Source organism: Adiantum capillus-veneris, chromosome 15, assembly GCF_014529385.1.
Source record: "Adiantum capillus-veneris isolate H3 chromosome 15, ASM1452938v2, whole genome shotgun sequence".
NCBI lineage: Eukaryota > Viridiplantae > Streptophyta > Polypodiopsida > Polypodiales > Pteridaceae > Adiantum > Adiantum capillus-veneris.
In genome coordinates, this window is record NC_140945.1 from 134,636,485 (window position 1) to 134,780,663 (window position 144,179).

The 144,179-nt window shown below is 43.5% G+C and overlaps 3 protein-coding genes across 3 annotated transcripts in view; 2 read left to right on the forward strand and 1 right to left on the reverse strand.

Annotated features, from left to right (window-relative positions):
* LOC147441527 (pentatricopeptide repeat-containing protein At3g09040, mitochondrial-like) overlaps positions 1 to 214 on the forward strand; it is a 2,899-nt gene extending 2,685 nt beyond the window's left edge. Inside the window, exon 1 of the mRNA XM_086483139.1 lies at positions 1 to 214. This exon is cut by the window's left edge and continues 2,685 nt beyond it. Coding sequence (XP_086339265.1) covers positions 1 to 214 — 214 coding nt within the window.
* Positions 215 to 256: 42 nt separating this feature from the next.
* On the forward strand, positions 257 to 1,816 carry LOC147441528 (uncharacterized). The gene is made up of 4 exons (XM_086483141.1): positions 257 to 348; positions 551 to 601; positions 686 to 747; positions 877 to 1,816. Exons 1-4 carry the CDS (start codon positions 257 to 259, stop codon positions 936 to 938), a joined length of 267 nt encoding a protein of 88 aa, XP_086339267.1. The 3' UTR covers positions 939 to 1,816.
* A 42,592-nt stretch (positions 1,817 to 44,408) lies between these two features.
* Positions 44,409 to 82,949, reverse strand: LOC147441529 (mitochondrial outer membrane protein porin 5-like). The gene is made up of 3 exons (XM_086483740.1): positions 82,573 to 82,949; positions 45,796 to 46,054; positions 44,409 to 44,836 (listed from the first exon to the last, which is right to left on the reverse strand). The coding sequence occupies exons 1-3, from the start codon at positions 82,807 to 82,809 to the stop codon at positions 44,484 to 44,486; spliced, it is 849 nt and encodes a 282-aa protein (XP_086339866.1). The 5' UTR covers positions 82,810 to 82,949; the 3' UTR covers positions 44,409 to 44,483.
* Between the last annotated feature and the right edge of the window lie 61,230 nt (positions 82,950 to 144,179).

The following is a 144,179-nucleotide window of genomic DNA, read 5'->3' on the forward strand; positions in this document are numbered from 1 at the left end:
TGAACATGGCCTTGATCCCATGCTTGAGCACTGCAGCTGTGTCGTGGATCTCCTTGTCCGTGCAGGCCAATTGTGCGAGGCTGCAGCAGTCATCAAGAAAGTGCCACTTTCTTCCAATTTTGAGATGTGGCACACTGTTTTAGGTGCTTGTAGGAGCTGGGGAAATGTGGAGGTCGGTGTAGAAGCTTTTAAGAATGCCACAAGCTTTGATTAAATAAGTTTTGCCATACATATGCTATAATATACAAATGTGGGCATGCATCAGCGGGAAGTCGAGAAGGTGGAGGTCTTGAGATTGAAAAGTTGGGGTATGCACGCAATTATAGTGTGGGAGAAAGGTCTGAACAGGTGGTATTTCCTCAACACAGTGGTCCTGAATGCTTTATTGGTGCAGTTTAGTGATGTCTGCATTGTGAGGACTTGGCCAGGCTTGATTATCGTATCTGGCTAATTGACCTTATGTATGCATAATGCTCATGCCAACTTGGAACTGATTGCATGGCAGCATTATAGAGAACACTTTAAAGTAGCTGCTATACTTAAGCCACAGATCACTCAAAAACAGGGAAGCAAATAGTCAGCATAAAAAATCCTTCATTGGGTAAGTTTTCTCTGTTTGCTAAGTATTTTTTTCTTTGCTTCCAAATATTTATTTTCTAGCTCATGGAATTGTTTTACAGTGCAGGTGGTCCTTTTTTCTGCTTAGAATGACCCTTGGAGAGTGGAAGGAGAAACACGAATTTCCAGGTAATGATGTAGGACAGTTTCCATGAAAATGTACTTTGTTCTCGTTCTTTGAAATCAAGTGCCTACTTAAAAACTCTCTCTCAATGTGTCAATATATGTTTTTTCTATTGTCTGCATGCTCTAATACAGGTAGCCAGAGTGGAAATGGATGTTCCAACTCAGTACGGACCCGAAGAGCAATTGCATTGTAGGTGCCGTTGGATGGTATCTAGCTCTGCCTCCAGCTTTTGCAAGGTGCTTCTTTATTACTATGAGGCTTTTGTGTTGCAAATGATTGTAATAAGAGCCTATGGTTTGATATTTTCTTGTTGGTGCCTCCTAACTGCTGTTTAGTTTCTGACGAACCTAGGTATCAATGGTGTGATCAATCAACATATGATTGATCCTGGATATGATCATAGAAAGAAAGAAAGAAAGAAAGTTTATGTAACATTTTAAAGGCCAATGTGGCCATGACACCACAACAGTTGCATCCAATGATAGTTTTCTCTCCCTTCTTATATTAAAAATAAAACCCTAAAGGTAAAGTCTAATGACTGTCTATCTAAGGAATACATTCATACATCTAAGGAATACTCCAAATTATGCAAGATATTACAGAAATCTGCTCTCTCAATGTTGTGTCACCCTCCTTAGCAGATGTACTTGTATGTGGTTGATATGCTATGGAATCCTTCTCATATGGTGCTCAAGAATAGTCCTGATCTGGTGGGAATGGGGGTGTCTGGGTCTTTTCCTCGGTAAACGTGGACGCCTCGCTCGACTAAGGGTCAATTCCATAGTAACACGGGACGCCTGTATCTTTGTTCTTTTCACAAGTTAGGTATGTTATCCTTCAAGAGGCCTCAACAGGTAATGGGAACCTTGAAGGAGAAAGCAGTGTTTAACCTTACCAACTCACTTCAGTGTAGATACGTCTTAGATGACTGACTAACACAGTCATAGCTTAAGATGTAATGTGATGTGGTATCATTACCTGATTAGAACATGCAATATGCAGATGCTAGATAATGTGACTTAACAGGTATTTGTGTACTTTTTGCAAGAGCTTGATGAAAGTATTTGTTGAGTCTTGATGTCATTGAGAATTGTGATTGGAACATTTTTTTTGAGAAGCGCAATCGTTACTTTAAAGAGTTTTCTGTGAGCATGTAGTGGACCTGCTGAGTGGAAGTTGTATTAGTTTGGAGACATTGTGCTTTATAATTTTTGATAGTTAAGACTCTCTAGGCTCTGTCAAATGATGAGGCATGGCACCTTGTCCATAACATAGGATTTGGCAAAGGCCATGATGCAAGGCGTCAGATAATTCTATAAAAATCGGGTGTGCGGCCATCCTCCATTGGACAAAACTGGAAGCAGAGCCTAAAGCACATTAGCCAGCTCCTCCTTCGAAAAGGGCATGCTAGACACACACTTATAAGTGAGACGGAAAGGCCATGACCCAAGGTATCAGGTAGTTGGTGGCATCCAAAAACGCAGCCGGAACTTGGCCTGCGGCTGGCTGAAAAACATAGCCCAGATCAGCCCCTCTTTGTGCTCCGGATCCACTAGGTGTCGTCAAGCCTAGGCCTAGGCTCTGATATCATGTCAAGGTGTAGCAAGGTAGCTAGGTAGGTAGTGTTCGGTACAAATTCGGTACGTAAGGTACGTAGTATAGAATGGATTGAGTTTTAGTTACATAAAAAATCGTCCTTTTTGTCACAAAGCCTAAAACTGAGAGTACTTCATGCATTTACCTATGCATTCACCAAGGCTTCAAATAAAGACTAGAGTCCATGACTCTAACCGAACAATGAAGACACTGAGCTGATCAATGTCTACAGCGAAACAATGTCGGATGTGTGATGTCATAGTCTCACAACTAAGAGCATGTAAAAAAAGTATATAATGATAATCCAAGACAAAAGTATGAAGTCCTGACTCTAATAAGTACTACAAACCGCACAATGCACAATTTTTTTATTTAAAAAAAAAACACATTCGTACTGAACGCTATCCATATGTACGGATCCGTACTGTACGGCTGTATTGTACGGATCATATCCGTACGTTGTACGGATGCAACCTTGAAGTGTAGCAGAAGGCATGGAGACAAGGGAACACGTGAAAGAGAGGAGAAGAGAGAGAAACACTAGAGAGAGATGGCGGAGAGAGAGTGTGGCTGTTAGAGCTACACCACTCCGCTGTGGCATCTAGGGTTAGGGCATGCTTGTATCGGCTAGTGTGCACCCAGGCTGGCCACCCATGCATTACACATTGTAGGCTTCTAGTGGTCTTGGCCTGGCCGATTGTGGCCGGCTGGACCTGATCTGGTCTAGAGAGGCCCCTCTCTTGGGCAATTCCTGATTTATTTCATTACGAGGTCATGGGGGCTAATTTGAGGCTGGCTGCCCTGCTTCTTGCAGGTATTTAGGCAGCCAGGCGCCCCCTCAGGTTTATGCTGTATTTGTGGCGCCACCTCGTGGGGATGCACCTTTGTGGTCTATGCTGCCAGCCCCTTTCTCGCAATCTCTCTGTGTGTCTTTGTCTCTCTTCTTCTCCTTGGTAAGACCAAGGTAATGGTGTTTAACACCACGGCGCAGTGGGTAAGGAGGTCCGCCCCCACTTTTACATATGGTCGAGAGACTATGGAGTATGCATACACTTATCTTGGGGCGGTTTTCAGTGGTCCAGTATTTTCCCTGAGGCGTGCAGCAGATACGCGATTGACCAGAGCCTTTGCAGCATTGGGGAGACTTGAGAGGATATGTTCGCAGGTTCAGTTCCATGAACCTCGGACAAAGCTTTGGCTCTTCTTTGGTCACTTCGGCCACGCTGTACGGAGTGGAGATATAGGGCCCCTCAGTTGATCATCATGAAGCCCTAGGTGTCTATGATTTCCCGGATGATTAGGGCCAAGGCCTCAGTACCACAACATTATTAGGGCAGAGCTCGCTGCTCCTCCATTGCTAGTGGAGGGGCTCACTCGATAAGTTTCATTTATGCATAGCACTTGGGCTCTCCCTACAAACAGACATGCTCGATTAGCACTAGAGTCTTCGCGACAACTGGCATTGCAGGGAGATAAATCATGTTAATATGCAGAGATGGCATCTTGGTTTCAGTTACATGGCTTTAGTATGGATCGGTTACCCCCATTTCAATACTCTCTGGATGCACCCTCCATCTCTCTGACTAGGGTAGAGATTACCAGGCTCATTAGACAGGACTTGATTCAGCTGGATACAAAGAGGACATGGATACAACCTACACATGAGCTAGGTACGAAGATGACTTTCTATAGAGAGCATCTTCTCCAACTCAAGGAGGATGGTTTTGTGATGAGACCAGGATACATGGACACTCATGTATCCCACAGGATATGATGTGCTATTGGTCAGATACGCACATCCTCACATCAGCTAGAGATCGAGACCTATAGATTTAGAGGAGTACCCGCTGAGTCCAGGATTTGTCAGGTGTGCCAGATAGAGCCAGAGACAGAGCTACATTACATATGTCATTGCCCAATATACTATGAGATACGAGGCCGCTTTCACTGTCTGTTCAGAGAGGGTTTTGGGCCACTTTCTAGAGTCATGAGATACCAGGATCAGAGATGCCTCGAATTATACTTAATGGAGATTCGCAAACACAGAGAGGACCTCTTGAAGAGGGGTACAATGAGAGAGATCCAGCAACAGCGAAAGATTACAGGTTTCTTTTAGTCACAGATAGAGGAGTCCGAGAAGCCCCAACAACATAACAACACTCGAGGCACCAGAGGCATACTGCTTGATCGGGCGATAGAGTTGGGGCGGTCCCGTCGCCCATGGATGAGGGGGCACTCTCACCATCGATGCAGACTGCGACACAGGATCCATACCATACTGGTGCGCCATAGGAGCCGTCCTGACAGAGTGCCTACCTTGGAGGACATTGAATCTATATAGCCTTTTGGATACTGATGTATATGTATATGATGCCTCGACTGTCAGAGAGCTCCATTGTATCAACTCACCCTTTGTATTCCCCTTGTATCAGCTTTCACCCCACCCTACCCACTATTTTGTTTTCAATTCTTGTACTTTTTGTACCCAGACCTGGTATTAGATTTACCACATGTAACCTTTTGGTCTCATAGGTCATTTTGGCCTTTTGAAGACGTTGATATTACATTTCTTTTCTTTCATTTTATTCCTTCTTCCGCTCCACTTTGACATGGTATCAGAGCGTAGGTGGTGCATATGCCCGACTCTTCCTGTAATAGACTTCGACACTCCAAGCCAAAGATCTAGAGCAACACACGCGAGAGAAAGTGAAAGAATTGAACAAAACTGAGAGAAAGAGACAACACGGCACGGAGGAGTTCCACGCTTAGAGATATTGGCCCCAAAGACTGGCGTCCCTTCTTGGTATTTCTTTATTATTACTCTTGCACGAGTACAAGGGCCGGGGGTCGTCTCTCTTTGCAGTGGTCCCAAGCTAATCTGCCCGCAGAGGAGACCCTGACACACTTTTAAAGTGAAAAGTTGTTACATGAAAAGCTTCACTTCTAAAAGCATCTTACCTCAAAATCTAGCACCCCAAGGGATGTCCGTAAACGTTGCCACCTCACCTACTATCATTGCCAGTCGCGCCGCAAATCCGGGGCTGTCCATATAGCCTGCCACGGTAGCATGATCTTCGTAATTTTTGGGTCCTTGCTTTATTTTCATAAGTATTAGGCCCTTCATACTTATGAAAATAAGTATTATTTGGGTCCTTGCTTTATTTTCATAAGTATTAGGCCCTTTGGCCGGAGTACCATAAGTTGGAACAACTTATTATATTAATTTAAGCCACTTTGCGAGGTTCCATAAGTTGGATAACTTCTTCAACTGCTTCTTTCACTAGGGTTGGCCCTTTTATGTCCGGCCTTTATCCTTTAGGCCATGCCATGTCCTCACTTTGTGACATACCCCCCGCTTCAAAGAAATGTAATTACCTCGATTACACCTGCAAAACATTGGACAAGAACTAGTTTAGCAGACACTGACTACCGAAATACTAGACCACATATATCTAGCACTTGCACTAAGACGACAATCACTGAACATTCATATCACTATCATGTCAAAGGTGGCAACGAAAGATGCAACGAAGACAAGAACTGGCTTGTGATCTGGTGAGTACCTCGACTCCGATCTAGAACACCTGCAATGCCAAACACATGAACAAGGCGCATGTCACAACTCCATGACGTGGCTGCCCAGTACACACACACACCCTTTGGCAAGGACTCTCGGCTGCAAGTGATGACGCGGCTGCCCTGTACAGAGGCTGAAATGCTGAAGTGGCAAGGCTGTACGGCAGCCCCTGGAAAAAGCGGAATGGTTGACGCGTGGCAGGTTGTATGGACGTCCGTGTTTTACGGCAAAAATTGCAGCAGTTTTTACAGCAGCTTTTGTTATGCTTTTTGGCTACGCAAATTTGAGAGAGAGAGAGAGCTCTTTTGCTTTGCTTTATTGTTGAGAGAGAGAGAGAGAGAGAGAGAGAGAGAGAGAGCTTGTGAGAGACAGAGAGCTTTTGCTTTATTTGGCAAGGCTTTTGAATTTCAGCTTTTGGGGCTCTGCTTTTGGCATCCCTTGTAAACCTTTAAATAAGTGGGCATACCTCCCACTTCTCAGAGCATCTGCACGGAGAGTCTGAGAGTAAGAGCCTCCCACTCACCTGTACTTTTGCAACAGATTAATACAAAAAGAAATATCGAAAGGGGCGCCAGTCTCGGGGGCCAACATCTCTAGGCACGGAACTCTGCCGGGCCAGTGTCGAATCAACTGGGAACTGTGAACTGTTTTGAAGTGATTTATTGTGGTGTCACGGTAGATTCTCGACTTGGAGTGTCCAAGTCTGTCACAGTGGTATCAGAGCACGGCCGATTTCTCTTCTACGGGAAATCCGATCCCTTTTACACGGCACTTATGGCTTCAAATAAAGATCAGTCGACTTCCTTTGCATCCGGAGATGTGGGAAGAGATCACAACAAAGATTCTCGCGAGGAGTACGGCCTGCCTCGGCCTACTCAGGCAGAGATCGAAGAGATGGAGCGTCGACGATTGATGGACGATGCAACAAAGATGTGCCGGACCTCCTTCGACAGACCACAGAAGCACCCCTCAAACCGGCCCTGAAGAAACCTCCTACTCCAAGGATGTACACAGAGCAAGAATTAGAAGAGGTGGTTGATGCACGAATTGCTCAGCTTTTTGACGCGCAGAACAAAGTTAAAAAGAACGACAAAAAGTAGAAGAAAGGCACTGACTTCCCCGGTTATTTGGGTCGTCAGTCTACATTTGAGTCGGCAAGAAAACAGAAGAAGCGTGTTCGATTTGAAGGAGTAACCCAGTTCTTCTTCTTCTTCTTGTGATAGTCCTTCTAGCTCCTCTGACTCGAGCGAAGAAGACAGAAAAGGCAAAAAGCGAAGCAAAAAGCAAAGTTTTGTAAAGGGCAAGAAAAAGGCAAAGAAGCCTTAATCTCGCCCGGTGGTTGACAGTTCTACAAAGGACTCGTCTTCAGATAGTTCGGACTCTGATGACAACAGCTTTTACGCAAAGAAGGAGAATTTTTATAAAGCCAACCAGTATGAATTTTTGGAAGATAAAAGCAAGAAAGTTAGAGAGTTTAAGGAAGGTGGACATTCAATAAAATTTGACACAGTTTTTGGTTATAGAGATGCTTCGAAGGCTTTGTCTTTTATATAGCAGTTTGACATAGCTTTCTCTGGAGGGCGTTACTGAGAGTACTCCAAGATTCGAAAAGCTGCCTCTTACTTCAAGGGGAATGCTCGAACTTGGTGGTCCACGCTTCTATTAAACAAGACAACGCCAGTTAAATGGCTGAAATTTAAAAGGATTTTTATTTCTTCTTGGCTTACTCGAGAGTATGAACGCGACATACGAACTGCTTGGAACCATCTTCAGCTGACCAAGAAGGATACAGTGGACGCTTATTGCGAGAGATTCTGGAGCTCTTTTCTACCCGCCTCTTCATTTAAGAAGATCTCGTTCAAAGAATAGATTGAGCGGTTTACCTTGGGTCTTCCTACAAAGATCCGAGATCACTGCTTACAACTAAAGTCAGCTTCCATTGAGGAGTTGATGAGTCATGCGAAACGGGGTTTTGCCATTCACTCAGGTAGTTTGACCTACCCCATAGATGAGATCATGACGCAAAGGGCCGAACAGACTTCGAAAAATGAAAGTAGAAAGAGGAAGAGCAACCCAGAAAAGAAAGAAAAGGATGCACGACCCAAACTCACTCCTCAAGAGAGAGCTCTCTACATCAAGGAGGGGAAGTGCTTTGGATGCCGGGAAACTGGGCATATCTCGGTGAAGTGCCCTAAAAAGGCACAGAAAGAACAGAACGACAAGGACGATGAGATTCCTGAGAGTTCGAGAGCAGCTGAGAAACGTGGACAAAAAGGCAAGATGAAAACAGGACTGGTTCCAGATTGCGTGGGTACTGACCCCAGCACGATGGATGAGAGTACAGAACTTTGCCAAGCTTGGGGCAAAGTAAAAGACCAAGAAGCCCTGATCTTCTTCGATGGAGGAGCCAAGGCCAACTTCATTTCACCGGAATTGGCGGCGCGGCTCGAGATCACACCCGATCGGATGGGACCACTAGCAGAGGCAGTTCTAGTGGCACCCGACAGGGACATAGCCATTACACTTGTCATTGGCAAACTTCGGTTGCATTGTCAGGGGTATTTGGGACATGAGGACTTTTACATAATGCCTTTGGAAGGTTGTGATGTCCTCTTGGGAATTCCCTGGAACCACAAGAACAACGCTGTGGTCGACTATTGGGCGAGGAAAGCGACTTTACCACAGAGAAGGGCAGAACCATTATACTCGATGTAAAACGTAAGGGCGAGTCTGTCCCTATTGTATCGGCTTCGGCCATTTCAAAATTAATGAAATCTAGTCTGTTTGTTTACTCGATCTTTTTGAAAGAGTTGAATGATGAGGATAGGACAAATATATCTGAACTTGATAAAGAATGCCAAGATTTTCTCCACGCTCATGCCGATTGCTTCTCAGAGGGCCTGCCATGCGAGTTACCACCCGCTTGTCTTGAAGATCATACCATTGATCTGGTACTTGGAAGCACACCACCGAACTGGCCACCTTACCGTGTGAGCCGAGCCAAGAACGAAGAAATTATGAACTAAGTGAAAGATCTCTTGGATAAGGATCTTGTCTAGCCTAGTACTTCACCGTACTGCTCTCCAGTGTTGTTGGTTTCGAAGAAAGACGGATCTTGGAGAATGTGCATCGATTATAGAGCTCTCAACAAAATCACCATCAAGAATAGATTTCCGATTCCTAGAATCGATGATATACTTGATCAACTTCAGGGATCCTCGTGCTTTAGCATGATCGACTTGAAAAGTGGATATCATCAGATCCGAATCGCGCCGGGAGATATCTACAAGACAGTCTTTCGGACGACTTTTGGGTTATTTGAGTTTTTGGTGATGCCTTTTGGCCTAACCAATGCTCTTGCGACATTTAACCGGATGATGGACATGATTTTTTGAGAGTATAGACTATTTGTTGACACTTTCTTTGACGACATCATTGTTTTCTCCAACGATGAGGCAGAACATAGAGAACATCTGCTTCAGGTCTTTCAGGCATTACGAGATCACAAGTTAGTGATTAATGCGAAGAAAAGTGAATTTTTCTTACTAGAGATACACTTTTTGGGACACATTGTTTCAGCAACAAGAATGCAAATGGATCTGGCTAAGATAGAGACTATCCATGATTGGCCCGATTTGAAGAAGCTTCTTGGGATTGTGTTCGTATTACAGGCAATTTATTAGAAAGTTTGCAGAGGTTGCTTCCCCTTTGCATATCTTGACACAGAAAGGAGTCCTTTTCTTGTGGGGACCCACAGAGGTGACTACCTTTCAAACATTAAAAGAGAAATTGACTACGGGACCAGTTTTGACTTTGTCGGACTTGCAGAAGTCATTAGAAGTCACTTCTGGCTTGTGGTCGTAGTCTGGGTGTGGTCTTAATGCCAGAAGGCCATGTCATTGCTTACGAGAGCCGATTGTTCTCAAGGCCGGAGTTGACAACACAGATTTATGAGAGAGCTTTTGGCGGTTATCCATGCTCTTACTCAGTGGCGGCGTTACCTACTCGGAGCAGATTTTACTCTCTTTACAGACCATCAGAGTTTACACTACTGCTTGTCACAGAAGCAGCTATCGGAAAAGCAGATGCTGTGGGTGGACATCTTGTCACAGTTTCACTTCTAGATTGTCCATGTACAGGGACAAAAGAATTTGGTGGCAGATGCTTTGTCTCGGAAGCCGTTGGTTCTGGCTATTTCCGCGATGAATCATAGAAGCTTCGAGGATATGGTCGATCAGTATGCCACAGATGCGGATTTTGCAGACATTTTACACGGATACGGGATTGGGAGATAGTAGCGGGATATTTCATTTGGGATGGCTGCTTGATGAGGAAAACCATGGGGTAGTGCAATTTTTCTTTTGGCCGAGACTCAAGAAGGATGTGGACGAGTTTGTATGTAGTTGCTTGGTATGCCAGAAGGTCAAGTTTGACAGGCATAAAGCACAGGGATTGTTACAGCCTTTGCCCATATCCACCCGCCCCTGGGAAAGTATTGCAATGGATTTCATTTTTGATCTCCCGAGTACACAGAGTGGTCACGATGGTATCTGGACTGTTATTGACAAATTTAGCAAGCAGGCTCATTTCATTCCAGTGAAGAAAATAGTCAAGCCGAATCATTTAGCGAGTCTGTTTGTGGCCCAGATCTTCAGATTACATGGCATGCCCGAGACGATTGTCTCCTTCAGGGACCTTAGATTCCTGAGTTTGTTTTGGAAGGCAATTTGAGAGAACATTGGCATGCGGTTGCAGTTCTCGCCATCTTTCCACTCGCAGACCGACGGGCAGTCTGAGATTGCCAATTCAGTGGTACTAGATTTATTGAAGTCCTACATCTCGGATCAGAAGACTCAATGGGAAAATTATTTACCTTTGGTGGAATTTGCCTACAACAACACGATACACTCTTCGACGGGGAACGCGCCATTTGAGATTATTGAAGGTGCTGCGAAGGTTCTACACTTCCTAAGCACGAAAGATAAGATTTTTGAAGCCGATGAGTACACACGCGACTTGGACTCGGCTTTTGCCAAGGTCCGCGAGGCTTTGCAGAAATCTCAGGAAAGACAGAAAAAGACAGCAGATCGCCATCGTCGCGATTTGAAATTGAAGGAGAATGATTGGGTGCTCTTACGTTTTGAGAAGGCCCGCCTGAGAAAGAAAAAAGGGAAAGGAGAGGCTTTTTCCAAAGCTTAGTATGCGATACTATGGACCTTTCCAGATCTCCGAAAAGATCAATGATGTCTCCTTCCGACTGAAGTTGCCTGACACTTGGAGGATTCACAATGCATTTCATGTGAGTCTCTTGAAACCTTTTAAAGGTGATGTGCCCGAAGATGGGGAGCCTGATTAGCAACCTGAAGTGGAAGAAAACGAGGAGATCCTTGTTCCTGAACAGATATGGGTACATAAGGATAGAAAGAATAAGGGTAAAGTGAGAAGGCGGTTCTTGGTTAAATTCAAGAACTATCCTGCATTGGATGCGAAGTGGACGGAGGAGGACCTAGCAGATACTCCTCAGATTGTGAAACTTTATCTTGAAGCTTTTGGATTAGCATAGTCTACTCCAAATGGAACCCCGAATTCAGCTTGGCCGGAGATCTGGTGAAGTGGGTTTGCACAAGAGGGAAGTTACTCTGCTCGTTTGTCAACAGATGCCTCGATTTTTCAATACCAGAGTCACTGATGTCTCTTTGAGCTTCAGGGATACTGAGAGCTGACAGTATTCTGCAGTATGACTTTATGAAATGGAATTTTGGAAAATATGAAATTGATTTGTTCTTGACTTGTTTAAGTGCAGGAACTGATAGACGAAATGACTGCAGCATTTTCGGTCTGAATAATCTCGATAGACATGGTTGCAATAGGGATTAGTCAATCGGGCATCTATGAGATCTTGAGTGGATCTAGATGTGATTGCTAATTGCATTGCCGATAAATCGTGGTTTGAGATCCGAATGAATGTTGAATGTGATTTGTCCTGTGATGTCAAGTGATGTCATGTGATGTCGTGTGATGTGACTATCGATTGGTACATGTGCTAGATGTCTGTTTCTAGTGCATCGGTACTAACAGTCAGTGTCTGCTAAGACAATTTATGGCTTCTGTCTGTTTTACAGGCGTAATTGAGGGCGATTACAATGCTTTCAAGAGGGGGGTATGTTTCAAGTGTATGTACTGACGTGGTTGCCAGTACACACACAGTACACAGTACACACACACAGACCCTCTGGCAAGGACTCCCGGATGCAAGTGATGACGTGGCTGCCCTGTACGGAGGTTGAAATGTTGACGTGGCAAGGCTGTACGGTAGCCTTCGAAAAAAGCGGAATGGCTAACATGTGGCAGCCTGTACGGACGTTCGTGTTTTGCGGCAGTTTTTACGGCAGCTTTTGTTATGCTTTTTGGCTACGCATATTTGAGAGAGAGAGAGAGAGAGCTCTTTGGTTTGCTTTATTTTCTCTCAAGAGAGAGAGAGAGAGCTTGTGAGAGACAGAGAGATTTTGCTTTATTTGGCAAGGCTTTTGATTTTCAGCTTTTGGGGCTCTGCTTTTGGAATCCCTTGTAAACCTTTAAATAAGTGGGCAGGCCTCCCACTTCTCAAAGCATCTGGACGTAGAGTTTGAGAGTGAGAGCCCTCCACTCACCTGTACTTTTGCAACAGATTAATACAAAAAGAAATACCGACAATCTTTGGGGCCAACATCTCTAGGCACGGAACTCTGCCGGGCCAATGTCGAATCAATTGTGAACTGTGGACTGTTTTGAAATGATTTATTGACATGCCCAAAGGATACACAACTGCGACTGCTATTGACATTGCCAACTGCTCCTCCACACAAGACCATTGTCACGGTCTCGTCATGGGCTGCCCTAGCCTCATGTGGAACCGACGCTCTGGCGTGATCTCCTCTCGGCAGGAAGGTGATCTGAAGGGAGAAGGAACCGGATCGGGGCTGCCCTATGGTGTGGCTGCCCCATGACAAACATGGATCTGCTCCTCTCGTATGCTTGCACCATGATGGAGGTCCTCTGCATCTGCATGATCATAGCGCCTCCAAGCATCTGCCTCGGGAAGGAGAAAACCCAAGGAAAGAACCTACTGCCCACTGCACAAGGCAAAAATGCCAGGGCTACCAGTCTAAGGAGGCTGTCGGCTACATGAAAAACGCAAGGGAGGAAGTTGCCCCAAAAACATTGGGCTGCTCCCCTCCTGCCCTCTGGCGCTAGCCTCAAGGGGCTGCCGAAGGGAGGGCACCGCACCTTGGTAGTGAACTTCACGCCCAAAAGGGCGTTCCCTCTGCTCCCTGTAGAGGGAAAATATGTGATTGTTCGACCCAACCCTCATCCCCCCACGACCTGGCATAAAATCCCATAAATGGGAAAATAGGGTAAGAGAGTGGCTCCCTGGGAAGTCACTAGACTGCAAGGGGGAAGAGTACCCTATAGCACAAGGAGCCTGCATGGCTATGGAACTGAACCAAATCTCGAGCTAAACATGGCTAAGTACAACCTGGCAAGAGAAACCTACCTCACACTGGCCGGGCACAATTACAAAATAGCCCTCACTCCCTAGCACCTGTCCCTGAAGAATCTGGGACTGATTGGACGAATCGGGAGAGATTCTTGAACTCCAACATATCCCCGTTGAGATCTTAGATGAGAATCATGATCATTGTAACTTATTTAGCAATCACACCCAGACTGTGCTAATCTCTGACGGATGTCTTGATCGACTAAATCTCGCTACTATTATATCCACATCACCCCTCATATGAAGAAGACAAAAATGTTGCAGTCATTTCGTCTTTCAAACATGCACTCAAACAATACACAGATGAGAGAGCACAGGTTGATTCATCTTAGAAATTCCCTTTCAAAGTACTTCTTTGCATAAAGTCATTCAGCAATACTGTCAGCGCGTCAGTATCCGTGGAATCTCAAAAAGAAAGCAGTGACTTTATTCCATCGAGGTAACCTGCGACAAGGAGCGGAGTAACTCCCCTCTTGTGCAGTCCGCACCGCACCACATTCAACCCGCTGATTAATTGGTAACTCTTGGAATAGTTGGTGCTAATGCAAATGCTTCAGGCTAAAGCTCTAAGATATGAGGAGTATCTGCTAGGTCCTCCTTCTCCATCCACTTGGCATCCAAAGCCGAATAGTTCTTGAACTTGACTAAATACTGGCATTTCAACTTGCCTTTCACTTTCCTTTCCTTGTGAGGCAACACCTGTTCTGGAATGAGAATCTCCTTTGTCTCCCACTTCAGCAAGATGTTGTAGAAGAAGGTCTCTATTGTGGTGTCGTAGGTGGTATTCGGTGAACCTGACCAATCTTTTATAATGTATGATGGCATTGCCGTAGTTGTCCATTAAAGGTGTGGGATGTGCACTTAGCGATGACCGTTTTTCCACAATGTGGTTTTAATGATACTCGAAAATTGTTAGTTTTCAAGGGCACTTGGTCTAGCGCAATATAAATCAACAGGGTTCATCACAACATTGTGTGATTTGGAGAAGGTATGTTGTCTAAGTTCTGGAGGCGATGAATTTATGTAGAAAACAACGTTATGATTGGAATTTGTAAGCAATTCAAAGCAGCTTTTGTGGCAGAAATTGGCTTTATCAAAAGTGTAGCAACTACCAATTGTAGTTTAATCTCGTCGAGTCCTTCCAAGCCCAATTTTGCGGCTATCTTTGGAGGTATGTTTAATGTTCCAATTGTTTCAGTCTTCATTGTGTACCTGAGTAGATATTATGATATTGATGAGTTTGTGACGTGTTGGATATTCATATGAGTGCCCCGAAGGAGAAGAATGGTTGCATGGTAAGGAACCACATTTCGATCTTCGTAACTTGGTCGATAGTACATCTACTTCAAGGAATGAGAATCTAGAACTGGATGGGGTTTGGTTGGATAGCATACGGGAATCCGTATTTGCACTTGCCATTGTTGTTGTGCATGTGACATGCATCACGACACACGTGCTCTGATGCTGTTTGCTTGATGTCGTTCTCATCCACCCACAGAATGACATGGGCATGGAGAGATCCCCTGTTTTGGATCTTATACCACACAAGGTGGTGATGAATGCGGCCTAGGATTTGACTTCCCTGCAAGATAGCGATTCATGAATTGTCTTAATCTATTGTGGAAGAGCAATGAGCATTCAACTGGGCAATCTTTCCAAGAGAACTTGGAGTTGAATGTTTGAGCTATATTCTTAATTGTGCGGACCTCATTCCATTTCGTGGCGGTCACTTCGTCTGTCGTGAATGTAATGAATATGTTTGGTAAACCCATGCATCAACCATGCTGATTAAGTCCTTAAAAGAACGTCTGTGCCAAGATGGATTGCTAACAATCGTCACTGGAAGATTGAAGCGAAATATATTCTTGATGGCTTCCTTGACGCTTGCATTCTTGTGTTCTCTTTTATACTTGTCAATATCTCTTTGTAGAACGGTAGTTGTTGTGCTGTTCGCGATTAAAATTGCGTGTTTCAACTTGTACATTTGACTATGACAACATAAAGAAACTAAAAAACTAAAGGACATGACTTTCGAGATAAAGACCATTTGTACTTCAACGTCACAATCATCAAAGTTTATTAGACTTTTGTTCTTCTTGAAACACCTGTTGGAAGGATGGTTAGTTTTACCACAATGAACACAAGGATTTTTGGTGAAGCAATCCTTTATTTGATGATTTTGTCGCATACAAATTGCAGAAGATCTAGTACTGGTGGATGTTCTTGTCGAAGTTGATGTAGAAGTACATCCATTGATTGCATATGTTATGGGAACCATAGAAGAAGTAGCACAAGTTGCTCTTTTCTCTTCTTCTTGCGCAAAGAATTCACAGTACCATCCAAAGAAGGCAAAGAATCCTTTTCCTTCAAAACGGTCACAATTTGATGAAACTTAATAGGTAAACTATTGAGTAAAATGGTATTAAGATTTTTGTTAGGTACTAGAGCTTCAACATATACTAGCTGAGTTATGATGCTCTTTGACCCGTTAGCTAATAGTGTCATTAGCATGCATGGTTAAAGAATAGAATTCCATCTTTAAGCTCATTTTAGAATATTTAGCTTTGGTACCAAAGAGAGTTTCTAATTCTATCCGAGCTTCACTCAAAGATGTGGTGTCATCTAAATAATGAATAAAATCATCTTTTAGAGAAGTCAAAATAATACCAAGTGCTTGCTTGTCTTTCATTTATTGTTCGATAGATTAAGCTCGAGTGAGTGCAGCAGCTGTTCTCGTTGCATCTGTTTGAAAGAGACTTGACGATGCTCCAACAGCTGTCCCTGTTGCATCTATTGAAAGAGACTTGACGATGGTCCAAAGGTTTTTTTGCATGAGGAATCCCTTGACTTTGATCTGTCATGTATGAAATTCGGACCCATCAAGTTTGTTGATTTTGGATGCCATATTTGACAAACAATTGAATTTATGTATAAAATTTGTTGCCAAAAATTGAGTCTCTGAAAAACTTGATGACAATAAGGAGGGCTCTTCCCTAGCATTTTTAGATGTTATGCAAGGTGCTAGGCAACATGCTAGCGGCACATGCGTTCTGAAAAGCAACCTATCTTGCAAGCGTGTGCGGCACTGCACATGCGTTCTGAGTGGAAACTTTGACCATACGGTTTGAAACAGCACGAGTAGGAGAATTTTATCGACTACCTTTGCCTTGAGAAGATGAAGAACCTTGAGACACAGCTCTTGCACTTTCTCTGTTTGTGCCACCACCCCAACAAGACTACAAACACCATTTTAGAATGCTATGTGTAGGGTAGATTACCGTTTTAGAATGCTATGTATAGGGTAGATTACCGTTTTAGAATGCTATGTTATTGGGGACTCGTCCTCCTTGTATGAATAGCATAGGGTAGATTACCGTTTCAGAATGCTATGTTATTGGGGACTCGTCCTTCTTGTATGAATTTTTTGAATCATTGTTTGACACCCCATACAAGTTTTCATGTGTTCGATCTCTGGTTTTTAATGGGCTATGATTGAGAAAATATGTTGGATTTGTGGTGGCGTTATAAGCAAAGGCAAATAGTGTTCGAGTAACTTGGTTTTGCAAGGGCGTTGCATTTTGAGGCACACAAAGGAAAACCTTTTTGTCTTTCTTTCTTTGTCATGCTTTCTGAACAAACCCCCTATTGAGGTTACAAAATAAACCTTGCACTTTTTTGTTTGGTAAAAAACCAATGTAAGGCGGTAATTATATTAGAAAGACAAAATTACATCAAACTGTTCGAGGAGGGAGCATAGGGATAGGTACTACTATTAGCATTACAATTACAAAATTATTTCAGAGCGTCAAGCTCGGCTTGGATCTTAGCTAGCAGACTTTTAGTATAATTCCAGTTATAAAGAAGGATGTCAATGTCCTCCTTCAGCTCCTCCTCAGTGTCCCGATGCAGCTCAAAATCAGCTCCCACTTTATCAAAGAGTGTCCCTCACTTGGAAGCATATCCTACTGGGTGATCATGTAGGCATCCCGTCTGTGTGGCTATTTGGAGACACATGAATTGTTGCATGATTGAGGAAGCTTACCAAGATTCATGCCTGAGAGTATTTCTTGATGAAGTTTTTTTGCAGGAAGAAAAGCTCACTTAGTGAGTGCAAAATCTATAGGAAGAAACAGAAGAAACCTTGCACTTTTGGTGCAGAAATGAGTGATGGTTACTTTAAGTTGGCCTTTAATGGCTTACCATATCATTGTGTGTTACTTAATACCGTTTCGGGTCTGCGCATGTGAAAAGCTTTTTGGTATTTATTATGTGCTTTTTGGCTGTCCCTTAGTAATCTATTTCGTATATAAATGGAATCATTGAACAAATATACTGGGTTTGAGGACCTTAATCAATGGCAGATTGTGTTTTGCAGGGATTTGCATTTTGAGGCGCACAAAAGAAGACTTTTTTTTTTGGGCCATATGATGCAAATCTACCTTCTAATAAGGTTATTAAAGTGCCTTGCACTTTGTTGCATGAATGATGGATGGTTGTTTTAAGTAGGTCTTGGAAGGCTTAACGTATCATCATGTGTAAATCTCGTCTTATTTTAAGAAATAACCTTTTGGAATCTCTTTATGTATTCTTATGGTGGGACTCCTCTATAGAGTTAATACCACCCAAACTACAAATCCAAAAAATCAAAGTACCTAAAGTCTACACAGCTATACATGTGTCTTTTTTAAGTTCAGGTAATGAGTAGGAAAGTTGAGGCATGCTTGAAGGGCAACAAGTCATGGGAAAGGCTTCTAGGACTGCTTGCATGGAGACACAATATGCGTTGTGAGGGTGAACCGGATTTCAAGGGCCATTGGCAAGCGAGTCCAATCAGTATGCCATTGCCCCTTGCTCTCTTACCACGAAAACCATGAAGTTGCTTGTTGGTAGGACCACCATTTTTCATGAATCCTTTGTCTAATCAGTACTATAGGTTGTGAATATATCAAAGGGAACTTACACTTGGTGTGGAAATAGTTGATGCTTGTTACTATCACTCTTGGATTTTTTGGCATACACCTTATTTTGCCGTAACAATTCAAACACCTGCTTTAGATTTTGTAAGTGCTCTTTCTCAGAGGCACTATACACTAGAATATCATTGAGAAAGGGGATTACATAGGTGTTCCTATATTAGTAGACCAGGTATTGCCAATCCTTGAGAATCAGCTCCTATGGAAAAACAAGTTGCACATATATGATTTCAAAACAGTGTTCATAAGCATCATGAAAGTTGTTGGTGCATTGGTCAACCCATAGGGTATAACCAAAAACTCATAGTATCTAAACGTTGTTCAAAATGTAGTTTTGGGTATATTAGCAAGTGAAATGTGTACTTGATGATATCCTAACCACAAGTTTATCTTTGTAAAGATACGAGCACGGGTAAGCTTATCAAATAACTCATCCACTCTCTACAAACACATACTCATTCTAAACAGTAACCATATTCAATCTAGGATAATCTACACATATGCGCATATTATTGTCTTTTTTCTTTACCAACAAGATGGAAGAGGCCGAGGGTGAAGAACTAAGTTATATAAACCCTCTACTAAGATAGTTAGTAAGCTGATGTTCCAGCTCAGCAGTCTCAAAATGACTCATTCTGTAGGGTGGTTTACTTACGGGTTTATTGTCTACAACCACGTCTATGCCATGTTGCACAACACGTGTTGACGGTAACCCTGGTGGAAAATAATGGGGAAATACGTCTTTGTATTCCATTAGTAAATGTTGTAACTTGTTAACAATATTTTCTTGTTCTGGTGAGAGAAGTATCCATAGTTGGAAGAGAAGAGAGAGAAGCAGGTGACGATTTGTCATTTAAAACACTATCAACATTTGACTAAAAATGACACAACGAGTAGCAAAAAAAGAGTTCTTCTACTTCATCTCGAGACGAGAGCTTACAAATGCAGGAAGGAAAATACTTTCCCCCCAATAGTAGCACGTTCGAACATCAAATTATTGTGCTTATAGCCACATTTTAATGATGATCCTAGACTATATAACCACTCTTGACTAAGGACCACAGCTGTCCAATGACTTGAAAATTCAAGGGCGTGTGATACCCTTGAATCTCCATGGATATATTCTTCACTTGAGTATCCCACACCTCAACGTCATGGCCGTTAATCATCGCTATTGGCGTCTGGGGAAAATTGAGCCATTTCACTAATTTATAGTTAATGAGATTGTGGGAAGCACCATCGTCTACCAAGATTCACACCTTTTGACCTTGGACAAACCCATGCATATGCATCAATTCATATGAAACAAAGGTTGGCTGTCACATTGAGGCCGTGATACAACACTCCTGCACCGCTTCGGTGTGTGTTACTTCCACATTAGAGGACTCAAGAGGCATCAATTTCACCATGTGTACCACTTTCTTTTTACCTTGGGCAATAGATTTTTCCTTATGACAATCCTTTTTGCTATGTCCACTCCAGACCCAACGCAAAAAAAACAGACCCAGATATTGAGTGTCATCCTACAAACAATAAGCAAGCAAGTAGTCTGCACACTTGCATCGCTGTTCAGAGGAGAAAGAGAATGGGGGGAAGGGAAAACAGCAAGAAAATTGGGCAATAGTGGCTTGATTATACTTCAAGAGGCATGTACAAAGCTTGCAATGCCATCACAATGGCCATTTTCATGGAAATTACAAAGGGGATTGAGAGGCACACTCTTCTGCCAAAAAATTCCACTTTGCAGGCTTCCAACGGCACCAAAAAAGGCCCTATTTCATTAAAAAAATGTCCTTTATAATGGGGGGTCTTCAACTTTAGAAACTGCACACTAATTGGTCATTCGGCACCTTAATTTGGCATCTTGGGAAGGGGGGAGTCTCCTTGCATCTGCTCTCTAAGTGCTCTCTTTGGCTTGTGCTTGAGAGGGGGGTGCACTAGCGATGTCGCTAGGGCCCCTATGCATTTTTATTTTTTATTTTTACCTTTACTTTTTGGCTTCATCTCTTATCTCCCTTTCTACTTACCCACCTATCTGCTTTGGGCTTTGAACTCCCCTCCTTGTCTATCCTCGGATTGCTCCTTTGCTTGCTATCTTTGACCAGCCTTTGACTAGGCTTGCCTTGCCACTTTGGAGCCCATCTCTTTGTCCGCTTTGACTTTAGCTTGAAAGGTTTTACCCCCCCATCTCTCTTGGCCCCTCGGGTTCACCTTACCACACCCTTTCTCTCTCACACTCATAAGATCCTCTCACTTGTCCACTTGGACTGCTCCTTTGAACTCACTCTCTCCCTCTCTCATCCCATGCTTGGAACTGCCTTTGATTGCTACCTTTTGACTGTGGGAATTTTCTCTCCCTTACCTTTTGAACTCTCTCACCCTCTGCATGGGATTCATCCCTTAACCTCACCACTAGCGAGGTCACTAGTGGGGGGGGGGGGGGGGGGGGCTTGGACTTTTCTCTCAAAAAAGGGGACCCTTATGGGTGTAGGATCAGCCGCCGCCTACGGCCTTCCACATCATCATCCCAATGCGGCCACCTAGAGCCTCCATTCAATGGTGTTGTTGCCCGTTCATTTCCTGCACTGCCACCTTGGCCAAAACAATCGACAGTACTGCCCGACTCCACGCGTGCAGTACCCACAGGACGAGCACCATCGCCAAGAGCTCCAAGGGAGCACTCTCGCATGTGATGCCTACAAGGGGTATCCCCTATAGCCCTTATACTCCGCGTGCACTGACGCTCAATTTTTGCATGTGGGTTAATTGGACCTGCCACATGGCATCACGGGAGGCCTTGAGCCCCAAAAGCTTGAAAAAACTCCCTAAATCTCCATGGGAAAGCAACTTCCCCCCTTAATCTTTAGAGCTCTGCCATTTACTACCCTTATATCTGATGGTCAAGCTGCGACATTCCACTGAGAGCCCTTAATGCCAACTTTAATCCGCCCGACCTTTGTTGCCGTTCGATTCTTCCAAGGTCGCAAACCTAGGCCGTCCAAATTGCCAAAAACCAAGCCTATGACATGACGTCAGGAACGAATGTCGACTTCAACTTGCAATACCACTCTGGTCCGGAATACGATTGAGGGTCTGTCAGTCCACGCTGACTCCGCTTTGATTCATACTATCCCCTAGAACTTTGTCGAGGCCCAAAAAATGCCAGATGGCACGACTCCCCATGTGGTCAACCCGGCCCAAAACTGGTCCCCAAAAATCTACTGATGGCCATAACTTGCTTTGTAGAGCTCTAATTTGCAATCCGAAAAGATGTACATGCTCCATAATTCAAGAACTACAACTCTGTCCATTGACATCCACTCTAGCCACCTATCCCCAACTGCCCTATCCGTCGAGGATTTGCATCACCTTCTAACTTCAATCTTGAGTATCTTACACATCGGGGCTTTGTTTGACGAGCCGTCTGGACCGGATTCTAGAGCACATTGAACACTTCATTTCAAAACGCTGACTCAGCACTTTGGGTACCTTTACCTATCCTTCCAACTGAGACATCCTGGAGCTATTCTGACCTAAAAAGCCGCATCAGGCATACATTCCCACTACCTTTTGGCTACCTAGGACCATGATACCTGCCAAAACCCTTTGTCTTGCACCTGTTGAGCCCTCTAGAACTATTTAGCACTACTTCCGGCCTTGACCAACTTTGTCTGTACCATCATTGCGCAACCCCCTCGTCGAACATTTATGTTCGACCAAAAGCATATTTATAGAACTTTAAAAACTGGCACACTAAACTGACATCTAAAAGCACTTGCAAAATCACAACCCTATGTACACGCTATGTACAAAAGCTTCATTTCCTCTCCCACGCTGCATACTTTAGGTGGGTTGCCCACCATCCTCGGCTACAATCTCATGCACCTCAGGCACTAGACTTCTTTCAAAATATAGCTTGAGCGCACACCGTTCACCCTATTCCTAAGAAGCTTACCATTTGCCCTTAACAGCTGATAGGTCCCGTTCGGAAAGGCCTTCTGCACTTTATATGGACCCATCCACTTCTTTTTGAGCTTCTTCTGGAACGTGAAATCCAAGTAACTCTCGTACTTCATGGATAGGTCTCCCTCTTCTATCTTCTTGTCTGGCAAGTTCTGATTGAACTTGGCCATATGCTTCTCTGTCTGCTTCACATAATAGTCCGTTGCTACTTCCTTGTCCATTTGCAAAGCCTCCAAATTGGCTATCCAATCCTGTAGAACCTTCTGTTGAGTGGAATTGACACACCACATACCTTTTAGATCACCTAATTGTGCATGCACCAGCAATACCACCTCCTTACCATAGACTAGCTCGAATGGAGTGAAACTTGTAGCCACTTTATAGGATGCCTTGTATGCCCACAGACACTTCTCTAGATTTATTTCCCACTTAGCTTCTTGCTTATACACATACTTTGTCAACATTTTGACAATTTGCCCATTAGCACTCTCGACTAAACCATTACACTCGGGGTGATAGGGTGATGTTGAATCTTTAACTTCTCCACTAATGCACGTATTAGCTTACTTCTAAACCCCTAACCCCTGTAAAAGACTAGCACCCACAGAACCCCAAAACGGCAACAAATGTTATCGAACACAAACTGAGAGACCACATTAGCATTCACTTCTTTCATAGCCTTGGCCTCGGCCCACCTTGTAAGGTAGTCAATGGCTACTACCACATACTTCTTACCACTTGTAGACTTTGGGAGTGGACCTATGGCATCCAAAACCCACTTCTCAAAAGCACTTTGTGCGATAATGGCATCTTGTGACTCCGCTACCAATCGTCTTTCACCTATAGTTTGACAATCGTGGCATGTTTTGCACTTGTAATGCATGTCCTTCACTATGGAAGGCTACCAAAATCCTACTCTCAGCACTCAAAACAGAACTTGATCTTTACCATGATTTCCACTTTCTTCGTGGCATTTCTCTAGCACCATACCTATCTCTTTATTATACAACATCTTCCTTAGCACTTCGTCACGCCCATAGTTCATTATATCTTCACCTACCAGTGTGAATGTGCGGGCTTTTTGCACCACTCTTGGATAGACTGAGAAATCAATGGCCTTGTTGGGAATAATGTCCGCCAAGTGAGATCGACTCGTGTGATCTACTTTGAACTCAAACTTGAACTCTTGCAGCTCTAACACCCACTTCATAATCCTCCTCTAGGGCTTCAAATGCAGCACTGCCTCTAGTAACAGGTTATTAGCAATTAACACAAAAACCTGCACACAATTAAATGCACTTTAAACTTTTTGCAAGCGAAGACCAAATCCATGACCCATTGCTCTGTCTCAGTGTAGGTAGTCTCTCCTAAGCTAATCACTGTGCTCTCAAAGTATATAGGTTTGTAGCTTCTCCCTACCTTTTGCAGTAAAACTGCTTCGATAGCAACCGTGGCTACTATCATAGAAACTAAAAGTTGTCCTTTGGATTGGGAGGACACACCGCTGAAAACTAACACAAAATTTCCTTAACCTGGTCAAAAGCTTCCTGAGCTTCTTCACCACATTGATAACCATGCACTTGTTGAGCTCTCTTTTGAAGAAGATGCACATATTGCAACATCATCCAAAAGAAGCGTGATAGATATTTTAGCTTATGAACAAACAAAGAAAAACCTTGAGCATTTGATGGTGGCTCCATCAACACCAATGCTTTCACCTTCTCGGGATCAACCTCTATACCATTCTGTGACAGCACATGACCTAACAACTGTGCTCGAGGCTGTACAAGCTTGCACTTTTTGAGGTTCATTTGACCTCCTTCTTCATCAAGCCTTTGAAAGCATAACTACAGCTTTGATAGGTGCTTCACTCTTGAACTGTAACAGCCTATATCATCCATGAAGACCTTGATAAAGCGGCCCAAGTACGGACCAAACACCCTCTTCATCCAATCTTGGCAAGTAGCATATGCATTCACCAACCCAAACGGCATCCTGCAGTAAGCAAAACAACCCCATGGAGATATAAATGTGGTCTTCAGCTGGTCCTCAAGTGTAATTCCTATATGAAAATACCCTGAAAAACCATCCATAATTGAGTATCTCTCATGTCCAGCCATGTGGTTTAGGATCTCATCTTGAAACGACAGCGGGTAGTGATTTCTCTTGATCGCCACATTCAGTGGCTTGTAGTCGACACATACCCTCCATTTCCCATTCTTCTTAGGGGTTATAACCACTCGTGAAACCCACTCTGACTCCTTCACAGGGTATATAATACCTACATCCAACAACTTATTGATCTCGTGCCAAAGAGCCTCCTTTTGGATCTCCCCTAGTTTCCTCAGCTTCTACGCTTTAGGTTTATGTCCCTCATTGAGTACAATCTTGTGCTCTACCCCGTTTGGACCTCGTAAATCTTTGTATTTTCATGGAAATTACAAAGGGGATTGACACGCACACTCTTCTGCCAAAAAACTCCACTCTACAGGCTTCAAACGGCACCAAAAAAGCCCCTATTTCATTAAAAAAAATGTCTTTTATAGTGGGGGGTCTTCAACTGTGCTCTCTAATTGGTCCATCTAGCACCTTAATTTGGCATCTTGGGAAGGGGGGAGCCGCCTCGCATCTGCTCTCTAGCTGCTCTCTTTGGCTTGTGCTTGAGAGGGGGTGGCACTAGCGATGTCGCTAGTGCCCCCATGCATTTTTATTTTTTATTTTTACCTTTACGTTTTGGCTTCATCTCTTCTCTCCCTTTCTATTTACCCCCCTATCTGCTTTGGGCTTTGAACTGCCCTTCTTGTCTATCCTCAGACTACCCCTTTGCTTGCTACCTTTGACTGGCCTTTGACTAGGCTTGCCTTGCCACTTTGGAGCCCATCTCTTTGTCCACTTTGACTTTACCTTGGAATGTTTTACCCCCCCATATCTCTTGGCCCCTCGGGTTCACCTTCTCACACCCTTTCTCTCTCACACTCATAAGAACCTCTCACTTGCCCACTTGGACTACTCCTTTGAACTCTCTCTCTCTCTCTCTCATCCCATGCCTCAAACTGCCTTTGCTTGCTACCTTTTGACTATGGGAATTTTCTCTTCCTTACCTTTTGAACTCTCTCACTTCCCCTCTACATGGGATCCATCACTTAACCTCACCACTAGTGAGGTCGCTAGGGGGGGGGGGGGGGGGGGGGGGGCTTGGACTTTGCTCTAAAAAAAGGGGACCCTTATGGACGCACGACCAGCCACCCATGTCATCATCCCAGCGTGCCCACCCAGAGCCGCCGTTCGATGGCGTTGCCGCCCGCTTCATCTCCTGCAGCGCCACCTTGGCCAAAACAACAGACGGTACCGCCCGACTTTGCGCGTGCAACGCCCACAGGATGAGCATCATCACCAAGAGCTCCAAGGAAGCACTTTTCCATGCGATGCCGACAAGGGGTATCCCCTCTTGCCCTTATACTCCGCACACCGATGCTCCATTTTTGCATGTGGGTTAATCGGACCTGTCACGTGGCATCACGGGAGGCCTTGAGCCCCAAAAGCTTGAAAAAACTCCCTAAATCTTCATGGGAAAGCAACTTTCCCCCTTAAGCTTTAGAGATTTGCCATTTACTGCCCTTATATCTGATGGTCGAGCCGCTACATTCCACTGAGAGCCTTATTGCCAACTTTAACCTGCCCGACCTTTGTCGCCGTTCGATTCTTCCAAGGTCGCAAACCGAGGCCGTCCAAATTGCCAAAAACTAAGCCGACGCCATGACGTCGGGAACGAACGCCGACTTCAACTTGCAATACCACTCTGGTCTGGACTCCGATTGAGGGGTTGATTCCACTTGATTCATACTACCCCTAGAATCCCGTCAAGGCCCAAAAAATGCCAGATGGCACGACTCCTCATGTGGTCAACCCGGCCCATGACTGGCCGCGACAAATATTCAGATGGCTATAGCTTGCTTTGTAGAGCTCTGATTCACGATCTGTAAAGACGTGCATCCTCCATAATTCAAACGCTACAACTCTATCCGCTAACATCCACTTTGACCTTTGGTACCTGCCAAACCCATTGCCTTGCACATGTTGAACCCTCTAGCATTGTTTAGCACTACTTCTAGCCTCGACCAACTTTGTCTGTACTAGCGTCTAAGGATTCTAGGGAATCAAAAGTCCTACAAAATGAGTAACGGGTCCTATTTATAGGCCATCGGACTGGCGTCTCACTGACTGTGCACTATCAGTTACTATGGTAACTTGCTTATTACTGCTTCTGGAAGGTGCCAGTCCTAGAGGTAGTTCCCGCCTTCTACACCAATGTATGATTATATAACTACAAGTGGTTCTTTTTCATAGATCCCAAGTACTTTCTCTTGTGGGTGTACTTGCAACTTTCATAAGCAAATGAGATGTCTTTCTTGGAATATGACTGCTCCAATGCTATGAACATATGCATCATATGGACACCAAGAGACTTAGTAAAATCTGATAACACCAAAAGTGTCTTTATCATAAGCATTTGTTTGCGCTTATTCAAGGCATGGTTCTCTCTAATAGTCCATTGATATTTAACTTTTTTCTTGATTAAATCATGGAGTGGCCCATCCATTATAATGAATTTTTCTATGAATTGTCTATAGTAAAAGCACATGGCTATAAATATTCTTAGCTCAAAAAAATTATTTGGTTATGTCCAATCATTTACTATTCTAAGTTTTTCTAGATCCAAGAATACTCCTTCTTTAGAGATAATATGACCCAAGAATCTCACCTCATTGAGAAAGAATTCACTTCTCTTTCCATTTACATAGAGCTTGTTAGTACCCAGTCCTTCAAAAACTACCTTTAATGACTCTTTGTGTTCTTCCAAAGTCTTGGAGTAGATGATTAGTCAAACAAGGCTTTTGTAAACAGTCCAATAGAAAGCACATTGTATGTCAAGCGTGAGGGAGATGTACTTCTCATTGTTGTTCTTTATGTGGATGATTTGTTGATCACTGGTCCCAATGAGGCACACATTGCTGAATTTAAGGTGATTTGAATGCTACTTTCAAGATGAAAGATTTGGGGTTGTTGCATCATTACTTGGGCATACAGTTTAAGCAATGTGATGGTGGTATTGCCTCGTGTCAAAAAAGTTACAAAGAGACATTGCTATGTAAATTTGGACTTGAGGATTGCAAACCCATTGCCACTCCCATGGAAACAGGTTTGAAGTTGAATCTAGATGATTTTGGTGATCCTGTGAGGATTGCAAACCTATTGCCACTCCCATGGAACATGTTTGAAGTTGAGTCTACATGATGTTGGTGATCCTGCTGATGTCACTCTTTACCAACTGCTATTGGCTCCCTCATTTATGTATGCAACACGTGGCCGGATATTCAGTTTGCAGTCTCACAGATCAATACATTTATGCATAGCCCAGGGTCTAAGCATTGGCAGGCTCTCAAGAGGATTTTTCGATACTTGAGTGGCACTTTACATTTTGGCATCTAATGCCTCACAATGTCTCTCACTGTGTACTCTCTTCTTCTTCCCAATGCTAAGGTGTAAGTGTGCTTCCCAGTAGCATCACTCACCACCTTGCTAAGCTCACTACCTAAGATGTAGTGGCATCCTTGATCTAGCCCAATATCATCTTGGAAGTAGGCACCAATACTGGGCTCTAAACTCTAGGATACTCCTAGGTGAAATTGTGTACAAAGGGACCTGTGCAGCCTTCTCTGCTACACTATTTATAGATGTTGTAGATGATTCCTTCAAGTGCATTTCGGGGATTCTTCTGGTAGGTAGTCCTCCACAATGAGGGTATCATTCATTTTTACACTTCATCAAGAGATAAAAGTTGTATCTATTGGTAGGTCACTCCCAATTTGGTATGTTAGCTCCTATGTGCAATCTGTAGCTCTGCATCTATGCAGGCAACCGTTTGCCAGAGACGGTAGGACTGGAATTAGGATAAATCCTTCACCCAAATTGTATCCATACTTAGTACAACAATTTCTCGCTGTATTGCTCCATGAGATCAGTGATGTAGGTGGTAGATATTGCTCCTAAAAATCTACTGATAGGCCTCCTGAAATTGTTCTGACTTTTAGGTACTTTTGGTACTTTTCGTACCCGACTGCTTGGTAGTTATTGTAGACTCTTCCTACATGTAGATGGGGTAAAATCCATGACCATGGGCATGTATCCTCATGCCATAACATCATACTTGAGTCCATATTGACTCACTTCCACCATGCCTTTATCCTTAGCCCTTGTTCACACATGTAGTTTGAACTTTCATATTTCAACACATGTTTGAAAAGCTACATGCTTCTTCCTATTTTAGAAGAACTGACCTTAAAAGTGTCTACTATCAAACAAGAATTGAGCCTAGTGACATATACAAGACCGTATTTTGTACGTAATTTGGGTTATATGAGTATCCGGTAATGCCTTTTGGACTTACCAATACGTCTATAGCCTTTAATAAGTTGATGAAAATCATATTTTAAAATCATAGAGTATACACAAGAGTATTTTTGGGAATCTTTTATAGAGTGTTGTTAGCTAGAAAAACAAGCTCATTGTACTCAAGATTGTAGCCTCTAGCTTGGTTTTAGAGAGCAGCCATTTAGTCTCTTAGAAGTACCTGTAGTGTATATCATAGGTACTTTACAATACCTGTCAAGGTACTTTGAAGTACCTTTTGCAAACAGTAGAAAGTGCCTTAAACTACCTATTTGGGTACTTCAAGTACTTAGATTGTATCTCATTGTAGTCCACTGAATAGTAAAGCTTTTCATTACACTCCTATTTGTGTTGTATCCATCTCCTCCCTCTCTCACATATATCTTTGCACAAAGATCCATCTCTCTTCCCACTTATATTTTCACATGTTATCAAAGCTTTCAAATTTTTTACATGGTATTAGAGTAGGTTGTAGTGCCTAGGTAGAGAGAGGTTGATTTAGCTTGAGTTAGTGCAAAAATCCCCCTTCATCACATTGTTTGTGAGAAGCCAAAGATACTACCAACAATGAAGACAAGCTAGTCTTGGAAGGAGCCAAAGGAGCTCACAAAGAAAGAACCAATGCTCTTGGAGAAATCATGGAGGACGAGGTGATTCATACATCACCATGAAGACAAGACTACAAAAATCTTGGGAAGGAAGAGGCAAGCTTATTTGCAGGGAAATAAACCACCTATGTGCATGGAATTGAAGGTTCGCAACATGCACAATCACTAGTCATCAAAGAGGAGACAATCAAGGTGGAGCAAAGCTACATGAAGGTCTCAAATCATGGAAAATAGAAACCATGTAAGAGGCAAGGAAAAATCTTCAAAGGACATAGAGATTACATTTGTTGCAGCCAAATGCAAGGAAAGATCATCCTCTCTTTCCCCCATGAAGTGTGACAAGATGATTCCACTTGTGCCTTTGGAAGAGGAAAAGAAAACATAATGATGTGTTGTTATAGGTATGAGATGAAAGCAATGGAAGTGTTTGCATGAAGGCTGCAAGGAGGCAAGTTGGAGATGGAAGATTGGATGGCCATCTCATCTCACACAAAGGGTGGCAAATAAGCTATCGTGGATAATGGAACCCATCAAGAAATCTTGAAGAGATCCATAAGGACCAGAAGGACTCTCAAAGGAAGGATGTTGAAGATTGGAGAAGTCTCATAGGAAGGGGACAAGGCAAACCTCTTAGCAAGTCAAAGTTGGAGGTCAACAAGAGAACCTCTCAAAAAAGAACACCTCATTTGAAGCATGGAAGTAGCAGCTAGCATGATGGAGCTTATAGACCAAGGGAAATCCCATCATTGTGTCAAGGGAAATCACATCAAAGAGACAAAGCCTTTCATCATAACTTTGTGTTGTTTGATTTCAGGAATAGTCAAAGATGTTGCAAGAGTTGAGGAAAGGTGTTGAAGATCTAAGATCACACCATCTCTCCTCATTAACAAAGGTCATTTGGAGATGATGTAGAACTTGAGGGAAGGTGTTGAAGATCCAAGTTCATAATCTCTCCCATCTTGCATAATTCTTAGAGATGCTGTTGAAATTGAGGGAAGGTGTTGAAATATGCAAGTTCACATCATCTCTACTACATGTGTGAACAAGGTCTAAGGATAAAGGCATGAAGTGAGACAACATGGACTCAAGCATGATGTTTTGGCATGAGGATACATGCCCATGGTCATAAATTTTACCCCATCTACACGTGGGAAGAGTCTATAGTAACTACCAAGCAGTCGGGTAGGAAAAGTACCAAAGGTACCTAAAAGTCAGGAGTAATTTTAGGAGGCCTATAGACAAATTTGTAGGAGCAATATCAACCACCTAAAGCAGTGATCTCATGGAGAAATACGAAGAGAACTTTCTCTACTAATTATGGACTACAATTTTGTTGGAGGGTTTACCCTAGTTCCACTCCTACCGTTTCTTGTGAAGGCACCAAGTTGGCTGCCTGCAGAGCTGCAGACTACACAAAGGAGCTAACATACCAACTTGGGAGTGACCTACCAAGAGATACAATTGTGATCTCTTGATGAAGTGTAAAGAAGAAACGTTTCCATCATCATGGAGGATCTACCTACCAAAGGAATCCCAGAAATGCACTTGGAGGAGTCATCTACAACAACTATAAATAGTGCAGCAGAGAAGGCTACATTGGCCCCTTTGTACAAAATTGTACCTAGGAGTACGCTAGTTCTTAGAGCCTAGTATCGGCGCCTAGTTCCAAAATGATATTGTGCTAGAGAAAGGATGCCACTACATCTTAGGTAGTGATCTTAGCAAGGTGGTGAAGTGATGGTACTGGGAAGCACACTCCAGGTGCAGCGGAATTGAATATGGTGGCGATCTAGTTTTACACTTCCACAAAATCCTTTCCTTGTTTCCTTGCGTTAGTGAACACTTTGTATTTGAATGAATGTTCCTTTTACTTTCCCTTGAAGAGAGGGGCTAAGAGAATGCAATAGAGATGTGTAGAGGGAGAGAAAAAGAGAGAGAAGAGAAGAGCAACACCCGAGGAGGTCCCAGCCAACCCTCTCAAGGACCCCCCACACCATTGCTGATGTGGTATTTTCTTTTGATTGCGTAAATGGAAAGTACACACATGTAATACCTCCTCAATGTGCACCTTCAGGGGGGCTGATTTGACGCACCTTTGTAACTGTCTCAATGTGGGATTGCCGATGGCCACCAAGGGGAAATTTTGGGGCTAAGATGGGTTGAAATGCAGATCTTGACGAGGCAGATAATGGACAACGATGGAGCACTCAATTTTGGTGAGGGAATTGCTGAGGGGAGGGCTCAAATTACTGCCGAAGTACCAAACCACATCCATCAATGGAAACCGCTGCGGATCTCTTGCACACCCGACGAGAGATGGGCTGAAAACTAAAAAATGTTGGGCTAATCTTTTGCAAATGGGAACCGCTGCGGATCTCTTGCACACCCAACGAGGGATGGGCTAAAAACTAAAAAACGCAGGTTTGATCTTCTAAAAATGGAAATTCCAGGCTGAGGATCTGAAAAACGTTGGCTGGCTGAATCCACTGCTAAAAAACGTTGGCTACCCCTTGCTGGAAACGTTGGCTGAACTGAAAGATATTCCCTTCTTGCTTCAAGTGCTAGCAGACGGTTCCCTTTATTAGGTAAAGTTTTTTTATTATAAAGTTATTAGGCTTCAGGTAGAACAAGTGCTAAGTTTTCCAAAAAATAAATTATAAAAATGATTCATAAAAAATGGGTCCAAGGGGTCCAGATATGGGTGCAACTGTCATACATCCGCCCAACCGGGAATCCGATTGACGCGAGGTCTGGCACATCGGATTCCTCTAACATAGAACTACATTCTTGTCATGCCAGATACACAGCATAGTGTAATAACATCTGTCAAAATGTGTGTACAAACCATTTATGCAAGAGGGTTCCAAAACTAGAAAACCTAATCTAATGTACTTGTCCAGACATGCAAGTCCTGCAAACAGGCTCACAAATTTTTTGGTACTAATCCTCCTAGGATTCTAGACATCCCTATCTAGGAACAAGGAAAAAATTGGCTTCGAAAATCGCATGTCCACGTGGCACACAAAGCCATGTGCACGTGACATCCCCTCCTGCTTAAGGCGAGGTACGGGTACCGATCTGCATGGCCTCCTTGTATGAGGCTAGAAAATCCAAGTAATCAGTGAAGAACTCCTCATCCACCCAAGCCACTTCATGTGTACCTCGATCCTTGAACTTCAAGAAATGCTACTTTTCTTCCTTCTTGCACGTGAGATCCCCTCCTGCTTAAGGTGAGGTACGGGTACCGATCTGCATGGCCTCCTTGTATGAGGCTAGAAAATCCAGGTAATCAGTGAAGAAATCCTCATCCACCCAAGCCACTTCATGTGTACCTCGATCCTTGAACTTCAGGAAATGCTACTTTGCTTCCTTCTTGCACTTGACATCCCCTCCTGCTTATAAGGTGAGGTACGGGTACCAATCTGCATGGCCTCCTTGTATGAGGCTAGAAAATCCAAGTAATCAGTGAAGAAATCCTCATCCACCCAAGCCACTTCATGTGTACCTCGATCCTTGAACTTCAGGAAATGCTACTTTGCTTCCTTCTTGCACGTGACATCCCCTCCTGCTTAAGGTGAGGTACGGGTACCGATCTGCATGGACTCCTTGTATGAGGCTAGAAAATCCAGGTAATCAATGAAGAACTCCTCATCCACCCAAGCCACTTCATGTGTACCTCGATCCTTGAACTTCAGGAAATGCTACTTTGCTTCCTTCTTATTGCCAAACTCAAATGGGAGCATTCAAAAACACTTTGACTGGGACACTGGTCTTCGGTGGTTCTTCTTTTGGATTTCTCCTTGAAGTCCACACTTGTGGAGACAACTCGACAGGTCCAATTTGGAAACTCGATGTGCCTCTTGTTGACGCTCCAAAGAAACGGCCATGTGAGGTCTCGGCTTCCGGAATTTGACAATCCTTGACTTGAGTGCCCTCAAATCCACACAAAACTAAAATGAGTTTGATTTCTTACGAACAAAGAGAACTGGTACCGTACCTTGGGAGGGCAAAGCCTCCTAAATGAGAAATCACCTGGTCTTGGCATCTCTTTATCCGACGGATTTATTTTTTACCTGCATGTTCCTCGTCATGCAATTGGTCGGAGACAATGGCCATAGGTCAATGGGGAGGCTGTGTAGGGTAATGATGATCCTGGGAAAACACTGAATTGACCTTAACAAAACCTTCACTATACCTATAAGGAATACCCAAGTTCCTTGACGTGGGGTTGACATAGATGACCGTCGCTTGGGATCCTCAACGTAGCTCTCTGTTTGCTTGGACATGAGAGAGAGAGAGAGAGAGAGAGAGAGAGAGAGAGAGAGAGAGAGAGAGAGAGGGAATATCTCTCTTGCCTTGAATAAGGACGGGCTGCAACACATTATCTTTGATGAGAAACACGAGCTTCTCTCGATCGATAATGAGTTTGAACATGCGAAACCACTTAATGCCCGAAATGATATCATGTCCTGCAAGTTTAGAGACTACAAAACGATGAGTAAATTGGATTTGTTGAATGATCAACTTGACATCATCACATTCTTGAAAATTGAAGCGTCCATGCCTTCAAAGAACCCCTGCACTAGGAGGGTGGGGATGGGAGAAGTCTGAAGACGTGCACGTTTCACAAGAGATTCACTTATGACATCATGAGAACTTCAAGAATCAAACAACACAATGACCCTTTGACCATTAACATGTCCATAAAATTTTATGAGTTCATCATCTTCAAACATCCCCTCCTTCTTAGCTTCTTGCTCTACCACACTCATAACATTCACTTGAGAAGTAGCATCAGAAGTTGACGCAGTAGAGGTTTCCTTGTTCATAATCAGGCTCGGAAGAAGAGGTATCAAATCGCACCGCCAAGGTGGTGATGAGATCATGCATGGTTTACCTTTCCCGACTTTGGGCCTTGGCGTCTGCCTCAATTTACAAAATAGGATGTAAATTGATGCAACCAAGAGTAAATGACAATAGCATCCATCTTACCATCATACTTACTCAACGCGACCTTCTAAGAATGGAGTCATTGACTGATCGTGCAGCCTTGGTCGCCTCCACGATGGTCTTGGCAAGATTGTCATAATCGGGCTCGGAAGAAGAGGTATCGGATCGCACCGCCAAGGTGGTGATGAGATCATGCATGGTTTGCCTTTCCTGACTTTGGGCCTTGACGTCTGTCCTGCGCTTCAGTCTACGAGCCTCGGCTTCGACCACCAATCAACGCTCCTCATGCTCTACCACTTCCACACGCTCTAATCGACGTGCCTCCTCCGCTTCCAAACGCTCTTGTTGTCGAGCTTCGTCTTGACACATCATCATGCGCATCATAGCATCCATGGGATTTGGTGGCAAAGAGGGAGGAGTAGGGGGAGGGCTCATGGGAGGATCCATAGGGGGAACTTGCTTGCCTTCTTCATTGGTGAAGGTCTCCATACTGCTACGAGTCTTGACCATGCAAGGAATTCTCCTCTTGGTTCAAGGAAGGTTGCATACTAATCTTCGGAGACTATCTACCCCCTCATTGGTGCACCCCGCATGCAACACCTAGTATAAAATTGGCTGCTATTATTTTACGCTCAAGGCGGACGGCTCTACGCGCAATGGCAGGCCTGCTGTTCCAAGAGTGGGAGTAGTATACACCGAAGGGCTTCCAACACAACCAAAAACAGAAGAGAGAGAACAAAAACTTTTTGGGGATGAATGGATTAGTGCAAAACTTCAAAGCACTGATACCAATGTCAATTCCGTTGTACACCTCGAGAGGAGTTGTCTGGCTAACCTCCAAGTGGATTCTTTTGACAAGAGAGTCCCCAATCACATCATGCATACTACCTAAATCAAATGAGATCACCATGTGTTGACCATTCACATGACCATAACACTTCATGAGAGACTCATCAGCTAGATGAGCATTAGAAACTTGGGACACACTAGTGTTCTCATTTATGGCATTAACAAAGAATGTGGGTTCTGTGGATTCTTTATGTTCTGAAGGAGTACGAGCGGAATTGCGACGCGAGAGAGTGTGAGAAGAAGAGCACGACGATATGGTGAACTCGCTCTACTGTAATGTGTAGAGCATAGTGAGTTCTTATTAGGTTTTTACAAAAGAATATGTGTACATACCTGGCGGCCCGCCCACTTACCTGGGCGACCACATTGGGCATTATACCCCAACAACCTCCCACTTAAAGTCCAATGTGGTACTTTAAGTGTGAGAGAAGCTACTGTACAAGCTAATATACAAGAGATGTAGAGAAGTGATGTACTACCCTACACCTAACTGCTTGCGAAAATGCGCAAAGCTCTCTGAGGGAAGTCCTTTTGTAAGTAGATCAGCAGGATTTTCTGTGGTGTGAACTTTGACAAGCTGAAGTTGCTTATCCTCGAGCATTTCCCTGATGAAATGATACTTCACATCCACATGCTTTGTCTTTGAGTGATAAATTGGATTGCGAGCCAATTGTATAGCACTTTGACTATCATAATATAACACAGGCATCTCTTCTTTGATTCCCAAATCTGTTACTAGTCGATTAAGCCAAATTGATTCTTTGCATGCCTCTGATGTTGCAACATATTCAGCCTCTGTAGTAGATTGAGTAACACAATCTTGTAATCTAGAACGCCATGATACTGCTCCACCAGCCAATGTAAAGACATACCCTGATGTAGACCTTTGGTTGTCTAAGTCACCTGCATAATCTGAGTCTGTAAAACCCTTTACACTTAGCTCCTGACTCCCATAGCATATACGCATACTCTTTGTAGCTTTCAGGTATCTCAATATTCCTTTCACTGCCTCCCAATGTTTCTTGCCTGGGTTTGACATGTATTGACTTACTACTCCCACTGAAAATGCAATGTCTGGGCGAGTATCAATCATTGCATACATCAAACTACCCACTGCAGACGCATATGGAATCTTATCCATTTCAGCCTGTTCTTCCTCAGACACAGGACAATCTTGTTTGCTAAGTTTCACATATGGTGGCAATGGAACACTCAGTGCCTTTCCCTTCTCCATATTGAAACGTTGCAAAACCTTGTCAATATACTCTGTTTGAGATAACCAAATCAATTTCTTTGATCTGTCTCTCTCAATGCGCATACCAAGTATATGACTTGCCTCACCCATGTCTTTCATGTCAAACGATTTTGCCATCTTTGACTTCAAAGCTGAAATTTCTTCCAAGTGCTTGCCAGCAATCAACATGTCATCCACATACAAAATAAGGATCAGCCAACTACCATCCTTAGCCTTCTTTGTATATAGACAGTGATCGAACTCACTACGTTTGTAGCCTTGAGAAATCATAAACTGTGGAATTTATGGTACCATGCCCTCGGTGATTGTTTTAAGCCATAAAGACTCTTTAACAGCTGGCATACCCAATCTTCCTTGCCTTTCTCAACAAACCCTTCTGGCTGCTGCATGTAAATTTCCACATCTAAATCACCATGCAAGAACGTTGTCTTGACATCCATTTGGTGCAACACCAAATCTAATATGGCAACCAATGCAAGAAAGCATCTCAATGTAGTCATCTTGACCACCGGAGAGAAGACTTCATCAAAGTCAATGCCTTGTTCTTGCTTAAAGCCCTTGGCAACAAGCCTTGCTTTGTACTTTGGCTGACTATCATGAGCGGTGATCTTATACCTGTAAACCCATTTACAAGGTAGAGCCTTTTTGCCCTGTGGTAATTTAACTAGCTTCCATGTCTTGTTTTTATGCAGAGCTGTCATCTCTGACTGCATGGCCAATTGCCAATTCCCGGAGTCCTTCGTTTGCACTGCTTCCTTGTAACATGAAGGCTCATTGCAATCAGTCAACATGACATAGTTCATAGATGGAACAAACCTATCAGGAGGTCGCGTGACACGTCCAGATCTACGCACAATAGGTGGCTCAGGCTCAGCCACAACCTGTGGTTCCACTCTATCCTGTCCTTGCTCCTCTTGAGCCCTGACATTTTGTCTTGCACGTGCAGGTCCATCTTCTTGGAAGACAACTCTTCTAATCTCCTCAACCCTCTCTGGTTTAGAATGATATTTGGATTCATTAAAGTGAACATCATTGCTGCGGACAACCTTTCTGGATTCGGGATCCCAAAGTCTGTACCCCATCTCACCAGAATTACCATAGCCTAGAAAGATGCACTTTCTACTCTTTGGCTCAAGTTTGTTCCTAAATTCCTTTGGAACGTGAGTATATGCCTCACAGCCAAAGACTCTGAGATGCTTGTATGAGGGCATTTTGCCTGACCATACCATCTCTGGCACGGAATCCTTCTGCAAAACCTTGCTAGGAGATCTATTTACAAGATGAACAACTGTTGATACAGCTTTAGCCCAAAACCCATTTGGCAGCTATGCATTAGACAACATACTTCTGACCTTCTCTTGTATGGTCCTATTCATCCTCTCAGCAACACCATTTTGAGGAGGATTGTAAGGAGCAGTAAGTTCACGTTTTATACCTTTTGACTCACAAAAGTCCTGAAAGGCCTTTGAAACATACTCTCCACCATTGTCAGTGCGTAAGCATTTAAGCTTCTTGCCACTCTGATTCTCCACAAGTGTCACAAACGTTTTGAAAACACTAAACGCTTCATCCTTGTGCTTGAGAAAGTAAACCCATACTTTCCTCGAGTAATCATCTATAAATGTCATAAAGTAAGAAGCTCCCCCTAGAGATAGGTTAGGCATAGGTCCACACAAATCACTATGAACAAGTGCCAACTGTGTATCTCTTCTACTACTTCTATGCTTATGTGGCTGCTGTGTTTGCTTACCATACAGACAATGTTCACAGAATTCAAAATCATTAAATGAAAAGCCAGGCAAATAACCAGAACATGACAAGATTTCCATTCCCTTCTTGGACATATGTCCTAACCGGCTATGCCACAAAGAAACGTTCGGCTGCTCGGTTACATTGATTACATTTTTAGAGACATTTGATACATAAATCATGTAAAGTCCTCCAGACTTTACTCCATGTGCTACTGTCATATAACCCTTGGATATCTTCCACATGTTCTGTCCAAAAGTGGTGACGTAGCCAGCATCATCAAGTAAACCTGTGCTGATCAAGCTCTTGGTATTGCGGGAACATGTCTCACATTCTTCAGCGTGAAAGAAGAGCCATTCTGACACTTCAATTGAACATCTCCAACACCTAAGATCTCACATGTCTGCCCATTGCCTAGCCGAACATGATCTTTAGTGGTCACATAAGAGGTAAACCCCTCCTTGTTTGGAGACACATGAAGTGATGCCCCTGAGTCTATAATCCAGTCACTCAGTGCATTTCCATCAGATGCTGTAAGAAGAGCTGAGTCCATTGTATTCTTCAAGAAGTAGATGTCTCCTGACACTAGACTGTCATCCTCTGCAACAATGTTTGTCACATTTATTTCTTGAATCTTCACTGAGGACTTGTTCTTCTCACCATGGTCTTCAGCTTTCTCTTTGCCTTTTTCTGCTTTCCATTCTCTGCAGTCTCTTTTCATGTGACCCTTCTTGCCACAATGGTAGCATTCTATGTCACTCTTGACTTTAGCACTGCGGGACTTGCTACGAGACTGATTCCTCTTTCCACCTTTGTACTTTTCTTTGGTCCTTCCCCTGACAACTAAGGCTGTTCCTTTGCCTTTGTCCATTGTCTTTCTATTGGTTTCTTCAGTAAGCAGACTTCCTTCTACACCTGCTATGTTCAAACCATCTGGAGGTGCAGAATTACTCAAAGCTGTGCGAAAAGTGTCCCAACTTTTCAGCAATGTGATCAACAGGAACATAGCTCTAACAGGTTCATCAAACTTGACACCTTGAGCTAACAACTAACTATAGATTGTGTTGAATTCATTCAGATGATTGGACATAGGTGTCCCTTCTTTCATCTTCAAGTCAACAAGCTTCTTAAGCCAGTATACCTGTGAAGCTGCACTCTACTTCTCATAAAGATCACTCAGCTTTAACCATGCTTGATAAGCCGACATCTCGTCTGCTACATTGAAGTAAACGCTTTCTGCCAAAGTCAGCATAATGGTAGAAAGTGCCAATTCATCCATTTCGCTCCATTCATCTTCGTCCATATCTTCTGGTTTTATCCCCTTGAGCTTTATAGGTTTTATCCGCTTCTTTTGTACCAACACGTGCCAAATATGCTTCTTCCACAATGGGAAATTGGTTCCATCCAGCTTCTTGATATTGTAAAGAGCAGTGTCCTGTGATCCAGCCATAGCTACGCTTCACAGTAGTTTACTTTCTTGGGAAAAATTCGGCAGAGTTTCCCCTGTAAACTGACCTCTGAACCAATATCAACCTGTCAAATGAACCAAGAAAGCTTCAGATTCTGCAGAAATTTTGGCAGAGTCTCCTTTGTAAAATGGCTCTGGTGTACTAAAAACAGACCAAAAAACAGCTCCAAAAACCACTGTCTCTCTAACACTGTAAGCTGTGGGTAAACCTGTCCTGCACCTGTACTGTCTCTGACTGTCCTGTCACTGTCCTATAAGCATAGACTGCGACAATGCTTCAACGGTAGTAAAGCAAAGATGCAATCCCAACTGTCTAACTCACAGTCAATACATCCTAGCTGCCTATCTAAGGGTGCTCGAGGGATCGCTCCAAGACCTGTATCACCGAAAGGATCTCAACATTCGAGAATCCCCCAGCTCAATAAAACCTCACTCGACCCTCAACAAAGGCTGCAGTAAATCTGATAGTACATAGACTTCCCACAAAGTCATACATCCACAAATTTCCCACTATATGCTGTACCCGCTGCAGGGGTTGTTTGCTGCGTGACTCACAGCCAGCAAACCCTCAACAAACATACATCATCTCTGACAATACATCCCATGTGGAAGTACCTGCAATGTCAGGATGAAATCTGGAATATCAAGCAGCAAACACAAGCTACCTGATGAACTAGTGGATGTCGCCTACAGTCTGTGTGTAGATGCGCCCGTGTCGTATGTGACACGTCTCCAAGAACTGTGAGCCGTCCTTCGATGTGTAGACAACCACAAATCAACACTCTGGGAGTGTCGATATCCTCAGCACCTGCAGTCATAGGCCGAAAAACCCCAAATTTGCAGAGTCGGATATGCACCCGTCGAGACCACGTAGTCGAAAATGGCCTGCGCAGACCTTTGTCGAAGCCGAACGGTGGCCGAGATGACCTCAGAATGAAATTCTGACAACATCGAGGCCTTCGGGCTCGCCCACGAGATTTGGGGCCGTGTCTTCGCCTGTTGAATTTCACTCCAATCTAAGTTGGTGACTCTAGCCTCCTGCAGTGCTGCCTCGAGCCTCGATCTGAGCTCTGATACCAGTTGAAGGAGTACGAGCGGAAGTGTGACGCGAGAGAGAGTGTGAGAAGAAGAGCACGACGATATGGTGAACTCGCTCTACTGTAATGTGTAGAGCATAGTGAGTTCTTATTACGTTTTTACAAAAGAATATGTGTACATACCTGGCGGCCCGTCCACTTACCTGGGCGACCACATTGGGCTTTATACCCCAACATGTTCGTTGTATGCTTTCTTCGGACAATCTCTTTTTATATGACCTCTAGGGTGACATTCAAAACATCTTTTGTCTCTCTCATGCATATTTGGCTCGTTCTTCAAGAGTTAACCAACCTCCTAAATTTCATTGAGCATATTTTTCATCAGGCGTCAACTTAGGGTTTTCTTGACTGTTAGCTTTTCCTTTTCCCTTAGGTCATTGTGAGGATTATGTGCTTGAGAAATAGAGGAAGAATGATGAGGAGAATTACACCTTAGCATTGGGAAGTAGAAGAGAGAACATAGTGAGAGACATTGTGAGGAATTAGATGTATCTCGTATAGAGTGTTGCTAGCTAGGAAAACAAGCTCATTATACTCGGGATTGTAGCCTCTAGCTTGGGTTTGGGGATCAACCATTCAGTCTCTCAGAAGTACCTATAGTGTGTATCATAGGTACTTTACAATACTTGTCAAGGTACTTTAAAGTACCTTGACAGGTACTTTACAGTACTTGTCAAAGTACTTCAAAGTACCTTCTGCAAACAGTAAAAAGTACCTTAAAGTACTTAGTTGTGTACTTCAACTTAGTTTGTATCTCATTGTAGTCCACCAAATATTAAAGCTTTCCATTACAATATATCATTGTTTGTCTCCCATTTGTGTTGTATCCATCTCTTGCCTATCTCACATAAATCTTGGCACAAAGATCCATCTCCCTTCCCCCTTATATTTTCACATGTTATCACAGCACACATATTTAACAATGTCTTCTATGTGAGGAACTAAAACTTGAATCTTTATTGTGCTCTTACTTAATGCACAATAGTTTAGACAAATATGGTAGGACCCATCCTTCTTTTTCACAAAAAACATAGGTCAGCAAAAAGGAGATGAACTTGGACACACCATTCCATTTTCTACGAGCTCATTAACCTAGGAGAGAATCTTCTCTTATTGTTGTGCATGAGAAGCTTGATAAGGAGGTCTATTAGGAGTAGTAGTTCCAGGAACTAGCTCATTCCTATGGTCATCATCCCCTTTTTGAGAGAGGTAATTTACTTGGGATATATTCAAAAAAGCAATCACTATATGATTGAAAGAAAGATGCGCGATTCATTTCATCATTAGAACATGAGTTGCTATTAGATTTTACGGTGGTGGGAGAGGAGTCTTTGATAAAAACCATTTACAAGAAAAGAGGAGAGTTCATTTTTATATAAATACATGTGATACCACTAGAACTATATTTCCCTTCTCCTTATTACTAAGACTCGTAGATTTACCTTTATGCTAAAATCGTATGACTCTGTTAAGATCTTGAAGTTGTGCAACCATGTAATGAAACCATGGTGCTCTTAAAATCACATCCTCATGAAGCATAAGAGATACTAAGAATTATCTTGATCTCTAAATTGAGACAAGTGAGTGAGACTTTGTTGTTGATTTTTTTTACAACTTCTCTCCAGAATGGATTCAACACTTCACTTCCCACTTTGGAGAGCCGAGGGAACCAATGCTTTATAGAGTTTTCGAAATACTTGGTCGCCTCACCCCATTCAAGTGTCTTTGTTGCTTTGGTGCATTTATGCACCAACTCACCCATGTTGCCGCCAAGTTTCACGTTGGCCCATTGAGGAGCCAATAGTTTGTCATGAACCCCGATCTCTTTCCACAGTCCCCCAAGAGATAAGCTTCATCTTATCAATCATGTCCCATGCCATGATGGCCCATTCTTGGTCTTGTTTGACAATTGCGACCATAAATTTAGCACATTGCAAAGGCAGAATGCATTGCAGGGCCGTCATCCCAACAATGCCTAACTCCTTGGGTCTTGCAACGCATTCCCATATTAGCCTATTGCCATAGTGTTAAGAGATCATAAACAAGCTGATCACCTTCACCCTGCTGTGGAAGGGGAGGAGCACATACTCCCACCTTCGTATCTTGCTCCAAACTTTGTCCATGGACCACATAGTTGAGTGCTATTACAACGGTACAAGCTTGCCAATAGAGTTATTACTTGTTCCACGTGTAGACTAGCCAATTGCATACACATTTACAATACAATTAGGGCTATTAACTAAAATATGTACACTATTGTAATCTATATTCCCACCCCCATGGTATATTATCCTCTTTAATTTCTCCCACATCATTTATCTAACAATAACTATGCTACATTATTTCTCTAAGTGATATTATATGAAGACTGAGGACTTTTGGCTATTATATTTAACCATAGTTACTCGTTTCCCTAGTTAACTAGCTTCATCCGTATTAAGAGTGTTTTACCTAAGCCCTACTTTAATTAATACTTTGATTTGAAAATCTTAACATTAGAGTTGTCTCTCTTCCATGCATAAGGTAGCTAGTTGCACACAATGGCATTGTTTTTAACCCTCCTTAAATTGGGAATACTACAGCGGATAGTCTTCTATAGGAGCTCAATACCCACATAAGCTTACATTCATTTTTAATTTTTTTTTAATGAGGTAGTGGACAGTTCAGTCGTTTGATACACAATCTTCTCAATATCGTAATCACCAACTTCTAGCAACTCATAATCCTCCATAAATATTAGATTGTGTTTGTAGAATCTAACATGACTGCACAATAGTATTTAGTTTATGTACAAGATTCTTTTATTCTGTTAAGAATGCAAACTAGCTATATTACTTTCTATTAATTGATTGAGCTTTGGAGAATAAAATTACAAATTTAAGAAGCATATGGGGTATCTCCAAGCTGTATGCATTGTTGTCCTCAAGGAGCTATTCCAAATACTAGACCAAAGGATGATTCTATATTAAGATGAAGATGTGCCATTTTGAAACAAGGTGGAGTGTTTGTCACGTTCAGCTCAAAATGGACAAAGGAAGTTTCAACAATTTACTTTAGGAATGTATTTTTATTGACCCTAAATGTACCAATTCTTGTATTTTTCAGAATCATTGTATTGTGTGTCATGAAGAACAATCTACTCTAGATGGCCTAATCGTATCTATCGTCTTGAAGACAACAAGTAGAGATGCACTTAACCACCACAAACTGGAGCTTCAAGGTCTACTCCAACATAAGAAAAGATGCTAGGGTTTTATATCGTATGGGTGATTTGTCAAAGACCATTCCCTATTGAACAAGCGTTTAATCACAAGGCATGCCAAGATACACAAGCAGTCACAAAAGAATTAACTAAACCTCAGTCCCTCTTGAAGCATGAAATAAAACACTTCATAACTAAACCTCACTACCTCAATACCGAGGCTCTTACGCCACAGCCTTGTTGACCAAATGAGGTATGGAGGCAAAGATTCAACAGCATTCCATTAAGCCACTCTAATTATAAGTTGCGCTCTAAATGAATTCGTCATTGCCAAGGAAGTTCGTGACCACCTTTTTTTGCACCCCCGGGGGGGGGGGCATAGCCAGAAAACTTGGAACAATTGCTATATTTATCTTTCTTCTATTTACACAAACAAACAAAATCTCTGTGCATTTACTCTCAATTCAGACAGAGAGTACTGTTACACTCAACCCTATGTTTGGTTTTTCCTCGTTCAAAGACCGGCAATTAAACTCTGCACACAATCCGATAGTAACAAGTGGCTTCAGTTCATGTTCAAGAACAGCACTCAATAATCCTGCAGTGTCGACCTTCGCCTTAACACTAGTTTGAGGATCCAGCTTATGCAGCCCCCCAATTGTCATCTTCCCAATTTTTTTCTCAGGTTGAAAATCAACGTTAAGAGCCCACGATGTATTTGAGCTAACCTCATGTAGACAATAGGCATTCACAGTTTTCCCGGCTGAGAGATCGCAAAGGAGTGCCAAAGAGAATGGGGATGCTGTGTATCCAAGTCCTGCACACACACACATTAAACAATATTCACCTGAAGCCAAATTACATGATCAAGTCAGGAATCTTCAAACAAGCTTTCCCTGTTCCACAAAAAATTATGAATCGAACTCATGCAAGGCACAATGCATCATAACTCGTGAGAGTTTCCAGTCAATATAACCTGCCTTGATGGGGGTAACAAGGCATGCACGTGCATACGTGAACAAGGCAGGGGGTAACAAGGCATGCACGCGCATACATGAAGGTGAAGCTTGCTTCATTGGCACACTGTGTATCTGATTTCACCACTTTTGAAAAGGTGCTCTGTGCTATTTGGCCCAGAGCCCTATCAAAAAGAGCATATTTTAACGTGTATTATATCATAGTTATTTTCATATGGTAAAGTTACCATACTTTCATACCCATATGCTATTTGGTATACAATCATGCGTATCATATAATCAAACATACTTGCCTCATTTCTCCATATAATCAAACGTACTTGCCTCATTTCTCCATATTGAGAACGCTATATTCAACATTGGCAGATGGCCCATGACTTACGCAAGCTTTTCAAGCTGAGGTCATCAAGTTTTGGAACTAGGAAGAGTGTTTGGAGCTTTTTTGTTTTTCTGGCCCAATACGGTATTCAACATATGTAATTTCTTAAAGGTCTGAACCGTACTTTTTCCCTACTTTCATAGCTGTACACATTTGCCGTACGGAAAAACTATGTTTGAATATATATATGTCCCTTGGCTTCATCATTCTATTAAGCTGCTCAGGCCAGAATCACCCTTATGAAGTGAATTCAATCAGTATGTGAGTGTTTGCTCCCTAGACCATCGTGCACAATTCTCTCTTACTTGCCACAGTACATGCATAACCGAATACTCAACCATAGTTGACAACTGAGCACATGACTAGTGTATGAAAGGGAAGATTAAAACAATCCTTGACATCAAAGCGCTAAACTTTTACCTGCAACAGTGTTGACTAGCAAATTGTTTGCACTATTGTAAGAAAGGGAACCTCCAGCAGAAAATTTGGCAGAGCCAAGATTCGCACTGCATTCCAAAGTTGGTGTGGAGTTGAAACCTTTCATAAGGGATGTAAATGCAGCCAGATCGTGCTGATAAATTAACTCTGCCTTCCCAAGACTTTTTGCATCGGGTCTTGTCGTAGACAGGCAAAGCTTCAACCCAGGAACCAGGTCCTCATAGGTGGTCTCAGCTGTGAACTGTGCAAGAGAGCATAACAACTCTGGTTAGACTACTATCAGCTTCGCTTACTCACTGCTCTACCATAATGTTCAACAACAAACATCAAATCTTTCTGATAACAACCTCAGGTAGCACATGCATTACAAATTAATATGTTCTGTTGGATAAGCAAACACCTTTTCCTGCTTGTTTGTTGCCTTCATCTTTCCTTCAAAAAGAAAAGGGTGGATATAACATACATGTACACATATCACTACGGTGAAAGTCAAAGACAGTTCTAGAAAATTGAATTGTGTTAAATTCAAAGAAAAGCTGGAAAGTATGCTTGCCGTGCCTGACAATGAACAGGAGTTATGGGTCGCAAACAATCCATCTTATCCAGTCACATTGTATAGAGTAAAAAGAATTAGAAACATACCGATTGTGCTACTCAAGTGGCTCCAACCCTGGCTTAAGTACACCTTAGTAGATTTACGCAATCTAGCATCCCTTCCCATATCTGTTAGAAGAAGGCACACACGGAGCTTATGTTTGGCTGATAAGCAAGCTTCATTTTCTGTTACTATTTTCCCTGGCTTCTTGTGTTAAAACTCTGCTGCCTCGCGCTCCCGTCTATGAGCCTCGGCTTCGGCCGCCAATCGGTGCTCCTCTCGCTCCGCCACTTCCGCACGCTCTACTCGACATGCTTCTTCTTGCCACGTCATCATCTCCATCATTAGCCACATCATGGAATCCATGGGATCTGGTGGCAAGGATGGAGTGGTAAACGGAGGACTCATGGGAGGTCCTGTAGGTGGAACTTGATGTTGTTCTAAATTGGTGGAGGTCTCCAAACCGCTAGAAGTCTTGACCATGCAAGAATTTTTGCTCTTGATTCAAGGAAGGCCACAGACTAATCTTTGAGAGACTATCTACCCCCTCATCAGTGCACCCCGCATGCAACACCCAGCATGCAATTTGTTGCTATTTTCTAATGCTCAAGGCGCACGGTCCCACGCGCTACGGGAGGCCTGCCGTCCAAGAGTGGGAGGACTTTCACTGAAGGGCTACAAACACAACCAAAAACATGAGGGAAAGGTTGGAATTAGGGTTGCAAGGATGCACACACAGCTTGGACAAGATGAAGACGCTCAAGGCACACAATAGAGAGTGTAGTGCTTAGTGCACAATAGAAAGATAAGTTAACCCTAGAATGATGGACGTATATACAGTGCACGGGGAAAAAACGTGAGGAAAAAAATGTTTGGCGGTCCTAGGTGTGTTCATATAGATCATTGCCACATATATGATAACAAATCCCCCTAAGAGTGATGCGGTGAACGAGAGCTCGCACATAGTGTATAGGGAAGTGCCATGCCCTAAGGACATGGCAAGCCCAAAGCTTTGAAGAAAGCTTCGAACTTCTCATGAGGCAATGCCTTTGTGAAGAGATCTGCAAGGTTGTCCTGTGTCGGCACATAAGCCAAGCTGGCCTCTCCTGCTGAGAGTCTCTCTCTGAGACAATGATAATGCATCTCAATGTGCTTCGTGCGAGCATGAAATACTAGGTTCCTCGCAACTGCGAATGCGCTCTTATTGTCAGTGTAGATGATATTGGCAGTGTTTTGTCCAACCCCCAAATCAGCCATAAGGCGTCTAAGCCATACACACTCAATCGTAGCTGTAAAGACTGCCCTGTACTTAGCTTCACAACTGGAAGTGTCCACAGTAGGTTGCTTCTTGCTCAACCATGATATGCATCACTTGTCACTTGTGGACACTCGCGTGTCATAACAACGCGCCCAACTTGAGTCCGAAAAGCATGCAAATCCAACGGCAATAATCCCCTTTGGGATAAAAAAACCCAAGATGTATAGTGCCACTCAAGTAGCAAAAGATCCTCTAAACAACCTGCCAATGCTTAGACCCTGGGCTATGCATTAATTTGCTACCTGTGAGACTGCAAACTAAATATCTTGCCTCGTATTGCATACATAAAAAAGGCATCCAATAGCACTCTGATGAAGAGTGACATCGGCAAGATAACCAACATCATGAAGACTTAATTTCAAACCTAGCAATAGGTTTGCAGTCCTCAAGGCCAAACTTACATAGTAACGTCTCTATAGCTTATTAAACACAAGGCAATACCTCGATCACCACAATCAAGGGCATTATTAGCCCGACCGATTTTGATATCTCTTCCGACTTAGTCTGCCGACTTCCACCGGGCCGTATTTCCACTGTCCGGTTGGCCACTTCATGAGCGGCCACCACAAAAACTATTAAATTATAACTTTTCTGAGCGAACGGGGGACGACATCTTATTCATGTGCTTATTCTGAACTATTCTCAACTGCGTCCAACTACTGTTCTACTTATCATACTATCCGGACATGGATAAATTTCCAGATGGCACATTGCATCAAAAAATTTACCCGTTCATAATCGGTATCAATAAATTCATAAATTCATTCTGTGTGCACAAAAATCATTTTCATTTATCTGTAGTTGTAGCTAAAAATATTACCCTCTGGCTTCCAAACACTTGTCCTCAGCTGTAAGACTTCATGATACTGATGCAGGATTTCTGGAGAATCTTGCAATTTTGATTCCCTCAGCCACTGAGCATCAAGAGGAGAGTAATTCTTAAACTTTACTAAGTACTTAGGATGAGTTTTTCCAGACTTTAGTTGGCACTTTTGATGGTGAATCGTCTGTTTTGGAAGACGCATTTCTTCAGTTTTATCTACCTCATGGGGATATTTCTGTAACTGATACTGCAGGAGGTTCGCCAACGAAACGTCATAAAAGGCTCATGTGAAAGCATTATGGATTTTCCAAGTCTCTGGAAGATCCAATCTAAATGCTACGTCATTTATCTGCTTTGTAATCTTAAACGGGCCATAATATCTGTTGAAAAGTTTTACAACTTTCCCTTTCCCTTTATGATTGACCTGTTTCTTTAGTCATGCTTTATCAAACTTGAGAAGAACAACTTGTCCTTCTGTTAGCTTGAGATAACTACGATGTTTATTTGCTGCTTTCTTATGCTTTTCTTGAGATCTTAGGACAGCACGCTTAACTTGAGTGTAAGCGGTATCTAGATCTCCAACAAATTCATCGGCGATTGGGGGAAGATATGGTTTGCCATAGATAACCTCAAAAGGAGCTTTTCCTGTAAAGAAATGTACAGTGTTATTATAGGCAAATTCTACGAGTAGTAGATACTTCTCCCATTATCGTAGGTTATCTAAGACATAGCACTTTAAAATGTCTACGACTGTGGAGTTAGTGATTTTGCTTTGTCCATTTGTAACAAACTTGGACACTCCGAGTCAAGAATCAATCGCGACAGCACCAAATAACCACCTCAAAACAATTCATAGATCACAATAGATTTGCACTGGCCCGACGGAGTTCCGTGCCTAGAGATATTGGCCCCAAAGACCGGCGCCCCTTTCGGTATTTCTTTATGTATTGATCAATCATCAAAGTACAAGAGAGCGGTTAGGGTTTCACTCTCAGACTCAGCATCCAGATCCCATCCAGATCCCCTGAGAAGTGACGCCCTCACCGCATATAAAAAGGTTACAAGGGATGCCCAAAAGCAGAGCCCCAAAAAGCTTTCAGTTCAAAAAGCAATCTCCCGCTCTCTGAAGAGAGCAATTAAAATAAAGCATATTCTCTCTTTCTCTCAAAGCGTAGCAAAAAGCTGGGATTTGCGTCGCTCCTCCGCGATTTCCGAAAATATCCGTACACTGCTGCCACGTGGCATGGCCACCTGCTTTTAGGATTTCCAACCATTTTAGGGTTTCAGCAAGCAGTTAGGATGAGGTTTCCAAAAATTAGCGTTTGCAGGAATTTTAGGGTTTCTGGCAGAAATTAGGATTTCTACTGTCGGTAGCCACGTCAGCACTTTGTTACATACCCCCCTCTTGAAAGCATTGTAATCGACCGCGATTACGCCTGCAAAACCAACAAAAGCCATAAACCGTCTTAGCAGATGCTTGAGTGTTAGTACCTACGTATAGAAACACACATCTAGCACATGTACCAAATCGACAGTACATCACACGACATCACAGGACATCACTAGACATTCAACCTTCATTCGGATCTTAGACCATGATTTATCGACAATGTAGCTAGCAATCCCATCTAGATCTAGTCAGGACCTCATCGATGGCCGATTGACTAACCCCTATTGCAACCATGTCTATTCAAGATCAATTAGACCAGAATGCTCCAGTCATTTCGTCTATCAGTTCTTGCACTTAAAAACAAGTCAAGAACAAATCAGTTTCATATTCAGGAATTCCACTTCATAAAGTCATCCAGCAGAATACTGTCAGCTCTCAGTATCCCTGAAGCTCAAAGAGACATCAGTAACTAGTCTGCAAAAATCGAGGCATCTATTGACAAAGGAGCGGAGTAACTCCCCTCTTGTGCAAACCCACTGCACCAGATCTCCGGCCAAGCTGAATTCTGGGTTCCATTTGGGATAGACTATACTAAACCAAAAGCTTCAAGGTAAAGATTCACATTCCGAGGAATATCTGCTAGGTCTTCCTCCTCCATTCGCTTCGCATCCAATGCAGGATAGTTCTTGAACTTAACCAAGAATTGCCTTCTGACTTTACCTTTATTCTTCGTATTCTTATGTGCCAAAATCTGTTCAGGAACAAGGATCTCCTTGTTTTCTTCCACTTCGGGTTGCTCATCAGGCTCCCCATCATCAAGCACATCACCTTTAAAAGGTTTGAAGAGACTCACATGAAATGCATTGTGAATCCTCCAAGTATCTGACAGTTTCAATCGGAAGGAGACATCATTTATCTTTTCAGTGATCTAGAAAGGCCCGTAGTATCGCATACTAAGCTTTGGAAAAAGCCTCTCCTTTCCCTTTTTCTTTCTCAGGCGTGCCTTCTCAAAATGTAAGAGCACCCAATCATCCTCCTTCAATCTCAAGTCGCGACGATGGCGATCCACTGCCTTTTTCTATCATTCTTGAGACTACTGCAAAGTCTCGCGAACCTTGGCAAAAGCCGTATCTAAGTCTCGCGTATATTCATCCGCTTCAAAAATCTTATCTTTCGTGCTTAGGAAGGGTGGAACCTTTGCAGCACCTTCAACAATCTCAAATCTCAAATGGCGCCTTCCCCGTCGAAGAGTGTATCGTGTTATTGTAGGTAAATTCCACCAAAGGTAAGTACTTTTCCCATTGAGTCTTTTGATCCGAGATACAAGACTTCAATAAATCTAAAACCATTGAATTGGCAATCTCGGATTTCCCGTCAATCTGCAGGTGGAACGATGATGAGAACTGCAACTGCGTGCCAATGTTCTCCCAAATTGCCTTCCAAAACAGACTCGTATATTTGGGGTCTCTATCGGAGACGATCGTCTCAGGCATGCCATTTAATCTGAAGATCATCGTGACCACTCTGTGTTCTCCGGAGATCAAAAATGAAATCCATCACAATACTTTCCCAGGGGCAGGTGGGTATGGATAAAGGCTGTAACAATCTCTGTGCTTTATGCCTGTCAAACTTGACCTTCTGGCATACTAAGCAACTGCGCACAAACTCTTCCACATCCTTTTTGAGTCTCGGCCAAAAGAAGTATCTCTACCTCTTTCATGGTGGTAGCAATGCCGCGGTGACCCGTAAAAGGTGGACAGTGGCATTCAGTCATAACCTTTTCCCTCAACGGCTGTGTAACGCACAACATGGTTTTTCTCATCAAGTAGCCTTCCCGAATGGAATATCCCGCTACTGTCTCCCCATCCCATATGCGTGTGAAAACATCTGCAAAATCTGTATCTGTGGCATACTGGTCGACCATATCCTCGAAGCTCCTATGATGTATCGCGGAAATAGCCAGAACCAACGGCTTCCGAGAGAAAGCATCTACCACCACATTCTTCTGTCCCTGCACATGGACAATTTGGAAGTGAAACTGTGACAAAATGTTCGCCCACCGCATCTGCTTTTCCGAAAGTTGCTTCTGTGACAAGAAGTCGCGCAAACTCTGATGGTCTGTAAAGACAGTAAAATCCGCTTCGAGCAGGTAATGCCGCCACTGAGTAAGAGCATGGATAACCGCCAAAAGCTCTTTCTCATAAATCTGTGTTGTCATCTCCGGCCTTGAGAACAATCGGCTCTTGTAAGCAATGACATGGCCTTCTTGCATTAAGACCGCACCCAAACTACGACCACAAGCATCACAATATACTTCAAATGACTTCTGCAAGTCCGGCAAAGTAAAAACTGGTCCTGTAGTCAATTTCTCTTTCAATGTCTGAAAGGCAGTCACCTCTGTGGATCCCCACGAGAAAGGGACTCCTTTCTGTGTCAAGATATGCAAAAGGGAAGCAACCTCTGCAAACTTTCGAATAAACCGCCTGTAGTACGAACACAGTCCCAAGAAGCTTCTAACTTCATGGACATTCTTCAAATCGGGCCAATCACAGATAGTCTCTATCTTGGCCGGATCCATTTGCACTCCTGCTGCTGCTGAGACAATGTGTCCCAAAAAGTGTATCTCTGGTAGGAAAAATTCACTTTTCTTTGCATTAATCACTAACTTGTGATCTCGTAATGCTTGAAAGATCTGAAGCAGATGTTCTCTGTGTTCTGCCTCATTCTTGGAGAAAAGAATGATATCGTCAAAGAAAGTGCCAACGAATAGCCTGTACTCTCGAAAAATCCTGTCCATCATCCGGTTAAATGTCGCAGGAGCATTGGTTAAGCCAAAAGGCATCACCAAAAACTCAAATAACCCAAAAGTCGTCCGAAAAGCTGTATTGTAGACGTGTCCCGGCACGATTCTGATCTGATGATATCCACTCTTCAGATCAATCCTGCTAAAGCAGGAGGATCCCTATAATCTGTCGAGTATATCATCGGAAATCTGTTCTTGATGGTGATTTTGTTGAGAGCTCTATAATCGGTGCACATTCTCCAAGATCCGTCTTTCTTCAAAACCAACAACACTGGAGAGCAATACGGTGAAGTACTAGGCTGGACAAGACCCTTTTGCAAGAGGTCTTTCACTTGGTTCATAATCTCTTCATTCTGTGCTCAGCTCACACGGTAAGGTGGCCGGTTCGGTGGTGTCGGTGGTGTGCTTCCAGGTATCAGATTAATGGTATGATCTTCAGGCCCTCTATAAAGCAATTGGCATGAGTGTGGAGAAAAATCTTGGCGTTCTTTTGTTCAGGTCAAAAGATATTCGACGTTTGTCCATCTTTCAGTTCTCTCCCAAAAGAATGAGTAAAGAAACTGAAGTTCCATCGAGTACAATCTCTGAGCCCTTCATTTGTCAAAGTCTCTTTCTTGGTTAGGGTTCCACGAAAGCGATGTCAAACTGATGTATAAAAGAAAAAGCCTTCAAAGCATCTGCGTATCTTGGAAAATTGTCAAATTTGATCGACTGTCCACCTTCCTTAAACTCTCGGACTTTCTTGCTTTTATCTTCCAGAAAGTCGTACTGGTTGGCTTTATAAAAATTCTTCTTGTTTGCATAAAATTTTCTGTCATCGGAGTCTGAATTGTTTTTTTTTTTCCGAGAAAAAGATCCTTCTATTAGTTAATGAAAACTGCCCATAGGGCTACATCCACCTCTGCAGGAGAGCGCTACAACAAGCATGATGGGGAGACTCTCCCAATGGAAAAACAGCATATATACAATGAGGCTAAATCAAGAGATGGGAGGAGGGAAGAGCCACACAGGTGGACAATAGTGCCATCTGAGCACCCCCTGGACTATGGTGTAGAAAGGCCTAGGGCGCCAGAGTCGAAGGAAAGCCTTGCGGCGCTCCCGCATGCGGTCGGAGCTGCCCTGTAGTCCCTCAAGCTGTCCTCTGAGAGTATGGATCAGCTCTAGCCAAAAGTCACGAACAGTCTCTGCTGGTGGCACAGGGCGAGCCTCAAAGATGCGGAAACAGCGGGCCCGCCAGATGAACCAGAGAGCTAGGCCGCTGACGAGCTCCCAACACTCCTCTCTCTCACTGCACCACTCCTGTGGAGTAAGATCTGTAGCAGGCTGGAGTGTAGGTCGCCCCCCTTGCATCACTATCATCTTGCTGGTGGAAGATAGCTCAAACTAAAGTGCCGGGCCCGTGAGGGTGGACAAAGCCGTTGCCCCCCAAGTGTACTGTCGAGCCGTGGAGAGGGCTGGCATCAGCCGAAGAACTCGTAGCTACTAGCCACACCTGTTGGGCCGAGGGACAGTCCCAAAGACAGTGACGCTGACTCTCCACCAACTGGTCACAGGCTGCACATGCGGCCGAGAGACCACTATGCACAAGCCAACTCCCTACTACTGTGGCTCTGTGTGCAACCAGCCACTGGAACAAAGTGACGCGCCTCGGCTGTTTGGAGTCCCACAGCCTCTGCCAAAAAGCTGCCAAGAACTCACTGTGAGGCCCTCCTCTTGCCAATGACGTGCTGCAGCGGGGCGGGCCTCTCTCTGTGCTGCAAGTACATGACGTCCAAGCCAAACAGTGTACTGAAAGAAGGGGACTCCTGGGCGGTCTGCAGAAGAGAAGGGGTCCCTCCATAGCCACTCACCAGGATCCCACTGTACTCGTGCCAGTGGACAGCACTCCCAAGCCCATAGCCTCCAGTGTCCTGTCTCAAGAGCTGCTAGTGTCCTGTCTCAAGAGCTGCTGGGTCGGGGTCTATGACGCAAGTCCTCCCACAGATGCCCACAACTCCGATCCTCTGGAAACAACACTCTGCTACCTGCGGGGCCTCTATTGCAACTCGCTGTAATCGTCCCCCACCCTGAAGCTCGAAGAACAGGGCTGGGACAGTCTCTGAGCAAGCCTTGACTGAAATGAGAACCTCCAGTCGTGTGAAGGCTCCCATCCACCGGGGTGCTACTGGCTCGAGAGGCGTGAGCCACTCAGCTGGAATTGACTCTGAGATGTCCTGACACATGCTATGCACCCCTCTCATGCCTTATAGCTGGACAGCCTGCACCTCCTCTGACAAACCTGTGAACTCTAGCCAGTCACCTAGAGAGCGCGCTGGACCTGCTGCCATGGGACCCCAAGAAACATGAGGCCGACTCCCAACCAAGTGGCCTCTCTGAGTGCTAACCATGGGGTTCCAGACGAGGGGCTTCCGTAGGCGCTCCTCCGTGCACGTCGGCTGTCTCTGCTCTAGGCCATGCCGTAAGAGCTCCCAAGATCGAAGCAAATCGATCCTCCAGTCTCTTGCTCAAACCAACTCGGCGCAACTCTGTAAAGATCCATCTGGTCGAAGGTTGCCAAGGGCCTCCTGACTGAGGCACCTTGGCACGAAGCCTCTGCAGCAAGAACTCCTTCCAGGGCTCCTTGCCTGGAAGAAGCCCTCTGACGACGAACTTCCCAAGAAGGGCTCTGCTCTGCTGTGCTGGATCAATGATCCCAAGCCCTCCCTGAGAACAAGGAAGTGTGATGACCGACCAAGCCACCTTGGCTCGGGCAATTTGAGTGTCGCGACCTGACCAAAGGAAGTTCCTGATCAGCCTCTCTACCTGGCTGATACAAGAACTCGAGAAGATCCAGCAAGAAGTGATGTACCACATAGTCGCCAACAACACTTGGTTGGCAACTACTACTCTACCAGCCAGCGAAAGTCGTGCTGAGCTCCAATGTAACAGCTTTCTCCTGATGGACAGGAGAAGAGGAGCAATCTGCTGCTCGGGGGACAAGTCCAAACCAACCTGACAACCTAAGTATCGAACTGCAGTCCCTGGAGGAATCCACCTGAAACCCTCTCGTGGCATCCAATCTGGCACAAGAGCACTGCCAACCGAGAAAGCCACTGTCTTTCTCCAGTTGATCAGTGCGCCCGATGCACAGCAGAAGGTCTCCAAAGCCTGCTCACATCTGTGTAAATTGGCCTCCTGGCCCTCTAAGTACAAGGCTGAGTTGTCGGCAAACTCAGTGTCCAGAAGCTCATCTCCCCGTATAGGGAGTGCTAAGCCCCTCAGACCAACCTGCTGTGACACCAAAAATCTGCTCATCGCCTCCGCATAGAACAGAAAGAGAAAGGGGGCAAGAGGACAACCCTGTCTAACCGATCGTGTGAGCATGAAGCGCTCACCTCTGCCTCATGCCAAAAGCACCTGACTGTGAGCCTGCCTGTACAAAGCTGACACCCCTCTGATCCAAGCATCTGAGAAGCCCATCCTGCGTAGCGTGCCCTCTAGAAAGTCCCAGCCAACTCTGTCGTATGCCTTCTCAAAATCGAGAAGAAGAATCACAAGGTCCTCCCCACGGAGTCGTGCCAGGGCTGAAGCCTCCCAGAAAGTAAAGATGTTGTCAAGGATATTGCGTTTCTTGACAAAACCTGTCTGAGTCCCATGTATAAGGCTCTCCAAAAGTGGCTGAATCCTCAAACTCAGAGCCTTGGCAAGAATTTTGTAGGCTGAGTTGAGGATGGTGATGGGGCACCACTGTCGAATCTCATCCAAGGAGCCACCCTCCTTTGGAATGAGGTAAATCAGGCCCTCACTCATGCTATCCGGCATAACTCCTGTGTGCAGAATGTACTGAAAGGCACTACAAAGATCTGGGCCAAGCAGGTCCCAGTACTCAAGAAGAAGCTGGGAGTCAGCCAATCCTAACCTGGACAGCTACCACGGGGGAGGGCCCTAAGAGCCGTGTGCAGCTCCTCAAGCTGAAGAGGTATCTCTAGCCTCTGACGCATCTCCTCAGTCACAAGACAAGGCATCTGTGCCCAAACCTGCTCCCTGCATGCATCTTGTCTCTCTGACTGGGGCTCAGCCGACAGTAACTCACGGTAAAAGTCAGTAGCAACTGCACGCATATCCTCGGGCTCACAAACAATTGACCCATCGGGTCTCCTCAACTGATTGACCTTGGAATGCGAGTGCCGAGGTCCCACTGTCTCAAAGAAAGCACCCGTCACTCTATCACCCACCTGAGTCCACTGAGATGCCTGTCGGTGAAAGGAAAACTCATGGCGCCTCTCCTCCATGCAAGCAAGCTCCTGTCGAGCCTGCAGTAACTGCTCCTCCAACCATGGACTGTCTGGATGCTGCTCCTGCATCCTTTGTAGTGAAGCAATGCCTCGTCTGAGACGCTGCTCCTCCTCTCTCGCTGCAGCCCGTCGAGCCAGAGACTCCTGGAGAAAAAAGTGGCTAAGCTGAGCTAGGCCTAAGGCCACTCTGTCTGCAGGTAGAGCCTGGCTGTCCATGCCCTCTGTCCAGAGAGCCTCTACCCTCTCTCTGAGTGCCGAGTCCAACAAGACCCGCTCTGGGATGCGAAGCATCGAGCTCCCACTCCTCTGCCTGTCTGCCACTGTGAGGATCACTGGTGCATGGTCCGAGAAGGATGTCCCTGCCAGGATGCCCACTGATCCCCCCAAGTCACTGAAGTGGTCACTAGTGTAGAAGCGATCTATCCGCGATAGATTCACTCCTCCCACTCTGCGGTCCGATCTAGAGAAGGCAAGACTCTCTGGAGGCCTCACAAAGCCAGAATGCTACCATGTATCCGAGACCCTCAAAGTCATACACAACCTCTCCCAAGCTGCTAACTCGACTCCATGCACAGTAGCATGGCTGCCTCTGATCCTGTTAGAAGGGTCATCCAACATGTTGAAGTCCCCTCCTACACACCAATGGTCAACCTGTGGCAAAGACTCAACAATCTGTGACCAAAACTCTGCACGAGCACTCGCCACATTGGGTGCATAGATGTTCAGGAAGCCCACAAGGCCAACCTGAACCTGCATAGTAATCCACTGAGCCTTGCTTGGCACAATAATCCCTCTGCCCACAATGGCCTGCTGCAATGAGTCCGCAATAGTCATACATACCCCACCCTGGATGCCTCCAGGTCCAAAAGCAGCTGACCAAAAGGTATCATAACGTCCACGCAAAATCTGACCACATCGCCGAATGCGGCTCTCAGAAAAATGGTGCTCCTGAAGCATAAGGAGATCAATCTCTCCTCCCACAAGGCAACGCTGAAGCTCCTGACGCAATCGGCCCCGCTGTCGCTGAAACTGGGGCCCACCTAGTCCCTGCACGTTCCACGAGACGATCCTCATGGGGAGCGAGAGAGAACAGATGCTGCCGCAGCAGCAAGACGGGCTATCTTCGAGGCCGGCTTGGATGGGGAGTAATCCGCATCCGAGCGTCCTCTAGATAGGCGAGACTGCAGTGAGTGCCTAGCCCAAGCCCAAGCAGAGCGAGCCGTGCGTAAAGAAACCTCCTCTGTCCAGGAGTCCTCATGAATGTATACATAGCAAGGCAAACACTGCGTATCAGCAAAAAAGTACACCACAATGTGCCTACATCCTGCTGAGTCTGGGGGTGTCACCGCAAACTTGACCAGTGGCCACAAAGTCTGCAGCAAATCTGTAACTCCAAGTTCTCCCATGTGGTGAGAGAACTCGAGAACCTGTGTATGCAACCATCCCACCACTCGAACAACCTGTCCTCTTCTTGAAGAGTTGAAGGAACTTTCTCGGTGCCATGTGAGGAAGATCCCTCTTCAGGTACTTGGTCTCTCTTCTGTGCCATATTGACAAGCTCTGTGTTGCTTTCACCCACAACAATCCATGCTGCACTTTTTGAACAAAAAGTGACTATCCCATTAATGGAACCATATAACCGGCTTGTACATAGTAGAGGGCGGTACTAATTCAATTACCTGCTAACTTTACACAAAGAACTAAGAAGAAAAGAGAGCACACATGCGTCCAACGACTAGGATGTCACTGTGCACATGAAGACCAACACCCTGTAGGCCCCAAAGAGTGGCACCCCTTTCGGTATTTCTTTATTCAATTGAAAATGGACGATCCGAGCACTTCGATCCTGATCCAACTCTCACCCAAGCTGTCCAAACCTGTCAAAGGCTGAAAACGCAGGTGTCACGTGACACATCCAACCCTATGTGTCCGTGGACAAGCTACAGCATGACCAAGGTTTAGTTCAGTGAAGTCAGTCTAGAATGGGAAGTGATATGGCACTTTTGTGAGTTCGCAGACCGTGCATGTCCAGACACTTAGATTAGATGCACTCTGGTTGCACACAGCATGATCATCAGGATTACCATCAGAATCCATCAGGGGAATTTTGCCAATTTTTGACATTTTTCACTTATTTATTAAGTGACTTTTGTTGGGAACTAGGTAGGCCAATTTTGCTAAGATAATATATAAGCAAACCAAAGTTAGCACTTTTTGGCAGAAGAGGCAGCAGGAGCACCTTGCTCAACAGGCAACTTCTCAACAGAACCCCATCAGAAGGCCTAGCGTTTTGCAGATTGCAAGACCTAGCGTTTTGCAGATTGCAAGACCTAGCGTTTTTGGATGTAGCAGAATAGCAGCACAAAGCCTAGCGTTTTTGTACTGCAGAGCAACTTCGGCATTAGCAGACACAGCAAAACCCCTTAACGACAGCAGATCAGCCCTAGCGTTGGTGGATTTTCCCCCAGCAGCAAACTTCAGTCCTAGCGTTTTTGGAGAAGCAGGCGACCTAGCGTTTTGCAGTTCCTTCGCGATGGAATCCACAGTAGCACCAGCGTTTTCAGTTTTCAGCATTGAGTACCCGCAGTAGAACCCCCAAACCTTGCAGATCTCACCTTCCCGCAACAGATCCTCGTCGCACGGTCAGATCCCACCAAGTTTACAGTTTCAGCCCGAAAAACGTAGATTTCAGCTTCTGCGTTTTCAGCACGTCGTCGTACCGTCGTCATCAACATCGCCACCGACATAGAGTCGGAATTCAGCAGATACAAGATTTGCAGATTTCAGCCATTAGCATTTCCAGTTTTCAGCCCATCTCGTCGTCGTCCTCGTCGTCGTCGACATCGTCGGCAAGTCCAAGCATTGTAGAGATTTGTGCAATCATAAGTAGACCGCTCTTGCCATAGAGAGTGGGGCCTTCGGAGGGGGGTTTGACAACGTCTCTGGTGTCGTATTCTCTTCTCTCTCTTATCTCTCAGTCTCATGCACCTTCATTCACAGTGTTCACCACTTTGTTCGTGTCCATTGCACTCTCTCACTAAAGGAACGGAAGGCTCTCCCTTCCGTAAGTAAAAGGAACCTTGAGCACAGTTCGAAGCACTCATCTTGAGCAAAGTTCAAACATTCATTCCGCTGCACATTACATTGGTATCAGAGCTTTGGCAGTGTTCTGTATCACTCAAGGAAAGAATTTTTTTGCTTGTTGCGGTCGCACGTAACCCAAGTCCTCTTGGGCGTGTCGATTCCTAATCGTGTTTTTGAAGAGTGACAAGAAACCCAAGAAAGAAGGGCTTGTCCAGCCTCCCCTTGTGCCTCTTTTCACTCATTGAGAGCGGACCCTGCACTTAGCGGCCGGCCAATCGATGTGAGGTGGGAAAAAGCAACCTTGGTGTGAGTGCAAGGCCGCCAAGGGGTGTGCCCGCGGAAAAGAGCGGAACTCGGGTAAAGAGAAGTTCCTTCTCTAACACAGATTGCAAGCTACAAAAGAACTCAAGAACCGCAAGAACCTCAAGACCCTCAAGAACCCAAGACCCGCAAGAACCTCAAGAACCTCAAGGCTCAAGATCCCCAAGAAACCAAGACACACAAGAACCCAAGTTCCTCGTGAACTTAAGAACCCAAGACTTTAGTGGATGGTCATCACCCGAAGCGGTATGGATACTTTGCATGAAGGTGGTGAGCATGGGAGTAGCAAAGAAGAATTGTCCCCACCAGGAGGTTTTTCTGACCCTCCCCCTTCCCCATCCACGCCAAGGATTGCACCAGCTCCTATGGAGGCTTGGTGCAAGACAATGATGGACATGATGACAACGTGGCACGAAGCAAGAATGGCAGCCATGGAGCGTCAGCGCGAGCAATTACGCTTGGAGGCCAAAGAATTTGATCGCAAGTACGCAGAAAGAAAAACAGAACTAGATCGCAAGAACGTTGTTCATTCTTCCTCTCTCATTTCTAATGTGCAGGCGAAGATTGAAGAGATTCGGGAAAAGGAGACTCTCTTAGTCTCTTCTTCTCCCAAGCATGAGACACAGGATTTGCATGATGATTTGAATGACAATGATAAGCATGAGCATGATGAATTGCATGATAATGACAAGCATGATGATTTGCATGAAGATGATGTGATTGCTCACAAGGATGATGGTTTAGTTGATGCTTTTTCTAGCGAACCTAACCTCGTTGCAGATTCGATCAATCACGAAGAATCGATCTTGGCTTTCTGTCGAGGTCCATAGCGCCCCCCAAGCAGATTCGGTCAAACGCGACGAACCGATCTTGGCTCTCGAGCCTAGGTCCAAAAAACCCTTACAGGAAGTACTGTGTTCGAATGATTAGTCAACACACATTGTTCGAGTGTTTCATTCGTGATTGTTTCTTGTATTTAGTCAGCTATGTGATCCCTTTTCCTAGCCATGACATATTGTATGTTGAGCACGTTTCACTCATGAATGAGCACGGATGTATGCGGATTATTCATGAAAAGCTGTAGCAAGGCTACAGTGTCACTCACAGGACAGACAAACAGTTGGTCTGGTGCACACTGGACGGACCCTCTGGGCTGGGGGTGACACGTGGTAGGGTACAGACGGTGACATCGTGGCCAGGTCATGACCACCACTCAGTTTGGAGATAGACTTAGCTGACTGGACATTTATGAGCCGTTGGTGGCTCTTATGGTTGTACATGAGTAGTCGTTTGAGCCAGTGGCATTATCTGGTACGTAGTCGTCTAGAGTGGGTCTATGCACACAGCACTTCTTCACCATCCCGGCACATCTGAGCCTCGACACCCCCATTGTACCTGTGAGTCCTGGACTGGAGCTGAGTGTGCTGCCATGCCAGAGTCTGTGTCAGTCTTTGAGATAGTCGAGTCATATGTTCTGGTTTGCTGTTGTGTCTTTGTGAGCTCTGTTGATGTATATTATTTCCTTTCTGTTCAGTCTATTTGAGTGAGATTGTCACGCACATTGCACTGAGGACCACCCACTGTAGAGAGCACGACACATTATCCACGCTACAAGTGCTCTCATTTTGGCGATCACGGTGGGACCTCAACTGAAATCTCACTCTGTGAGGTGCAAATCTTGAAGCTAGTTAGGTTTATCTAGCTTCGCCGACCTTGCCTTGCACGGTTCTCCTATAGCCTGGTCCAATTGGTCTAGTCCCCTCTCGCCTGGTCCAACTGGTCTAGCCCTCTCTCGCCCTGGTCCAACCTGTCCTTGTCCCTGGTCTAGACCTCCTCGTCCTGGTCCAGCCTGGTCTAGTCCTCCTCGTCCTGGTTCAGCCTGGTCTAGTCACTTGCTTGGTCTAGCAGAGTCTAGACCAGCCATTTCAAGGTTTTCTTGCCCGAAGGTTGGTTGGATTGGTGGTCACTGCATGACACATACAAGGCGGTCAGTCGAGCGTCAAAGCGCACTACATACGACTGACCGTCAAAGCGCACTACATACAAGTCTTCAGCCAGCCATTTCAAGGTTTTCTTGCCCGAAGGTTGGTTGGATTGGTGGTCACTGCATGACACATACAAGGCGGTCAGTCGAGCGTCAAAGCGCACTACTGAGCCCTCTGAAGTACTATAACAGAAGACGACCTTTGGTACCGAGTAGAAGTCCATCAACCTCATCACCTATCCCTCCACATACATCACCCATTCCTTCATCCGCTTCCACATCTTCCAGATCACCTTCTCCAGTAAAGCTCTCTCCTACTGTGCTACAGGCTCAGCAAGGGGCCATGGAGCCGTTGGCTAGCGTTTTGGCTAAGGTAAACATCAAGTTCCCTACATTCAAAGGACTCTCTTCAGAAGATGCTGACGACCATGCAAGGAGGTTTGTCTCTCTCTGTAGGGGTCGTGGTCTTAACAGGGAAGATGCTTACTTGGTACTCTTTCCATCCACCTTGGATGGCTTAGCAGACAAATGGTACAGCCAGTTTGCAGAGAACCATTTTGCAACTTGGGCAGCCTTAAGGCAACAGTTCTGTGCAGCTTTCAGGCCCGGTGACTACCAGGAGACGGTGTTGGATGAGTTAGCCAACATGGTGCTCCAGCTAGAGGAGACTTTTGCAGAGCTTATGACTAAGACCGAGTCTCTGGTTGCCAAGCTTCCTCAGCAACCCGGTGAATTCATGGTGAAGAAGTGGGTGGAGAAGGCGCTTCCCAAAACTTCTCAACAAAAACTCCGAGAGAGTCTCTGGCCCGACGCCACTTTGGAGGAGTTGATCGCAGCTGCTACCAAGATAGAGGGGGCTAGGAAGCTGTTCAACAACTCCCCTCACATAGAGACCTCCTCTGTATTTCCGGAAAGTCCTGCTGATCCATTGACTTCTTTACGGAGAGAACTTGAAGCCCTAAAACTACAATGTGCTCTTCAAGAGGAGAAAAATATCTCTCTTCGCCAGGAGAAACCCCCACATCTTGAGGCTTTGGATCAAATCAAGAGAGAGCTAGAAGAGCTTCGGTCTCAACAAGAGACTAAGGCTATGGTATGGTGCAGCTCGTGTCGCTCTCCAGGGCATCCTCCACAGGACTGCCCCTTCGGGCTTATTGCCACTTCTGCGAAAAATCTAGGCACGAAGACAAGGATTGCTACTATATCAAAGGGTTGCGGAAAATACAACAAAGTCTAGGTCCTTCTCTCCAACAAGGGCTAGCACCTGCATTGAACATGGTCTCACCCTATGGCCATCAAAACCCGTTGCCACCTCTGCTGACAACACCTCCTATGCAGCAAGGTATGCACAATAACTTTGCATCTCCCAACTTTTATCATGCTAGTACTCCTTCAGTTCCCCAAAGCTTCTACACGTCAGCCTCCGGTCCCATGCAGCAAGGGCAGAGACCACCTCACCCCTAAAATAGGCCAATTTTGTGCTACAGGTGCGGGGAGTATGGACACTATCAGAGCAAATGTCCCTTACCAGAAGGGTCCCCTCCTTGCCGACATTGCCCTGAAGCTAAGGATCACTATAGTAAGGATTGCCCAAAACAACGAGCGTCCACATCTACAAGCACAAGCCAAGAGGAGTTTACATTTCCAAAGCTTAACCTCATCACAGTAAGCCCCATTCCACAGGCACCGCCTTCCACTCTTGTAGTTGCCTCTCAAGAAGGGTTGAAGCAAGTGGAAGAGCCGGCTTGGGTGCTCACACGGGCACAGAGAGCTGCTCTTGGCCTCAGCCTCCCTGGTGGTCCAATCTTTCCATCTCCTGTCACACAAATGAGTCAACCTCCAGTAGTAGCTGACAAACCAGCAGGTAGTGTCAAGAGCCAGCCTACCTCGCTTCTATCAGATATTGATGGTGCTTTCATCGAAGCAGTAGAGGACTTGCAAAAGCTTAACATACCAGAGCAAGCTCTAATCAAAGGAAACAAGCCCACAACAGAGTTTATCTTGAAAAACACTTTTCAACAAGTGTCACTGTACGACATGCTTCGACTTGATGCAAATTTTAGAAGTGACACCCTTTCCATCATCCAGTCTCTGTACCCTGGTGCAGGGCCTAGTGACGGGCACCTACCTGTGCAGCCCTTGGAGTCCTACATGATTTCATATCCAGCTGCTCCCCTCACCGACTATAAAAGTCCTCGTCTCACTGTGTCAATTCTTGGGCATCAATTCTCAGGCGTCATAGTGGATGGTGGATCTAGGATCAATCTGATGCCAAAATTTACTATGTTGGCCTTAGGCCTGCAACCTACCCGCCCTACTCCATTCACTGTTACATTGGCAGATCAGAGGACAGTCTACCCAGTGGGCATAGTAGAGAAGATGCCTCTGATGATACAAGATTTCACATTTAGCTTGGATTTTGTGGTGGTCAGTCTTCCTCAAGTGGAGGGAGGATTTCCTTTGCTGATTGGTCGACCATGGTTGAGGCATACTAAGGCACTTCATGATTGGGGCAACGACGCCATGTGGATACATATTCCTGGCTCCCCCATGCAACCAATTCGGCTCGAAGGAGGTATGGATCCAGTGGTTCATCACAGCTCATTGTCAGTACAGTCCAACCCCGACCCCGAGCAGCCCATCCCTCCTGACGGGTATGACAAAGACCTGCTGCAGTGGTTGGAAGCTACCGCCTCGATGCCATGTTATATGGTCTCTATTCAAAACTCACATGTGCCGGTAACACTCTCTCTTCTAACTCCTCAGACGGACACAGATGTCACAAGTCCTACACTAGACAGTAGTCCTACAGCAGACAGTGGACCAGTCCAAGAAGTAAGTGGGTCAGCCCCAACTTCTCATGATTCAGATGATCCTCCTATAGAAGCCTTCGGCCTCGGGGAACCTATCACACATCACCGGAGGGGGAAAAATTCTCCTCTGCATGAACTCGCCAATGATTCCCCCCTTCCTCTAACATCTTTCAGGTCGGAGGCCCCACCCACTCTAAAGCACCCGGTTATGTCTGTGTCTGAAGATTTACCCTTCGATGAGCTTCCGCCTGGATGGTTACAAGAAGAGTATGCGGAGTTTCCAATCGATCAAACGCCAGCACATAATGTCTCGAAGCTCCAAGAGGCAGCTCATGTTTCAACTTCTGAAGTACCCTCCACAGTTACACCTCCTGACTCGATCAAAAAAGTCAACCTGGGCGACCCTGACAACCCTCAGCACATCCTCTTCGCAGCATGGTTATGGGAGCATCCCGCATTACTTGACCAGGTCGTTTCTTTCATTCACTCTTTTAAGGATGTTTTTGCTTGGTCCTACAAGGATTTGGAAGGGATCCCACCAGAATTGGGTCTCCACACAATCCCTCTGGTTGAAGGAGCTAAGCCTGTCAGAGGCCGAGCTTATAAGCTCAACCCAAAGTATGCAGAGGCTGTCAAGTCAGAGCTCGAAAAAATGCAAGAGGCAGGGATCATTGTACCTGTGGAGCACTCTGAGTGGTTATCACCCATGGTGATAGCGCCTAAGAAGCAGTCCAACAAAATCCGTGTGCGTAGATTACCGTGCTCTAAATAAGGTAACTATCCCAGATGGTTTCCCAACACCTTTCACTGAGCGTGTGCTCGAAGATGTAGCAGGGCATGTATTGTACAGTTTCATGGATGGATTTAGTGGATACAATCAGTTGGGCATCCATCCAGGTCATCAGCTGAAAACGGCCTTTGTGACTCCCTGGGGTATTTTTATCTACACTAGAATGTCTTTTGGGTTGAAAAACGCTCCACCACCTTTCAATCGAGCGGTGTATCTCATCTTTTGTCCTCTGCTTACGGATCATCTTCGCATCTTCATGGACGATTTTTCGACCTTCTCAGGTGCTCAATGTTCAACCCCAGTGGAAAATTTAGAGGAACACCTTGCTCAGCTCTCTGCTGTCTTCCTCAGGTGCAGAGAGGCACGGCTAAAACTCAATCCTAACAAATATCACTTTTTGGTCACTGAAGGCACACTTCTAGGCCATGTGATGTCTACCAAAGGTTTAGCACCATACCCAGAGAAGATCGTGGCAATCTTGAAGTTACCACCTCCTATCAATCCAAAAGGTGTTCAGAGCTTTGTAGGCCACACAGGATATCATCGTAGGTTCATACGGATGTATGCACAGGTGGCTCAACCATTGACCCGACTGACTAGTGCTACAGTACCCTTTAAATGGTCAAAACCTGAGGCTGAAGCATTTGAATACCTCAAAAAGCGTCTCATTGAAGCACCTATTTTAGTGGCTCCAGATTGGTCTCTTCCTTTTCATGTGCATACGGATGCCAGTCAGCTGGCTGTGGGGGCTGTGCTGACTCAACCTAGTAAAGAGTACAACCTGGATCGCCCTGTTCACTATGCAAGTCGCCTGCTCACCAAAGCAGAGCGCAACTACAGCACCATAGAAAGGGAAGGGTTGGCTATGGTGTATTCTTTACAAAAGTTTCGTCATTACTTGTTAGGGGTTCACTTCACTATCATCACAGATCATCATGCGCTACGCTATCTTCTAAATAAACCCCAAGTTGCAGGAAGAGTGTAGAGATGGCTACTCATATTCCAGGAGTTCGACTTCGAAGTAGTTCTTAGTCCAAGCAAGCGGCACGTCATGGCCGACCATCTCTCTCGCATACACACAGGTGAGCCCAATACTAGGGTTGATGATGATTTTCCTGACAGTCATCTTTTTAAGGTGGACACAACCCCAGAATGGTATGGAGATGTGTTACATTTGCTCTATCCTGAGAATGCTTCTCCCTTGCAAAAAAGAAGACTCTTGCTGAAATCTAGACCGTTCTCTTTGATTGGTGGACAACTCTATAAATCAGGGCCAAATGGTGTATTGCGAAGGTGCATCTTCCCTCATGAGGTAGACCACATTCTAGAGGATGCACACAGTGGTCCTACAAGTGGCCACTATCCAGGTCACATCACGGCACAAAAAATCTTACAAACGGGCTTGTGGTGGCCCTATATATTTCGAGATGCTATTGCTCATGTCAAGATTTGTGATGTCTGCCAGCGATGTGCGCCTAAGCCTAGCAAGCAATCAAATCGCCCTCTCCAGGTATCTATGGCGTGGTTGTCCTTTGAGAGATTGGGTTTGGACTTTGTTGGTCCAGTTACTCCATCTACTCAACCAGGCAATCGTAAGTATCTCTTGGTAGCAAGAGATTATGCAACGAAAAGGGCCGAAGTGGTGGCTATCATCGACTGCACAGCTACCACTGTCACAAAATTTTTGTATGAAAATATTTTTTGCAGGTTTGGGTGTCCTCTGGAAGTCACCAATGATCGAGGTAGTCATTTTGTCAACGACTTAATCTCCACTCTCCTCACGAATTACAAGATTTTTCATCGCAAATCTTGCTCTTACTATCCTAGAGCAAATGGGCAGGCTGAAAGCACTAACAAAGTGCTAATCGTGCTTCTTAAGAAAGCTTGTCATCTGCAACCAACCTCTTGGGATCAGACTATCCTCGACACAGTTTGGGCTTATCGCACCTCCTTCAAGGCAACCACTAACTACACCCCATTCCAGCTAGCTTTTGGCTTAGAGAAAATTGCACCATATGAGTTCAACTCAAGTTCAACAAGAGTGGAAAGCGTTCGTGTCATAGCTGGGAGTGCTTCAGCAAACCTCTCGCGACTCTCAATGTTAGAAGAAAGCAGGAGATTAGCTTCACATGCTCTCCAAGCCGAGCAGATTCGTCGCAAAGCGTGGCATGAATGCCATCTCCGCAGGCCGAAAATAATGCAGGGCTCGCTGGTGCTACTCTATCAAGCTAAGTATCTGAAGAAAGCTAAGAAGTTGATCCCAGCCTGGCAAGGGCCCTTCAGAGTACAGAAGATTTTGCCACAGGGGGCTGTCCAGTTAGTCACTTTGGAAGGCGTTCCTTTGCCACTGGTAAATGGCTCCAGAATCAAGTGCTATTACTCCTCTGAGTAAAGGGTCTTCAACTATTCCGCCATCTGTAGGTTCTATGTCCCATCTCTCTCCTCCCCGCTATCTTTCTGATGTCTTTCCATCAGAACGGGTGTTCTGTTACTGTCTCAGTTTCTATTATGTCTGTAAGTTTCCGCCTTTCCTCTAAGATATCTTTTCTCCACTAAGTCTTGGTAATTGGGTATTGTCGTGAACTTCTACTGTCCAATCACTCCTCCTCTAATCGTTTCTATCCTCAGTGTTAATTGCTGTTAAGAACTAAGGTCTTTCCAGTTCGGGAATCTCCAAAAGTCGTGGTTTTGTTCAGTTTGAACAAGTGTAATTGCTTAGATGGCGATTGAGACAGGGAACAATATGGAATCAAGGACTTGATGAGGCTCACAATGCAAAAATGTCTATGTGAAGAATATGGCAGAGTATGTCAAAAAACTTTTGGTCCCATTAGCAGTGCAGCTAGTATTCTAGCTGCAGGAAGGGGTCATTAGAGTTCTGTACTTTTGACTCCAAAACTTGCTTGCGAACCTAAACTTGTCTTCTCCTTGTACCTGACCATTGCATCCTTCTCTTCTCGGTTATCTGCGCCCTTACTCTCTCCTTGGACCCTATCCCTCTACCCAACCTCTCGCTCTACTCTCCATCACCCCCTCAACCCTAACCTACCCTAACCCCCTCCCCTTAAATTCTCGACCCTACCCTCCCCTTACTCCACTCGTCCTACCCTACCTCAACCCCCTCGCCCCTACCCTCCCTTACTCCCCTCGCCCCTACCCTCCCTTCATCCCCTCGCCCCTACCCACTCTCTCTACCCTCGCCCCTACCCTCCCTTACTCCCCTCGCCCCTACCCTCTCTCTCTACCCTCGCCCCTACCCTATCTCAACCCCCTCGCCCCTACCCTCCCTTACTCCCCTCGCCCCTACCCTACCTCAACCCCCTCGCCCCTACCCTCCCTTACTCCCCTCGCCCCTACCCACTCCCTCTCTACCCTCGCCCCTACCCTCCCTTACTCCCCTCGCCCTATCCAATCTCTACCCTCGCCCCTACCCTCCCTCTCCCCTCGCCCCTACCCTCCTCCTTGCACCCCTCGCCCCTACCCCACCCCAACCCCGCCTTACTTCCCTCGCCCTTACCCTACCCAAACCCCTCGTCCTCACTAATCCCCTCGCCCAAACTCCTCTTCCTGCATCCATCGCTTTTTTTGAAAGTGCAGGCTACTCGCTTCTTGCTTAATCACGCTTTTCCAAGTAATCAAGCTTTTCCAGGTACAGCTTTTGGGAAATAGTTTATTCCAAGTACACCGCTACATCTCTCATCTCTGAATCTGGGAGTTCCAGAGTTCACCCTGCACACTGGCCAAGCCAGGTAGCTAGCTTTACGATGGCTGGTACAAGCAAACAAGTAAGGAAGAAGAAAGCTCTCTCCAGAGAGGCCAACTGAGACATCCCAAAGTTCTGCAGAGGAAGAGGATGTGGATACCTCCAGCCATGGCTTCACCGATGTGTCCTCCACTGATCACAGTGATGAAAATTACAAGGCGTCCGACTCAAGCTCTGCTTCCGACTCAGAGTCTTCTAGCAAAGAGGAAGAGGAAGAGGATGAAGAAGAAGAAGCTGTAAAAAACCAAAAGAAGAGGAAAGCCATCATGCAAGTATTGAGTCATCAAATTCCTCGGCCTCCTTCTTCCAAGACCCAAACCAAGTTCACACTAAACTTCCATCTGCAGCAGCCTCATCCGTCTCTTCGAGAAGTCTTATCAAAAGACCAGCTACACAAGCTAGGTCTGTCAGCATTAGCAGACACCGATCTGCCTTCTGATATTCCCATGGATATGGTGCATGCACTTCTCAAGTTCTTTCCCAAAGTCAGAGGACACCCACTAACTGCTACACGAATTGGTAACGCTTTGGGGATGACAACCTTTCTTGCAGTAAAACTGGCTACGCGAACCTATTCACAACTTTCGAAAGATGCGACAATCGAGGCATGCAAAGAGCTACTTAGTACGAGTCATGCTGACTATGCAAGGAATAAAAAGCTCTGGGCCATTTTCAAGTATTACTTTTTGGTCAGGGATCCTAAAGTCAGCAAGGGCAAGGGCAAGGGCAGATGTGACATGCCTACTATATTCTCGCACTGCGAAGGCCTATATTGCCTCATCCACACCATCCCATGTGGCTTTCATCAAATTCTATTTACCTCTTTACAGTCGCGGGCAAAAAGATTCAGAGCTCAGGTGCAATCTGTGCAATCTAGCTTTCAATGCTTTGCAGCTCCCATGTTAGCCTGGGTCATTAATATACCTGTTAGTCATATGGATGTGGATGCGGCGATGCGGCGTAAAAGCTCTAAGGGAAAGGGAAAGATATTGAACAGACAATGGATCTATCTGAAAAGCCAAAGAAGAAGAGAGCAAAGGTAGTGAAGGACACAGTCGAATCTTTAGTATCCCTGCCAGTTTCGGAAAGCCAACAGCTTCGAGTGAAGCAACCTGTTCGACGTTCCTCGCATACAGTCGCTACTGATTCGATGGTAAGTTCAAATGGTGCAGATCACACTATGCATGTCACAGCTGTGGCTTCTACAGTGTGAGTTCCTCTCTCTACTTCTCCTATTTTTACCCCTACCATAGTGACTAGCTCCCACGTCCCAGTGGCAGTTGCTTCTTCTCCTATGCCTACTCCTGCTGCAACCACTCCCACCATCTCTACTTCGACAGAGAGGCATGCGCCCAGTCCACCACGAGCAGTGCCACTTGTCACACCAGTCCCACCAGCTATACCACTTTCCAGCTCTCTTCACCTTGACACTGTTACAGGACCTTCCACAGGGTCGGACTCTACATCATTTTTTCGGCTATCTGAGGATATATTGCAGGAGTCTAGGCAAGCCATTGCCACCATTGAGCTTGGAGCAGAGCGTTTAGCAGCCACACACCAGCGTCACGCAGCTACTTACGTAGCTATGGAGGGAGCTCTGAAGGTTGCTGAGAGCGCCATCGCCGATAGGGATGCCACTATTTTCGCACTCTAACAGGCCCTGAAGTTAAAGTCTCAAGTGATTAGTGACCTTCGGAATCAAGTACAAGGATTTAGAGAATTGCTCTTACATGAAAATAGGGCAACACAGCCTACGATGATGGGTATGGGATATGGGTGGACTGGAGCAGGTACACCAGTGCAGCATGCAGCAACAGGTCCTTCTCAGCAGCTTATGGGACTTTACTCACAGACTCCAGTTCCCGTTCAGTACTACAATCAACAACAACAGTATCCTCCTCATCAGGGGTTTCAGTCTTCACCATTGGCTCAGATGCAAAATATGACTTGTTGTGATGGGAGTTGCTGGAGCACATCGCCATGGCTGTGTTACTCGACGTCTTCAATACACTACAGGCCAGGTGCTACCACCTGCCCAGCAGCAGGTGGCTGGTCATTTCCCAGGAAGCACACTTACTGACAGGAGAGCTCACATACAGCATGGCCCCACAATCGATTTGATGGCTCCACCTCCAGCGGCGGCTGATACTTCGGATGCAGCAGTGGCTACCACTCTTATCTCTTGGATGACAGATTCAGAAGCTCACCATTGTACATACTAGTAGTTTTCTTTCACAGTTTCAGTCTTCCTCTCACCGAGACGATGAGCGGTCTTGTGGCGGGCAACCTATAGCAGAGCTACAGTGTCACTTCACAGGACAGGCAGATAGTTGGACAGTTAGTCACAGTTGGTCTGGTTCACACTGGACGGACCCTCTGGGCTGGGGGTGACACGTAGTAGGGTACCGACGGTGACATCGTGGCCAGGTCACCACCACCACTCAGTTTGGAGATAGACTTAGCTGACTGGACATTTATGAGCCGTTGGTGGCTCTTATGGTTGTACATGAGTAGTCGTTTGAGCCAGTGGCATTATCTGGTACGTAGTCGTCTAGAGTGGGTCTATGCACACAGCACTTCTTCACCATCCCGGCACATCTGAGCCTCGACACCCCCATTGTACCTGTGAGTCCTGGACTGGAGCTGAGTGTGCTGCCATGCCAGAGTCTGTATCAGTCTTTGAGATAGTCGAGTCATATGTTCTGGTTTGCTGTTGTGTCTTTGTGAGCTCTGTTGATGTATATTATTTCCTTTCTGTTCAGTCTATTTGAGTGAGATTGTCACGCACATTGCACTGAGGACCACCCACTGTAGAGAGCACGACACATTATCCGCGCTACAAAAGCTGAAAAGTATGCATTCAAGGAAGTCAATTCCATGTCTCTTCCTTGGCACGACACAGTTGTAGAAAGAGCACAAGAAGGATTGAGCATCGAGCATCGGCATTTCCATTGTGATTTGCCACAGTTGATTGATTTAGATCAGAAAGTCAAGATTCCATCTCATTGTTTGCATGTGTTTGATGAACGGTTTGGCACTCCGTTTCTATGTTCATCTACATTGCATGCAGTCTTTCAAGAAGACGAGATTTTTTCCAGTCACTTTACATGGATGGGTATGTTCATGTTTTTGAGTTGGAAGTGGTTTCAGGAATTTTCATCCTCGAAGATTCTTGAAGAAGGTAGACGCGTGACTCTCCACGAAGTGGAAGCATTGAAGATGACTTTGTCGCTTGTGGCGCGGCCCAAAGAAGCAAGCGTTGCAGACCTTTATGAAGTTCAAGTATCGCACGACCCACACCTCAGAGTGGTCCGGCGAAGAGTTCTTTCGAGGATTCCGGATGTTGTTGGCAACCTCCCTCGACGCTATACAGTTCGCTACCAGTACCTCACTTTGAAAAGGAGGGGATGTCACGTGACACATCCAACCCTATGTGTTCGTGGACAAGCTACAGCATGACCAGGGTTTAGTTCAGTGAAGTCGGTTTAGAATAGGAAGTGATCTGGCACTTTTGTGAGTCTGTTCGCGGACCGTGCATGTCCAGACACTTAGATTAGATGCATATCCTCTGGTTGCACACAGCATGATCATCAACATTACCATCAAAATCCATCCGAGGAATTTTCCCAATTTTTGACATTTTTCACTTATTTATTAAGTGACTTTTGTTGGGAACTAGGTAGGCCAATTTTGCTAAGATAATATATAAGCAAACCAGAGTTAGCACTTTTTGGCAGAAGAGGCAGCAGGAGCACCTTGCTCAACAGGCAACTTCTCAGCAGAACCCCATCAGAAGGCCTAGCATTTTGCAGATTGCAAGACCTAGCGTTTTTGGATGTAGCAGAACAACAGCACAAAGCCTAGCATTTTTGCATTGCAGAGCAGCTTCAGCATTAGCAGACACAGCAAAACCCCTTCACGACAGCAGATCAGCCCTAGCGTTTGTGGATTTCCCCCAGTAGCAGACTTCAGCCCTAGCGTTTTTGGAGCAGCAAGCGACCTAGTGTTTTGCAATTTTTTCGCGACGGGAATCCACAGTAGCACCAGCGTTTTCAGTTTTCAGCATTGAGTACCCGCAATAGAACCCCCAAACAACACAGATCTCACCTTCCCGCAGCAGATCCTCGCCGCACGGTCAGATCCCGCGAAGTTTACAGTTTCAGCCCGGAAAACGCAGATTTCAGCTTCTGCATTTTCAGCGCGTCATCGTCGTACCGTCGTCATCGACATCGTCACCAACATAGAGTCAAAATTCAGTAGATACAAGATTTGCAGATTTCAGCCCTTAGCATTTCTAGTTTTCAGCCCGTCTCGTCGTCGTCCTCATCGTCGTCGACATCATGGGCAAGTCCAAGCATTGTAGAGATTTGTGCAATCAGAAGTAGACCGCTTTCGCCATAGAGAGTGGGGCCTTCGGAGGAGGGTTTGACAACATCTCTGGTGTCGTATTCTCTTCTCTCTCTATCTCTCAGTCTCATGCACCTTCATTCACAGTGTTCACCAGTTTGTTTGTGTCCATTGCACTCTCTCACTAAAGGAACGGAGGGCTCTCCCTTCTATAAGTAAAAGGAACCTTGAGCACAATTCGGAGCACTCATCTTGAGCAAAGTTCAAACATTCATTCCGTCGTACCTTACAGCAGGTTTCTGACCTGATTTCGGCAACATAACGGCACCGAAATCCCTATAGGTCAAGAGTACATCTCTAGGAGGGATTCCCTTGGATTTTAGAAGCTTTTCAGTGAGCTGTAACAGAATTTGAGCACGCTGCAAATCCCTGTTTTGCCACTGCCAAGTGCCCAAAGCCCTGTCAAAGCATCCCAAGGCCGTCCCAAGGCTGCCCTAGTGTTCTCTTGCAGTTTAGGTTCGAAACTCTAAACCTGCAGAAAAACACAGCAGGCTATAATTCTCTATTTTGTATTGTTTTTTAGCGCAGCAAACACACCTACGCGTGTCCCAAGGGCTCCCGCACGCAACGGGACTGTCCCCCCTATGATTTGGAAGAGTTTTCATTTCAAAAAACTCTCCAGATTCACAATCTTTCACAATGGAACTGTGCGTACTTGTGGGGCATTAGCAATTAGCTAATCCGGTACCTGTTCAGAAGGCTCTTGCCTTGGCAAATGCGCATAAAACCCTCAGAACTGTACATGATCATTTGAGTAGCCCAACTAGTGGGGCATTACGATATGTGCAAAGGGGGGAGAGAGAGAGAGAGAGAGATGCGCAGAGCAAATCGTCGCGCTACATGAGACAAAGGAGAAGGCAAGCTTTCCATTAAAGTTGTGAACGTATACCCACTACTCATACACTCTGTAATTCACTTGTGCTAAAAAATCAGCCTCCACTTCAAAAATGGACGCCCCCTCTTAAGGATGGATCTGGCAAAAACCCTCTAGAGCCGCCAAGTGTCTCTTTTGAGTTAATTCTATAGTTCCCACCAACTTATAAAGTTGGGCGTCCCCTCTTGGGATGGATCTGGCAAAAACCCTCTGGAGCCGCCAAGTGTCCAGTTTGCCTCTTTTGAGTTAATTCTCTAGTTCCCACCAACTTATAAAGTTAAAAGTGACTCGCTGAGTAGCATTTGGCGCACACACACTTCCATACTCATCAAAATTCAGTGCTAACAGGCCCGACCAGTCCCAGACTGATCGACCTAGACTCCCGATGTGAGAAACTCGTTCGGCCACAGCCATTTCACACTGGCCATGCAATGTCCACTTGCACCTTTTCAAGGGTTTCGAGGAAAACAAGTAAAAATAAGATAAAGAAAATTATATAGTACATATTTAAAGAAGGCAACATGAAAAATACACCTCCTGGTGACATACCCCACCCTTGAACTACTGCAAGCGACCTCGCTTGCATGCGAATAATACATGCTGATATCTCCTGATATCACATAAGGAAATATCACATATATTCTATTGTAAGGTGCAGCGGAAGTGAATGTTGAACTTTGCTCAAGATGAGTGCTCCGAACTGTGCTCAAGGGTTCCTTTTACTTACGAAAGGGAGAGCCTTCTGTTCCTTTAGCGAGAGGGTGCAAGTGATCACAAACAAAGTGGCAAACACTATGAATGAAGATGCTGAGACTGAGAGATAGAGAGAGAAGAATACGACACCAGAATGTTGTCAAACCCTCCTCCGAAGGCCCCACTCTCTATGGCGAGAGCGGTCTACTATTGATTGCACAAATCTCTACAATGCTTTGGACTTGCCGACGATGTCGGCTGAAATCTGAAAATGCTAATGGCTAAAATCTGTAAATCTTTATCTACTGAATTCTGACTCTATGTCGATGGCAACGATGCGACGACGACGCGCTGAAAACGCAGATGCTGAAATCTGCGTTTTCCGGGCTGAATCCGTAAACCTTGCGGAATCTGACCGTGCGGTGAGGAACTGCTGCGGGAAGGTGAGATCTACGAGGTTCGGGGTTCTACTGTGGAGTCTGACTGCTGAAAACTGAAAACGCTGATGCTTGTGGGGATTCTGTCGCAAAGATCTGCAAAAACGCTGAAGTGCCTTGGAAATGCAAAAACGCTAGGGCTGAAAATGGTCTTGCTGTGGAGAATCTGCTAACGCTGGGGAGTCTGCTTGGTCTGCTATCGACAGGAATCTGCAAGAGAAAAAACGATGGCTGATCTGGTACAAAAATGCCAGCCTTCTGCTATGAAGCCTTCTGCTATGATGCAAAAACGCTAGGCCTCTTGGGGGTTTTGCTGAGAAGTTGCCTGTTGAGCGAGTACTCCTGCTGCCTCTTCTGCCAGAAAGTGCTAGCACTAGGTTTCTATATATACAAACTTAGCAAAATTGCGCTACCTAGTTTCCAACAAAAGTTACTTAAATAAATTGTGAAAAATATCAAAAATAGGAAAAATAGGTCTATGCACTGTAAAAATGCTGGTTCTGATGGAAATCTGATGATCATGCTGTGTGTAACCAGAGGATATGCATCTACTCTAAGTGTCTGGACATGCACGGTCTACGAACAGACTCACAAAAGTGCCAGATTACTTAATATTCTAGACTGACTTGACTAAACTGAACCCTGGTCATGCTCTAGCTTGTCCACGGACACATGGTTGGATGTGTCACGTGACATCCCCTCCTTTTCAAAGTGAGGTACCGGTACCGAACTATATGGCGTCGAAGGAGATCGCCAACGTCGTCTGGAATCCTAGGAAGGACTCTTCGCCGGCCCACTCGGATGCATGGGTGGTGCGATACTTGAACTTCATAAAAGTCTGCAACGCTTGCTTCTTTGGGCTGCGCCGAAAGCGACAAAGTCTTCTTCAATGCTTCCAGTTCGTCTATAGTCATGTGCTACCTTCTTCAAGAATCTCCGAAGCTGAAAATTCCTGAAACCCCTTCCAATACAAAAACATGAACATACCCATTCCATGTAAATTCGTTTATAGTCATGTGCTACCTTCTTCAAAAATCTCCGAGGCTGAAAATTCTTGAAACCCCTTCCAACACAAAAACATAAACATACCCATTCCATGTAAAGTGACTGGAAAAATACTATTCTTTCGAAAAAACTGTGCATGTAATGCAGATGAACATATAGACGGAGTGCCAAACTGTTCATCAAACACACGCAAACAATGAGGTCGAAACTTGTCTTTCTGATCTAAATCAATCGACTGTGGCAAAACACAATGGAAATGCCGATGCTTGATGCTCGATCTTTCTTGTGCTCTTTCGGAAACTGTGTCATGCCAAGGAAGAGACATGGAATGTGACTTCCTTAAATGCATACTTTTGAGCTTTTTATGAGAAATCCGCACACATCCGTGCTCATTCATGAGTGAATTGTGCTCAACGTACAATATGGCATGCCTTTGAAAAGGGATCACATAAAGACGCTGACTAAAATACAGGAAACGATCACGAATGAAACACTCGTACAATGTGTGCTGACTAATCATACGGACACATAATACTTCCTGTGGAAGTTCTTTGGACCTAGGCTCGAGAGCCAAGATCGGTTCTTCCTGAGAGGGTTCTTTGGACCTTGACTCGAGAGCCAAGATCAATTCTTCGTGATTGATCGAATCTGCAACGAGGTTAGCTTCACTAGCAACAGTATCAACTAACCCATCATTCTTGTGAACAATCACATCATCTTCCTGCAAATCATCATGCTTATCATTATCATGCGATTCATCATCCTTGTCATTGTTATTCAAATCATCATGCTTATCATAATCATGCAAATCATGTGTGTCATGCTTGGGAGAAGAAGAGAATGAGAGTCTCCTTTTCCCGAATCTCTTACATCTGTGCCTGCACGTGAGAAAAGAATCGGAACAAGGCGGCTTTCCTTTCGTTGTGCTCATGCTCTATGGTTGCCATTCTTTCTTCGTATTCACGCTGTATTTCTGCTTTTCTTTCTGCGGCCTCCAAGCGTGCTTGCTCGCGCTCACGCTCAAAGTCGGCCTTTCTTTTTGCTTGTCGTGCTTCACGTTCTAACTTCCTTTCCATAAACATATGCTCCAAAGCTTCCATAGGAGTTAGTGCAATCCTTGGCGGATGGGGAAGGGGGAGGGTCAGAAAAACCTCCTGGTGGGAAAAATTCTTCTTCCCTCATGCTCATCACCTCCATGCGAAGTATCCATTCCGCTTCAGGTGATGACCATCCACTGAAGTCTTGGGTTCTTAAGTTCACGGAGAACTTGGGTTCTTGTACTTCTTGGGGTCTTGTGTTCTTGAGGGTCTTGAGGGTCTTGGGGTTTTTGAGGATCTTGAGGTTCTTGAGGTTCTTGTGGTTCTTCTTTCGCTTGCAATCTGTGTTAGAGAAGGATCTTCTCTTCACCCGAGTTCTTCTCTTTCCCACGGACGCACCCCTTGGCGGCCTTGCGCTCACACCAAGGTTTCTTTTTCCCACCTCACATCGATTGGCCGGCCGCTACGTGTACGATCCGCTCTCAATGAGTGAAAAGAGGCACAAGGGGAGGTTGGACAAGCCCTTCTTTCTTGGGTTTCCTGTCACTCTTCAAAAACACGATTAGGAATTGACACGCCCAAGAGAACTTGGATTATGTGCGACCGCAACAAGCAAAAATAAATAAATTGTGGTTCTTTCCTTGAGTGATACAGAACACTACCAAAGCTCTGGTACCAATGTAAGGTGCAGCGGAAGTGAATGTTGAACTTTGCTCAAGATGAGTGCTCTGAACTGTGCTCAAGGGTTCCTTTTACTTACGGAAGGGAGAGCCTTCCGTTCCTTTAGTGAGAGTTCAAGATCACAAAAAAAGTGGCAAACACTATGAATGAAGGTGTTGAGACTAAGATATAGAGAGAGAAGAATACAACACCAGAATGTTGTCAAACCCTCCTTCGAAGGCCCCACTCTCTATGGCGAGAGCGGTCTACTATTGATTGCACAAATCTCTACAATGCTTTGGACTCGCCGACGATGTCGACGACGATGAGGACGACGACGAGACGGGCTGAAATCTGAAAATGCTAATGGCTCAAATCTGTAAATCTTTGTCTGCTGAATTTTGACTCTATGTCGATGACGATGTCGATGGCGACGATGCGACGACGACACGTTGAAAACGCAGATGCTGAAATCTACATTTTCCGGGCTAAATCTGTAAACCTTGTGGAATTTGACCGTGCGGCGAGGAACTGCTGCGAGAAGGTGAGATGTGAGAGGTTTGGGGTTCTACTGTGGAGTGACTGCTGAAAACTGAAAACGCTGATGCTTGTGGCGATTCCGTCCCGAAGATCTGCAAAAACGTTGAAGTGTCTTGCAGATGCAAAAATGCTAGGGCTAAAAATGGTCTTGCTGTGGAGAATCTGCTAACGCTGGGGAGTTTGCTTGGTCTGCTATCGCCAGGAATCTGCAAGAGCAAAAACGCTGGTTGATCTGATCCAAAAACGGCAGCCTTTTGTTGTGATGCAAAAACGCTAGGCCTCTTGGGGGTTCTGTTAAGAAGTTGGATGTTGACCGAGTGCTCCTGCTGCCTCTTCTGCCAGAAAGTGCTAGCACTAGGTTTCTATATATAGAAACTTAGCAAAATTGCCCTACCTAGTTTCCAACAAAAGTCACTTAAAAATAATAAGTGAAAAATGTCAAAACAGGAAAAATAGGTCTATGCACTGTAAAAATGCTCTTGCTGGGTTCTGATGGAAATCAGATTGATCATGTTGTGTGCGACCTGAGGATATGCATCTACTCTAAGTGTCTGGACATGCACGGTCAGCGAACACTCACAAAAGTGCCAGATCACTTCCTATTCTAGACTGACTAGACTGAACTGAACCCTGGTCATGCTGTAGCTTGTCCACGGACACATAGGGTTGGATGTGTCACATGACATCTATGATGGGACTCGAGGATATACAAAAATGTAGCGTTAACCGATTAGACAATCCCACCAACCTGGCTACCACATATATATCAAGCATAGAAGTCTTCTAGTGTACTCTCAAGCACAAACTTCTCTAGCCAAATTCTGTATGGAAAGAGTAGATACAATTGCTAAACTACTCCTTTGAGCATCATGAACCATGCTCTCACTTGGCTCCAAAGAGCTACATCAAGTCACTATGGGTTCCATCTAAAAGGCTTCAAGATGTAGTTGCAATAGCTGAGGTGAATCAACCGATTCAGACTCTTCCATCCATTTAGCATCCAAAGATGGATAGTTCTTGAACTTCACCAGATAGCAACTTGCAACCATTTCCTCTAACCTTCTTTTCCTTATGTGCCAATATCTGTTCAAGAACAAGAATCTCATCCGGGTCTTCCACTTCGGGCTGTTCCTCATCAAGCATATTCTCTCGCACATTACCAACAGAAGGCCTTAGAAGGCTGACATTCAAAGCATTATGTATTTTCCAGCCTTCTAGTAGCTTCAACCTGTAAGCTACATCGCTGATCTTTTCTGAAATCTGAAAAGGACCCTAGAGTACCCAATCACCAAGTGAAAATACTAGTTCACGACGGTGACAATCAATAGCTTTCTTTTGCTTAGCCCGAGTCTTGTCAAGAGACATCTTTATCTTCCTGTATGTTTCATCCATATCTTGCACATATTTATCTGCCTCAAATATCTTGTCCTTAGTTTGGAAAATGGATAGACTTTCTTCCCTCCGTCCACTATCTCAAATGGTGCCTTTTGCTTGTCAACGTATGCACAGTGATATTGTAAGCATATTCAATCAATGAGAAATGGTGCCAAGTTGCTAGGCATGATCTTACAAATGTGTCAACATCTTAACGTAAAGCTGACCAATAGAAGAATGTCTTAACCCCTTTCATTGTCGCATCAATTTCACAATGCCAGCATATGGTGGGCATGACTTTCCATCAAAACCCTTGGCCGTAACTGTTTAGTAATGCATAACTTTCCATGCATCATGAGAAAGCTATTCTTAAGCATATAGTGTTCATGATGTTGCCCATCAACAAGCTGATCATAAACCCTTGTAAAATCTGAATCTTCAACATATTGTGTCTTCATTTCGTTTAGTTCACAATGGTACTGAATTGACACTGTTGAAATTTAGGGCTTTTGTGACAATGCATCAACCACCACGTTCTTTTTCCCTTCCACATGCAATGGAACATTGACATGTTTGTTAATCGCATGTTTTTTCCAAACAACTTCATTTGTGTGAGAAAGTATCGCAAGGTTTGATGATCTATTTGGACAACAAAATCAACCCCTAGCAGATAGTGTTTCCAACTAGTGAGAGCGTGCATTACCGTCAGCAATTCCTTCTCATAAGCTTGCAAGTTCCTTTCGGTCTTCAAAAGAATTCTGCTCTCGTATGCGACTACTCGGCCATTCTATATTAGAACTGCACCAAGACTGTAGCCACATGCATCACATTAAACCACAAAAGGTTTCAAAAGATCTGGCAAAACGATTACCGGATTTAAAGTCAACTTCTCTTTCAAGCGTTTGAAGGCTATAATTTCCTTGGCTGTCCACTTGAAAGAAACTCCTTTTCCTTGCAATGCATGGAGTAAAGCAGCAATCTCAACAAAACTTCGGATGAACCTCTTCTAGTAGGAAGATAAGCCTAAAATGCTTTGAGTGTCATGTACGGACTTCAAGTCTGGCCATGACCTAATTGCTTCTACTTTGGCGGGATCCATGCGTACCCCATTCTTTGAAACAATGTGCCGAAGGAAGTGAATCTCTTTCAAAAGCAATAGTAAATGTCTTTATAGGTACTTATTATTTACACTACAATTAAGCACAAACTTGCCTTGTAAATAAAAGTCTATTGCTTGGGCAACAACTTCCTCACAATTCAGCATGTCAAGCTATACCAATCCTCACACATAGTAATCTTGAACTACACATGTCAATGCCCATGGACGTTTGCTTAATTTTCATAAATTTATCTCAACCACTTGTGCACCTTCCTTACTATTCTCATACGTTTCTAAGGAAAAATCTCAAGGCCTTGAATCCAACTCCTAAAAGCCCCAAAAAGCGATCAAGCAATAAAAAAGTAACGCATGGATTATGGTCATCTGGACTGCTTGTACAAAGTACATAACCTGCGATCGCAAACATGTGCATTAAATGCATTTTCTTCTAGATGAAGCTACAAAGCCGTAGACTTACTTAAGCCATGGAATGTAGTTGTCCAAACTACCATGACATGATGCAAGGTGAGGTGAACCACCATGCCCACTCTGTACAGAAACCTGCATACCCAAACTTGTTGTAGCGACGCATTTGACCATTAAAAACATATATATTGCATTAAGCAAAAATCCAACATTCATCTTTGCTGGATGGAAATGAAGAAGAAGTTGCACCTGGTTGAGAGTGGAGAACGAGAGGTCTGACTTGACACGTCCTGCTTGGAAAGAAGAGCCAACCGTCCCAATCATAAGGCCCTCAGACATGATGGAAGAGGTGGAAACGGTGACACCTGTTGACGTGATATGTGAGAGGAAGAGCATGTGCCCCTTAGTGAATCCCTTCTGCAGCAAATCTTTCGCCTTCTTTCCGATGTCTCTGAACAACACAGGCTTGTTACTGTCGGTAGCCATCCCGCTACCCGCTCCTCTACAACGTGAAATTGCTGCCTTTCACGATGAGAAGAAGGTGCAGAGAACACGAGTCCATTAGACTAATGCTTCGCTTTTGAGTGCCATTCGTCAGCAGCTAGACTTGCCAAACATCCACGCCAGTTGCATGCTTCCTTCTTGCCACGTGCATAATTTTCGTACAATATTGAACATCAGATACCATGCAAGTGGGACGTGGCAAAGCAGCTGGCCCTCAGCATTATCTCACAGGGGCGCGGGCACAAGGGGATGGAGGACAAAAACGGGGCGTCAATCGTGGACCGTTAGATCAGACGGTGTGGGAGCGACCTAAAATTACAAATCTGTCCCAAATTTACAAACCCCCCCCGCCCCCCCATTTACTATATGGCATACTCAAATCTCCTATATTTCAATGAATGCAAGCGGGCGTAGTGGTTAGAGCACATGGCTTGTAGTGGGGAAGTTGTGGGTTCGAGACATGGGGTGCAGCTTGCCCCGAATTTACAAGCCTACCCGAATTTACTTTTCTCTCCAAATTTACCAAATGTCCTAAATTTACAAATATGCATCGGATGGTCCGAATCACCTCAGTCGTTGATCCCCTCCCGTTGCGCCCGTGTGAGATAGTGTGAAGGATAACCCGCAAGAATTAAATAAGTCATGAAATCACGAGGCCTGCCTATAAATGGCTAGCCACAATGAAGTGAACATAATATATGCACCCCAATGACCAATAGGTTGTTATTGATTAATAGGTTTGAAAGATATTTTGACAAAAGTTATTCAAGCAATAAAAATTATGAAATTCAAGGATGAGAGAAACGATGAATATACAAGGGATCGAAGCTGAGATTGTAGCCACAAGGATGGTGATCAAAGGACTCACAAAGAACATTAGATAATCGGCACAATGGCAGAAGTTGTAGAGGAGATGATGGAGATCGCATTAGACATGATCAACAAGCTGATGATAGATCATGGTGGACATGATCGATATGAGAGAAGTTATGAAAGACAAAGAGACCATGACATAGAGGATGAATATAGAAGGGATTGTAGCCACAAGGATGGTGATCGAAGGACTCATAGAGAGCATGACGATCATAGGGATCGATATAATGGAAAAATGAGTTGGTTAGAGCAATCCATGAGAGCCAAATTTTAGTTGTGATTGAAGAAATTGGCTCAGGGAAAACAACACAAGTCACACAATATCTAGCAAAATCAGTGTACACATTGAAGAAAGATTGGATGTACACAACCTCGAAGGGTGACCACATTGTTTGTAGCGAAGGGGATTGCTGAAGAATTTGGTTGCAAGCTTGGTGAAGACGTTGGTTATGTGAAGAGTTTGTACTGGATATAATGAGATTGACGACCTTTTGTGATGCCCCACTGTTACTATATACATGTGGTAGTGATGTGTGTGAACACACTAGGACCGCCGGGGCATTCTTTCCCTCTTTAAGAGGTTTTTTCCCCCGAGCATTGTATATGGGCCCATCACTCTAGGGCTATCTATCTTTCCATTGCACACTAAGTAACATACTCTCTATTGTGTGCCTTGAGATTCCTTCGTCTTCTCCAAGCTGTGTGCGTTTCTCTGCAACCCTAATTCCAACAATTGGTATCAAAGCAGGTTGCGTCCTCTCGGGCTTAGTCGCCAACAGCTACAGTACACGCCTGCTCACTTTCTCCAATTTCAGTGAGCTTTGGCAAGCATTCGTAGGTCGACAAATATTTCAAGGAAGCTTGTAGAGTTCAGTCTGCTCAGATTTTTGATTTGGGCTCATTTCGGCCTACGTTTCTACTACAGGCAGGTCTGCACAGGCAATTTCGTCATTTTGTGTAGAATTTCTGTCAGTGCCATTTTCTGCATAACAGGTGCCTTACAGTCTTCTACGGTGTGTGCTATATAGCACATGTTGTTCCCACTCCGTTTCTCCTATTTTCTAGTAGTTTTCACATCAGGTGCAACATTTACCATGGCTGACAACAACACAGATGTGTTCAAGATGTTTGCTGCTGAGGACAGGTTGGATGGGGACAATTACCCTATGTGGGCTTACATGATTCTTGTGTCAAAGGGCGTCTGGAATATTGTGCAGGGCATTGATGTACGTCCTGGTTCTGAGGATGCAGGAGATGTTGAGGATGTTGCAGGTCTTGCTGCAAGGATTGCTGCTATTAGAGTTGTTTTGCCTACGATAGAACAAGCTCGTTGGGATGTAAAGGATGCGCAGGCTCCTGCATTGATTGTGTTGTCTGTGAAGCGCACCATTGTTCCTCACATCCGTTCAACAAAATCTGCAAAACAGGCTTGGGATATCTAGCAGGTCTTTATGCAAGCCGCAATGAGGCTAAAATTGCTTTGCTGCGTAAAGAGCTGGAGTCAAAGATTATGCATGAGGATGATGATATAGACACTTTTCTTGCTAGTGTCAAGGATATCAATGAGCAACTTATTTCTGCAGGTGAAGTCATTTAAAACAGTTCCCTTGTGCAGACTGTTCTTGATGCCTTACCAGATTTCTACCAGACTTTTGCTAGTACTTGGAGACTGATGACCCAAGGAAATCTTGAAGTTGTGAAGTTTGATGCATTATGCACATTGCTGTTGCAAGTCACTTTCTAGAAAAAATAGGACTAGACAGCGTGCAATTGAACAAGCTTTTATTGCTTCTCAAAGAAAGGGTGGTAACAGCAATGCAACCACTTCTTATGGTTCTTCTGAGAGTGGCTGCAAAACTTCTGTTCCCAATGCTTCTGTTGGCAGCACTTCGTCTGGAAATTCTGGTGATAAGGGCAAAAAGAAGATGCGTTGCCATTATTGTAAAGCTAATGATCACTTGATCAAGTCGTGTCCTAAGTTGAAGGCCAAAGAGGCTAAGAAGAAAGAGGGTGGTTCCACTGCAAATGCTGGTTCCACTACAAATGCAGCCATTGTTGATTCTTCTGTGAAAGGAGACTGTGTTGCTGATGTTGATGCATAATGGGCTTTTAGCGCAGAGTGCACTTACAATCCTGTTGTCCATGATGCATGCTTGTCAGTTGCTGCAGATTCACATGTGTGGTATTTCGACAGTGGTGCTACAAAGCACATTACGTCACATCGTGAATTGTTCACCTCTCTCGAGTCTGTCCCTCATGGGAATTCAGTCACTTGTGCCAACAATGCCTCTTATCCGGTTCAGGGAGTTGAAAAGATTGTGCTTACTACTGCAAATGGCAGTTCTTTCACACTTGTTGATGCACTTTATATACCTGGGATCAAGAAGAATATTTTGTCTGTATCTGCACTTGCTAGACTTGGACTTGTAGTCAAATTTGTGGATGACAGATGTACAGTTCATGATCTCAGTTTTGGTGATGAAATTGTTGCATCTGGGATTTTGTGTCATGGGCTGTATAAGCTCACTTTGTATGACAAGTGTGGACAAAATTTTGCAAATGCAGTTGCAGATTCAAGGCCTATTTCAGATGCAAAAATTTGGCATGCACGTTTTGGTCATCTGAATTTTGCTAGTTTGCTTCGTTTGCAGAAATCTGATATGGTTGCTTCTTTGCCGCCTCTTGAAGCACCTATCAAACATGTTTGTGAAGGCTGTATTCTGGGTAAGATGGAGCGTTCTAAGTTTCCAAAGGATGGTTCAGTTCGGGCCACATGCAGGTTGCAGCTTGTGCATAGTGATGTTTGTGGGCCCATGCAAACTCCGTCCTTGGGCAATTACCTGTACTTCGTGACTTTCATTGATGATTACTCGAGGCATGCATGGGTATTTCCGCTTAAAGAGAAGTCCGAAGTTTTTATGTGCTTCAAACAATTTTTGGCTATGGCTAAAAATGTCTCGAAATGTACTATGGGCACCCTCCGTTCCGATCGAGGGGGGGAGTATATGTCTCATGAATTTAATGCATTTCTGGCTAGTTGTGGGATAAAACACCAATGTAAAGTGCCTTATACACCTCAGCAAAATGGTGTTGCTGAGAAGAAAAATAGGTCACTGACGGAAATGGCACGATGTATGGTCAAAAGTGAAGCTTTGCTACATTCTTTTTGGCTTGAGGCCATCATGTGTGCCACTTATGTACTTAACAGGTGTCCTACGAAAGCTTTGCAGTCTATTACTCCATATGAAGCATGGCATGATAGAAAGCCTTCTATTGAGCACATGCGTGTTTTTGGCTGTTTGGCATATGCTTTGGTGCCACAAACACAGCGCATAAAATTGGATGATAAGGCTGTCAAATGTATTTTTGTTGGTTATAGTGCTGAAAGCAAAGGTTACAGGTTGTGTCATCCACAAACACTACATCTCGTGAAACCAAAATACGTTTTGTTTGTGAGGCTGAGTACAGGGCAGTCTTCACAGCTACGGTTGAGTGTGTATGGCTCAGACGGCTTATGGCTGATTTGGGTGTTGGGCAGGACACTGCCAACACTATCTACACTGACAGTCAGAGCGCATTGGCAGTTGCGAGGAACCCAGTTTTTCATGCTCGCACAAAGCACATTGAGGTGCATTACCACTATGTCAGGGAGAGGCTCTCAGCAAGAGAGATCAGCTTGGCTTATGTGCCAACACAGGACAACCTTGTAGATCTTTTCACAAAGGCATTGTCTCGTGAGAAGCTTTCCACAAAGCTTTGGGCTTACTCCCCTTTGTTGACTGATCATGTCCTCAGGGCATGGCACTTCTCTTTACTCATGTGCCAGCTCTCGTTCACCGCATCACTCCAAGGGGGATTTGTTACCATATACATGTGGTAGTGATGTCTGTGAACACACTAGGATCGTCGGGGCATTTTTTCCCTTTTTAGGAGGTTTCCCCCCCCCCCCCCCCCCCCCCCCCCGAGCATTGTATATACGCACATCACTCTAGGGCTATCTATCTTTTCATTGCACACTAAGTAACATACTCTCTATTGTGTTCCTTGAGCTTCCTTCGTCTTCTCCAAGCTGTGTGCGTTTCTCTGCAACCCTAATTCCAACACCTACGAAGGACACATGGATAGTACACCATGGCAATGTAATCTAGAATGGATACAAGCCTCCATAGAACATCGGTGAATGAGTTCTTCCGTGTGCAATAGCAATATTTTTTACAATAAGAAAGTCCCTCCAACGTTGGAGGAGAAGCATAAGTCCTTCTTCAACATTGAAGGGGATAAAAGTGGCAAGAAAACAACACGTTCCATACATTATTATCATAAATGTGTAGAATGGTGGCAACTTTACACCATACATATATATCCTATGTATAGTTTTTCTTTTTCTTTTTCAATGAGCACAAGCATCGCAATGCACGAAATGCATCTCTCTCTATCTTTAAATATGAAAATTTCTCGTCCACACATCCCTTAGCACTAGTTCTGAAAAAAATAGCCACTTTTGTGCCTTTTAGAGACTATATTTGTAAAAAATTCTCCAACACTATGTAGGTTATCTAAGTAAAAAATGATCAAAAATTATGTGCAACACTCAATATGAGTTGGTAAAAAATAGTACAAAGTTAAATGAAGCTCTAAAGGTGTCTTTCCATGGCTATTTTCAACAACTAATTTATGGAGATGGACAATTTTTTGCTAAATTACTATTCTCTTTTGAAAATGAGTCAAATTATTGTTAAATAGGTCCAAACTTCTTTGGCAAATCCCTCATTAGGTATGTGATAGATGTGCCAATATGTTTTTACCTATATTCAAAGACTGACGATGTTTTTTACTCCTCCAATATAAGTAGTGAAGTGTAGTTTTACGTATAATTTTTATTTTTGCTCTTTTCATGTAATTTTTTTATTTGAAAACTTGACTTGTATCTTAAACTCATACATAAGAAGTTTCATGAGGTTTTGATGTCATATACAAAAGTTATGTCCCCTTTACTGGAATCTTGATTTACTTTAGCTAATTTTCTTGCTCATTACAAGTCTAATTTTAATGCAAAATCTCATCTTGCGTTGCAAGGTCGTAGAGCTTTTTGGTGAAAAGCGTCGATGAGAGATGTTACGTAGCCATAAAAGCCACGCCACTATCCACGACACTATCTAACACATGGTCTTAACAACCTGCGGACAATGGGATCAACGCCGCACAATGTTGCGCACAAATCAGGAGGAAGAGCGATGATTGGAAAAAGATCAAAGAGTTGACGTGTCCCGCTAATGCCCAGGATTCAAACCCAAGACCTCACACGTGGCAACCCAATGGTCTAACCACATTGCCATATTGAGTTTCTTGTCCACTCTCTCATAAATGAACTTGGATAGGAAAGATAGGGGAAAAGTAAACACGGACAAATCGGATGGCGTCTGAGTTTTGTAAAATACGTACTTCAGTGTAGCGCCGTTGTCGATCCCACCGCTTGCACTTCATCTAATACCTAGTGTCAAATAGTGTTAAGGCACCACTATTGTATTTTGGTCTGCCCAAACGGCAAATACCATAGAGATGACTTCTCTTTTTGGATGACTAAAAATAGAATCAAAATTTTGTTGGTACAAAAAAATTTGATTGGTAAATAAGTTAGTAGACATCATTATTGGAGGAACTTGTCAAGAAAATGATGAAGCATTGTGGTTTGGAGCTAAAAATAGCAAAAGAGTTTCAAATTCTTAATAAACCAAAATAAATTTCTATTGGTAGATCAAGATAGGGAAGATCCTTTGAAAGACAAGAAAATCTAATCCAAAAATAAGTATGCAGTGAAGCCCCAAGGCCCAAGGGGTTCATAACCCAACTCTCTCTCCCTCTCTCTCTCTCTCTCTCTCTCTCTCTCACACACACACACACACACACACACACACACACAGAGTTGGGTTATGAACCCCTTGGGGTTCATAACCCAACTCTCTCTCTCTCTCTCTCTCTCTCTCATACACACACACACACACAAAGAAAGAGAGAGAAAGCGAGTTGAGTTAGCTCCAGGTAGGGTGATTGGTGGGCTCGTCCTAGATATCGGACTCTCTGCTGACGTGGCAGGGAATCGCGTCCACCATTGGAAACCGGTTCTTTTGAAAAGGGTTTAAACAAACACACCCCCCCCCCCCCCCCCCCCCCCCCCCGCCCCCCCCTTTGGGGCTTTGAGCATAATAGCCGTTTGAACACGTGGTGAGAATGAGCAACGTGGTTATGCTAGTAGTAGAGCTGTGGTCTCTCTCAGTGGACGCCCGTGTTCAAACCCTGCGAGTGAGGTTGAAGTGATTAAACACTTTTGGTGATTGAGCATATCGCCCTTTGTGCAAACTAAGAGGCTTGCGAAAAAAACCAAGGGTCGAAATGTGACCTGTTGACCGGCCCTGCAAGTCAAAACAATTGCCACTTGGACGACTGTCAAGGGTGCCACCTCCTTGAGAGTCCAATATTTAGAGAGAGCCCGATTGGTGGTGGTCGGGTTGCACAACACAAGGTAGGTGTTGGTGCTGCATAACGGTTTCTGTGACAATTCCGAGCAGATGGATGCACACGAAAACAACTGACTGAGAGAAATGCAATATAGGCGTGTTGGTATGAGCACGAGGTGGGCACTTGGATACACACCCAATGGATAGGTGGCACACATAGCAGGGCAAGACAGGTGGTCCATTATGAGGTGAGCGCTCGAGGCACTGATTGGCAAAGCTGGTTGACAGGCCAGCTGGACAAGGACAGGTACTGCGACTGCACCAGATGGGAAAAATCATTGAGTCACGAGATGACGCACTCACTAGCTGTAGGCGGGGTGGATCCAATCTGCCGAGAGAGAGAGAGAGAGAGAATGGAGAGACGAGGGGAGGATCTGCTTTTAGAGCAGCACCAATGGTGGATATATAGTAGAGACAAGGAGAGAGAGAGAGAGAGAGGGAGAGGGAGAGGGGGTGTCTTTAAGGTAGCAACTATGCACATGCACCATGGTCCACGACTATGAGAGAGAGCGAGAGGGAGAAATGATGTCCCGAGGGGTGTGATCAACTCTGTCCTCTATAGCACTAGCCATGAACTGCCAAAGGGTTTGTGCTGAATTCATGAGTTGCTATCGCAATGGCAAAAGTAATTGGTGCTACACTTCTCAACTGGCCGAGATTGTAGTTTTGCAACGGTTTCCTCTGCCACCACCATTCATGCATGACGTCTCTCATGAACGGTTGGCCCGGCCGAAGCAGCTTCACCTACTTTTTTCCTTGGCCGCCCGTTGTAGCAATGGAGGGCTTTCCTTCCTATGATCCCTCCATACCCTACCCTCCTACAATGCGCCACACCCTCCTTCCCCTCTACAACAACAACAATACTTCATGTCTTCAAACAATATTTTGGAGCTGAGGGTTTTGCATACCGTAGGTAGGAGATTTGGATCATTGAACAAACTCTCATTTGAGTGGACCCTCATCAATGCCCCACCTCCTATGCAAGCACTCTGTGCTGCAAGTTTTAATCATCCCTAGCTTCCCTAAATTATGGAATTGGGCATGTCAACCTCCACTCACCATAACTTCAATGCATCCAATCTTGCCTAGATTTTACAACCAACCCCACCCAACTACGCAACGAGACCATCAGCCTCCATATCAAGAATATAGTTTTAGAGTTTGAAGGTCTTTTAGGACCTCTGCGCGCACACACACACACACACACACACACACACACAGATCTTAGCTCTAGCACACAAAGCCAGTCAGTGATTCTGGTTACATGGTGCTCAACCTACAGCCTTGAGCACATAAAGCCAGACGACCGAGGGGTTTCACTTTGGTCATCCACAATTTTGCGCACATAAACACAGCATCGTGCAATCATGTTGAAGAAAAGCAAGGAGATTGGCTAGCCGCCTCGCTACTAAATCTAGGCTTCAATGCTCATGGCGATATTGAAGCAGCAAGCTTGACCCAAAAAGGGGTTGCCACTAGCTAGGCTTATTTATGTGCTCAACGCAAGAGAGAAGGAAAAACTGCAATGGCCCCAATGATAGAAAAGAGCAAGCACTTTGCTCACCTTGAGAGAGAAAGAGGATAATCATTATTTTGTAATTAACGCTCAAGTCCCCCCAACCCTTCCTTGAACCCACCATGATCTCCATTGTTATCTCTTCTGCAACTTCTGGCATCATGTCGTCTGTTGCGTTCATTTTTTCTATCATGTGTATTATCTCCACTTCTCTAGTGTTGTTCCTTACTTAGCCTTATGCTCTCTCTCTCTCTCTCTCTCTCTCTCTCTCTCTCTCTCGCTCTCTCTCTCTCTCTCTCTGTAATCAAGGATAAAAGGAAGGTTGAATTTGTTGTTTTTTCCACATGCATAGCATGTATCTATGTCATCCAATCGTATTTTAGTCATGAACCCGTAGCATGAATCTGCATCATGAAGTGAAATGAGTCGAACACTTATGACAACTATTCAAGGTTGGTAGTTAGAGTTAGTTCGTATCAGCTCAGACTTTAGATAAGACAAAACTGAAATGGAAAGTAAGACTTGAACTAGAATATAGATTGAACTGGAACTTGAATTGGTATGTATTCATAGTAAACTAGTACGTCAAAGTGAGTCAAGTCTGTTCAGAGCTTAATTAGGACTACAAGATACAAGAGTGTATAGAGCTTAAACACTAGCTCCCAAAAGAGGGAAGATATCAATAGCCAACAGTAGCTTATAAAAACTGAGTAATGGGCCCTATTTATAGTCTTCTGATTGGACCTGTGAATGACTGTACATTGTTCCAATTACTGTAGTAACTGCCTTTGAGAATTACCAGACCAGGCGTCTATGACTAGCAGCCATTCCCACCATCTACATTTCTTCCCCCTTTTCTTTGAATTTTGGTATAAACCAAAAATTTAGTAGGTGATGATGAGTCAGGCTGTGTCAGTCCAACGGACCCTCTTTCTTTTATCTGGAGCCTTCTTCTTTGGTGGTCGGTACATGACTCTTTGTGGTGCATTGACTGGAGCATTGTAATCAACCCTCTCTTTTTGAATCAACTTGCAAATGGCTTCCTACTCCAATTGCTCTCTGCACTCAGTCTTCATTTCAATCCCAAAGGGTGTAAATGGCTCCCAAGTCTTTGTATCAGCATCGTACAAAGTGTTTTTGCCTTTGGTTAGTCTAGACCTTGCCAGATTGAGAGCACAGAGGGCCCTACAAATATGCAATAATAGCACGATACAACCAATAAAATTAATCGATCTACATACCTAGCAAGTCGCACATACACAAAATCAATCATACAGGATCTGAGAGAGGTAGAGAGAAAGAGAGGTAGCAAAGCATGTGCGAGTGCACCTCTTAGAGTGGAGTGCTACACCGGCACCTCAAGAGATAAAGGGTAAGAAGAGAGAAGAAAGACACGAACACTAGCTAGGTACAATCTCCTCCACTGCAAGTGTGAGCAATTTTCTCTTGCACATATTTATTTATAGATTTATTGGATGATCAAAGTGATTACAAACTATTCATCCGGACATAAAGTGACCATAGATCATAAAGAGCACTTTTATAATTAAATGTCCATAAACTTGTTGTCGTCTTGCATAGTCTATATATTGAGCAATCTTGTGCCACTTATCAGCTACAATAAACATAAATTTATCAATTTCCATATGAGAGAGAGAGAGAGAGAGAGAGAGAGAGAGAGATAAATCCTAAGAGCGGGAGGGGAGGAAGGGATACGGATTGGAGAAAGAGGAAAAGAGAGAGGGTAGGAGGGGAAGAGGGGAGTGGGAGAAGAGGAGGACTTTATGGAAGGGAGGGCTATTGGAGGAGTAGGGAGGGAGGGTAGCTACAGAAGGAGGTGGAGGAGAGGGAGGATGTTGGAGGAAGAGGAGCAAGCACATGGGAGGCAAGAGGTGGAAGGAGGAGGAAGGGAGCACCCCCCACCCCCCCCCCCCCAAAAAAAAAAAAAAAGCTCACTCCATTGAGCTCACTGAAAGACCCGATTCGAGTGTTTCAAATATAGCATAACATCCAATTCACATATTCATTTATAACCCAATGAAGGGCCAAATTGCACATTGTCATAATGCATACTCACTGCACAAACATACATTTGAAGATTCAAAGCTCTTCTCACTCAAGGACATATGTGCACCCTATAAGTTTAGATTGAATTATCTAACGATGTGATCATGTTTGGCCCATTGTGATGTGCAAAATGAGCTCTAATATTGCAACTTCTAATGTTGTAATCATACAAGCACAATTAGTTTCACTAAACATTATTAACTATATTAAGGACATTCTAGGCTACTGGAATCAACCAAAGGCCTCTGTAACTATAGTTGAAATAGTAAAATCTCTCTCTACTTGCTCAACTAAAAATAAAATCATGTGTTAAATAACAGATTCTCCCTTTATTCCTTTTGAACCCACACCCCCTCCCCCCTCCAGACGTGTATTTCTCCTCCTTGCATCGTGTGCCTCCCTCTACAACACCCCCTTGCAGTCCCTCCATTTCCTCGCGAATTTGCAATTCAATCGTGTGGCTTGGGTGCCTTCTCCCAAGCAACACCTCCTCAACTCCTGTGCGCCTTCTCCTTACCTTGTGGGCAATGACTTACGAGGGCAACTTCATCCTACAGAAGAGAGAGAGAGAGAGAGAGAGAGAGAGAGAGAGAGAGAGAGAGAGAGAGAGACCCTCATTCATAAAGCCTCTTGCTTACATGTTAACTGAGCCGACGTTAGTTTACAGGAGCTGCTAAAGACCAAAGACGTACGGATGCACATCAAAGATGAATATGAAGAAGCAATGAAGATTGGAGTTACACACTTTTCACATTTTTCCAAAATGGCCATGTATTGTAATTTCTCGATTTATTTAGCCATTGTGATAATTGTAACATGTTACGGGCTCAATAAGAGCTCCAAGATGTAAAGCATAGGACAGTTAGTGTACCTAGGTTGCAGATACAATAAGTGTGGAGCCATAAAGGTCTTGGGTGCCGGACATTACACATTTTAGACCTTGGCTAAGGTATAAAAGCCAACTTTGTAAAGTTTTAATAAAGTTTTGGATAATGAAATACACAGTGTGAGCTAACGGCGCTCGCTCCTCTCCTTCTCACGCTTCCTACTCCCTCCCCGGTTGTCACATTGAAGTTGTGTTTATTGCATTGCAACTGCAGGTAAGAGCTCTACGTATTGACATAAACACATCACAGTAATTCGTAGTTTTTGGCGTTGCGACCCATGGCCTAATTTCATCATAACTAGGAGTTTACACTTTCAAATAAAAAACTAAGCATAGACGGGGTATTGGGGCATCATTGCTAAGCATTTAGATGCATTCTCGGTCGAAAACGATTAGGTCAAAAATCCACTTCTGCTAATAATCGCGATTTTGAAACTTGACCTAAAGTGGGCTTTGAGACCATAAGCATGTGTGCTTAGGTCTTATACACATGTCCTAGAAGTTTCATTACGTTTGGATGTCATTTGATGCTGTAACGGATGTGATGTGTTTGCCAATGAGCGATTGGCTTTTGGTGATTTCAATCACTTGAGTGTATCTTGAGTTAGATGCGAGTTGTTAGTTGTTTTCCAAGAGATTGACAACCTCTTGTAGCCTCTATGCACTAGTCCAGTCAGCTTCGTCCCATGGATTGATAATTTAATCGTGGTTCTCGCTAATACTGCAATAAGGTAGGATAGTGAGGTTAGACATGCATCCCACATTTGGCATCGTTGCCAGGGATCCAAGAGACCTAAACTAGGGAAAACACGAGCGTCTTGTGTAGTTGTCCATTGTTAACCCTCATGCACATTCCTATCACCTACGACGGACGCTGTATTATTTATTTGGTAGAGTCAGGTACCGAGCGCGGCATAGCGGCGTCTCCCTTTTCTTTGCGACGAGGAATCCTCCACGACAACAAGCGTAGAGCGGTGAGTGACACAGCATCGTCTTCTTTGAGCTTACTAGTTTAGGCTAGTCACGTGCTTGGAGCCATCTATGGTTTGCACACAGTGTATTGGCAAGTTCCTTGCATTGACACGTGCGACATACGCGCACATTTTTGGCACCGTTGCCGGGGAATGCCATACACTAAGCTTGAATGGCACTCTGTGCTTCTTTTGTGGTGCAATTTTAATTTTAGGAAAGGTAGGGAAGGAAGGTGTGTGTGTTGAGAAGAAGGATTTTGTTTTTGCTACTGTGTATTTCTTTGTTAATGAAGTTTTGAATTTAAAAGAAAAAAACCGAGTGAAAACAGACGCCAAAAAAAGTAAGCGGTTAACCTTCGAGGCTATTCACCGACGCTTGTAGGGTGCCAAAGGCACATGCATCTGCGCTTTGGTCGTGTGTTAGAGATGGAGCAACTAGAGACAATTTCGACTTACGCCTCGTCTCAATATCCACCTACCTTAGGTTCCGGGCCCTCGGCGGGGACTCAAGGTAGTACAAACCAAGACCCGAACATAGCGGCAAGTGACTCTTCCTCTGACTACGACGTCATGGAGGGTTTCCCAATGCCTAATCCCGATAGCTCAAGCCAAGACATGCATGCCATGGGCCCATGGTCCGGGCCAAGCGTGCTTAGCCGCTTGAAGGAAACCTTTAGTAGAGCCACTCGCTCCAAACATGGAGCTAATGATGTAAATGAGGGGGGTGGGGAAGTAAATTCTCCATTCATGACCAACGTAGACCCTATGCCCTTAGAGAATGTGCATGTAAATACTTCATTCAATGCACCTCCTGACTCTTCAGAGCTATTCCCCTCCAAGGTTATATTACATGATGGTAGAAGCCTTGCCGAAGTGCAAGAGGTTGAGCGGTATATCCTTGCAGCAAGGGAAAAGGAAATTGAGAGCTTACGCAAGGCGGAGCAATGAAGAGAGTTAAAATTGAAAGCTCCTTTGTAAATATCTTTGCTAGGAGAGCAATCGAGTGCTCCTGACTTATCAACCACTAAGGACCAACCCCTAGAAAGCAACATTGCATCTAGCTCAAAGGACACCCCTAGCACCTCAATTCTAAATGGAACGTTTTTAAATGAGAACTGGGAGTACGAACTACAAACGGAAACTCTGACCGACCTATACACATGTCACACCTATCATGTGGGTTGGTTAGATGTCCTACAATCCACAATGGGTGCTACTAGTGTGGAGAATCAACAACAAAGAGTTTGTGAGGTCATCCATAGGGTGATTGAGTTAGAGAGACAGAACAAGGGGATCCACATACCTTCAATGGGTCTCATGAGATTCTTGGATACAAGGAAGGCTAAACAACCGACCTTATCGCAAATGGAGACTCCCTCGGTAAGTCCGCTTGATCCTCCATATGTTGTTTCGCCAGGGGTCTCAGTGCAATCTGAGCCCACAAGTGATAGCTTTACCTTTCCAAGTCTAGCTCATCTTTCCCTTGATGACACCACAACTACCATGCCTACCCCAATGATGGGCATGCCAAGAAACATGCCATGGACCTTATTTGTTAGTAAAGCACCGCTACATGGTAGCTCAATGCCTGCAACAGTACCTACAAGTGTTGATAGCCGTTTTTCGGCTCTCCATAATTGCCATAGTAAGCTACCTCACCCTACCAAAATCACCCAAACACTATGGCTATCCCTACCATTTCACTGTAAATAGGCGTGTGTGAATTAGGGGACTTTTTCCATATCTTCTTAAAAAAACCTCAGCTAGCTAGTCACTGGGCTAGGTGAGCCAAAAAAAATAAAAAAAATAAAAAAATAAAAGTATATTATGGTCTCTTTGTGTGTAAATATTTCATTGTATATATGGCCTAAATATAGGGATTTTTAATAATTATTTTGGTATTTTATTTAAATATTTCTACTTAGGTGTGTGTTTTATTAAACCTATGTACACCTTCTTTCATCCTCTTACACCATAAGTATATTTTTTGTCAATATGTACATATTCTAACCTCATATTTTTCCTTTATACAAATCACTCTCACATTTTCACCCTCACCCTCGTGAAAACAAAAAATTGATTTCTACTCATTAGTTACGTTTGTTATATTATTTACTTGCATACCTTTTCCTCTTTCACCCAAAATAATTCAAGGAGGGACCATATCATATGATTCCAATATCTTTCCATATCCATAACTCCTCCATATTTTTATTATTATTTTTACTCATTATTCTAACACCATGTGCTCATTGAGCTAAAGTCCATGAATAGTCCATACACTAGTCCCACCATGTATATATTTCTTTATTCACCAATAATCCTCCTCCATGCATGTGTCAAGGGCAACTTGGATGCTTTGTATTATGATATGACAAAGAAGGGGCTCACTCTTGGATGCATTGTACAAATTCAACAAAGGAGGGGTCCACTAAAAGACTTTTGCAAGCATAAAAACAGGCTTTTTGGTGAGAATTTTGGCACCTATCTCCACTCCGAATTTGGAGCAGAGGTCAAAAGAGAAAATGTAGCCCACGCTTTGAATAATCACCTCAAATTTTTTCATGATTTTTGGAGCTACCAGCGATGAGCTATGATTTTTTGAGTGGACCCCAGTCTGCCCACTTTTTTCACAAGTAGCCCATAGTCTTCTCTCACCTCTTTCCACACTTCTACACACACACACACACACACACACACACACACACACACACACATTTCTCTCAATCCCTCACTCAAACCTGCACCTTCAATGGTTTCTCTCACCTTCTTCACCATTAACCTCCCCACTTACTCCCATAGCTTTCATATGAGCTCTCCATGTACATACACCATCTCTATGCCTCTCTCTATTATCTCCAAAGTACAATTCCATCTTACTCCTTATATATATACATAAATTCAGCATGTGTACCATGCTTAACCTCTGCAAATCAAAAGATCTCATCAACGGAATTACCATTTTCATCACGATGATCAACCTTGGCAGCGGTGGCGTAAAGAAGAGAAGACGAAGAAGAAGATCGATGGTCATTTTAAGAACCTACACAAGTAAGTCCAAAACTTCTTCAAGCTTCACCATCACAAGGATTTGTTCACTTCATTCAACCATCTTACTTCAACCATCCACCTCATTCTACCCATTGTAAATGTAACATTAACTTTCTAGTGATTACTAACACTAACCACTAACATACTAACACAAAATAGCCATTGACCTAACCATAAAAGACACCTCACCTCAAGACATGTATAGTAACTCTCTCTCTCTCTCTCTCTGTCTCTCTCTCTCTCTCTCTCTCCCCTTACTTAAAACTTACTTTCACCTTATCTACCATCAATAATGCTCTCTTTTGAGCCCACACCCATGACTCAAGCAGACAAAGAAGGCCCGCAATGTTTTGATATTCAAAAAAATCATAATCCTGATTTGTTAGCTTGTAAATTAGGATTTTCAATAATCTTAATGAGGGGTCTCCAACCTATAAATAGGCCCCTCTCCTTCTTGTAAAACAACCTCCAATATCTCACATAGCACCCCAACACTCTATGCGTGAGGAGAGACTTAGGTGTAGCAACCACTTGTGAGCTTCACTCTTGGTGTGAGAGAAGCCTTCAAGCTACACATTGCAAGTGAGAGAGCGTGAGTTCCACAAATCTCAAAACCACTATTGTATATGCTCCTTCATCATCAATAAATTGAGGTTTGGTGCATCAAAGGCGTGATTCGACGTTCAAATCTTCGTCCTTCTATTTGTGCAATACGGTTTGGTGAATTCAAGGTGACTTGTGTATTTTGAGTTTTTATCGGTTGATCTTGATTTTAGGAAGTGTTTTAGTGTGTTTTTCATTGCCAATTTTGTGTCCATTGTAAGAGGGTATTGTGGTGAGAGGTCTCCCACACCCTAAGACAGTGTGTGTGTGTGTTTTGGCAATGTTTAGCAATCACTAAGCATTGAGTGAGTTTTGTACAAGTTCTACGATAGCATCATAACGAACCATCTCCATTTGCAAGTCACAAATAAGGTATTACGCAAGATCCTTTTCTCTCTCTCTCTTCCCTTTGCTCTAGCTCTCTCTGGTCCATTTTGTGTGTGTCTTGGTGTGAGGTTGCTTGTGTGTGTTGTGTGGTGCATCTTCTTGGTTGTGCCAAAATCTCTCTTGCGTCCTAGTTCGCATACCATAACTAGGTGGTGCCCCTATCTTGTTTGGGTTTGGCTGTGGGTTTGTTGTTGTGTTGTGCTTGTGGTTGCCCCAGCCCCAATTGAGCAGCACGGGAGCCTTGAGGGGTGTTTAGAGGTTGCCTCTCTTGTTGCCCGCCCCGGACCGCCTCAGTGTGTACCAATCGTATACACCCATGGGTCCTCGTATTCATGTAGTTCCTACCCCTCCCATTGTTTCAACAACCTATGCTCCACAACCACAACACCCAAGTTCTTATTTCCATGGGACTATACCAGCTAGCATTAGCATGTCACATCCGACGTCTGCTATGCCTAGGGCCACCCACATGAACCTTGGGCCACCACATGGCACAACATCGTACCCAATGTGGAACCCAAGGGCTTCCTATGCGCCAATCCCAATGCCCATACCTACTCCACATGTAGTCTCTGGAGCGCATTCACCCACGGTGCCTGCTCACTTAGGTGACTTGGTAACATTTGCTCAAGCTATTGGTCGATCTATTGCTGAGAATATGCATAACATGCCTGATAGAGAGGCTAGAAGTAAGGTAGTACAAATAGCCAAGCTCACACAAAAATTTAGTGGAGATGGGGATGTGAGAAAGCATATTGAAGTGTTTGAACAAATATGCAATTCTCTAGGAGAACACAATGACCTGCATAAGAGCAATGCTTTAAGCCTAACCTTAAGTGGAAAGGCTGGGGATTGGTATAGAACCCTAAGGGTGGAATAAAAAACGATTTACCCTACTCTTCGGAGACTGTTCTTGAAAGAATACATACGAGAGGGAGTGCTTTGGGGAGTAGCCTCTCAACTCCAGAAAGCCCAATGAGAGGAAGGAGAGTCGGTGAGAGACTTTATTAGTTGCTTGAAGCATTTGAATTCTCGTTCTAATCCAAATGAGCGCTTCAATAATAATCAATTTCTTGATAGATTCATTAGGGGATTACAACATGAGGATATCTACAATGGCCTAGTCATTAGAGGTATCACCACTTGGGAAGTAGTCACCACCAATGCGATCCAATTGGAGGATAATTTAATGATTCAAGGAGAAAGAGTGTCTGTTGAGCCTAAATCTATTAGCTCGCAAGCATCAGGGCATCAACTAATGACCCTAAAGCCTATTGCTAAAGAGCCAAAGATATCTGAGATGACTTTAGCATATCTCACCAAGGCTATTCAAGAGAGTCTTAGAGACAATCGTGCTCCACAAAACAATCATATATATCCAAGAAGGGAGCAACAATGGTGCTCAGTATGCTATGGACCGCATAGTACCAGTGAATGCCCTACTTTTAGAGTAAAATTCAATGGGAATTGCAATGCTTGTGGAAGGTATGGTCATCAAGCTAAGGATTGCATAGTATTTAAGCGCACGATGGCCATTAGACTAACCTTAGCATGGAAAGACACACCTCGAGTGCCTGCATTGATGACGGTCCCACCTCTTGAACAAACAGCACAACACATGGTCCCTAGGGCCCAAAATGTTGTTCAAACAACACCCTTACCACCTCTAGTGCTAGGATCGCAACCACCACATCCGATAATGACTTCTGTGAATCAAGTGGGTTGTGAGTCATCTATTGCTTGTTTGGAAGGCTGTGAGGAAGATATGGACCCTAATATTGCCTATGGGATGGATGTGCTTGAAGAAAGTCCACAATACTACATGGAGGACTATTGGGGACAAGTCAAACCTGTCTATCAAGTAGCTGCTCTTGCTGCAAGAGGCCAAAATATCAATTACACTACTAAGAGACCACGTCTTCAATGCTATGAGTGTGGAGGTCCACATCGTGTAGCCGAGTGTCCTATTAGGCTACAAAAGAATGCCACACTAATGCAAACCAATCAAGCGACGAGCACGTCTACAATGCCGATACTCATGTGTAATCGATGTGGCATAGATCATTTGATTGCCCAATTTCCAAATAATCCAAATGCATTGAAGATCACACCATTAAACTTGATTGAAGTTACCAAGGAGCCATCACAAAGTACACTTGTGGTACCAGTAAACATACTCACACGATCGATGCTCCAAAAACAAAATTATATTCTTGAGGAAAGAGACACGGCATCGATTGCCCAATCTCAGAAAAAGAAGAAAACACGAAGGAAGAGATCGCAAAAAGCAGCGAAGTCAGACCCCAATTCAAAGACCAACATAGGGACTTGTGATGACCCCATATATATGAACGAAGCTGAAGAGGATTCTGATTCAGGTGAAACCATGGAGACCAAAACGACCACTAAGGTAGAAACCAACAAGGAAGATCTTCATGAGCCACAATGGCCAAGATTCAAGAAGAAGATAGGAACTTATCCAAACCCTACAGAGGAGATTGAGCGAGTCAAGCAATTAAGGAGTTTGGTAGAAGATACCCAAAGGGATCTAGAACCAGCACCTAGGTAGATCTAGATTACAGACATCATGTTCCGTATGCAACAACAACCTCACCAAGTCCATACACCCTTAGCCATACCTAGTGTCATCCAAGAAGAAAGTGACTTAAAGTCATGGGAAAGTGGGCGTACTCACTTCTTGATGGAAAGAATGTTTTCAGAGGGACTACTTGATCCTATCGAATAAATGGAGATCCCATCTTCCCCACATCAAGGGACTGAAGCACAAAAGGTGCCGTTAAACATTGCCAAATTGATGGATTTCTTGTCTTCAGAAGTTAGAACCACCATCATGTCCAAACTATATAAAGACCCTGAGCTAGTTTCAGCTCTTTGAGCCTTCCTCAATGGAGAATTGAAGTTTGGGCTACCACAATTTGCACAGATGGATGGAGCTGGGGAGATGCCAATAGAGGAGCAACGCTTAGATCCACAACCCAACCAAGATGAGAACCTTGTTATAGAAATACCTTTTAACAAGTTGGGACAATACTTTGAGGGTGATGAATCCAATGCAACCATACCACTCACTACCAAGGGATTAACTGTGAAGGGAATCCTTGATGGTGGCACTGGGTTAGCATTATGACTAAAACTTGATGGGAAACTATGGGAAGACCTTACCTTGCGACCACAACCATAGTAGTGAAGATGGCCAATGGGTCTATTGTTAAACCTATTGGGATGCTAGGATCAAGGTCTTTGGACATAAAATAAGAATTACCTTCATTGTTATGGATTTCTCCAAACACACTATGGCTTCGGAGATGATCTTAGGATGTCCTTTCATGAGGGAAGCAAAAATGGTGCATGACTGGTCTAAAAACCATGTCTACTTGCAGTTCCAAAATTTTGTCATTAGAGTGGATCTTGTAACTGGTCGAGCACATCCTCTAGGAAATAGGTTTATAATTGATCATAGATCTGACACCACAGTTCATTCGACCCCATTGCAGTATTATTACACGTGTAAAGTGGACACTGATATTGGGAAAGATTCTCCTTGTATGGATGTACTACCTGGGATGACTGAGTCGGACAATGTGGATTGGGTCCACCTAGCAGCAACCATAGATACTTGGGGAAATAGGGGGACGACCTGGGTAACACCTGAGGGGGATGAAATGCCACCACTTATACCCTTAAATATGCTAGAAGCAATGCATATAGCTTCTGATAACGTACAAGATGAAGGTTTGACTGGCATTGGAACCAGTAGAGCCTCACAAGACTATAGCCCACACGATTTGGGGTCAGAATCATCAATTGAAATTGACTCTGAGGACAAAGAATCTGAGTTAAATCTTAGTGCAAATGTGGGGACAAACCATTCAGGGCCCAGTGGTACCCTAGATGACAATCTATCCAAGGGAGCAGAAGACACAAGTAGTGATTCATCTAGTGACTCTTCACTAGAGATCGGCCATAATAAAAAATTAAACAAGAAGAGTAAGAGATATAAGAGGCGACGATATTGAGCAAATGTGTGTGCTAGAATAAATGAAAAGAAATCTACCGCAGAATGGCTTAATTATATAGGGGCATGTGATGCTCATCGAAAGTTGGTAGAGAACTGGGGTGAATACCCTCAAAGAGTTATGTGGTGTAGTCCACAACCCATTGACATCGCACAACTAGAGGCTACAGAGAAGCCAAAGCTGAGCCGTACCATAAGGGAACGACAAAATCGAGAGTTAGCTCAACAACAAAAGGAATCGAAAGTGAAATCACAGTCCCCACAAACTTACACCCTGCACCTGAACATTTCAAATCATATACCACAGAGGAACGTAAGGTTGTGTATACAAAGGCTCAAAGAAAACCTATCGATGGGAGCAATGGAGTCTATGACGGTCCAGCGATAGTTAAGGAAATAGAGTTAGCAGACCCAAGAGAAGAGTCCAAACCTGTTTTCATTGCCCAAGATCTGACAGAGACTGAGGAGTGTGTACTTAAAGAACTTCTCAAGGAATTCAAGGATATATTTTCCTGGACATATCATGATATGAAAGGTTTTCCACCTTCCGTGGTGCAACACACAATCCCCATGAATAGCATGGCTAAACTAGTTCAGCAACGACCCTACCCAATGAATCCTAGATATGCAAAAATCGTCCAAGAAGAGATTGAAAAGCTTGTGGAATGCGGATTCATATACCCTATTGAGCACTCAGAATGGGTGTCTCCAAGAGTGATTGTGCCAAAAAAGAATGGGAAACTCAGAGTGTGCGTGGATCTCAAGAAGGTCAATGCCGCCACTAGGAGGGACCATTACCCCTTTCCATATTCAGAACATGTGCTTGAAAGGGTTGCAGGGAAGGAATCTTATAGCTTTTTAGATGGGTATTCTGGCTACAATCAAATCAAAATTGCGTTGGAGGGCCAAACTAAAACAGCCTTTATAACCGAATTTGGAGTGTTCGCATTTCGTGTTATGGCTTTTGGCTTATCCAATGCCCCTGCTACCTTTTAAAGATTAATAAACACTGCTTTTAGAGAATATTTGAGGGGGTTTTGTGAAGCTTTCTTAGATGAACTTTGTGTTTATTCCTCTTGGAAAGAACATCTATCATGCTTACGAAAAGTGTTTGAGAAGTGTAGATTGTATCGCATCTCCTTAAACCCTTTCAAATGCCAATTTTGGGTTAAACATGGAGTCATTTTAGGGCATATAATGTCCAAAAATGGGATTTCCACAGATGAGAGCAAAATTAAAGCCATTGCTGAATTGCCACCACCTACAAACTATAAAGGAGTTCAAAGGTTCATGGGCCATGTTGGTTATTACCGACGGTTTATTTTAAACTTTGTCGAGATAGCTCGTCCTTTGTACAAGCTTCTTATTGAGTTCCAATGGAGTGCGGAGTGTGACCATGCTTATGAGTCATTGAAAAAGACCTTGACTAGCGCTCCTATTCTACAAGTGCCCGATTGGAATGTAATTTTTCATGTGCATATTGATGCATCGAACTTTGCTATTGGGTGTGTTCTAGCTCAACCAGGAGAACATAAACTGGACTACCCCATTAGCTTTGCAAGTCATCAATTGAATGATGCCGAGAGAAACTACACCACTACAGAGCAAGATGGTTTAGGTATTATTTATGTAGTGAAGAAATTTTGCTACTACCTTCTGGTCAACAAGTTTGTGTTCTATGTTAATCATCAAGCCTTGTTGTATCTAGTAAATAAACCTTGTTCCACGGGAAGAATTACACGATGGTTGTTAATTCTCCTTGAGTTTGATTTTACCGTTGTGGTGAGACCTAGTAAAAGACATGTCATGGCGAATCATTTGTCTCGCATAGCCAATGGTGAAGCCCCTACTGGAGTAGATGATGAGTTGCCCGATACTTCTCTATTCCTAGTCAAAATCATACCTGAATGGAGTGAGAAGATTTTGAACTTTCTAGTTAATGGTTTTCCACCCAAAGAGCTTCGTAAAGACATAGCTCGAAAACTGTTAAAAGAATGTGAACCTTACTCTCTCATTGCAGGAACTCTCTACAGGCTAGGGAAGGATGATATTCTTAGACATTGTGCCCGTGAGGATGAGTATTTATACATACTGCAAGAAGCCCACATGGGTATAGCCGGAGGACATTTCTCAGGGGAACTAACAGCTAGAAAGGTGTTGCAATCAAGCTATTGGTGGCCTACCTTATTCAAGGATGCATCACTTTTTGCAAAAGGATGTGATGAATGCCAATGTTACAAGATCACACAACGAAAGGATAGGATGCCCTTACATCCTGTTAAAGTGACTCAACCATTTGAAAAATGGGGTTTGGACTTTGTAGGCCCAATTAGTCCGGAAACTCATAGCACTCAATCTCGATATATTATCGTTGCCACTGACTATGTGACAAAGTGGACGGAAGCCAGGGTGACACGTAAGGCCGATACGAAATCAACTGTCAAGTTTCTCTTTGAGAACATTATTACAAGATTTGGTTATCCCTTTGAGATTGTGAGTGACAATGGTACTCATTTTATAAATGCAGTAATAAAAGAACTCACTACCAACTTTATGATAGCTCACCATAAGTCCACACCTTATTATCCACAAGCAAATGGCCAAGCTGAGAGCACCAACAAGACCTTAATCTCTATCTTGACCAAAATGGTGGAAGCTCATCACACAGATTGGGATTTAAAGCTTACATTAGCTCTATGGGCTTATCGTACTGCGTACAAAGTTGCCATTAACTGCACACCATTCAAGATGGTGTATGGCCAAGAAGCGGTTATGCCATGGGAGTTTGTCGTTCCTAGTCTTCGAGTAGCTTCTCAAGAAGATTGGGATGGTAACCCCTTAGTTGAGCGATTATATATCCTTGAAAGGCTAGATGAAGAGAGGCAATTAGCTGTGCAAAATGCACTTGTGGAGAAAGATAGGAGGAAAAAATGGTTTGACCGTCATCTAAAGAACAAATATATCAATGTTGGTGATAAAGTCCTTATGTATGGAGTGCGTAACGAAAAGAACAAGTTGAAATATGCGCGAAAAGGACCATATAGAGTATGTGAGATCACCCCACAAGGAACCATTCGTGTGGAGACTCTTGATGGAGTTGAAACCATTGGATTCCTCAATGGGAGCAAATTTAAAAGATATTATGATCCTTTAAGCCAAGAGGAGCTACGTACCATCCATACAAAAAAGGCAGCCAAGGCACAAATAGAATTGAAGAAGATACAAGCTCAAGATGAGGCTAAGGAGCGACAACAATGCATAAGATAAAAACGAGAGGCTAACCTTGGAGTCACACATGCATTCCACGTTGAAACCGACGAGGATTGGTTGGACTCTGAAACACCTCTACGATACCCTATTGAGCTAAACAACACCTATGGAAAAGTTCTATATAACGCCTTATTGGACTCGGGTGCTAGATATAATCTACTATCATATGGGGTGTGGTGTCACCCACCTCTATCTGAGAGTATTATCCAAGTCAAGGGTGTCAACAAGAAAAAAACTTCGGTTTTTGGAATCTGACACACTTCTGTCAGTGCCTGTTGGAACTATGGAGGGTAATATAAACCTAGGACGCACGTGGATGATAGCGACCAAATGCACTATTGATTGGGGGACAGAGGGTGTCACAACACAGAAACCAACTCTTAGCCCTGCCACTCAAGCCATAGTCTCTGAGATACTGTCTCTTAAGGAAATAAAACCCAAAACATTGCATGTCCAAGAGGTTGAACCATATGTCCCCATTGCCCAACTCTCTAGAGCTTCAACTGATGTACTTGAAATAAAGCTTGAGACACACAAGACCCATCTCAATATAACAAAGAAAACATACAAGTGGGTTCCTAAATCTTCTTTAGCAACCATAGCTAGTGCTAAAAGACAGGAGCCTGGTAAGAGATGTCCCATTCGCCCCAAGAAATGTAAAGAAACGTTGCGTTGGATTCCTAAAAAATTATTGGAAGCCCAAGGCTACTATGAAGGAAATGATTATCTGGGTGCCAAAATGTAAATTGTGCTCTTACTTGTCACCGGGCCCATGTGAGCTCAATCATGTGGCTCCAAAACAAATTGAAGATCGGGGAAAGGAAAAAATCACGAAATGCTATACACCTACTCCAGAGCTAGTTTGGGTACCAAAGGAAGAACGAAATGTTCCACCGAGCTCGGGAACAACGAAATCAAATGGAGCTTCTTGCTCTTCGTGTAGTTCCTATACGGAAATAGAAGCTTCAACACAACCTCCACCTACCATTGTACATATCCATACAAGGAAGAAAGAGTTTGCACCTCGCGTTGTAAGTTCACCACCTACAACAATGTTGCAAATAAAACCATGGGAGAGTACCTTACCACCCTTGCAACTAGATGAAACGCATAGGGCAGGTGAAAACTATTGGTTAAAGTCTTCACCTATAACAACTTGGAACAACTGGTTTCAAAGGGTGACAACATCATTCCAAAAGGTATGATCTATCCAAGGAAGGGGGGAGTGTTTGCTGACATCCATCATTCACTTGCTTCCCTCTCAACCTTCCTCCCTGACCTCTCAATCTCCAATCTTAGGGAATGTATATAGCCTTATACTCACAAAAACAAGATAAAAAAGTAAAAGAGCAAGAGTCATAACATAAAATCATAAAAACACATTATGCACAAGAACACAACCCTTGTAATATTTGCACTCTAACCATCATATTTGCGTGTACAAATATGGCTAGTACGCTAGAGTCATCCACTCCTGCCTTGGGTGAGAGGTATCCTCATTACTTTTCACAAATGTTTCACATGGTCTTTCCGGTGCTTGCCTGTGAATGGGATTTGGTAGGTACGCTAGCATGTGAGACAAATTTTGAGGAGTTAGAATGGCTGATACGTCTCTTGACCATGACTGATCCATACTTAGTAGAGAGTGTATCTCCCATTGCACAAGCCTATCCTTTTGACCAAGATGACTATAGGCATCTAGTGACCTTGTTAGCAAACATTGGTGCCTCTGATGATGAAGAAGATTTACATGATTATACGGATGGCACATATGGTCTCACGGATGATGACTTTGTTTTTTTCGACGACGAGGAAGGGGTTTAGTCTTAGGGTTTCCCCCCAATCTCTACAATATCCTATTCCCTTGAATCTTTAGGGGGAGTGCAAATAATTAGGTTAGGGCTCCTTATGTTTTTTTAATGTGTTCAATAAGTTTTGGTACCTTTTCCCACTGATGTGCCTCCTAGAGGTATTCTTTGTGTTTCCTAGTGTGTACAGGAACGTGTTGCTGTGGTTAAGATTTGGACCTTCATGGAATCTTTCTCTCATTCACACTTCAAATCAAGCGCGACCATCAACACAAACAGGTGTTTCTTGTCCATTAACATTGCCCCTTATCTTTTTGCATCCATGTTTGTCTGTTTTAATGGTGATTGGTAGCATAATATTCAGTGCATTTGCTTAGTATCAAACATTAAATTCAATGTAATTTTTTATCATAATCACTTGTTTAGGTTTAAAAATCAAGCAGTCTGACTAAGCTAGTTTGACCAAGTTAGGTGTTAGAGATCTTAAGCTGGAAGAGAAATCTCAGCTTGATTTGGTACTCCACTCACATGTATCGCCTATAGTACTGTGGGCGCTTTTCCTTGAAAAGCAAAAAACCCAAGGCATACAAAATAAGCACACACATCAAAATTGAATCACTGTGAAAAGACTTTGGGGGGTCAAAGAAAAGGTAACCAGTCAGGCGATGATTTCATGAGAAAGTCCTTTTATCGTAGCTTAACTACAAGGTCTTCTAGGTATCGCCTCTAGTCAGCCTCGAACATGGAATACTTGGCTCTCGCGATTAAACAAATTAATTGACCAGAGAAAATTAAGAAGCTTACGCATGGTATTTTAATAGTCGATCTTTAGTGCCTTTTGATTGTTGAATTAGCGACCGCGAACTTGTTTAGTTTTTTACCTTCCCAACTATTTATGTGTTTGATTATATTGCAATTTAATGTTTATTGCTGACAAATGGTTTAGAATTATGCTACCAATCAATTTGTCTGCCTAAAACTGCATATGCTTTTTAATTGTATATGAGAATGCAATTACTGTGCCAAATGTTGTTTGATTTTGCAATGACTAAAGAAGGCTAAGGACATTCATCTCAAATACTCTTCCACCTCAACGAACGAGCTTCAACTCAATAGCTTCTGAGGATGGAATCTACATCAGGAAGGGGGGCATGTTAACCCTCACGCACATTCCTATCACCTACTGACGGGAGCAAAGCGAACCCCGAACCCCGACGGCCTCTAAAACACCGGGGACCGAATGGCGCGCCTCGAGCCTGTCATGGTAAAGCAAACAGGGGAACCACCTAGCTTCAGCGGCTAGGACGCAAAAAACACACCACCATAACAAAGTTTTCATCCAAGAGAGATGGATGCTTGGGAGTAATGATGAAGAGGAAAGGGAATGAGATCAAGAGAGAGAGAGAGAGAGAGAGAGAGAGAGAGAGAGAGAGAGGGAGTGAGGGAGGGGGTATAGCGGCTTAGTACTTAGGCACCACAAAAGGATGGCGAATCCGCACACCCTTCACACATACACAAGCTCACTCCAAACACAAGACTAGGTGGCGATTCCGCACACCTCACATGGGCAAAACATTGCAAGAAAACATACTCACAAAACCTCAAGCTTTATTTAGAGAATAAGGCGATGAAATGGGGAGCATAGGGTAGGGGAATGAGAAGGGAGAGAGTGGTAGAGCAAATGGCGGATAGGTGGGAGTTGATGGCGAAGACTCGCACGAGGGTTATGGCCATCATCCTTCATTTAGTCGCCCTTCATCTTCCATAGCCAAGGGTGTAGAGGTCATGCTCAAGACAAGCATGGTGATTGCGGTGATGGTGATGGTGTGGGTGTGTGTGTGTATTTAGTGTGATGGTGAACCCTCTTTATATAGGGGAGGAGGGGGGAGGAATTCTAGAATTTAGAAATGAAGAAATCATTATCTACATAGGCCATGTGACTGTGGGCCCCACTTGTCTGGCTGTGTGTATCCTGAGTATTTGGTTCTTACCCTTACAGTACAAACCGTCATTGATGAGTCGATACCTTGTGGCCTTCCGCATCAGCCATTTCTTCTGTCCCTTTGTTAAATCTGATGGGCATTCCCCTATTTCCAAAAAATGCATGATGTCAGGCAAGGCATCACTTCCTTGAAATAGAGGGAGCTTTAGTTTTATTGCTCCAACCACCACTTCCTGTAGTCTTTCACTTGCTAGGGCATCTGCTTCTTGGTTTTGAGCCATTGGGATATGGTGTATTTGAACTTCTTCAAACTTACCCAACAAGGTTTTTACACCACTTAAGTGAGTCCTTAAACTAGGATTCTTGCATGTCCATGCTCCATTTACTTGCCTTACTAGAAGTAGAGCATCCCCAAATACATTAAGGCGTTGTACACCTTGCGAGACACACCATTGTAGACCCTTGGTTAGTGCTGCATACTCAGCTTCATTGTTAGAATGTGAATCTAACAATTGGCCCAACGAAAATACCTTTGTCCCTTTGTCATCAAAGACCACTATGCCTGCAACTGCTTTGTCGGACGCTCGCTTGTAGGCTCCATCAAAGTAGAGAGAGTATGCTCCTTCTACCATCGGTGGTACTGGAGGTAATCGGACTTCTCCTTCCTTAGATTGCTTCTCCTTCCCTTCAAAGACTTGGTAGGTCATGAGTCCCCCCAAACTTGCCCTTGTCGTGCTTTCTACCTGTACCGTGTAGTCAAACTCTTGCAGACGAACTAGCCATTTAGTAATTCTAGCAGACACATCCATGTGTTGTACAACATAGGGAAATATTTCATCCGTGGTTAGAATCACAAATTGCTTAGGCAGCAAATATGACCTAAACTTTGTAGTTGCAAATCTAAGGGCTAGGACTAAGTGTTCCACATGGGTGAAACCTTTCTCTCTTGCTGTCATCATTCGACTAGAGAAGTAGATTGGCCTCATGAAAGATGTCGTCGTATCCTTTTGGAGTAGCACAGCCCCCAATGAGTCATCACCAACACTTGAGGTGACATAGAATTTTTCATCCCACTTAGGTGGTGAGATAGTTGGCAGAGTGGCTAAGACCTCCTTTACCTTGTTGTAGTGATGTTCGCTTTCCTCGTCCCAAGTGAAAGTTGATCTTTGAGTGAGTTGTTGCAGTGGTAGAACAAGTTGTGATAGTAGATGTATGAAAATACTTAAGTACCTCACCTTCTGTAGGAAAGAGACCAGTTGACGTGCGGTCGTTGGTGAAGGTAGGGCTATGAGTGCGGACACCTTACTTGGGTCGGCGTTGATACCTCTTGCTGAAATTTCATGGCCTAGTAGAATGACTTTACTCTCCCCAATGTGACATTTATCCACATTAAGTTGCCCACCTAGGCTCTGCAACCTGGCCAAACCTTCAGTTACCTTTTCTAAATGTGAAATACGGGAGCTATACCAAATGGCATAACCCTGTATGCAAAACAACCCCATGGCATGATAAAAGTGGTTTTTAGCTGATCTTCCAAGGCTATGCGTATTTGAAAGTATCCTGAATAACCATCACAGACGGTATAGCATTCAAAACCCACTACTTCATTCAGAATTTCATCCAAGAAAGGGAGAGGAAAGTGGTCTCTCTTTGTAGCTGCATTTAGTGGTTTGTAGTCAACACAGACCCTCCACTTACCATTCTTTTTAGGCGTCACCACTATGGGTGACACCCATTCTGAGTTTTCTACAGGATAGATGAATCCCGCCTCCAGCAATTTCCTTACCTCGGCCAAGAGTGCCTTTTCTTGTATGACCCCCAGTCATCGTAGCTTTTGCACAACTGGTTTTACCCCTTCCTTCAGCTTAATATGATGTTCCACCACTGTAATGCCTGTGATTCTTTCATAGTTGTGAATGAACAGGTTAGGAAATCCCATCAACATTTGCAAAAAACTATCTTTCTCCTCAAGTGTTAATTCCGTAGACAACATACCCTTCAACCTACTTCCTCCTAGGCCAGGTGATTTTCTCTCCTCTTCATTGGGTTTCCCTTTTGGTGATGGATCACTAGTTATGCTTACCCTTTGTGGATCCTTCATAATGATACCCATCACATCAATGGAACTGTCACTTTCTTCGGTGGATGTGGTCTCCTCCTCAGAACTGGAAGATTCGCTAGTGGTTTCATTTGCCGATGTTTCCAGATTCATTTGCTTCTGCTTGCCAATCCTCATGTCGTAGTAGATTGTCTCCCCTTTCTTACCGGTCATGCGTAGAAGGCCAGTACCCCAGTCTTGTTTTGTCTTCATGGCCATCAACCATGGCCTTCCCAAAATTAGTGGATAGCCCTCCCCCTTAGTAGGTATTACAAAAACATCTACCTCTACCTCAGTGTTGAAAGCTTTGATTTTCACGGCACTTACCACACCCACACACTTTACTTTTGCGTTGTTTGCCATCTTTGCCTTGCATGGAGAAGGCTTGTCAACCTCGAGCCCTAATCGAAGCATCATAGCTTCGCTCATTACACAGATTTTTGCACCTCCATCAATGTAGGTGTTTCCAACCCTCTTTCCTTTTATGTTTACGTCGACAATTGGAAGGTGGTCATCCATGTTGCATCCCGAAATTGCTCCGGCTACCTTTGTTTTGGAGTGTCTTGTACTTACCATTTTAGACCATTGTCGCCTTACTTTAGGTACAAGATGTAGCAACTGTGGCCATGTAATCTTCGGTCCTTGCTCTGCCACATCCAATGTTAGATCATAGGGCTTAGAACTTTCCCCTAACTGGAAGTCGGTGATGCCCAATTTCCGTCGTGGCCTGGATGGCCTCTTGCTAGTTTCTCCTCTCATGCTTCTCTCACCATCTGATTGTGTATCTTTCTCCCTCCTAGCTCTTTTCACAGTCATGGCTTTAAGTGGTTCTAAAAAGGTTACCTTCTCCTTACCCTTGTCCCTCTCCTTTGCTCTGGGTGGATCCACTACTACGGATTTTCCTTTCTCTTCTAGCCTTATGATGTTTACAGGGCGATCAGGTGGTGGGGCTGGTGGAAGAGGTGGGATGGATGCTTGTAGTGGTGTCTGGGGTGGACGTAGAATTTGTGTTGGTGGGGGTGGTGCTCGGGGTGGGGGTGTTCTTTCTCTAGGGGGTGACAATTGGTTCCTCCTACCTCCTCTATCATAGTTTTGTTGTGGTTTGGGACAATAGTACATACTGTGACTGTCTTCTCCGCAGTTGTAGCAATGATACTCCCTGTTTTGTCGTCGTGCTCTTCCAGGGTTTTGATCTCTTTCTTGACTCCTCCCTTGCTGTATTAAGTGGACAGACAAATTCTGCAGTTGGTCAGTAATATGGGCCAACATATCTTGTTGGTCATCTCTTACCCCAAAAGCCGGTGGTGGTGGTGGTATGGTGGTTGTCGTAGTTGCTGGTCGATGCGATGTTCCTGCTTCTGTTGACTCGGTTTCTTTGGCTTTCATTCGCAGCTTCTTGTCCTTAAGGCGAGTAATCTCAACGGCTAACTCGTACGTAGCCAGGAATCTACCTTTCACCTTCTCCTTGAGAAGCGGCCATAAGCCATGCGTGAACCGATCTTTTTTTAGGAAATCGGGTGCGGCTTCCCCCCTTGCCAGTGACTCAACCCACCGTTCCCACAAATCCACAAATTTGGACTCATAGGTGGCATATTCTAAAAGACCCTCCTGCTTCAAGTCTCTCAACTTGTCCCACAACTTTTCTGAAGTGGTACCTCCCCCAAAGCGCCTCTTAAAAGCGGTTTTTAAGTGTTCCCAGTCATCCTTGGTTGCTTGTGGAAGTGCATTGTACCATGATCTAGCTTCTAGCTTCATGAGATGCTTAAAGATTCTAGCCCGGGATTCATCCGTATCTTTGTTGCTCACTACACATGCTCCTTCAAAGTCATCTAGGAAGTCTGTTACCAAATCCTCCCCCTTATTTCCTTTAAATGTTGGAAATGCTACACTTTCTATGATTACTAAGAGAGAGCTAGAAAGACACACTGCTTAACTTGAAAAAGTTTTTTTCTTCTTTACAAGGAGGCGTGTATACCCTCTTATACTAGGACATAGATTAAAACTTCAAACGGTACATTGCCTTGTACCAAAGGTAAGACAAATGGTTGATCTGATGCCAGAACCTCAAAAAATCGCTCCCCACCCAGCATGGTGTCAATGACGTGCTGGTAGTGAGCCTTCAAATCCAGTATTACCTTGATTGAGCATACACGTGTTGGTATGTGTGATCTGTCTTGAGGTAGGTTGTACTGATTCATGTGAAGCTTAGAGGTGCTTAGTCATTGTCCAAGCTTGTGGGAGAGGGTGGTGTTCTTTCCTGAAACAAACTCAGTAGATCCCTAGTTTCTCTAGTGAGAGTGTGAGCCAATGATTCCGTTATCTGTGCTGCAGCATCAGGTGCGACTTGAAAACTGACTGTGATAATTACCTCGGTGACTTGAGTTACCCGATTCTCAAAGTAGAATAGTGTTGATTCTCTATTGTGTAGAGCTCCTTCCATTTTGTTGCTGTGGGTTGGTTGTAGGTTGTGGACATGGTTTCGACCTTCTCCTTCTTCTTCTTGGCACTTGGCCTATGTATATCCACTAGGTTTGGCGTGTTGGTTGACTCTCCCACTGCAAATCGATTACCGTTATGCCTGGCACTCGAGCTTCGATGGAGATGCGGAGTTCGTCTAGTTGTGCTTGGAGCTCTTCTTCTTCTGTCTTCCAATTAGCAAATCCTGCTAGCCATTCATCCATTCACAATAGTTTAGGGGTTTCAGTCTTGTAAACTGAAGGGTTTCATGAAAAGATCCTCCGTGGGGGCACCAAATGACGGGAGCAAAGCGAACCCCGAACCTCGACGGCCTCTAAAACATCGGGGACCGAATGGCGCGCCTCGAGCCTGTCATGGTAAAGCAAACAGGGGCACCACCTAGCTTCAGCGGCTAGGACGCAAACAACACACCACCATAACAAAGTTTTCATCCAAGAGAGATGGATGCTTGGGAGTAATGATGAAGAGGAAAGGGAATGAGATCAAGTGAGAGAGAGAGAGAGAGAGAGAGAGAGGGAGTGAGGGAGGGGTATAGCGGCTTAGTACTTAGGCACCACAAAAGGATGGCGAATCCGCACACCCTTCACACATACACAAGCTCACTCCAAACACAAGACTAGGTGGCGATTCCGCACACCTCACATGGGCAAAACATTGCAGGAAAACATACTCACAAAACCTCAAGCTTTATTTAGAGAATTAGGGGATGAAATGGGGAGCATAGGGTAGGGGAATGAGAAGGGAGAGAGTGGTAGAGCACATGGCGGATAGGTGGGAGTTGATGGCAAAGACTCGCACGAGGGTTATGGCCATCATCCTTCCTTTAGTCGCCCTTCATCTTCCATAGCCCAAGGGTGTAGAGGTCATGCTCAAGACGAGCATGGTGATTGCGGTGATGGTGATGGTGTGGGTGTGGGTGTGTGTGTGTGCACTAGGCACACACAGTGCATAGTGTACTCTTTGGTGATGTTGTGTGTGTCTTTAGTGTGATGGTGACCCCTCTTTATATAGGGGAGGAGGGGGGAGAAATTCTAGAATTTAGAAATGAAGAAATCATTATCTACATAGGCCATGTGACAGTGGGCCCCACTTGTCTAGCTGTGTGTATATATGACAGAACAGCAGTCTCATGAGAGAGAGTCTAAGAGAGAGAGAGATAGGTTGATGAAAAAAAAGTGAGAGGTGACATGGAGAAGAAAGTAATTACAAGAGGGGAGAGAGGGGAGTGTGTTCAGAGGTGAATCTGTGTGCAGATGTGTGTGAACACAAGAAAAATCAGGTAACCACCGGGTGGGGATGGGTCTGTGGGCACCTTTTTCAGTGAAACTGAGTGTGTGTGAGTGTGGGGGAGGTTATTTAGCTACAAGACAAGAGACATGGCGGCCTTTAGAGAGAGAGGGGGGTATTTGGGTCATGGGATATGATAGGAGAGAGAAAGAGGGGGTGGGGTATACTATTTTGGAAGATAGGGTAAGTTGCATGTGAGTTAGGGTGCATTATTGGTGAGTTATAATGCATTATTGGTGAGAGGTGGGGTAGCTTGAGGGGAGAGAGAAAGGAGAAAGGACAAGGGGAAGAGAGAGGGGGTTGACCTTTTGAGTGGAGGAGAGGAAAAGGGACATACGGCGGGGCAACAGTGAAGAAAAAAGGAGGCAAGGTGGGGATGGGCTACCCCGCAGGCATGAGGTGGCCTATTTTACCTTTCTTATATATTTACATAATCATACTTTATTTTTTTCTTACTTTTTCCAATGCCTTTTATCACTCCCTCCCTAAGAGGGGGTTTTCAGGGGGTGGGGACGAGAGAAGAGGGATATGGGAGCTTGGCTTGTGAAAATCCCCCATCACTACGATGGACGTTGTATTATTTATTTGGTAGAGTCATGTACTGGGCTTGTCGGTCCAATAGGAAAAGGGTAAGAGTGATCGCCGATGAGAGGCGCACTCTAACTGGAACATTCAAGGGATTAGTTGGCTAAGCATGTGCGTCCAAGTGTGAATGGGGCGAGCTCATATAAAAGTCAACTAAACCTAAAATTCACTCATTCTCTCATTTGTGCAATTGAAGAGTGCTCTTGCTCCATCTCCATCTTCTTCTTCTTCATCTCCTTGTGTGTGTGTGTGTATGCATGAGAGAGAGAGAGAGAGAGAGAGAGAGAGAGAGAGAGAGAGAGAGAGAGAGAGAGAGAGAGAGAGTGCGATCGAGCATTGCGGCGATACGACGGCAGCGAGGTGGTTGAGCGCGGCGTAACGGCGTCTCCCTCTTCTTCGCGGCGAGGAATCCTCCACGACAGCAAGCGTAGAGCGGTGAGTGACACACCGTCGTCTTCTTTGAGCTTACTAGTTTAGGCTAGTCGCGAGCTTGGAGCCATCCGTGGCTCGCACACAGTGTATTGGCAAGTTCCTTGCATCGACACGTGCGACATACGCGTACATCCATTAACTTCCTCCTGGTTCACCTAGAGTCAAAAACTTTCTTTTAGAAACCGCATAGCTTAAGGTCGTTGTCTTTTGCTGTGAGGTAACTTGGAAGTAATCGTACTTGCTGAGTGCCTTTAGGATTGTAGGACTGTAGATTTAGATTAGAATTTGGAGAATGATTGAAACGCGAGACAAATCTTAAGATCAATGCTCAAGAAACCATAAAAAACAAGAAAACAAGTGTTTGTGGACACTTTCCACAACCCAAGTGCAGTAGAACCTAGGAGTAGGGTAAGTAGAATCCGAGGTGGGATCTCAGAACATTGCTCACTCCAAACAAATCATCTGTGAGTTGTTTATGTGAAGTTGCAGAGTTTCACGTCAACGGCTTGAAACAACACCAAAATCATTGAACCGGCTGGAGATTATGCTCATAAAAGTTATTTGAACCAGTGGGTAAGCTTAAGGATGCATTTGAGGTAAATTTTCAAAGTTTGCAAAAACTCAGATTATTTACTTTTTCTTGATATTTTAAGCCAAATTAAGTTTTCACTTGATTCATAGGCTTAAAATTGCTCATGAAAAGATTGTCCAGTGAAAAAGTTCAAAAAAGTGTTCATTTTGGGCCAAAAGTTAATAATCGCAATTATTTACTTTCAGCTCAAATTTGACCAAGGTTCATACCAATGACTCATTACATGTGTACAAACAACTTTTGTAAAGGCACAAAAGATTTGGATCACCAAACTAGCAAAAAACTGGGTAAAAACTAAAGTTTGTTTGAAAATTGAGTGTAAATTGGGAAAAAATTTGTCCAAACTTGATGAAATTTGATTCATAGGCTTATATTGATGTGATAACATGTGTACATGATCACTTGACCAAAAAGATGCAAAGAGTTGCCAGTTGTCAATAATTGTAATTATTTACATCTGCCCCATTTTTCAACTTTTTTGACCAAATCAGCATACCACTAGTTTTACCATGTTGTAATAAGCCCACAAACCAAATTTGGTAAGATTTGGATCATTGGATTGAAAATTGTGACCAAATTTGCAAAGTCAGTCTGCGGATAGAAAACTGATGACCATTTGACCAAAAATTGTCCAAACTTGATGAAACTTGGTTAGAGACCTTAAGTTGAGTTCCTTAACAGATCTATGTAAAGATTGGGACAAAAACTTGCCAAAATTTAATTGGAGTAAATAATCGTGATTATTTATATTTGCTTCAAAAATTGTCAATCTTGCACATTTGAGTATACCACAAGGTCAAGCATACCAAGTAGACCACACAAACCAATTTTGATGAAATTTGGATCACAAAATTCAGACTTAAGACAGATTCTTAAAAACTAAGTCTGCGGCAGAAAACTGTTGATAACTTGAACAAATCTTGTTCAAATTAAGTTTTAACTTGACTCAGAGACTCAAAATAGATCATAAAAAGACTGTCCACTGAAAAGTTGAAAAAATTGTCCATTTTAGGTCAAAAGTAAATAATCGTGATTATTTACTTGTGGCTCAAAACTAATCAAGGTTGATACCAGAGACTCTATGCATGATTACAAACATCTTTTGTGAAGGCTCATAGAGTTTGGATCACAAAACATGCCAAAAACTTGACAAAAACTGAAATTTGTACTGATTGTCGAGAAATTGAGTGTGACTTGGTAAATCTTGTTCAAATTCAGTGAAACTTTACTCATAGGCTTATCCTAATGTGTTAAACAAGTGTACAAGCTTAGTTGACCAAAATTATGCAAAAAATTGACAAAAGTAAATAATCACGATTATTTACTTTTGAGGGGAAAAAAACCTTGTAGTAAATAATCGCGATTATTTACATTTGCTCAAGAATTAAGAAATTTTGCACAACTGAGTATACCACAGGGTCAAGCACATCAAGTAGACTCCACAAATCAAATTTGATGAAATTTGGATCACAAAATTGAGACTTAAGCCAGATTCTTGGAATCAGAGTCTGCGGACACTAAACAGCTGATAACTTGGACAAATTTTGATCAAACTCAACCAAACTTGTCCAGAGACCACAAAAAGGTAATTACTTGGCAAAACAAGCCTAAAAAGTGTAAAAATTGAGAAAAGTAAATAATTGGGATTATTTACTTTTGATCCCCAGAAACAAGATTTTGGACTTCGAGCTTGTATAGTGTTAGAACAACATAATACAAGGCCACTGGCCAAGCTTGGGTTCCATCGGATCAAAATTAATACATGATAACTCAGTTTTTAAGTTGCAGATTTGTCCTTTAGCTCCTTGCAAGGATAGAATTTGGAAATCTCAATTGCTGACTCACTTAGCTCAGATTGAAGAACCAGGTTGCAGGCAAAGGATTGGGAGCTTGACAAGAGCTGAATTCAAGTCAAGTGGAAAAAATGGATAGCAATCTAATCTGCAGGTTAGGTTATTCAAGGCCTAGATTTTCATCGTTTCAAAGGCTGCAATCAATTCTGACACTTTCGAGCTGGAGTTAATCAACTCTTGTGAGTTTAAGAGAAATCGACTACTAAAGTACTTTGGCAAAAGCAGTATTATCAAACCCGAGCAGAAATTTTTTTGCTAATCAATACCAAAACCGGCTAGGAGACAGTTTTTACAAAAACCAATCGACGTGGACTCAAACCAAGCCAAGAGTTCAAGTACAGCAAAGCAAGCTAGTAGCAGTGGCAACACATGCACAACTGCAACAGAGCAAATTTTACAGCTATATGGCTATAATGGAGACAAAGTCTTATATGCAGATACAAAAGGTCATACGTATCTAATGAGCAGCAAAAGCAGCACAGGAGCCATGATCGTATTGATCATAGTGAAGCCAGATTCAGGAAACTCCCAGATGTTCATAGACTTCAATGGAGCCAGTTATTGCAAGCTCAAAGAAGAAGTGCAGATAGAAGTTCAGATAGTCAACCCAAGTGTTTATCCAGAAATCTGCATAAGCCAACAAAACATACAGTTAGTGCATATGCAATTAGGGTCATTGTACATGGACTACAAAGGTCACATCTATAATCGAGAACCAAAAATGAAAGATCCAACAGATCAACCAATTGAAGCCAGTCTAATTGGAGAACCGAGCCAAAGACGGTACAAAGGTCAAGATGGAGCATTCTACAACTTGATGCTCAGTGTTTTAAAAGAAGATACCGACAACTTGGCAAGCATAGAAGCAGAAACTTCTCAGCAAGAGCTTGACATGACAGAGCCAATTGAAATACCACCAATCATGGCGTATTGCTCAGATTGTGAACGAAAAGGTGGACATTTTTCTGAAGATTGTCCAAGAAATCCAAACAACAAGGACACATCAACCACCAAGAAAGGTACAGAGAAAATTGGAAATGTGAATCTCGATGTAAATGCATTTAATTCATCACTTTTGATGCAATTGGATGATTTTTCATTACCATTAGAAACACCATTAAAAACACTGCAAGTTCAAAATCAGCATAAAGATGCACATACACCTGAAAAGCTTAAAATTGATTCTTTGAACAATAAATCCTTGCATGAATTTAGTAAAGGTGTTGAGATATCACCAAAAGGTGAAAAGGCTGTTAGGTTTGCAAATGATTCTACATCCACTGCCAGAAGTGTGCGATCATTCACAAGTCTAAGGGACACATCAAACAGAATGATGTTAGCTTTGTATGGTACACATAATTCATATGCACACTATGTAGACCAAAATAGAAAACTGTACAAAAAGGGTCAATCAGTGTTTGAGCGGCCCACATACCAGCTCATAGAAGTACGTCCAATGATAGATTAGAAAGGATGGTTCATTTCAGAGGAAAGGATCTATTATAGCCCATCCTCTCTAGAGTTGAAGGATATTACCCTAGTGAACTCAAAAATCTGTTCAGAGCCAAACTCTCCTCCATCAAAAATCAAGCTTTGATGTTGTGACCAAACGAGCATATACTTTGACCAAAACAATTGTAGATATAGACAAGAGTCTAGCATCTATGATGCATTGGGTCCTGAAACCACAGAAGCTCATATCATAGGAGACCCATGGGATAGACAATATCAGGGCAAAGATAATGCTATCTACAGCTTGACTTGGGGAATAATTTGTCATGTTTCACGGAGATACATAGGAAACTATGCAGAAAGTTCACAGATGCCAAACATCAATAGTGCTATCCAAAGTATACCTTCACAGTCCCAAAAGGTGAGACTAAAACAGAGCCAAACAATTCTGAAGTCTTACAAAGAAGCAGGCTATAGTGATCACCCTAGGAAGGGGGGAGTTGTAAATCCATCAAGCTCAGCTTATGTACCAGGAAATGCTACACCAATTAGAAGCCCTAGAGCTTCTAACCAACAGACCTCTTCAAAGCAAAAACCATTGAAAGATCATATGGTTGTGGGAAGTTTCCAAGTGACCCAGATTCCCTCAAAATCTATAGACAAATGCTTCTATGAAGATCATCGGGGACATAAATTTCAGTTGATCTCCACAAGTCAAAGTCAAAAACCGAGAAATCCCATAGTGTTCAAACAGTTGCATGAGACCAAGCTCGCATATGCATATCAAGATGCACATGGTAATGAATATCAGCAAGATCCTGACCTTGTACAAACCCATGTGGATGATACGACTGAAGTCAAAGACTACCTGAAGATGATGCAGACCCTCAAGTTGCCAGAACAGGTGACAAAAAAGCCAAAATCAATGAGAGCTAAAGTCCAAAAGGCTACACAAAGGTCACCACCAAAATCTCCTCCGAAGAGACAGATTCTATCATAAAGTACAGTGGATCTTCTAAGATCAAAAGTTACTCAAATGCAGGCACACAATGCTCAACAAATGCAAGAAAAAGGTGCATTATTACAACAAAACGACCCAACATCAATGGAAGCAGGTGATCAAGACAAATCTTATGTAGAAAGTTCAACCCACGGACACTGCCACCAGAAAAGCACTCAATATAGAAAGAAATCCTAAGAAAATCAAGTGCAACATCACTAGTGAGAACGAAGAAACACTATCAACCAAAGTAAAGCTAGATTTTCAGCTAGACAAGAACCTCATGTTCTTTCTTCGCACTTGGAAAAATTGTGGCCAACCACAACTGGAAGATGCTCATAAATTTGTGAGCATATCTGGAGACAAACGAGCAGAATGCTGGGGAATCATCTCCACCACCATTGAAGTAAGTTCACAAATCATCAGAGCTCAATTCCATGTGATCACTGCAAAGGATATGACAGATGATATCATAATGGGAATGCCAATGGCCCAGAAGATGTTAGGGATGCAAAATGCAAACATGACAAGGTCATCACGGACAACAAAGAATGAAGACTAAGGTTGGTCACCCGTGGACGACAGCACAAGGTCCTCGAGCACAGTTAAAATGGAGACTTATATCAAAGCAGATCTTATTGAAGACGATTCATCTCCATCAATTAGAACTTCAAAAGAGCCTTTAAGAAAATCAGGCAATATCAAGTGCAGATCAAACAGAGCAAAGAGAAACCACGAAAGCCATTGAGTAGAGAATGCCATCAAAGCCAGAAGTTAAGAAGAACAGGGTTGCAAAAAATTAAGAAGCAATAAGAAGTCCAAGGATCCAGACGCTGCCAGCTGAATCAGCTGCTATAAGTCAGATTGGAAAACAAAGTCTCAAACTACCCTCCATACAGACACAATTAGATCAAGATGAGATCAAGATGAGACCATGGCAAATGCAAAACAAAGATCTTCAATAGAACCAACAACAAGAATAGCTATAGTTCTCAATAGTACAAAAGGAGCAAGTGTCATATGTAATGCTCTATTGGATAAAGAATCAAAGTGCAATATGGTTGCAGAAAATATTCAGAGAATTCTAAAGATTACTCCATGCAAACATGATAGCAAAAGAATGTGCGCTTTGCATACAAGTAAAAAAGAAATGGTTTCTCCCCTTAGTATCCAAAATCATGAAGAGCAGGTAATGCTTCAGGTGAAGCCTTCAAAGGAAATGCTTGCAGATGTCATCATTGGACATCAGTGATTAAACCAACACAAGGCCTACAAAGAAGATACAATGCTAATACTCTCTTTTCCAAGAGGTAGCAAGCAACATTTACAGGTACCATTAATGCTAGATTTAGAGTTGCAAAAGTCACAGGAATCAAAGACAACTCTTGCAGACAAAGGTAAAGCCAAAGTGGAACTTCCACTGACTAGCAAAGAAGGTGTGATAGCATATGCCTCTACATCAAAGAACCCTCATGGATCAACTTCTTCAAGAAAGTCAGGCTTTCAAAACTTCAAGTCAATTGATGACCCAACCAAAACCTCTAAGGAGTCACCCAACAAATCAAAGGTATATAAGCCAAAGTACTGAAGAAAGCAAAGGAAAGTCAAGAAAGTGTTTGTTCGGAGCAATTTAGTCAAAGTCAATGATCTGGTTTGGATTAAAGACAGGAAATCAACATGAAGACAAACACATGGGATGGATAGCATCATAATGGAGCTTAAAAGAACAGGAGTACTATAGAGGTAACATACAGATATGGGTGCCAAAATTGTAGGTTAGAGCATATGAAATGATGACAAGTCCCTCCCAAGAAAAGAGTCCCACTAGGTATCAACCTCGACAAGATCCTAAGATACCTAAGAAGCAGGTATACAACATAACAGCATTGAAAGATGGTGAAGTCTACCACAACTCACAAGAGGATACAAAAAAAAGAAGAATCTCAAAGAATGTTCCTCTTAGACAAGGACTCAACACAGGTTATACAAAGATTTGGCTACCAGTCAACCACAAGCCAACTGCAACTACACCAGACCTGCATGAAGATCTCAAGAACTCAACAAGACCTAGAGCTCAACAAAGTCAACAAAGGAGTTACAAAGGTCATCAAGAGTTTTGGATTCCTAAGTCTTCCAATGCGCCTAGTCAAAAGCCAGATGCCAAAAGTGAACAAAGGCCTCCAATAACATCAAAGACTTCTATCAATAGGCCTAATTGGAGAATCAAACAACCAATGGAGTCTTCATAGTCAAAGAAGGACAACCCAACCAACGCAAATGCAGATTCAAAGATGATAAAACAGGTATGGAAAAAGAAACCTTCAATGCCAACTTGGTCCTTCACTAATCCTCTTTTTGAGGATTCAAGCTTACTTTTACCTGAACAAATGTTTGCAGTAAGCATAAGAATGTGAAAAGTCAACTTGCCAAGGTGCAAAAAACACTCTTTGGCATAGTCAGAGTCACGGGCTGCTGAGCCATAAAATGAGCAAAGCAGCATTAGACCCAAAGCTTCAAGTCATATTAAACTCTATGCTAAGAGTCGTAGTTATTAGGCTTACGCTCAAGCTTGAAGAGTTGAGCATATCTAAATCGTGTTGCTCATGCTGGATGAGATGAGCATAAGAGTTGAGGTCTATTAACTTACAATAGGTGGCGTGTCGTAGAGTTTAATACTCATGCGTAGTGCACAGTAAGATGAGAGCACATATCCTTGTCAACGAAAACCATTCTTAAAGGGGTGCCAGCTTGCAAAGCCATGTCATATGCTTTTATAGCTACACCATCTTTCTGAAGAACCCCTCAAAATCTTTCTTGCATAGCATATTGTTTTCCATGCATTTTTGTGTATGCATAAATAGGATGTCCCATCATTGGACATATGCATTAGACACTCTTTTTTGCTTCCACCTATGCACCTTGAGTGGACTACAACAGGAAAAACCAATGTTCCATCATTCTACCCTCTCATATTTGCTACCTTTTAATTCCATATCTATTAGTAAATAATCCCTTGAGTACTTGATTAATATTTCCTATGCTAATAAGTACTCCAATAATGTGTGTATCCCAAAGACACTTTTTTCCCAATGGGTTTTTTCCCTTTGGTCATCCAGGTAATAGACCCTAATTTAGAACCTCATCATCCTATTTCCCTTGTACATACTTTTCATCAATAAATAGCAACCTCATCATTATGCTATTACAACGGACAAATGCAACATCATCTCTCACTTCAGACATATTCATACCAATGAAGATGCTGTGGCAAATTGAACCTCATCAACAAATTCAACGAATTATGAAGACAACCGGTCCATCAACAACCAATCAAAAACCTTCCACAACCTCCACAGGCACTTTTCAACAGTGCCCGAGGATTTTAGTGCCCGAGGACGGGCACTAAAATCGGAAGGGGGGAATGTTAACTGAGCCTACGTCAGTTAACAGGAGCTGCTAAAGACCAAAGACGTACGGATGCACATCAAAGATGAATATGAAGAAGCAATGAAGATTGGAGTTACACACTTTTCACATTTTTCCAAAATGGCCACGTATTGTAATTTCCCGATTTATTTAGCCATTGTGATAATTGTAACGTGTTAGGGGCTCAATAAGATCTCCAAGATGTAAAGCATAGGACCATTAGTGTACCTAGGTTACATATACAATAAGTGTGGAGCCTTAAAGGTCTTGGGCGCCGGACATTACACATTTTAGACCTCGGCTAAGGTATAAAAGCCAACTTTGTAAAGTTTTAATAAAGTTTTGGATAATGAAATACACAGCGTGAGCTAATGGCGCTCACTCCTCTCCTTCTCGCGCTTCCTACTCCCTCCCTGGTTGTCACATTACAGTCGCGTTTGTTGCATTGCAACCATAGGTAAGAGCTTTACGCATTGACATAAACACATCACAATAATTCGTAGTTTTTGGCGTCGCCGACCCGCGGCCTAATTTCATCATAACTAAGAGTTTACACTTTCAAATAAAAAACTAAGCATAGGCGGGTTATTGGGACATCATTGCTAAGAAATTAGATGCATTCTGGGTCTTAAACGACTAGGTCAAAAATCCACTGCTGTTAATAATCGCGATTTTGGAACTTAACCTAAAGTGGGGTTTGAGACCATAAGCATGTGTGCTTAGGTCTTATTAACATGTCCTAGAAGTTTCATTATGTTTGGATGTCATTTGATGCTATAACGGATGTGATTTGTTTGCCGATGAGCGATTGGATTTTGGCGATTTCAATCACTTGAGTGTAGCTTGAATTAGATGGGAGTTGTTAGTTGTTTTCCAAGAGATTGACAACCTCTTGTAGCCTCTATGCACTAGTCGAGTCAGCTTCGTCGCATGGATTGACAATTCAATCGTGGTTCTCGCTAATCTGCAATAAGATAGGATGGTGAGGTTAGACATGTGTCCCACATCACATGGCAGTCCTGCCTGCATCGCCTTATCAACTCCTGAGAGACCCTCATTCATGAAGCCTCTTGCTCACATGGGAGTCCTACCTGTATCGCCTTGTCAACTCCTTCTCGCAAGGTCTCTCTGTCTCTCTCTCTCTCTCTCTCTCTCTCTCTCTCTCTCTCTCATCCTTTGATATTTAGACAGTTCGCATGGCGACCACCTCCAACCACTTGTTCTTCTTCCATGTATGCATGCGTCCCTTTCCATACACCCTTCTCCTTACAAGGATCTCGCAAGATTCTTCTCGTATATCTTTTTCAAAATGTGCCAGACCTACTAGCATCAACAAAGGCCTCTGTAACTATAGTTGGAATAGTAATTACACTTAAATTATCTATACTATTTAACCTACCTCGCGTGAAGTAATTTTTTATTTCACACACGTTGGTATGTTGCACTTAGTGGCAATGTACTATGAAGGCTGGCCAGGACTCTAAATAGGTAGTTTTCCCAAAATTTCACATTCACGTGCAAGTAGGACTTTCAAACCTATGCAAGTTCGTCAATATTTCAATGCAAAATTGTCGTAACTTTTCCTTTAGAAATGAGCCCAAGATTTCCCTTTTCTCTAGATCTATGAATTTGTGTGCAAGACACTTTATGGTAACAAAAATGTGAGCTCAATGTAATCCCAGTGAGATTTTGGAATTTCTCTTTAAATTTGAAGGTGGAAAAACCTACAAGATTTATCATAAAAACCCTCAAATATAGTGAAGTTCCCTATATAGTATCTATACTTAGGTTATCTATTCTATTTAATCTACCTCACCTCATGCATTTTTTTCCCTCAAAAACTCTCGTGTGCTGCATTCAGTGGTGGCAGTGCTTTTTGCAAAGGTGGACATGATTTGAAAGGTAGCTTTTCCAAAAATTGACATTCATGCACAAGCAAGATTTTGAGACTTGCATAAGCTACAATGCTGCTTTAGTGGGCATTTGCAACTTTGTATCTAGTGATAGTAGAGCAGTAGACTGCCACAATGGCACCTCTACCAACCTCCATGGGTGAAGAAATGATCCTTTATCTGCAAAGCCCACCACCCAAGATTGATTTTCTTGCTCTCTTTCAATATGTGTACGAGCAAACAATTTTCGTGCTAAAAAAAACCTAGGTTGACTACTCAATTAGTGAAGGAGCTTGCATGACTCTCTCTCTTTGCCCATAAAGGATAGACGAGAGAGAGAGAGAGAGAGAGAGAGAGAGAGAGAGAGAGAGAGAGAGAGAGAGAGAGAGAGAGAGAGAATCAATCTCAATGGAAACAAGTAAAAAAATGGTAGCTTTGCTCCTCGGTGCACATCTCATCGGCTAAGTTTTTCTTGCACTGCTTTGAGAAATTAGAGATGAGAGTCTTGGCCTTCTAGGCACAAAAGTGGTCCTCTCTCTCTCTCTCTCTCTCTCTCTCTCTCTCTCTCTCTCTCTCTCTCTCTCTCTCTCTCTCTCTCTCTCTCTCTCTCTCTCATGCTGCATCTCGCTCACTCATGGCTGAAAGCAAAGGTTGGTGGTACAAAAAAAGGGGCCAATTTTAATGGTATTTCTATAAGAATTCTTTGTACAATTTCATGATGGGCCACCTCGTGTGAGAGTAGTCGTGTCATGAGTGGATTTAGTGGTTCCAAAGTTTTTGTCCTACATTTGAACTTGAGATGCATAGCGTGCTCTCTCACTTGTCGCCTTGCACGATCCTGATCTCTCTCTCTCTCTCTCTCTCTCTCTCTCTCTCTCTCTCTCTCTCTCTCTCTCTCTCTCTCTCTCTCTCCTCAGCACCACATGTGATTGTAGCAGCTCTACTCTCTTGAGTCACTTCTCCAACCATAAGGAGTCCAAAGGCCAAGGGAGCTGCTGCCAGCAGAGCATCATCATCAACATGCAAACTAAAATCCAGAGCCAAGGAGAGAATGTCCTCCCTTGGAAGAAGCAACAAAAAATGTGTTTCCACCCCATCCCCCCAAGAAACAGAGCTGGAGCACAAAACCAATCCCAACACAAGGGCTAGTGCAAAACAGTGCAAGGTTATTGATATTGATTCCAAGCAGACCTCACTCCTCTTTGATGAAGATGAATCAAAATTTTCCAACAAGGCAAGATGTGATACACTATTCATTGGCATTAGGTTTGTGTTAATTAAATGGTGCATGTTGATGTGACATTTGAAGTTAGATGTTCAATACCAAATTTGGTACATTGGAGTACCCCATTCAGTACTGTAGGGAATCAGACCACATTTAATCTATTTCTCATCGATTTTCTCTAATCTTTTTCACATTTCAGGTAAGAATAAAATGGAGGAGTACCCTCAACAAAAAATGTTTTGTTACACATCACAAGACCTGCATGAGGAGTATGGCCTCAATCTAGAAGGAAAACTCTCAAAGGACCTGATTAGTGAAGACTTGCCACCAGAGTAGTGGTTAACTATTTTCAAGTACAAGTATCAAAAGAACAACAAGATCAATTTAAATCATTTGCAGCCACATTCACTGGATGACTATAGATTTCTATTCTCTAAAGTTTATCAGGGGCCCCTTCATGTGGTGAATTGACCAACAAATTTGCTAGGTGCTACGCTTTCGAGAAATGCCATGCAACAAAAAAGACCCATCAGGACATAGAGTAGCATGGGCCCGGTTTGCGGAAGGAGTGTTGCAGATGAAAACATCTAGGAATGGCGGGCTTGATCGTAAAATTAAGGCATGGAGGAGGCAAAATGGTTCCTCCTTTGGAAGTGTCCTACATTCAGATAAGAAGGTCTCGATGACTCAAAGTGGTAGCAACATCTGCACAAAATCAGAGCAAGCTAGTAAAGGGGCAATGGCTGACTACCTACCTAATTTAGAGGCATTGTGGCAAAGACTGCTAAAATTGGTATCACATCTAGGATCGTCAAACCTTAAAGATCTGTAGGCCTCTATTCAAGAAAACAATGACCAACTATTGGTATATGAAGGTAAAGAGGGCATGCCGAAAAGTTTCATGGAGGACATTTATACCATGGAAGCACGCATTGTTCTGTACAGTAGCAAATCCCTGTCCCTAATGAAGAGATCACAGAGGTTGAGGCTCATTTGGGAGCAAGTTAGTGCTTGATATGACGACATAGGGTTTTGAACATATCTAGAATCTCCAAGCTCAGGTTCAACAATAGGAGGTATTGTATTTCTTGCTTATTGCATTGTGTATGACTGTTGAAAGTGTTTCTTTTGCACATGGTTTGGTGATCTGGCATGTTTGAATTCTTGACTAGTTTATTTGCTGACATTTAGGTGTTTTTGGTACTTTCTTGAACTGTTTTGGTTATTTCTCTAATTGTTTTTATACTTTTTTTAACACTAGATGTTGTCCAGATACTTTCCTTGGTATTTTATGGTGCTTCTTTATTTCATTTAGTACTTTCTTGTTACTAAATTTTTAGTCTTGTATGGTACTGGCAGTTTTGTCTTGGGTGCTATGCTGGCACAATCCATGGTACCTTTGCTGCATTTTTGTTCATTTGGTAATCTTAATGACTATTTTGGAACTGTTTTGGTACTTTCTAGAAAATTTTTGGTACTTTCTTGAAATATTTTTATAGTGCTTTGGTAATTTTTTGAAGTGTATTGCTACTTTATACAACTGTTAGGGTACTTTTTTATACACTAGGTGCTATGTTGGTACTTTCCTTGACGCATTTTAGTGCTTCTTTATTACATTCATTTTGATATTGGTTTGGTACTTTTGGGTACTCGTAGACTGTACATTTCGTTTTGTATTGGATGATATATTGGCACAATCATCGGTACCTTGGGTGATTTTTGATCATCTGGTGTTGTTTTCACCTCCTTTGGTATTTCTTTGGTACTTTCTAGTTATGGATTTTTTGGTCTTATAGGGTACTGTTGGGTTTGACTTGGGTACTATGTTGTTACTTGCTTTGGTACTTTTGGTGCTTCCTTGTTTATTTTGGTGCTATTTGGAAATATTTTGGTAGTGCATTGGTACTATTTGGGCACTACTAAATATGTCTTGGGTGCTATATTGGTTCTATCTTTGTTTTTTTTGGTGTTTACCATGCTTCATTTGGTACTATATTGAACTATTTCGATAAATTGGTACTGGTTTGGAATATTTTTTTTACAAGGTACTAGGTCTCATTGGATCTTTTTGGGTATCTCTTATGGATTTTGGGTTCCTTGTTGTACCAACATGGTGCTATTTAGGACTACTTTGGTTCAATTTGACTTTTTTTGGTACTATTTTGCTACATATTGGGTACTTTGTTGTGATTGTTTTGAAACTATTTTGGTACTACATTGTTACCTATTTACTACTATTTTGGCATTGCTTGGGTTTGTTCTTCTTTGGAAGTCTGTGCCCCATGGTGACAATCTGAAAATGATGTCCATCTGCAAGCACCTAGACCCCTTGAGCACTTCTTGTTGTTGATGCATAGTCCATAGTTCCTTGAGAAATATGGTCATCTTGACCTTTGTGCCATCAGCCACTTGAAATCTTCCAATAAAAATGTTGGTTGGAATCTTGGTGAGTTCCTCTTCTAAAACGTGAGCCTTCTGGTTTGGATGAGATTTCCACCACTTGATAGGGGTGAGCCTCCCACTTCTTTTTTGGTCATCTATGAGGCATCCTGGAATCAAAAAATCATTCAATTAGCTCTTGAAGTTTTCCATAAATTTGTCAAAAAAATTGGGAAAATGCAAACTTGACCATAAAATGAAAAATGAGCATAACTTATCAAAACAAGTCCAAACTTAATCAAACTTCACCAGTGCATCTAGAACAGCTACAAGCACTAGGTTAAATGGTTGTAGGTTAGATTTGGCTCAGGGGTCATCGATCGCGATCCATGTTGAAACACATATTAGAATCCTGGTGATACCATCTGATAAAGCATGCTTTGGGGATGCCATGGTTCACATTGGTTGGAATTTTACGCCACTATTTGGAGATTTTCTCAGACTTTGAGAATTTTGGCATTTTGGCAAGGTTTTTGAAGTTCAAATGACTTGAAACTCTAGGGTTAGGCTATTCGTGGCATTTGGGACCTGATGGCATGACATAGGTCAGGAAAGCTCACAGGGCGTCATGGATCGCGATCCATGTTCTACATCCTTTTTGGGTGGAGCTTGGGGTATCTGTTCATATAGCATATCCCAAAACATTGGTGAAGTTATTTTCATATCTTGACAAGTTTTTCTCAAGTTTTGCCAATTTCCCAAGTTATGATCCAATTTGGTCCGACTTTACCATATTTGGTTTTGGTTGGCAATTTTGATCTATTGCAGTGTTATCAGAGCCCAAGACAACGCCCTTTGAACCACAAAATCTACAAAGATCCACATGGATATATGGAGGAAAGGAATTACGTTGACTCGAGCTAAGCTACCTTGGTTCTTTCATTTATGATAAGGAAATGTATGTGCATTTTGTGTAGTATACGGTGCTTTGAAATTAATTGCAACTTGGATCAGATCATCAAATTTAGTTTTGATTAGCAAAAGCATGGTAAGTGAATAATCATACAATTGATCGCACATAACATATGCAGTTGTAGAGTGCAAAGAGTAGGAGATATTAAGTAGGAAGTAAATAGGAAGCATGATTGTGTTTAGTTTTTTCTCTGTTTTTGTTTGTGATAAACTTGCATAAGGTCTAATTTCAATAAGAAAATTAGAAGGAGGTGCAGCTAGAGTTTTTGCATCATAGGTCCACATCAAATAGACCCCAGAGGTAGATGTGAGAATAAACACAGCATGAGGTCCCTACCTTGTGAGAAACAAACCCAAAAAGAATTTCTTTTCTTATTTTTTCAACAAAATTGGAGCATTAAATGTCTGCAACCTCAGGTGGTTCAACTAAAGTGGAGGCATTTTCAAACTATGACCATGCTACCACAACCACATCAGGTCCTTGGCACTAAGTGACACCTATATTTAATACAAGGGGGTAATGGGATCAACCGTCGGGGCTGGGAGCAACATGTCAAGGCGCGCTAAACTTGGATAGCAAGAAAAACGAGGTGCACCGCCAAAAAAGCGAGGCGCATTAAAACTGGCCAGCGGGAAAAACGAGGTGCGGCGAGGAGATTTGAACCTAAGACCTTGCAGCTCGAGTTTAGGGTCACATAGGCTAACCACCTCACCCGCGCATGCATTGTGTATCCACAAACGTTTTTACAACATTATATTGTAAGTAAACATGCATTGCTTAGGCTTTCCAGGTTTACTGCATGTTCAAGTTTAGTTTTTGATTTGATATTTGCGGCTGCGATCTTCCTGGCCTTCGTGCGTGAACTCCGCCTTTGATCTCATTGCCTCCCCCTCTTAAATATAGGTGTTACTTAGTGTTGAGGACAATAGGTCTCTCTCTCTCTCTCACACACACACACACACACACACACACACGTTTTATTGAGTTCTGTGGTGCATATTCATGACATGCATCACTTCTCGTTCTCTCTTATATTACACGCATTGGTGGTCTATATCTTTTACTATCTGCCCGCCATCCAACCATCCAATGGCCTACAATTCGCATGCATTCACAACCTCTCAAGGCCTAGCAGCTCACCAATCTTATCATCTCTCTCTCTCTCTCTCTCTCTCTCTCTAACTAGCAACAGCTACACGCACACACATGTAGACCTAAACACACTTTCTCTCCCCCTATCGTAGAACATACAACCACAAAACTCTCTGCTTGGAGGCCAAGCTCCACCTACCATGGCTCTTTGACACAGAGAAATCCATTATCATGCTAATGTTCGAGTCACAGAAGGCTACACAAGCTCATGAACCTGTGCATCATCTGCCATTGCTAAGTTCATTCACGTGAAATATAATCGCTTAAGATATTTTGAGAGGAGCACAATGAGTTGTCAAACGTGCATCAAAATCCCAATCATGCACACATTAGAGAAAGGAAGGAAGAAACAAAGCTCTTGTGAGTTGGAACAACCAACCAGCTCTCTCTCTCTCTCTCTCTCTCTCTCTCTCTCTCTCTCTCAGCAAGACAAAAGCTCTTTTCTCTCACTCTCAGGGCTACTCGCCCTCGTCGCCATGCAATTACCCCCCCCCCCCCCCCCCCCCCCCCCCCCCCCCAAAAAAAAAAAATAAAAAAATAAAATTGCTTGCATGGCATAACCTTATCTGGAGAGTTGGAGAGAGCATCATGAACAACGGTAGCATGATGCCCACACGCTCATGGAAGTTGACCACCACTACCTCTCTCAGGTGCATGGTAGAAAATGCATGGATAGATTTCAGAAGTAGAGCTGGGTGCAACAAACGAACTACCCAAAGAGGAGGTGTCATCAAAATAGCCATTGTGTGGAGTGTGCTTACATGACTTGGAGGGACTGCTCACCATGAGCTGGAGCCTCAATTTCCCCCAATCGCTAGACACACCACCATATTACTCCTACAACCAAAGAGTGGTTTACCACTCTGCATCTAGCACTTCGTTTCCACCCACGTATCTTCGGCTCTAGTTGCATATGGAGTATTATTGCATCCCCACAACACAAAGCACTTTCAAGAACACTCTCTTAGTACCGTTGAAGTCCTACCTCACTGGAGAAGTTATACACCAAATTATGTGTGTAGAGTAATATTTAATTTTGTCAACAAGACTCTTTGAGTTTGTTTATGCTAATTGGACAAGCTTTCTTTTTCTCCGAAATTTGTAATTGGACAGGACCGCGCAAAGAAGGTCTTATCAGTTACTGTGTACAATCATTATAAATGTTGGAAAGGGGGAAATATGATACCACCCATCACAAAAACTATTGCCTTTCTATAGCCCAGGCTTCCACAACACCCCTATTCACTAGAAAACACAACCATAACACCACAAATCCATAGGCAAACCATCGTTTGCACACAACACTATGCACACACCCGTTGCAATACCATCAACAAGTCCACTCACTCCCCAATATTTAATTCACTGCCTTCCCCACACACACACACACACACACACACAAGACTCTCTCTATCCCTCTTTGCACAACTCGACCTTGGGAGGGCACACTTGCCAACACACGCCCGAAAACGCACGTACACAAGCAAAGAAGAGAACGGGGAAGAGGGAATCGACACCAAGAAACGGTAATGATGGCTTCACTTTGCAAAACAACACCATATACAAATCCTGCTCCAAGCCAACACACACCTTGGTGAGCTCAAACACAACCTTGGCAGCCCTCTTGGATCCGCCAACACTCCATGACTCAACAGCCTCGATCGACAAAATACATCAGCTCAATGGCCGCCTTGGCAAAAAAGCCCACTGGCCAAATGCACATTAGCAAAAAGCCCTGCACATTTTTTTAAAAATCCCTCTTATAAGGGGCTACCAGCTTCAAAAGAAGAAAAAAAACTTGGTGCAGCTCACTTCGAGTGCACTTTACCATTTTTCATACCCTACACACACTTGGCATATCTCATTTCGCTGCCATTGCATGCTCAGGACACCTCGAGTGCTTATTACTTTCAACTTTATGTGAACTACCTCCTGGATCGGCCATCTCGACCACTTTCTCTTGCTCTCTCTCACACTTCATGTGATCCACCTCTTAGGCCCGCCTTGATGTTGTCACGGTGGCGTGACAAGTCAATAGCCACCTCCTCCTTAATAAAAGGCTGGGCTCTCAGAGAGCTGCAGGAACGAGCCCCCAACTAGACATGCTACATCATCACAACATAGCACAACCGATGATGACCGGCAATGTCAACCACCACAATAGCGACGCCGCGCGCCTCCATCTTCGTTTCGGAATTAGGGTTGCAAGAAAACACACACAGCTTGGAGAAGACAAAGGAAGCTCAAGGCACACAACAGAGAGTATATTACTTAGTGTGCAATGGAAAGATAAATAGCCCTAGAATGAATGGGCGTATATACAATGCATGGGGGGAGAACCTCCTAGAGAGGGAAAAAATGCCTCGATAGTCCTAACTGTGTTCACACACATCACTACTACATGTATATGGTAACAAATCCCCTTGGAGTGATGCGGTGAATGAGAGCTGACACATGAGTAAAGTGAAGTGCCATGCCTTGGGGACACGATCAGTCCACAAAGGGGAGTAAGCCCAAAGCTTTTCAAAAAGCTTCAAACTTCTCATGGGACAATGCCTTTGTGAAAAGATATGCAAGGTTGTCCTGTGTTGGCACATAAGCCAAGCTGATGTCTTCTACTGAGAGCCTCTCCCTGACACACTGGTAATGCACCTCAATGTGCTTTGTGAGAGCATGAAAACTGGGTTCCTCACAACTCCCAATGCGCTCTGACTGTCAGTGTAGATAATGTTGGCAGTGTCCTATCCAACACCCAAATCAGCCATAAGGCGTATGAGCCATACACACTCAACCGTAGCTGTGAAGACTGCCCTGTACTCAGCCTCACAACTAGAAGTGGCCATAGTAGGTTGCTTCTTGCTCAACCATCATATACATAAGGCGTATTAGCCATACACACTCAACCATAGCTATGAAGATTGCCCTGTACTTAGCCTCACAACTAGAAGTGGCCATAGTAGGTTGCTTCTTGCTCAACCATGATATACATGAATTGCCAATCATGAAACAAAAACCACTTGTGGACACTTGCATGTCAAAACAATCAGCCCAATCTGAGTCCAAAAAAGCATGTAAGTCTGGCGGCAATGATCCCCTCTTGGGACAAAACAAGACAAAATGTAAAGTGCCACTCAAGCATCAAAAAATCCTCTTCACAGCTTGCCAATGCTTAGACCCTGGGCTATGCATAAATCTGCTGACCTGTGAGACTGCAAACTGAATATCAGGTCATGTGTTGCATACATAAATGAGACAGCCAATAGCAGTTGGTAAAGAGTGACATCAGTAGGATCACCAACATCATGTAGACTCAACTTCAAACCTGTTTCCATGGGAGTGGCAATAGGTTTGCAATCTTCAAGTCCAAACTTACATAGCAATGTCTCTATGTCACTTTTTTGACACAAGGCAATACCACCATCACATTGCTTAAACTGTATGCCGAAGTAGTGATGCAACAACCCCAAATATTTCATCTTGAAAGTAGCATTCAAATCACCTTAAATTCAGCAATATGTGCCTCATTGGAACAATGATCAACAAATCATCCACATAAAGAACAACAATGAGAAGTACATCTCCCCACGCTTGACATACAATGTGCTTCTGTTGGACTGTTACGAAAGCCTTGTTTGACAAATGAGTGTCAACTTTTTCATACCAAGCATGAGGAGATTGCTTCAACCCATACAAAACCTTCTTATATCTACAGACTTTGTCATGTTGTCCTTTCTTGACAAAACCGTGAGGCTGCGTTACATAAACTTCCTCAAATATGTCACCATTCAAGAAAGCAGTAACAAGGCCTGACTGATGTACATCCCAACCAAAATGAGCTGCCAATGAACATAATGACAAGTGGGAGCAAAAGTTTTTGGTTTACAAGTGGGAGAAAATGGATTTAAGAGGAAATACCCATGCACGCTTGGAGTAATCATCAATGAAAGTCACAAAGTAAAGGTAATTGTCCAAGGACGGAGTTTGCATGGGCCCACAAACATCACTATGCACAAGTTGAAATCTGCATGTAGCACAAACTGACCCATCCTTTTGTAACTTTGCATGCTGCATTTTACCCAAAATACAGCCTTTACAAACATGTTTGACAGGTGCTTCAAGAGGTGGCAAAGAAGCAACCATATCAGATTTCTGCAAACGTAGCAAACCGGAAAAATTCAGATGCCTAAAACGTGCATGCCATAGTTTTTTGCATCTGAATCAGCCCTTGAATCTGCAATTGCATTTGCAAAATTCTATCCACACTTGTCATACAAAGTGAGCTTATATAGCCCATGGCACAAAGGGCAAGATGAGATCATGAATTGTACATCTGTCATCCACAAATTTGACTACAAGTCCAAATCTAGCAAGTACAGATACAGACAAAAGATTCTTCTTGATCCCAGGTACATAAAGTGCATCAAAAAGTATGAAAGAACTGCCATTTGTAGTAGTAAGCACAATATTTTCAAATCCCTGAATCGGATAAGAGGCATTGTTGGCACAAGTCATTGAATTCCCATGACGGACAGACTTAAGAGAGGTGAACAAATGCGATGTGAGGTAATGTGCTTTGTAGCACCACTATCAAAATACCACACACGTGAATCTGCAGCAAACTGACATGCATGCATCATGGACAACAGGATTATAGGTACACTCTGCACTAAAAGCCCATTCTGCATCAACATCATCATCACAGACTCCTTTCACAGAAGACTCAACAATAGCTGCATTTGTAGTGGAATCATCTTTGCAATGGAACCACCCTCTTTGTTCTTTGCCTCTTTGGCCTTCAACTTAGGACATTGCTTGATCAAGTGATCATTAGCTTTACAGTAATGGCAATGCATCTTCTTTGTTCCCTTATCTCCAGAATTTCAAGACAAATTGTTGCCAACAAAATCATTAGGAACATGTGATTTTTCACTTGCAGAAGAACCATAAGAAGTGGTTGCATTGCTGTTACCACCCTTTCTTTGAGCAGCAATAAAAGCTTGTTCAACCTCACGTTGTCTAGTCCCATTTTCTTTGGAAAGTGACTCTTGCAACAACAATGTGCACAATGCATCAAACTTGACAACTTCAGGATTTCCTTGGGTCATAAGTCTCCAAGTACTAGCAAAAGTCTGGTAAGAGTCCGGCGAGGCATCAAGAATAGTCTGCACAAGGGAACTGTTTGAAATGACTTTAACTACATAAATAAGTTGCTCATTGATATCCTTGACACCAGCAAGGAAAGTGTCCATATCATCTTCCTCATGCATAATCTTCGACTCCAGCTCTTTACGCGCAACAAAGAAATTTTTGCCTCATTGCAACTTGCATAAAGGCCAGCCAAAAAATCCCAAGCCTGTTTTGCAGATTTCACTGAACGAATGTGAGGAGTAATGGTGCGCTTCACAGAAAACACAATCAATGTATGAGACTGCACATTCTTTATATCCCAATGAGCTTGTTCTACTGTAGGCAAAACAACTCTAACAATAGCAATCCTTGTAGCAAGACTTGCAACATCGTCAACATTGCCTACATCCTCAGAACCAGGACGTACATCAATGCCTTGCAAAATATTCTAGACACCCTTTGACACAAGATCATGTAAGCCCAAATAGGGTAATTGTCTCTATCCAATCTGTCCTCAGTAGCAAACATCTTGAACACATCTGTGTTGTTGTTAGCCATGGTAAATGTTGCACTTGATGTGAAAATTGCTCGAAAAGAGGATAAATAAAGCGGGAACAACACGTGCTATATAGCACAAACCGTAGAAGACTGTAAGGGGCCTGTTATGCAAAAAATGGCACTGACAACAATTATGCACAAAATGATATAATAGCCTATGCAATACTGCTTGTAGTGATAACGGAGGCCGAAATGAGCCCGAATTAGAAATTTGAGTAGACTAAGCTCTACAAGATATCCCAAAAGAGAAAACAATCTACAAATGCTCGCCAAAGCTCACAAAAATCGCAAAAAGTGAGCACGCGTGTGTTGGAGATGCTTGAGACTCCTACTTTGATACCAATTGTTGGAATTAGAGTTGCAGGAAAACACACAAACTTGGAGAAGATGATGGAAGCTCAAGGCACACAACAGAGAGTGTATTACTTAGTGTGCAATGGAAAGATAGATAGCCCTAGAATGAATGGGCATATATACAATGCACGGGGAAGAAAACCTCTAAAAAATAACCTGACAGTCCTAACTGTGTTCACACACATCACTACCACATGTATATGGTAAGACTTCATCACAAAATCCGCCCAAAGTGCCGTTGTGCAGTGCCCATACTAAGGTCCATAACTCACGAGCCCAAAGGCCTCTCTCTCCACCTCGCAATCCATATGAGGCACCCCACTCAGGCTTTATACTACAAGCTCCATGCTCCAAGGTTCACATATGGGTTTATATTAAGTGCCACATGGCAGCTCGCTATCAAACCACATCCCCAAGCTCTCCCCCACTAAGCAAGAAAAATTCATTTTTCCCCACTACCTTCAATTTCTTGCAGTTCACTGTCCACCAGCCCAATGGCCAAGTCAGAAAAATCCAGCACAAATGGTTTACATTTCCCTCCATGCACTCTACATTTTGACATTGGTTTGGACTCAAACAACGCACACCAAAATGACAAAAACTCACCAGACCCTGTGTGGTCGCCACGATCGTCAAACTTTAACTTGCTATAACTTTGCCCTCTGACCTCCGATTGACGTGTCATCACTTTGTGTTGATAGCCGTTTTTCGGCTTTCCATAATTGCCATAGTAAGCTACCTCACCCTATCAAATCACTCAAACATTTTGGTTATCCCTACCATTTCACTGTACATAGGCGTGTGTGAGTTAGGGACTTTCTCCATATTTTCTTAAAAACCCTCAATTAAATAGTCACTGGGCTAGTTGAGCCAAAAAAATAAAAAAATAAGTATATTATGGCCCATTTGTGTGTAAATATTTCGTTGTATATAGGGCCTAAATAAAAGGATTTTTCATAATTATTTTGGTATTTATTTAAATATTTCTACCTATGGTGTGTTATTTATGCTATGTACATTGACTCACCATTACCATATTTTTTCTTACCATTTTGCATACTCTTTATTCCATATAAAAATAATTTCATGCAAGCTTCTCTTATTTTTGGTGTAACTCCATCCCAACAAAAATCCAAAAAAACTAGTTTATTTATGTGTATATTTTTTCACTATTGTCATTTTTCCTTCCTACATCTATTCTCTATTACTCTCATACATTAGACCACAAAAAATATTCATCTTTTTATGCTAGACTTTTAATGAGAGAGATTTATTTTGACCCCTTTATATTTTTTCCACCTATATTATTTATATTTGACATGTACATATTTTTTTAGACCTCTAAATATTTGATTTTCTTAGTTGTACTATTCACTTATATCATGATCTCAACAATATTTTCAATTATAGACCTACCAAATAAGGTCAAGGGTATGTGGCATGCATGCATGCACCATGGGGAGCTCACTCTTGGAGGTATTCAAAAGAATCATCCAAAGAAGGACCTCACAAGGACCTTGTGCAGTGGAAAAAACAGTCAGTTTTGCTGAATTTTTAAAGATCACATGCTCCCCGAATTTGGGAAGGTGATACAAACAAAAGTTGTAGCTCGTGAGCTGAACTTTCACCTCAAATTTTTTCATATTTTTTTGAGCTAGGAGCTGTGAGCTATGATTTTATTGGTGGACCCCAGTTTGCCCATGCTATGCAGCCACACTCCCTCTTCCACTTTATCATTTTCCTCTTTCACACACACTCCTCTCTCTCCTTCCCACTCCCAAACCTGCAACTCCCATGTCCTAATTCACCCTCTTCACCATTGCCACATATCTCACACCTCCATAGCCTTCATCCTCCATTTCTACACCCTATGTGTCCCCCTTTCTCTCTACATATATGTCCATATTACCATACTCTCTTCAACTTTGTAAAGATTCAACTTTGTAAAGAACTTCAAAAAATCAGCAAAAATCCAAAGATAACCTTTGCAAATGAAGGCTTTTATCATGAATTTTCCAAGGTTTGAAATAACATAGCTTCATCGACACGCGCTGCTTCGCCATGTTGACTGCTTCTTCTTCCGGTGCTGTAAAGAGGTGAATGTCAACTTCTCCAAAGCGTCAACCTCTCTTTACAAGCTCATTCCTTCTCTAACTTTTCTCATCATATATCTCACCATTTGGTGAATGATTTTGTAAATATTTTTTAGTGATAATTACTAACTACTAACCACTAACATTATTGTAAAATGCACTGTCTACTAGAGTAGGCACTCCCAAATTATTCACTCAATCCTTTCTCCTTTCATCCTCAATAATTATCTTCCCTTGAGCCCACATCCATGTGACTCAAAGGACAAAAGAGACCCGCCTTCATTAAAAAAAATAAAAATATGCATAATCTTTTATTCCTTCAAATGAACTTGATTAGGCCTAATCCTAATCGGGGCTTCTAAAACCTATAAATAGAGCCCTTCTCTCCCTTGTAAATCATCACATGATCACACTACACCACACCATTCTCAACACATAACACACCACTCTTCAAGCCTAGTTGTGTAGAGTATGTGCATCGTGAGTGCTCTATTCCCTCACTACACATAGGTGCATGGAGAAGCTTGAAGTTAGTTATGCCATCTAGAGGAGTGGAGTGATACTATACTCTGCAATCACACTTTTAGCCTACTCTTGTCCATAAATAAGATTCATAGTTTTGGGTGCAATTGTATGCTGCAACTACGACTCTTCTCTTCAAATTGACTTGATAAGTTGGCTCATCAGGTGGTTGAAGGTATATTGTCCTTGAAGTTTGTTGTGCCATTTCATGCTTGGTGGTTTGAGGGCTTGTTGAATTGTTTGCCTAAAAGGTCAATTGTAAGAGGGTGCTCGGTGAGAGGGCTCGCGTGACCCTAAGACAATTTGTGTATTGGCAACAAGGTCAAGTTTTGTGTTGTCTCTCTATCAAGCTTTGTGTGCATCTAGTCTTTAAGGTTAAGACTGAGTTGCTCAAGTTGATTTGTGCTCTTTACCTCTCTCTGGTGTGGTGAATGTTTGTGTTTGGTGTGTGTGGCTATCTTGCATTCCCCTCTCTTTGTGCATTTGAGTACAAGGAGATATCACGTGCGTCCTAGTTCGCATCTACAACTAGGTGGTGCCCCTTTTCTTGTTTGGTTTCTGGCTGTGGGTGGTTGTTGTCTCTGATTGTGCTTGCCCCAGCCCCAATTGAGCAGCACGGGAGCCTCGAAGGGTGTTTAGAGGCCGCTCTTCTTGTTGCCCGCCCCGGACCGCCTCAAATTGGTGCCCCCATGGAGGATTGACTTTGTGCTTAGTGTTGTTGTATTGCATGAATGCTTGAATTTTAGCATAATCAAGAAGATTATATGAATCATGAAAACTTGTATGACCGAGTTTAATTTCAATGCAACAAAAATTGATCTAGAATATGGTTTGGATTAGCATAACATAAGAAAGGAAAAAAACATTTTCACATGAGAATCTAGAATTTATGTTGAAAGACCTTTCAAAACTTTGTGTAATCAGTTGATGTCATGAGAGAAAGTGATTGTTTGGAACTAATCTTTGTGTGGTTCTAGCATTGAGAGACTATGACACGCTATACCTTTGATGATATCCCAATCTTCTTCAGAAATCTAGAAGAAGATTTTGATGATATTCTTGCTGATTTTAGAATGGTTTGTCGTATCCTTGGTAAAAGGGATGACATTGAAAAAGGGGATTTTCTATTGCTATGTCTTAGAGGCAACGCTGAGCAATGGTTTTGGAGTATGTCTTCTCAGATTGAAGATGGATATACCCAAATTTCCAAAGCTTTGAAGACCAGATTCTCTAAATTTCCAACAACAGAGACAGCATGGGCTTCATTAGGGAGACTTCAACAACATGGTGAAGACTACTATGCTTATGAGGATATTTTTTCTCGTCAATGGGAAAGATGTGGATTTAGTTCTACATTTCCAGATTATGTAAAAATGGATCAATTTATTTCGGGTTTGTCTCCTTTCCTAAAGACTAAGGTTACTTGTAGTGGACCCTCTACCTTTGAAGAAGCAGTCACTATTTCCCGAAGGAAGTTTCACAAGTACTTCTACATCAAAAATGGTTTTCATCATGCTGGAAGAACCAACCATCATGAAAGTGTTTCTATCAAGGAGTCATCTCCTTTGCCATACTTGTCTCCTTCTACTCCAACAAATGTTGAAGAAGTTACTTACATGCCAACTGATTATTCAAGTGCTAAAGTGTGTGGCCAAGATTCAAATGTGGAATCTCTTTCTTCTACCTTTATCACAAGCATGCAAAAATCGACACAAGATATCTCAAATGGCATTGATGATTCAATAATGGATACATCCAACCTTTTGGCGGAGGATCAATTTCTAGTCCGAGCAGACGAAGCTTTTGTGCAACATGACTCTATGGAGAATGAAGACCTTGAAGGTAACCTTGATCTTATGGAATGTGCTGAGAGTGTATCTTGTCTAAAAGAAGAAAGTGAAGAAGAAGATGAAATCATAGGTGGGGAGATCATAGACCACATTGATCAT

Bases quoted from the DNA above. Each gene is read 5' to 3' on its own strand.
- LOC147441528 (XM_086483141.1), top strand. From the start codon at position 257: ATGCATCAGCGGGAAGTCGAGAAGGTGGAGGTCTTGAGATTGAAAAGT. The intron at 349-550 runs GTGGTATTTCCT...CTTAAGCCACAG, and splicing joins TGGGAGAAAGGTCTGAACAG to ATCACTCAAAAACAGGGAAG. The intron at 602-685 runs GTAAGTTTTCTC...TTTACAGTGCAG, and splicing joins CATAAAAAATCCTTCATTGG to GTGGTCCTTTTTTCTGCTTA.
- LOC147441529 (XM_086483740.1), bottom strand. From the start codon at position 82,809: ATGGCTACCGACAGTAACAAGCCTGTGTTGTTCAGAGACATCGGAAAG. The intron at 46,055-82,572 runs GTGCAACTTCTT...TCTCTTGCACAG, and splicing joins CGTTCTCCACTCTCAACCAG to TTCACAGCTGAGACCACCTA. The intron at 44,837-45,795 runs GTAAAAGTTTAG...GTGTGTGTGCAG, and splicing joins GCTAGTCAACACTGTTGCAG to GACTTGGATACACAGCATCC.